This window comes from Adiantum capillus-veneris, chromosome 20, assembly GCF_014529385.1.
Source record: "Adiantum capillus-veneris isolate H3 chromosome 20, ASM1452938v2, whole genome shotgun sequence".
Classification (NCBI taxonomy): domain Eukaryota; kingdom Viridiplantae; phylum Streptophyta; class Polypodiopsida; order Polypodiales; family Pteridaceae; genus Adiantum; species Adiantum capillus-veneris.
Genome location: NC_140950.1, coordinates 37872286 through 38016464, shown reverse-complemented (window position 1 = coordinate 38016464; position 144179 = coordinate 37872286).

Here is a 144179-nt window from a genome sequence, read left to right as displayed (position 1 = left end):
ATAGAGGGTAAACTTAATTGATGGTAGCAACATAAACATAGTACTTAATAAACTTATCATGAACTATACTTTTGCAAGAGAGAGAGTATTAGATAACATGACAATAGTTGAGGACCGGATTTAGTTGGAGTTGATCCCCCCTCCAAAGAGCTTTTTTATTATAGAGTCTCCAATCAAGAGAGACTTGATACAATACAAACTTTGTGTTTCTTGTGACCTAGGTGATGCAATGAATATGGAAAGATTCATGCATCATAAGCATAACATAAACTTTGGGACAATCATTAAATATCCCAAGACTCAGTCCCAAGGCGTCAAACACCTTTGAAGGTGGAGAGAGCTAGCAGAGAATGAGTGTAGGGAAGAGTAAGAAGAATCATCCATAGGAGAAAGAAATAGTTCCTCACTTATCATCAATCTTCTTGATTAGCATAGCATAATAGCGTACTATTGAAGAGATGACAAAGATGTCAAGCTTAAGCATTGAAGCATGGCTCTTGGTTGGATTTGCATTCCATGGCCAAGAGTGCTGGTGTAGGCTCTCCACTTCTCAACAAGCTTGGAGAAGGAGATGGAGTTCTTGCCCTTTGCAGTTCACACAATGCGAGTGTGTGTGTGTGTGTGTGTGTGTGTGTGTGTGTGTAGGAGAGTATACCCTCTTACATGTTTGGTCCACCTCTCTCTCTCTCTCTCTCTCTCTCTCTCTATCTCTATCTCTCTCTCTCTTGTGTATTATTTAATTATATTATTTGGACGTGTGTCTTCTTTTTCCTCTTTGAGAGAAATAACTTTATTTTTATATTTTTATACATCTAAATTCTCATTGGACCCCTTTCCAGCCTATCCAATAGGATTCAAGAAGCTCATGCGAAGAATAAATAACTCTTTGTGGGGTCTAGAGTCACATGAAAATAGTGGATTTGTGTATTACATAAAGCATTTGACTTCTTGACAACAACCCACACACTTGTGATGTAAATGATGTTGTTGAGTTCACATGTCGGTGGAATTTTTTAGTGTCCTTACAATATCAAGCGTGTTAGTATGACATGTTTTTTGTGCTAGTTAGCATATTCAAATTTGCACATTAAAAAAAAATGGGTGTATGGTGAAAGTTTCACAAGTAATAAAAAAAGTTTATGAGAGCTTATACATTTGGATTCCTTTTGTCATGGGATATATATTGTTATATCATCGGTCATAGATATTAGAGATCTAGCTAGATTGTGTTATTGTGCTAGTTAGCATATGTCAAAATTGTTGTGGTAGGAAAGGGAACGATTGGTAAAGAGTTCTTAATGGGTCAAAGCTCTCATGTTTGTATATTTAGCAATAGATAGTTTCAACATCTGTTTGAGTAGAAAGGTAAGTAAATTTCATCCATTTTTATTGGATAAGTGAATTGTTTTTGTAAAATTATCTCAAATTAGATGAGTACATCAAATTGAGACATCTCCATCAACATTTATATATCTATGAGCTCTAATGGAGGGATTCATAAGTTAATGTCACTCAACTCAATGCATTGAATTGCATCCAACTAAAGTACACATACCTATTTACACTAACTTATGAGACTTTATTGCATAGAATTATAGCTAGTTAGGTTTATTTTAGCAGGATCAACTCAACTAGATTTAATGCGACTTTATTTGGAACCTATAAATTCACTTGAGCTAAGGTTATCGGTTAGACTCATTTTGGTAGAGTAGGATTTCATTTCACCCTTGGATCTACTCATCTTCAACGATAGTCAAATATGACTGAAAACATGCGTATAACAAGGTCATGTACCCATGATTTTTGAATTGCATTTAATTGGTATTTGAACTTATTAGACTTTTTGCACCAAATTAAAATCATTGAGGACTAGAATTCTTTGTGTTGGACCCAATTGAAATTCAATTGACATACTAGCATGCAAGTTATTTTCAATGCTAGTCATTTGATGCCTATAGACCTAGTTATTATTTATTGGATTCAATTTGGAAACTCTAGAAAATGTTTATTTGAAATGATATTTTGATTGGATTCATTAATCACATTTTTATTGTAATTAATTGTTTCTTGATTTTACTTAACTTGACTCATTTGCATCAAAATGCCTCTACTCATCTCAATTGCACTCATTTACACACCTAGTCAAATGCAGAAAATATGCAAGTTCTCTTTTTAATCACGTTGCAAATGGATCCTTGGACAATTAAATAGGTAAATTAGGTGTAAAAAAACTAGAAATTGGTTATTGTATAAACTCAAAATGCACTAAGAAAAAGTAACAAATTTCCATTGGAATGATAATGAAGTTTTCTTTGATTCAATTCCGTGTGACCAAGGTCTAAATGTTTAGCATTCAAGAAAAAATTAGACCTAAATGAATCAAAGTATTCTCAAAGTAGTGATCTAGTTCAAGTGAAATTTAATGACCTAGAATGCACAAATTTGCATCCACATGAGGGCAATTCATTCCAAATGAGATTTAGTGGGTGTAAGATGGTGCAATTAAGCCCAATGAGTTTTGGTTGAGGGAAATCCACTACAATAAGTGTAGACGAAGCTAAACGATGATTATTTGAGAATTATAAAATCTTAAGACTTTCGGTTCGGCTCCATGTCGTGTCTCAAGACTTATTAAGTGATTAATCAACACTTAAGAGAGGCATTGCTAAAAAAGAAAAATTTATTGAGTGTTCTCTATGCCCAATTGAACTTGCTACTTGGAGACATAAATGGGTTTAGTAGGTGCACCAAAACAAGAAAGAAATTCCATAATGGATAAAGTCATGACCCACCAAGGAGTAACTTAACAACTATAGTCTTGCGTTGGAACAATATAAAGGATGATTTAGTTCCATAGGGCATATCTATTTCATCACGTAGATATTTATACATCAAATGAGTTATTCTAAAGAATCAAAAGTTCTACCTAGAACTCAAAGAAATGTTTATGAGATATACTAAATCATTTCCTATTATCTTGACTTAGTGATTTTAGCTTTGAATTTTCCATGAATATAATTTCTTTGTCTCCTAGAAAATTTAGTGTTATGGTTCATAATCTATTGGGTTAATCCAAAACTAGTAAACCAATAGTTAGTAAACTAATTTACAACTTTTAAACCACCTAAGAGATGCTTTGAATGATGTGCACAATGTTCTTTGAGAACCATATAAATCATCTGGATGAAACTCTTGACACTAAGTCCCCTTCTCATATGTCAATATATTGCATCACCTCATGTAGTCAATGATGATCTTGCTTCTAGAGAGGTGTTTGTGAGTGAGTGTTGGCCTATTCACCTTGCAACATGAGGACGGACTACTAAGCATTCATGGAAGGTGTAGGGAAAAGTTCCCAAGTTTTTATCCATTATTTAAAAGATCCACTACAAGATCTTGGTTGAATATGAACCCCATTAAAGCAACCCACTCACTTCTTTCTACCCAAAACCATCAAAAGGCACTCATTTATTGCAAGGATCTCATGCAAAGAACAAGTGAATCTTGTGGAGTCTAGAGTCACATGACAATAGTGGATTTGACTCCTTATGGCACCCAACACATGGTGGTGAAAATTTTAGTGTCCTTACAAAATCAAGTAAATATAAGGGCATTACCATTTTACATGTATCATTCACAAATGTACAAGGCCTAGGGTTTGTTGTGGAATGGCCCTTTGCTTTAAGTCAATCTTGTGACTGTGTCAGCCATAACAAAAGAGGAGTTAGGGAGTGAATGCATTGCTTGAATATTTAAATAAGAAGAGACCCTGAGCACTCTTGATATACCAAAAGTTGCATTTAGATGCTTCAATGTTTTCACTAGTCATAAAACTTTTATTTAGTATGGGGTCTATTTTGATTGTTGTACATTACAAATGGCTCGGAAAAAGATGGGTATTTTTACCCTGCTAAAATTGCAATCTCTTGTCCAGCTTTTAAGTATTTCAAAGAAAACCACATGTTCTTAAGGTATTCTTGTCAATTTATACACGCTAGTTTTATTCAAATTCTAGCTAGCATGTAGCCAAAAATTTTCAATTTTACATTGAATGCCAATTTTTTGCAAGCATCCCACATCCAATTTGTATATAATTGATTGTCAAAACAAGTGCATGTTGATAAGCACTACTGCTACTAAAAACTTCAGTGGTTGTAAAAGCTTACGCAACAATATTTAGTTCAATAAGTTGTTAGATACGTTTATATGATGCAAAATTTTATATTTGGTTTTCAAGCCATATCTAGCTAGATAATATGATCTACTCATGCAACTACTCACAATACAAAGATCAAAGCTCATCACCATTATTTTGACAAAGACTTAGGTTTTTAATAAATCCTTTGTAGCACATTGGATTATATGTTCTTACAACATGATAAATATTATAGAACTCCATAAAATCCAATTGAGAAAATTCAATACAACTGATTTTTTCATTAGCCTTGATCACCCAAAGACTAACCAATGTGTTGTTTATGATGCATTAGGAGATGTGAAGATTAGGGGGTGGGAAGACTCACATATCGACTATGTTGTGGTTCCTTGTATATTTCCAAGGAGCTTTTTTTGGTTGCATATGTATGTTTTGGTTGCTTGTGTCTATCAAAATGTCAACGTTGACCCGGATTATGGTGGATAGGGAGGACTTGGTATAGAGGGCGGTATTTTTGACAATCATGGACACCCATTTTTTGTTGTTGGGAATATTTTAGAGAAGTTTTTCTTGATATTTTGTTTTAGCACTTTAAAACTTTCTCAAAGCTTACCATGGCCAGCAGTTACCCCGTTTTGTAGTGAGAGAGTGAAAAATAGATTGGCTAAAGAGGAGAGAAGAGTGTGGGAAGAAGCTTCTTTCCAATTAAAGATTACCATGTATATTACCACGTCTCTTATCACTGTTGTTTTTGTGCACTATACTACTATTATTACCTCTACTATTATCACACAGTTCTTTGAAGCAAAAACAAATCACACGAGTAGTTCTTTCTATTTTACAAAAGAAAATATATAGAGCATTTGATTTGTTTTATATGTAATGGAGAAAAAAAGAAGAAGATATTTGATCATTAAATTAATCACACACATATGATTAACGTAAATTAGCATGCTTAATAAAATTAGAGAGAGAGAGACAGAGGGAGAGAGAAGGGACAAGGTTGTTTTGTATTATTATGCATCTTATAAAATAACTCACGTACATAAGTTGGCATGGGGTCTAGATTTTTAGAAAAAAAGATTAGGAGCCTGAGTATTTTTATTTGATGAGAGAGAGAGAGAGAGAGAGAGAGAGAGAGAGAGAGAGAGAGAGAGAGAGAGAGAGAGACGTGTGCAGTAAATTGATAACTGCCATTGCCAAGGCTACCGACCCTATGTATGCTAGGATCTTAGCCAAACTGTAAGCATGGAAGAGAGATGGAACAAATGCTTCATACATAGGAAGATGAGGAGATGTATAGATGCTCTTTGAGGGTCTAAAGGATGTGGCCTAAAATTGTAATATAGACAAAGAGATTCTCCAAAAAGAGAGAGAGAGAGAGAGAGAGAGAGAGAGAGAGAGAGAGAGAGAGAGAGAGAGAGAGAGAGAGAGAGAGAGAGAGAGAGAGAGAGAGAGAGAGAGAGAGAGAGACAGAGACAGAGACAGAGAGAGAGAGAGAGAGAGAGGGCGCGGGGTCACAAAAATAATCTCATAGAAATCTTTAAATTATTCTCTACAAGTGGCATCATTTAGATCTAAACCCATGGTTCCTAAATCAATAAAGAGAGACATTGAATCTTGGTTTGTAGATGTGTTGTCCTCATAATATTTGAATTCATCATTTTCTATATCATCATCATCATCATCATCATCACATATGACAATCCTCCTCCTCACTAAGACTAGTAGTGGGACTTGATTCCTTAATCTCTGTCTTCTCTATCTCTCCTCATCCAAAGTAGGTGGAAAAGGGTTGAAGAAAGTCTCCACTTCATTAGAGGAAAAAAAATTTCTTCCCCAAGGTTCTACTAGAACTATGAACTTAAATTATCTTTCCACATCACTATCGGTGTCGAAGATCCCATGATGCCTTAGTCTATGGTGGTTGGATGCTCATCAAAGTGGCACGTAGAAAACTGTGACCACATATAGTTAAAGGAAAGACGCTATAAAATAGAAAAAACTTATGCAATCAATCACAAATATATAATAGAGTACAAACCATACAATACAATTTAGGCTTATGAGTACTCTAACTTTGGCACACAACCTTGTGCATATTCCTATTTTCTAAAGTGATGTCCTCTCTACACACTTTTGCTTCAATCAGTCTCTCAGGAATCCACTTGGAACTATTGAGATCTGCAAAACATGCAAGGTGTTGAGAAATAGGGGGTGCCTCCCTACCTCCAAGAGCTTGCTTCCATCTTTCACTCTCTTTCAAATATATTGCCTTTGCCATTGTCCACAAGTCCACCCACTTGGTCAGAACCTTTGCATTGATGATGCAAAACTTATTAAGCACTCAGCATAGATCCATATCCATGTTAAATAATGTTTCATTTCCACTTGGAAAGAGTAAAGTCATCCTTGCATCCCTTCATCTAACCACATTCAAGGCATAAAGGTATAAATAGAAGCCAAATAATCTCAAATATATACAATCGACTCTTACACAATTAGTCCTTCGTCCATGTATGCCTGTAGTAGCTGGTGGGCCCGTAGTTGCACAAAATTATTGAGAGTCTTTAAAAACCTCTCTAAAAATAGCATCAATCTCATCAACCACATGAATCAACAGGTGGAACTGCATAACAAGAACGTATTGAGAAAATGTATCCTCAATAGCACACACTCTTTCCAGGCAAGGGTTTGACAAAGAAGATGCCATCTGAAAGATCCATAGGACCCAGGTATTGCCACTCGCTGCTGCCCACACTCATGCCCCCCCATGCATGCTTTGCACCCCCTCTCTCTCACCGTCTCTTCCCCCCCCCCCACCATCCAGTGTGAACTGCCTTGCTCTACCTGCCTACACGTTGCGCCAGTGAGCAACAGACTTTTCTTGTCACAGCACTTCACTCGCCCACTCGCTCGCCCCAGCCTTAGCCCACGCCACCCCATTTTTGCACTTCCTTTTATTCACATCACTAAACCCACCCCCTCTCCCAGGTCTTGCTGAGCTGAATTCGTCAACAATTTTGTGTGCTCCGTAGAGGGCCATATCTTGTCCATCTCCATTTTGTCCTTCTCCATGGTAGCAGACACACATGGAGTCTCATGCTCCACCCCAAAGGGACTCCTCTGAAGCCCCCTTGCACGACCCTGCAGAGCCCACCATCCAGCTTGCTCTTTCACCCCAATAGAGAAAGCGAGCCCATACCAGAGGTGGAGCACCTCTAGATGACCTTTGTCATCTGCAAGATTGTTCGCACCAGACCTAGCAGAGGAGAGTTGCGTGACCTTCTCTAGGACCGCCTTCTTGTAAAGGTGGAGAAGATCTTGGACGGCTAGATCCTCGGACAAGGCTACTATCAGATTGAGTTTGAGACCTCTGAGATGGCGTCCAAGGTCATGGCCATGAGCCCATTGACCATTCGAGCAATTCAAGCCCACTTTTGACAGTGGAGACATAGTTTGGACCCTGCTTCAAATGTTTTGGTAGAGGAGGTAGACCTTCCTATCTTCATCAGCTTTCCTGGTTTGTGGAGAAAGTAACTACCACTTTTTTCCAGGATAGGATCAGTGATTGGGATTATCTTGGAGACACCTCGCACGGCAGCCTCAATAGATGCGAAGGCGGCTGGCTTTCCATCAGCTCGCGTTCTGGCTAGGGCCACCCACACTCTCCCAAAGATCATCCTACTTCCTCGTGTGAGTGGGGGTTGGTTTAGACAGAGCATGGAGTATTCAGGCATCCCAAATTAGTGCTTCATTTGTCAACAAATGGTCCATGTTGTGAAGGCATTTCCATTGACGAGGCCCTGACCTACACTGTAGGCCCAACACCAGCCTGCAAGGGCTAGCCAGCGACAGCAGCAGGGAGAGACACAGAGCACATGGGCAAAGACATCCTCCGAGCCTGGGACTCCAACAGAGAAGGTATGGGAGCAAGTTCGTGGTCGACGACGGCAAGGGCCACTGCATTATCTTGGCACTTAGAATGGTCCTCAGGCGCCTGCCCAATAGTAGTGGGTTCCCACGAGGAATCAATTTGGTCCTCTTAAGCAGGACGAGGTCCTTGTCCAAGCCTCCACCTCAGTTTCACCCCGAGAGCCCCCCCTCCCCTCGAGTTTCCCCCCTCCTCTTCAGCCCCCCCACCTCCTGCTCCCTCTACCTCTCCTCCTCACCCCCCTAACCTTGTCAGTCCCCCTCCCCCCTCTTATCCCCCCCTCCCCCTGCTCCTACTCCTCCTCTCCCACTCCAGTCCCACAGTCGATCGGGGCAGGGCCAGCCTTGGCTACTAGGAGATCTCTTGGAAGCACCTTTGCCACGAGTTGCTTGGCGAGAGATGGATAGCCTTTCTTGCGACCCCCTCTTCTCCTACAAATGTTACCCTTTGCAATAGTCCCTCATGATCTGAGGAGCTTCGACATTCGGCACCAATGGGACTTCTTTGCCTACGACTTTACACGCTTTCTTGGTGCCTCCTTACTAGAACTTGAGGCAACTTGCTTCAGGTTCATGTTTTGTTCCTTGCAGCTAGGGGGATAGAGGCCTTGGACTCAGCGGTTGGCTTATCTTTTCCCCTTTGTAGCAGGGACCAAATTGAGTATACTCTCAACTCAGTGTTGGAGTGGCTACAGACACAGGCCCTAGAGTTCTCTCATCACATGGGAGACCTCGGAGTTACAGACATGCTTCAGACTCTTTGGCCATTGGCCAAGTTTTTTGTGACACCTCCAGATGCAGCAGAATGTAGACACATTGTGGTTCACTTCTCTGTTAATACGCAATGCCCGCCATGCTATGTACACATTCTTTGTGGTTGGGAAACTTTAACTAATAATCCATCTCATTGATTGGCTTAAGAATTTCAAAATAAAACACCATAGTATCTTTTTGCTAGTTTAGCATAATACTCTTGGTGGCTCATAGGATTCTTGCCCATAGTATGCCTTAGATGAGCCTTGAGAAACTTTAGCAAGACCCAATAATTTTTGTTAAAGGCTAAGGCTCTTCTGTTCTTATTAGCAGCAACCCTTCCTGCTTTTCTGCTGTGAGATGGATATAACCTTTTTAAGCTTCTTGTAAGTCTCAGCTATATTCATCTTAGTAGGCGAAGATATTTTTATGTACTTTAAGTAGTAAGGGAGTTTCAAATATTTTGTCTCTCATTTTGAAAGGTACTTTCCCCATAGAAGTATGTACAATTTCATTGTACATATATACTCTATAAGTGGTAGGTACTTCTCTCATTGACAATGTTGATCTACTTCCATGACATAGGCTTTTGGTAGATTCAAGAATCGTTAGATTAGTTATTTCACTTTGGTCATCCATTTGTGGATGATAGGCTGAAAGAGAAATTTAATATACTCCATAGATTCTCAAAGATACCCTTCTAGAAATTACTGGTCATTTTAGGATTTTTGTCTAGCACTATGGATGTTGGAAAGCCATGATGCTTGAAAATTTGACATCTAAAGCAGGTTGCCATTTGATGTTCCTTAATAGTGTTTTTGACAGGCATAGAGTGTGTTTTCTTGCTAAACATGTTGCCTAAACAATCCAAGTTGCTTCCCTCGATCAAATTTCAATTTTTGGTATACCACGCATTTTGAAAAATACTCTTTTATGTTTTCTTTTCATGGTAGACCAACAGAAATACATTTCTACTCCTCGAAGAGTAGATTATGGAATGCCTCTTAGCTCCGTATAAGGAGAAGCATGGGATTCATACATGAATTTCTTATTGTATTGGTGAGTAGCACATAGACTATTTTCCATGGAGAAGATAACCATCCTACAAGGTGAATGGTTCCTTTTTCTTCCCCAAAGCAAGGGCTAAGGTTACATCTTTAAAGTCAGGGTCAATAGCATACTCATCTATCATAGAAGATAGATCATTGTGAGTTTCTATAGACACTACATTGACTTTTGGTCGTTGTGAAAGTGCAGCAGTCACTTGATTGTTCTTACCAGCAATGTGAGCAATATAAAAATAAAATTACGAAAGAAAATTTACCCATCTTAATTATTTGTTTGTTGGAAAACATGGTTTGCGTCATGAAGTACTTGAGACTTTGGTGGCATGTTTGTAAAGTGAATAGAGTCCCCAATAAATAGTACTTCCATGTGTCTACGGCATGTAGAACAACTAAAAGCTCTTTCTCATAAATGCCCAAGACCTGTTCATCCGTACTGAGCCTTCGGCTCTTATATGCTACAGCATGCCCTTCTTGAAGCAAGACTGCTCCAAGGCAATCACCACAAGCATCACATTGGAACTTAAATTATGGATTTAAGAGATTCGGAAGCATAAGGACTGGTTGGGAGGTAAACTTCTCTTGGAGCTTGTCAAAAGCATTTTTCTCTTTAGTAGTCCATGAGTACTTAATGTTCTTCCTTGTTAAGTCATGCAATGGTCCTGCTATTTGAGAGAGTTTTGCTATGAAACGTCTCTAGTATACACACATACCAACAAAGTTTCTTAGGTCATGTAGATTCCTTGGATTAGGCCATTCTTTTATTAGCTCCAACTTTGATGGATCCATACGGATACCATCTTGAGAGATAATGTGACCTAAATATTCAGTCTCTTGTAGGAGAAATTTACTTTTCTTTTGATTAATGAAAAGCTTATTCTCTCTCATAGCTAGAAAGATTACTTGGAGGTGTCACTTGCACTCCTTAAGAGAATTTGTGTGGCCTTAAGATTTTTTTCCATCATGAGTTTAAATGTGGCTGGAGCATTTGTTAAGCCAAACTTTGTAACTTATCAAATACATCTTCTACCCACGGCAAGAGAATTTTTGTTTTTAATGATGATTCTATTTAGTGCTCTTTAGTCAACACACATGTGATATGTGCCATCTTTCATTTTCACTAATAGTTCTGGTGAACAGAATGGAGAGGAGCTAAGCCTCACCATCCCTTTTTCCACCAATTCATGCACTTGCCTCATGATCTCCTCTTGTTGATCTTGTGAAACTCAATAAGGAGGTTTATTAGGCGGTGAGCTTCATAGTAGAAGCTCTATTGCATGGTCATCATCCACTCGTTTTGGATGGGATGATGACCATGATCTCCTCTTGTTGATCTTGTAAAACTCAATAAGGAGGTTTATTAGGCAGTGAGCTTTGTAGTAGAAGCTCTATTACATGGTCATCATCCCCTTGTTTTGAAGGAAATTAGGAAATTAGACAACTCTAACTCCTCTTGAGTCCCTTTATTGATGCTTGTAAAACATTAGAATCATTTATACATTCTCGAACAAAAATCATATACGCAAAAAAAGATCTTTTCATTGACTTATCAAAAGCAAGTGGCAAGTGTATTTACCAGGGATATGGTGTTCCCTGAATCATTAGCATCTATGTACGTTCTCGTTTCAATGTAGGTGAAATAGATTCTCCTTTTAGGAAACTTTATGTTGGCAGCCATGCAATTGAACCATGGTTCCCCTATGATAACATCCTCATGTTGGAGAGGAAAGAAATAAAAAGTCTTCTTTGTCGATGTAGCTTTGGAAATGAAGTCTCAACTTCCCAATCAAGGGAGTAACGAAGTCTTGCTGTCCCTTGAAAGCTGTGTTGGTAGTTATAGTATCTCCCATCTTGAAATCTTGAATGCCCAACTTAGTGTCCAATTCCATTGATATGAGTTTTTTAGTAAATCCAGGGTCAAAGAGAATAAGGGAATCGTGCTCCCTTACTTTTTCCCAAGCATAAGAGAGGTATGAGCCTTTGCAATGAGTATCCTCTTTTGAAGCTTCAACCATGGAAGCTCTAGGAGTGTCATTGAGTAAATTTCTTTTGGGGCAAGAACAGTAACCATGTCCTTGCTCCCTACACTTAAAGAATTTGCGGTATTTATGAAAGGCCTCTAATTCTTTGCAAGAGAGCTTATTTTTACCTTTGTAAGATCCTTTCTTCCTGGCCTTGTTGTTTTTGTTGTTGGTGCTACCTTGGGAAGAGTTTTGAGCATTGCTCTTCCCTTTAGATTTGTTTTGATCCTTGTTTTCCAAGGGCTTGAAATTTCTTTTCACCCCTTGTTGGAAATTGATCCTTGAAGCAACCATAGTGTGGTGGATGGATTCGGTGATAGTGCTAGGCCGTTATGAGTTGACATACTCGGCAATTTCTTCACGTAATACCGCACAAAATTGTTTCTTTTGTTTGAAGAAGTCTATCCTTTGAAAGGCTGTATCTTTGAGATGTAAATCCCAAAACTTGTCTACATATTTGTGGATAGACTTGTTGAAGAGCAGCTTCAAGATCTGCCATTTAGTAATCACTTTGATCTTAATTAACTTAGCATGAACAATACTTTTGCAAGAGAGAGAGTATTAGATAACATGACAATATCTGAGGACCGGATTTACTTGGAGTCAATCCTCCCTCCAAAGAGTGTTTGTATTATAGATTCTCCCATCAAGAGAGACTTGATACAATACAATCTTTGTGTTCCTTGTGACCTAGGTGATGCAATGAATATGGAAAGCTTCATGCATCACAAGCATAACATACACTTTGTGACAATCATTAAATATCCCAAGCCTGAGTTCCAAGGCCTCAAACACCTTTGAAGGTGGAGAGAGCTAGCAGGGAATGAGTGTAGGGAAGAGTAAGAAGAATCATCCATAGGAGAAATAAATAGTTCCTCACTTGTCATCACTCTTCTTGCTTAGCATAGCATAATAGTGTAGTAATGAAGATGACAAAGATGGCAAGCCAAAGCATTGAAGCATGGCTCTTGGTTGGATTTGCATTCCACAGCCAAGAGTGCTGGTGTAGGCTCCCCACTTCTCAACAAGCTTGGAGAAGGAGATGGAACTCTTGCCCTTTGCACTTCACACATGTGAGTGTGTGTGTGTGAAAGAGTATACCCCCTCGCATGTTTGGTCCACCTCTCTCTCTCTCTCTTGTGTATTATTTAATTATATTATTTGGACGTGTGTCTTCTTTTTTCTCTTTGAGAGGAATAACTTTATTTTTTATTTTTATACATGTAAATTCTCATTAGACCCCTTTACAGCCTATCCAATAGGGTTCAAGAAGCTCATGCAAAGAATAAATCACTCTTTGTGGGGTCTAGAGTCACATGAAATTAGTGGATTTGTATATTACATAAAGCATTTGACTTCTTGACAACACCCCACACACTTGTGATGTAAATGATGCTGTTGACTTCACATGTTGGTGGAATTTTTTAGTGTCCTTCCAATATCAAGCATGTTAGTATGACATGTTTTTTGTGCTAGTTAGCATATTCAAATTTGCACATCTAAAAAAACTTGGGTGTATGGTGAAAGTTTCACAAGTAATATAAAAAAATTATGAGAGCTTATACATTTGGATTCCTTGTTTCATGAGATACATATTGTTATATCATGGGTCATAGATATTAGAGATCTAGCTAGATTGTGTTATTGTGCTAGTTAGCATATGTCAAAATTGTTGTGGTAGGAAAGGGAACAATTGGTAAGAGTTTTTAATGGGTCAAAGCTCTCATGTTTGTAAATTTAGAAATAGATAGTTTCAACATCTGTTTGAGTAGAAAGGTAAGTAAATTTCATCCATTTTCATTGGATAAGTGAATTGCTTTTGTAAAATTATCTCGAATTAGACGAGTACATCAAATTGAGACATCTCCATCAACATTTATATATCTATGAGCCCTAATGGAGGGATTCATAAGCTAATGTCACTCAACTCAATGCATTCAATTGAATCCAACTAAAGTATACATACCTATTTACACTAACTTATGAGACTTTATTGCACATAACTATAGCTACTTAGGTTTATTTTACCAAAATCAACTCAACTAGATCTAATGCGACTTAATTTGGAACCTATGAAGTCACTTGAAGCTAATGTTATCGGTTAGACTCATTTTGGTAGAGTGGGATTTCATTTCACCCTTGGATCTACTCATCTTCAACGATAGTCAAAGTGACTGAAAGCATTTGTATTTGAACTCATTAGACTTTTTTGCACCCAATTTAAATCATTGAGGACTAAAATTCTTTGTGTTGGACCCAATTGAAATTCAGACATACTAGCATGCATGCTATTTTGAATCCCAGTCATTTGATGCCTATAGACCTAGTTATTATTTGTTGGATTCAATTTGGGCACTCAAGGAAATGTTTATTTGAAATGATATTGATTGGATTCATTTGGATGCATTCAATCACTTCTAACACTTGCTTGAGAATGCTCACAATTTAGGCCTCAAGAGACTCTAGTTGTTCAAATTATTTTTGAATTGAATTTGTGCGATCTGTTTTTCACTTGATCAATTTCACTTATCTTCATTAATCATATTTTTATTGTAATTAAATGTTTCTTGATTTTACTTAACTTGATCATTTGCATCAAAATGCCTTTACTCAGCTCAATTGCACTCATCTACACACCTAGTCAAATGCAAAAAATATGCAAGTTCCCTTTTTAATCGAGTTGTAAATGGATCCTTGGACAATTAAATAGGTAAATTAGGTGAAAAAAACTAGAATTTGGTTATTGTATAAACTCGAAATGCACTAAGAAAAAATAACAAATTTCCATTGGAATGATAATGAAGTTTTCTTTGATTCAATTCCGTGTGACCGAGTTCTAAATATTTCAAAATTAGGTCTAAATGAATCAAAGTAGTGATCTTGTTCAAGTTAAACTTAATGACCTAGAATGCACAAATTTGCATCCACATGAGAGCAATTCGTTCCAAATGAGATTTAGTGGTTGTAAGATGGTGTAATTAAGCCCAATGAGTTCTGGTTGAGGGAAATCCACTACAATAATTGTAGATGAAGCTAACCGATGCTTATTTTGGAATTATAAAATCTTAAGACATTCAGTTCGGCTCCATGTCGTGTCTCAAGGCTAATTAAGTGATTAATCAACACTTAAGAGAGACACTGCTAAATGAGTGTTCTCTAAGCCCAATTGAACTAGCTACTTGGAGACATAAATGGTTTTAGTAGGTGCACCAAAACAAAAAATTACTTCCCTAATGGATAAACTCATGACCCACCAAGGAATAACTTAACACTAGTTTGGTACCAAAACAGGACACGTAAGTGTCCTTTTTTTAAACATTTAAATTAAATGCTACTTGCATTAGACAGTTTATCTAAAATAACCCTCTTGATACTCTAAAATATCTTAGCTATAGGGTCTTTTAAAAATATAACCTTGCATTTTAGAATCTACCATGATCAAGAACTATACTCATCAAGTTGACCCTCATAAGACTGCGATTGATGGTTTTAAGGAATTAACTTTATAAGCTCAAGAAAAAATGAAGTGACCTTGTAGATAATAAGTTTAGGTTTATTTTCCACAATTTTTCTATAGATAATTTAAAGTTGCACGTGCAAAAAAATTGACTTGGGAGTATATAAAATAATGGAAAATTCTATGTGTTTGATATAGCCATTTCAAGCATATCCTTGTATACAAAGAAAGATATGTTTTTGATGTATTTGTGAGTTTTATAAAGTGATGCATTGCTCACCCTTTCCATCTAGGACTCAAGGTGGCAAATAGAAGGGATTTGGTATGCAACAATTATTGGATTATTTTAAATATTCAAAACAGCATAAGAGAGAACTTTGATATTTTCATTCTTGAGACATAAGCATTCAAAACCTGAAATAATATCAAAATTTCTATGTAGATCAACTAAATGTATCAAGGTACATGGTACATACACAAGTGGAGTGCTCGAAACCTTGGTTTTAATGTTATTATGGAGAACTCAAGATTTTCAAGAGTTTTTCCACGATAAGAACAACAAGATTTAATTGAGTTAGGGAGCCCAAAAAATACGTAGTTTCTTGGTTTCAACATATAAATTCATTTGTAGTTGTCGAATTGCACTAGAATAGCCCCAATTCCATGAGGGGAGGTTTGGAAGACCAAAATTATGCGCTAATTCAGCACGTGCTCAAGTATGAAATTATGTCTATAACTTGCATGTGACTTGGAAACTTGTCTTTAAAGTGAACTCCATTGCTTTGTAACACTAAATGCTAACAATTGGCTTTTATAAACATAAAAAGGGCCATCTCTAAAAAAAGATATAAGAAGTTTGTGATTTTTTGGCAAAACAGCTTGAAATTCTACTAACATTTATGATTAGAGCTTACCAGAATTCTATCCATACGGATTGTATTTTGACATGGAGAAAAATCCAGTGTTTTCTTTTCCTTGTAACCAACCTATGGTAGAAGCAAGGTATAGAAAACTTCTTTCTAGCTTGACAAATAAATTGCCAAAACTTGGAAGGAAATAGGACACTTAAGTGTCCAATTACAGAACTAGTGTTAACAACTATAGTCTTGCCATGGAACAATATAAATCATGATTTACTTCAATAGGGCATATATATTTCATCACGTAGATATTTATACATCAAATGAGTTATTCTAAAGAATCAAAAGTTCTACCTAGAACTCAAAGAAATGTTTATGAGATATACTAAATCATTTCCTATTATCTTGACTTAGTGATTTTAGCTTTGAATTTTCCATGGATATAATTTCTTTGTGTCCAAGAAAATTTAGTGTTATGGTTCATAATCTATTGGTTTAATCCATAACCAGTAAACCATTAGTTAGTAGTGCACCTTAATGTGCTCGATTGAAAATCACGAGGCACATGTTGTAGAACTTGTTTGGATTGCTACCATCACGGTTAGTTATGTGCGTCATGTGAGGAACATAACTAATTTACAACTTTTAAACCACCTAAGAGATGCTTTGAATGATCTGCATAATGTTCTTTGAGAACAATATAAATCATCTGGATGAAACTGATCTTGACACTAAGTCCCCTTCTCATATGTCAATATATTGCATCACTGAGATGTTTTTCTCAAGGTATAGGCATGTAGTCAATGATAATCTTGCTTCGAGAGAGGTGTTTGTGAGTGAGTGTTGTCCTATACACCTTGAAACATGAGGACGGACTACTAAGCATTCATGGAAGGTGTAGGGAAAAGTCCCCAAGTTGTAATCCATTCTTTAAAAGATCCACTACAAATGTCTTGCAAAAAGGTGGGTATTTTTACCCTGCCAAAATTGCAATCTCTTGTCTAGCTTCTAAGTATTTCCAAGAAAACCACATGTTCTTAAGGCATTCTTGTCAATTTATACACGCTAGTTTTATTCAAATTCTAGCTAGCATGTAGCCAAAATTTTGCAATTTTAACTAAATGCCAATTTTTTGCAAGCATTGATCCCACATCCAGTTTGATATAATTGCTTGTATATTATGAAGTTTTTGTAGAAACCGCTTAAGATGCTTAATATGACTTTGAATATCCTTAGAGTAGACCAGGATATCATCAATATAAAGCAGTAAGAATTCTCTGCAATCTGAGAATAGGAGCCAAATTCTTTTCTGACAGAGTGAAGGAGCAGGCTTGAGTCCCATGGGTAAGACTCTCCATTCGAACATGCCTTGGGGGACCACAAAACTAGTTTTATACCGATCAGCAGGTCTGATCTTAAACTGCCAAAATCCGCTTTTTAAATCAAATTTGGATAATACCTAACTGTCCTTAATTCAACGGAGCAGATCATCCTTTAGCGGTAAAGGAAAGTGCTTTGCCTCTAGCCAGTCATTGATTGGCTAATAATTAATGACTAGCCTCTTTTTTTCTCTGAGTGATTATTCACATGAAAAGTTTGACAAGCAAAAGCATTATTAGAGGGGACAACCAAACTAGTTTGCAGGAGCTGATCAATTTCTTCCTTGCATAGCTTTGTGTCTTCCAGAGACATTCTTGGGTGACTAGCCTTTAAACCTGCTGGTTGTGGAGTACCGGGTAGTGAGACCAAGTATTCTTCTTTGTCCCAGAAGGCTAAGGGGTTTTCACTAGTTTGCTTAGCCAACTGATTAGCAAGTTATTGGATCTCAACCTGATGTTTCAGTTTTTTGGCCTCAAAGCATGTCAAAAAGCGTTCATTTCTGTGTGGATTAGGGAGTGGGAATTACCCCCCAGCAAAAGAGCTCCGCGAGCTTTAGTAAGAACTCTACAGGGCTTTGCTTCAAGGTGGAAGCTGGTAGAAATGTCAGGATTCACCATGTAGGGTGTGAGCTGAGATATGATATCAGCACCAATGGTAAGGTCATTGTTAGGATGAGAATGAAGATAGAGAGTGACTTGCATCTTAGCATGGCCCAAAGCCATTTTACGCAGGACAATTGACCTGCATCTTAGCATGGTCCAAATCCATTTTACATAGGACAATTGTAGAAATGCGCCCAAGAGTGTTGTTGGCATAAGAAACAGTATTACCATGAGAAAGCTTGGTTACCAAATGTTGAGGAACCAAAGCTTGGTTGATGTAGGAAACAACACACCCTAAATCCCATAAAGCATCAAGTCTGAAAGATTGCTCAGCTCGGAATTTGATCCAAGCTTCAGAGTAGAAGGTTCTATTGTACTTAGGATCAAAATTGATGATACTACAGCTATTTATGGGCCGAGGAGGAATCCAATCGGTAGGGGCTTCATTAGCAGTATCAGTCATAGAAACTACATCAGACAGATGGTTAGCTACTTCATAAACATGATCAATCTTTTTTTCTAGAGTAGCTAATTGACTTTCAACAGAACAAATCTAATTTTGTAGTTGATCACATTTAGCATGTACCTCCTGTATAGCTTAGAGAATAGCTTGATCATTCTTGCTACAAATCTGAATATACTCACAAGATTTAGTTAGAGGCTGATCTCTAGCGGTAGAGACTTCAGGTATATCTTCATCAATTTGCACTACTGATGGATCGTGAGGATATCTTTCTTGATATCTACTTGTTTCTTTTTTGGGAACGAAACGAGTTGAAGCAGCTTCTCTTCTCTGATGAGGTGTAGCAAATTATCTTTTATGATTCATCATCCTATGCCAATCTTCCCTTAGGGCAATAGCAGGGGAATCTTCAACCATATCTCTAAACAGAGGCAAAGGTTGATATCGCTGCTGCTCTTTGCGGGACAGATCAAGCTTGAGCGGAGGATACTTATTTATCCATTCTTCCAATTCTTCAGATGAACTAGAACTTGACCCAGGACTAGATGATTGTTGCTTCTTTTGCCTGGGAAAGGAAAAGGGTTTCCTTACCATATTATGTAGTCAAGGCTCACTGCCGTCAGAGAAAACAGACTCCTCTAAAATCTCTGAAGTAGAAGAATTTTCACAAGATTGTGAAGTAGAATCTTCATCAACATCAAAATCAATGTACTCAGTAATAGGGAAGTCCTTCTTTTGCAAGGTATTACAATAGATTACCTTGTATTCGTATCAATCCTTTAGGACAGCATTCCCAAATTTATTTTTCCTTTTCAGACATTCTGGAGCGATATGTCCTTGCTTGTTGCAGATGTACCACTTCACTTTCCGCTCAATTTTCCATAAAACACTAAGATATATACAATACCATTTGTTTTTCGATGTGGTTAGGAGTGACACTTTGATCAATGTTGTCACCTTGTGCATAGCAATGCTGCCTCTTTGCATAGACCACCCCCTTGCCACATTTCCTGATGTAGTTCCGATGTTCCAAGACCTTCATGTACACATCTTTGACTCGCCATGGCAAGGGGCCAAGTTTGCCAAAGTCGAGAGGTGGAATTTGCTTCATATTTGCCTCAATAAAATGGAGAATTGGATTCAATTTTTCTCAACTATTGCGTAGATTAATGGACAGAAAATCCTCCTTGTCTTGCCTGCAAAAGCCATTTTTGAACAATTCTCTAATTTTCACCATGACCTTATTAAAGCACACCCGTGCCTCACGATAATTTTTTACAAGAAAGGCTTTCCCCAGAGTGGTGTACATCCCCTTAACCTTCCTAGGATAGAATATTCTATCATATGTTACTGGTCGTACATCATTAGTAGGGGTACCAATATTACTTACATTAGGAACATTGAGAATATCGGGCAAAGTAGGTTTGTCTTGAGATTGGAGATTGTATTCTAGAGCTTTGTTCCCTAAGTTCGTACTCATATTTTGTGATGAATGGAGACTCAATGATGTTTGAGGCTTTGGAACAAAAGTGTGACCACCCTCTAGGACTTTATTGGACCAACCTACCAAAGTATGCCTATGGGCCACTGACCTTATACCTATTTCATTCAAGCCTTCAATGGTCATGCAAAGGAAAATTTTTCCATTAATTATATTGGTTAAAGTTGCCTCAGAGTAATGATATGTATCCAAAAACTTTTCAACAAATTCAATCAATGCTAGAGTGTCCCATGCCACCACCGAACTAGTGTCAATGTTCACATTTGGAGAACTGCACATTGCACAACTCACAAAGAGTGAAAGGGAATAATTAAAACACTAAATCTAAAGACAAGACAAGACAAAAAAGGAATGAAATGTTTTATGTTGAAACACTACAAGCATTGGCAAAGGAAAAGGTATCCACTAGCAAAAATTGAGTGTTATATACCATTGAGAAGCCATCTCAATCCTTGAGCTAGAGGTATGGTGTGTCTGTTGAAAGGACTTAACACCCAAATGAAATTTTGAAGTTGGAGATGAGGGTGGCCCAACTGAGTAGAGTGAGTTTACTTTGGCGCAATTGAAGAGCATGATGTATGTGATGAAGCACCAAATTCTTGAGAAGCAACTTCTCGATGCATTGTTGAGGAGAAGGTAACGAGTTGATATTGCACTGCAATCGAGAAAAAATTGGTTACAGCTTGAGTTTAGTAGCAGCGTAAGAATCACCCTCTTGTCAAATCTCTGGTCCAATGCAGATTGTAGAGAGGCCGAGGTGAAAAAAATCGGTGCTCCATAATATGTGACATGTGTGTGTGTGTGTGTGTGTGTGTGTGTGTGTTGAGGCAGGAACCCAGAGAGGTTCAACTTTCCCCAAATCCCCCAGCCCTGTGAAGAGAACGGGTTCTCTTCATGCTTAATCCATGTCATTGTACAATGTGCGCATTGTGTGTGTGTGTGGGCGTTGGGTCCGATATCAGCTGGCAGGGGCAGGTGCTTGGAAGTAGCACCATTAATCCACGTCGTCATACAGAGTGTGTGTTTCTGTGTGGGTATGTGTGTGTGTGTGTGTGTGTGTGGGACTGGGTGGACGTCGGGTCCGATATCAGTTGGCAGCGGCAGGTGCTTGGAAGTAGCGCCATGAAGTAGCATGTGTCACGTAGCGCCATTAAGGCTCCACAGTCAAATTCACCAAGTTGGTGGGGCCCTCGAGCCTACAATCGAACAAATTTAATAGCAACACCCCATTTTTGAGTAGCCTGCAAGCGGCGTCCAAAAGCTTCAGACTGCGCATTTGAAAACGTTCTACTGTGCAGCACCACCGTCCACGTGTGTATAACTGCGTGCGTGCGTAGTTTTCTGGAAAAATGTTAATTATAGTGTTTGTCTATTTTGGGGTTCCATATCTCCTTTTTTTGGTGTCCTCAACCAGCATTTTTTTGAGTGAAAACGGCACGATATATTAAGTTGAGACACATTTTTCCCGAACACTGGCAAGAGGAAAAGGTCCCCAAAGTAGTAAAAAGTAGTGTAGAAACTTGAAAAAATTAGGCTTCTTATTCTAATTTTCATCTCAATTTGCAATCTTTTAGAATGAGGCATTCATCAATGACACTCCTATTAAGGGCACCCATGGTTATGATGTGAGTAATACATCTAAAACACGGCTTAAGGAGGGGCAGCCTCAAAGTGCATTCTACACGGGTCTCGTCCAAGGGGTCATTGCCCTCGATGACAATGATGAGGTAATTGTTGAAAATTTTTATTGAAAACCTATAATATTATTATAATAATTATGAATTATATACATTGTAGGAGGCTTGGTTGCAAGGAGAATTACAAGCAAGCTATGAAACCCTCCACCCTTGTATTGATAAAGATATCTTGGATACACAAGATTTCCATAGTAGTCATTATCGACCGGTAAGTTTTTAAAAGCTCATTATTCTAGCAAGTTTTAAGTATTCGTTTGATTTTGTGCTATTGTCTGATATCTGGCTCTCATAGTTCCTTTGGTGGTTTTGTTGAAAGGAATCGGCTATCACCAATACAATGGATATTGTGGAGGAACACTCACCTAAAAGTAACTTTGAAGATTGCACAATGAGTCATTCTTTTTGCAAAGGTAAGAAAATTCCAATAGATTTGGAAAAGGTGTTTCCTGCAAGTCAATTTGATGGCATTTCTCATGCTGTCGTATATTTTTACATGAATGTAGGATAGCATGTGTGTTTATGCTCTAATCTTTTGATTATAGGTTCAAAAAGTGTAAGGCAAGGTTTTTTTACCTTCTTTTGTTTTGTATATGTATATCCTTTATGTTACTCAAGCTATTGTAAAATAGGAAAGGGTTTCTTTTCTCTCTTTTCACAAGTTTTATTTTGTAAAGTGTATGTCCATGCTTCATGCCTTCATACTATTGTAAAATGGAGGAGGTCTTGTATGCTTTGTGAAGTGTATGTTCATGCTTTATGATTTCATGCTATTGTAAAAAAGTAAAGGGGGTTCTCTCTCTTTTCCACAAGTTCTTTTTTGCAAAGTGTGTCCATGCTTTATGCCTTTATTTATATGCATAAGTATATTAGGAAAAGGCAGCAATCTTTTTTTGTTCATATCAATTAGACTAAAAAAGATTTATTTCCCTTCACCATCTCTTTTTTTATTTAGTTAGGGATATGTTCACTCTACACCTACTAGAAAAATAAAAGCACTATCCTCTTACATCTCTCTCTCTCTCTCTTTCTCTCTCTCTCTCTCTCTTAAGTGGCTTATTTGTATTTAAAAGTAAACTAAGTTCTAATAAACTCTTAAAATTGAAATATTTAAAAATTTATTTTATAATTCATTGCAAACATGTGTAGGAAACCATACTTCCCTCTCACGCAAGTGTCTTACAAGAGCTTAATGAGACAAGCGACGATTCCAATGTGCAATGTTTGGGTGGTCATGAGCATTCAAGTGTAAGGGATGATTTTTCTCAATAGAAGATTTGCAGCATAGAGTTAGAACCTTTTGTAAATAATATGAGTATGGAAATTTCTTTACTTCTTTCCACATCTCTCTCTCTCTCTCTCTCTCTCTCTCTCTCTCTCTCTCTCCATTTACATAAATGTTATGAGCTATTTGTTAAATTGTAGTTTTGATTCATAGGAAAAATCAATCAATACCAACAAGAAGACAAAAAAACTCGCAAGCCTATCTTCGGTGATGGTAGCCATTGGCACCTTGAGCTGATCTAATGTTATGTTTGTTTAGATATGCTTACATGAGATGTATGTCTTGCACTTAACAAGAACATTTTATCTTAGAGCACCTCTATCGAGGAGCTTATTAAAAAGAGAAAGAAGGTACCACCTCCAAGTGAAAGGAAGGTGTGTTTGTGCAATAAAATTATATTTCAATATTATACATCAAATGTCAATATTATTTATCTTGTGTAGGCATTATGTGACCTCTCCAATCAAATTCTACCTTCCATGTGCAATAAAAATCATCCATCAGTGAGTGTGAAACTCATCTTTGAATATGTAAAGATGTTTTCACTTAGCTAATGCTACCCTTTGATAATTGGTTTCCTCTTGTGTAGATGCCTAAGGCAACTAGGTCATATAGAATTATTAAAAAGCCACCAAGGTTCAATGAGAGCTATGAAGAAGAGGTGAGATTGAGAAAATGTGAATTTAAACAGTCAATCAATTATTGACAACTAGTGTCTTGGTCAAATCTCTAACTATTGTGTCATGGGATGTTTGAGGTTGTGGTGGAGCTCTTGAGCATTGATCGCATGGAGGAAATTGCAATGATTTTACTTGGCCTAAATGATGTATATGAGATGTATGGATCACTTTGGTCAACCATAAGGGTTCTAAAGATCACAAAGCACATTCTAAACATTGTACTAGCAAATCAAATCAAGAACATCTTTTGAGATGTTATGTAGAGTGGATTGCTGCCACTAAATCTTTTTGAAGGCTTTACTTAATTTCAATCACTTCAAAAATGAAGCGTTTATATTCTCTTATTTGATTGTCTCTTAAATATATCGAAATAATCTTAAGGAAAGAGAAATGATTGTTTAAAGCGTTGTTTCAATGTGATCATGTGATCTTTTTCTAGCATTTAGCATTTATGAGACCAGATTTTTTATAAATTAGAAGTATAATCTTCCATATGCGTGTCATGTAGGTTAATAAAAGTAACACATCACTTGTATTTCACTAAATAAAGATAAGGAAATGACATGTAGATGCATGAGGGTATGAGATTCTAAAGGGGATGAGTTATGGATATGGTCTAGTGGTCAATAAATAAACACTATCCATTTTTTCTCTTTGTTGTACAATCTTGGGGTAATATTGTTGAGTTATAGCAATGGAAAACGCTAAAAATATGAAGGACAAAGTAAATTAATGCTAACTCTTCTTATTCGATTTGAAGATCATGAGCACATTTAATTTTTCCATATGGAAACTTAGTTTTTCATGTGGAAATTTAAATATGTCAAGTGGAAACGTTTTCAAGTTGGGAGGGAAAGATTTTTCCACATAGGAAAACTAGATTGCCACATGTCACAAAGAAACCTATGAGGAAAAGTCTTGATTTCCTTATGGCAAAGATTTCTAGAAATGTTTTACATAATGGAAAACATTCCAACATGGAAATGAAAACGCCATTCTTTTCTCATAATGGAAATAAAAATACCCCTATACATTTCCACTTGAAACTAGAAATGTCAATAGAAAAATGCGTTACTTTTCCAACAAGGAATTGGTCATGAAGTTATTGTGCTAGTAGTCAGGGGCTTATGAGAAACAGAAAGCATCGAAAGGTCTGATCTTGACATGGTCCATCCAATTCACGATGAGATTGCTACACAAGGACTGCTAGAGAAACATGTTGTGCTAATTCTCAATGCTTTGATTGATATCTATGCCCATAATACTGTGCATGGTGTTCGTGCTACCAAATGTCCAATGTCCAATGTTTGTGCTACCAGAGTGTATGTTTCTTTGTGAGATGAAGTCCTTGGAGTGCTCTTATGGGAGGATATGCCAAGCATGAATGTGGAAAGGAGGTTATTATTACTAGATGTGAAGTGAGTTTTTCTCACGAGGCAAAGTCCTTGGAGAGCTCTTATAGATGTGTAGTGAGGGTTTCTTGGTAGACGAATTGTTGGAGTGCTGTTATGGGAGGATATGCCTAGAAGAGGTGGCCAATGAAACTCTAGCAAAGGGAAATCATGTATTTAGATGCAATCAACTATGCTTGCACCTTGAAGGCAAGTGCCATTGCACAAGATGTTAATATGGGCAAGAGATCGAATTCACAATGAATTGCTAGGTGGGGACCTTTTCCAGAAACATCTCTTGCTCAGTAGTTCTTAGGTCCAACATGTAGGGCTACTCACAGGGTGTTGCACCAATGCTGCTTGTAAACATCACCTTGCACATTGAATAAAATCCTTACCTTCATGCCAGTAAGAAAACTCATGATGATATTGCTACACAGGGGTTGATGGAGAAACATGTTGTGTTCGGTAATGCTTTAATTGACACGCATGCCCAATGAGGTGCCCTTATGAAATTTAATGATGAGTTTTTTGTGAAAAACTTCATAACCTGAAGCTTGTTCATTGCAAGATCGATATGCCTAGTATGGTTGCGAAAAGGAAGGTCTTGATGCTTGCTTTAACTAGGTATAAAGTGAGGGTTTCTTGCCAAGAAAATTCATTGGAGTCCTCTTATGGAGGGATGTTCCCATCATGGCTATGAAAAGGAAGCTCTGGATTGTTGTAACCAGATACAAAGCACATTACTCCACATGGAAGCATGAATAACGTTAAGACAACTTATGTTAAACAACACATTGAAACTATAAAACATTGAAAAAAGAACATAAGATAAAAGTAGCCATCAATCAATGGAAATGGATCGATTGACCAACATCCATCATCCAGCCTCTTGGTGCTCACATCATAGTAGAGTATGCAATCTTCCATGTAGCAGATGCCTAAAAACAAAAGAAACTGATGTATCATAATGATATTATGCAAGAGGTGAAGAGTGACCATCTTTCCTTGTCCACATGGGCGACATAATCTAGCACTAGCAAGTACTCGTCGTCTCCTCCTTTTTTGAGCTAGCAAGACAATAGACAACCCCTTACTCGACCAATCATGCATGTCAAGTGTAGAAGTTGGTGTCAATGTAGTGCAATACATCATCCATCATTTCCTTCATCACCATTCCTCTCGTGGCTGTCGACATGTCGTAGCCCTTAGGCCTACAAGCACATTATCTCTCTCTCTCCCTCTCTCTCTCTCTCTCTCTCTCATTAAACAGTACCTATATTAAATTATGATAAAGATGCATGTTACATAAGCTTTAAAAAAACTGCCCATTTGATTTGTTTTTCAATCATCCTCGTGCCTAGACATTATTACAAAACATGAAACATTATTGTGGGATGGGTGTCTAACCTCACTCCTATCTTATTGGAGACATAGCAAGAACCATGAACATAATTGTCAATCCATGGGATGAAGCCGACTTAACTAGTGCATAGAGGCTATAAGAGGTTTTCAATCTCTTGGAAAACAATAGACAACTCGCATCTAACTCAAGCTGCACTCAAATGAAAGAAATCACCAAAATCTAGTCGCTAATTGACAAACAAATCACAACTGTTCCATCATCAAACGACATTCAGACGAATAAAGGCCTTACCTTCATACATGTAAGAAAATTCATGATGAGATTGCTACTCAGGGGTTCATGGGGAAACATGTTGTGTTCGGTAATACTTTGGTTGACATGCATGCCCAATGCGGTGCCCTTATGAAATTTATTGATGAGCTTTTTGTGAAAAAATTCATAACCTGAAGCTTGTTCATTACAAGATATGCTTAGTATGGTTGTGAAAAGGAAGGTCTAGAATGGTTTTTTTAACTAGATACAAAGTGAGGGTTTCTTGCCAAGAAAATTAATTGGAGTTCTCTTATGGAGGGATGTTCCCATCATGGCTATGAAAAGGAAGCTCTTAATTTTTGTAACCAGATACAAAGCACATTACTCTACATGGAAGCATGAATAACGTTAAGACAACTTATGTTAAACAGCACATTGAAACTATAAAACATTAAAAAAAGAACATAAGATAAAAGTAGCCATCAATCAAGAGAAATGGATCGATTGACCAACATCCATCATCCGGCCTCTTGGTGCTCACATCATAGTAGAGTATGCAATATGACATGTAGTAGATGCCTAAAAACAAAGGAATAAGATGCATCATAATGCTCATATGCAAGAGGTGAAGAGTGTCTAGCTTTCCTTGTCCACATGGCCGACATAATCTAGCCCTAGCGTGTACTCATCGTCTTCTCCTTTTTTGAGCTAGTGATAGCCGTTTTTCGGCTCTCTGTAATTTCCATAGTGAGTTATCTCACCCTATCAAATCACTCAAACACTGTGGTTACCCTCACCCTTTCACTGTATATAGGCGCCTGTGAGTTGGGGGACTTTTACCATATCTCTTTACTGAAATAAAAAACCCTCAATTAGCTAGTCATTGGGCTAGTTGAGCCAAAAAAATAAAAAATATAAAAAATATAAGTATATTATGGCCCATGCGTATGTAAATATTTCTTTGTATATAGAGCCTAAATAAAAGATTTTTTCATAATTATTTTGGTATTTATTTAAATATTTCTACCTAGGTGTGTGTTATTTATGCTCTGTACATTGCTTCACCATTACCACAATTTTTCTTACCATTTTTCATACTCTTTATTCCATATAGAAATATTTTCATGTAAGCTTCTCTTATATTTGGTGTAACTCCACCCCAACAAAAATAAAAAAAAACTAGTTTTATTTATGTGTATATTTTTTCACTATTGTGATTTTTCCCTTCCTACATCTATTTTGTTTTTTTTCTAAAAAATTAAGACACCAAAAATATTTATCTTTTTATGGTAGCCTCATAATGAGAGAGATTTCTTTTGACCCCTTTATATTTTTTCCACTTATATTATTTATATTTGACATGTACATATTTTTTAGACCCCTCAATATTTGATTTTCTTAGTTGTACTATTCACTTATATCATGATCTCAACAATATCTTCAATTATAGACCTACCAAATAAGGTCAAGGGTAGGTGGCATGCATACATGCACTATGGAGGGCTCACTCTTGGAGGTATTCAAAAGAATCATCCAAAGAAGGACCCCACAAGGACCTTGTGCAGTGGAAAAAAACAGTCGGTTTTGCTGAATTTTTAAAGTTCACTTGCTCTCCGAATTTGAAAAGGTGATACAAACAAAAGTTGTAGCTCGTTGGCTGAAATTTTGCCTCAAATTTTTTCATATTTTTTTGAGCTACGAGCTGTGAGCTATGATTTTATTAGTGGAACCCAGTTTTCCCATGCTATGCAGCCACACTCTCTCTTCCACTTTATCATTTTCCTCTTTCACACCCACTTCTCCACTCATCATCCCCACCTCTCTCACCACTCCTCTCTGCACCCTACTCACCTTCTCCTCAACCTTGAAGAATAAGAGAAACCATGGTGAACTCATACCTCCGACACACAATTCCATTCCAAAATTGACCACCTAGTCTCATTTTTCCCTCTCCAAATTACCCATATCTATCAAAAAAACCACAAAATTCAGCCTCTTCTCTTAAAAGACAGCATCATGGTGGTTGATTACTCAGCTTCAATTACCTTGTCTCTCAAGGAAGGTCAAGAGTGGAGAAAAAATGTACTGTCAAAGCTAGTGGACCGTCAACAAGCGTCAAAATTGGCCCCACTCAAGACACTTGGAGCATCAACCTTGTAAGAAATCCACCTTTTCTTACCTCTTAAGAGTTTTTCTTCCTTATTTGTATCCTACATGGATACTCCCATTGTAAATATCCAATTCCATTTGTAAATTAATACTAACTCTACTAACACTAACCCACTATGAAAAGTCCTATCACCTCCATTTCTCTCCTCTCTCTTTCCCCACCAACTTCTTGATAATTCCAAGCAAAAGAAATTAGATAAATTGCTGAAAATCTAACCCAACCATGGTTAGAGGAGTAACCCTAGCCTTCAAAATTGCTATAAAAGGAGGGTGTAGCTAGCACAAAAGGGGGGGAGAAGAAAGAGCACTATGTTATAGCTTGAGAAGCCAAGCTCAACCTCTTGAGAAGGAGCTCTTGAGTGGAATCTCATTGGCATTAGGCATATGTATGTGTTGTATTAGGGGTGATTAGCAAGGGAACTATATGCCATTGTAAGAGAAAGTAATCATTCAATTGAGAGTAGGAAATCTATCATTTCTCCTACTAGTGTAAGCCCAACATTTGCTGAATCAAGGAGGGTGAATTTGGACTAAGCATGGATACCTTGTCTCCCTTCCAACGTGAAGTCATGGACAATAATGATGTGTAAGTGTCTTGGTGTTTTATTTAAGTTCTTGATAGCTTGTCTCCGGGTATTGCTATCAATTTAGCCATAAATCCCACATGCTGTAAGAGGGCGACAGGGTGGAGAGGACTCCCCTGGCCTTAAGACAGTGATTGGGGTGGCTTTTTTCTTGTGATGTGTTGTGGTGTAATTTACTCAGGCTATGTTGAACAAATACTAATCTCACTTTGATTGGTCATGACAGATTTGTAAGAAGGCATTAGTGCAACAAGCACCCCCTTCCCCCTTCTCTCTCTTTCTTACATATATATATTTATGTTTGCTTGATCATTAACGATACACTTCAAAGCAGCCCGAGCACCATCTCTCTCTCTCTCTCTCTCTCTCTCTCTCTCTCTCTCTCTCTCTCTCTCTCTCTCTCTCTCTCGTGTTTTAGTCTATGAGAGTATTCCAGTGGTGTTAGGGTTAGTGTAAATTCCTTGCTTGTTTGTGGGTTGCTCTAACGATTCTCCTCTTTTGCATCCTAGTTCGCTCTTAAACTAGGTGGTGCCCCTTGTGTAGTTGGGATTTGGCTGGGGGTTTGTTGTTTTGGTTTGTGTTGTGTTGTACCCCAGCCCCATTGAGCAGCACGGTAGCCTTGAAGGGTGTCTAGAGGTTACTCTTCTTGTTGCCCGCCCCGGACCGCTTCACTAGCAAGACAATATACAACCCCTTACTCGACCAATCATGCATGTCAAGTGTAGAAGTTGGTGTCAATCTAGTGCAATACACCATCCATCATTTCGTTCATGGCCATTCCTCTTGTGGTTGTTGACATGCCATTGCCCATAGGTCTCCAAGCACATCTCTCTCCCTCTCTCTCTCTCTCTCTCTCTCTCTCTCTCTCTCTCTCTCTCTCTCTCTCTCTCTCTTTCTCTCTCTCTCTCTCTCTCTCTCTCTCTCTCATTCTCATTCAATAAACAACAGCTAAATTAAATCACAATAAAGATGCATCTTACATAAGATTTAAAAAAAACTGCTCATTTGACCTGTTTTTCAATCATCCCCGTGACTAGACATTATTACAAAACAAGAAACATTATTGTGGGACGGGTGTCTAACCTCACTCCTATCTTAGTGCAGACATAATGATCAGTCCATGGGATGAAGTTGACCTGACTAGTGCATAGAGGCTACAAGAGGTTGTCCATATCGTGAAAAACAATAGACAACTTGCATCTAATTCAAGCTACACTCAAATGATAGAAATCAACAAAAGCCAGTCACTAATCAGCAAACAAATCATAACCGTTACAGCATCAAATGATATTCAAACGGATGAAGGCCTTACCTTCATACTTGTAAAAAACTTCATGATGAGATTGCTACTTAGGGGTTGATGGAGAAACATGTTGTGTTCGGTAATGCTTTGGTTGACATGTGTTGAGCTCTATATATAGCACGAGCTCCATATATAGCACCTGGGTTCTCTCTATATATACATCATCTGTGTGAGTATTCTACAAACTTTGGGGTTTGCAAATCTAGTGTCTTCTTGCTCTCTGCCTCTCTCATCTCTCGTCTCGGTCCTCTTCCATTGTCAACATGGTATCAAAGCTATGGAGAGAACGACAGCAAAACAGTTTCAAAGATAGAAACAATCGGAGATTTCTAAGACAATCGCAATTGAGGTTCTGCATATGAACAAATCAATCAGATAATTATCTGTTTGTAAATATTCTTAGTAATATTTTGGCTGGATTGTGTGAGAATAGAGAAGCTTTGTAATAGCAATTTGATGTTGTTGATGTCTATGTGGACGAGGATAGCTAGTATTGAAGTTATTTATTTACTATAATTAAATAACGTTTTTCATGTCCGCCTCCATATTGAAGCCCTAGTGCGAGGATGCAATCGACTGCATAAGATGTGTGCTTGTGTAACAGCCAAAGTGCGAGGGCAATAAGAGGATGAAGCATGCAGAAGCCAAAGTCCGAGTCTCGTGTAATTAGCGCGGTTCTCTTGAATGAGCATATGCCTATGTATCAACCCGCATGCGAGAGTCTAGATGGTAACGAGCATTCCAAATGAAGATCAGGGATGTATGAGCAGAGGAGTGGGAGAGAGTGACAATACCGAGAGGCTACTGCATGCACACTGGGAGATGAGAAGTAGCTCATACCGAGCATGGCAAACCAGGGATGCTTGCTATTATTAACAATATAGCATGATTTGTTTTTTTGGCTGCAATTCACTTTGCTCGAAGTTTCTCCTTGCTCGCCTACTTTACTGTGCTCTCCGGCCCTAGCATCCTCTAAATAATCCCGCCCCTGCCCAACGTTTGCGTGTGTGTTATGCATTCGTATTTTTATGGCATCCACAATAGTGCCTCGCAAGGGTGACTATTTTTGGCTAGCTATCCTTAGTTGTTCTTTTGGGCTACTATTTTTGGTTGACAAAATAACTTTATCATTATACTCTATAGTCTACAATTGTAAAAAGCGTCCGTTGCTCACTACAAGAGGTACTTCATGTTAGCGACGCTCAAAAGTGAAAATCCACGACGTCACTATGGACGTCACTATGAATGTTGCTATTTTCTTTGTTGCATAGTGACGCTCATAACAACGCCCATAGCAACACCGATAGGGTAAAAAATAAACATAGAGCCCCAAACACTCAGATCTCATATTTGGCTTCTGCATGCTTCATCCTCTTATATGCTTCATGTAGTGCGAGGTCAATAAGAGGATGAAGCATGTAGACCTTGAGTTGGAAAGATTTCAATGGCATAATACTCAGATTGGAGGCCAACATGTAATGTGCTAAGTAATCCCTCAAAAAAGGATCTGTTGTGAACAGATGTTAAGATGTTGTGAATTGCTACAGCTAGGGAAGAGGCAAAGGGGTTTTGTCCACTACATGCACTGGCATGTAGACATGGGTGTGTAGATTTCTCGTACCCACAAATATAGCCATTGACCAATAAAGACGAGATTATAAACCGGTGGCTCTGATCTTCGTGCACCTCTAGACCAAGGTGTGCGGGGATCGGGCATGAATAGAGAATGTGAGGTAGTTTATAGTGTCAACAGACACACACACACACACACACACACACACACACACACACACACACACACACACACACACACACACACACACAGAGAGAGAGAGAGAGAGAGGATGGAGGATGCCAATAGAAGATTAAATTTATGTCCAAGCTATAAGGTATTTACATTCATTATGAGTAGTGACGAGGATGTGGGGCGTCCAACCGAAACACCTATCTCTCAACAAGGTCTTATGTCCTTGTAATAAATGCAAGCATGTTGTGTGACGGACAAGACGCGTTCATGCAGGTAAAATTTGGATGGAGTGACACTAGCGTCAAAGCGCTTTTCACGTGATCTATTACAATGTGTTTACTTCAATAAAAAACTCTATATGTATAATGATCTGATAGATTACTTACACAAGTGTACCGCATTTGTTTTGTTGTGTAGATTGCTCAAAGAGACATACTGCCAACTGATAATGTGATGCTAGATTCCAAAGAGGAAGCAAGAAAGATCTTGCAAAATTTGGGGATGGATTACATTCGATTCACACTTTCCCTAATGACTGCATTCTTTTCAGAGGGGAATACATAGACATGGAGAAGTGTTCAACATGTGATTCCGAGAGATATCGAGTTGATCTCCACGGACAAAAAAATTCCACAAACAATTTTGCGACATTTTCCTCTGCTTTCTCGCATAAGCATTTCTTCAAATGTAAGTCCATGGCCACCCTGGCATCATGGCACAAGGAGAATAGATTTTTGGATGGTGTGCTACGGTTTCCTACAGATTGTGCATTGTCGAAACATATAGACGATACATGACTGGATTTTGCCAGGGAAGCGCAAAATTTGCGCATAGTCCTGGCTATCCATGGTGTAAATCCATTTGGTCAGAGATCAACATCTTATAATTTATGGCCCGTTTTCATCGTCAACTACAACATTCCCCTGTGGCTGACCCCCGTGGCTGACTAGCAAGGAGGGGCACCTATTTCTAAGCTTGATTGTGCCGGGGTGGTATAAAGTGAAGAATATGGATGTATATCTTTGTCCACTATTGGAAGAGATACAACAACTACGGATTGGCATAGAAGTGGTGTATATGAGCCGACACACAAGTCAATGGAATGATTTGATTAGAGGCATTCTAATGTGGACCATGCATAGATATTCCAGACTAACAGAATGCTGAGGTGATTTATAGTCCAACTCAAACACTATAAATCTTAGTTTTTCTCAAGCTTATCTTTGCATGTGTATACATGCACGGATTCAAACAAGCGGATACAGACCATGTATCACATGTGGACCTAGGGTTAATGCACGTCGGGTGCCCTCACTACTGAAGAAGCAAATCAAGCGTATCTTCTAGAGAATCATGAGTTACACAATGGTTTTTTGGGAAGCGAGCCACCGAGGATGTCTGCACAAGCACGATTAGAGAAGAATGAGATATGTGATGATGGTTTGCTCCCAGGGATGAAGGGACTCTCTCTATGGTACGAGTTACCATATTGGCCCAGACTCATGATCAATCACTTGCTCAATCCAATGCATATATTCAAGAATGTGGGTAATCTGTTGTGGGACCATCTGACCGACAAGAAAGATACTTTGGAAGCTAGGGTTGACCTTAGAAATGTGCACCCATATATGTTAAGCATAGAAGAACCTATCATGCAAGAAGCCAAAGTTTTCACAAAATCAAACAGTAATCCATCAACCTTTGAGGTGGTACAATGTGAGGAGTTACAACCTTGCCAAAGGGGGGGCTTAGAAGGGGATGAAGAACATGCAAGAGTAGTAAAAAATAAAATCATAAAAGGAAACTGTCAAAAGGGTATCATTCTCTCCAATGGTCTTTTAGTGGGTGGCTCTTCATTCATGGGACAATCTCTTAGCAAGAAAATCCAAGTTTTTGAAGCCCCAATCATCTTCACATTGGGTTTCACCTCTTCAAAGTCAACTTCTCCTCTCTTCACATATACCTTTCATCGGGGGTACCATACCTTCTTAAGTGGAAGGGGACATGAATACTTGGTGATGAACGGATGTTTCCAAACCTTCTTCATTTGGTTCTTTGGTGTATGGAGGTCGCACATTGTGATGATTCTGGTCTTCATCATAGATGAAAAACTTGCTGATTGCTACATGTGGATCTTTCATCAATCAGTACTAAAATCTATTCTCTTCCAATGTGTTGGAAGCAATAGAAACCTTCGTCTATTATCTACTTATATGGTAAACTATTTGCAATATCTTCCAATAGCAGTTGGAAGCATGGATCAAGCTTTCCTAAATCATGAAGGTCATAGAATTTTTGACTTGATGAGCCTACCTAGGTTGAATGAATTTTATGAGCTACAGTTCAGGAATTTGCTCATACAAGCTCTTGAAGATCGTAGCAGATATATCAACTTTACACAGGAGGAAGAGCAACCAATATTTTATATCACATTCATAGTGATAGATGCAATGATGGACAACAATAGAATCTACAAGTTTCTTCAACCGAAATCAGTAAGTGATTCCATACCATACATGTCTCTTTGGGAAAGATATTTCAAGATCTTTGATCCTGGGGGGTGCTTATGGAAACTTTCTCAATGGAGGAGGTTTACTCCGTCACTTCATTACATCGTGCTATTCGCTCTGAGAACCTTTCATATCATACAAGGTTTCTTAATCATACAACAAAGGTTCTTCAAAAATTAGAGCAAACAAAGACAGACATTACACAATCTACATGTTGTATGATCGGATAAATGGTACATGAATGTACCATTATCTAAGGGGGGGGCTAATCATAGCCGTTTTTCAGCTTTCTATAATTTCCATAGTAAGCTACCTCACCCTATCAAATCACTCAACCATTTTGGTTATCCCTACCATTTCATGGTACATAGGTGTGTGTGAGTTAGGGGACTTTTTCCATATCTTCCTAAAAACCCTTAATTAGCTAGTCACTGGGCTAGTTGAGCCAGTAAAACCAAAAAAATAAAAAATATAAGTATATTATGGTCCATTTGTGTGTGAATATTTCATTGTATATAGGGCCTAAATAAAAGGATTTTTCATAATTATTTTGGTATTTATTTAAATATTTATACTTAGGTGTGTGTTATTTATGCCATGTACATTGACTCACCATTACCATATTTTTTCTTACCATTTTGCATACTCTTTATTCGTTATAAAAAAAATTCATGCAAGCTTGTCTTATTTTTGGTGTAACTCCATCCCAACAAAAATCCAAAAAACCTAGTTCTATTTATGTGTATATTTTTTCACTATTGTGATTTTTTCCTTTCTACATCTATTCTCTATTACTCTCATAAATTAGACCACAAAAAATATTCATCTTTTTATGGTAGACTTATAATGAGAGATATTTATTTTGACCCCTTTATATTTTTTCCACCTATATTATTTATATTTGACATGTACATATTTTTTTAGACCCCTCAATATTTGATTTTCATAGTTGTACTATTCATTTATATCATAATCTCAACAATATCTTCAATTATAGACCTACCAAATAAGTTCAACAATATGTGGAATGCATGCATGCACCATGGGGAGCCCACTCTTGGAGGTATTCAAAAAAATCATCCAAAGAAGGACCTCACAAGGACCTTGTGCAGTGGAAAAAACAGTCGGTTTTGCTGAATTTTTAAAGATCACATGCTCTCCGAATTTAAAAAGGTGATACAGACAAAAGTTGTTGCTCGTGAGCTGAACTTTCACCTCAAATTTTTTCATATTTTTTTGAGCTACGAGATCTGAGCTATCATTTTATTGGTGGACCCCAATTTGCCCATGGTATGCAGCCACACTCCCTCTTCCACTTTATCATTTTCCTCTTTTACACACACTCCTCCCTCTCCTTCCCACTCCCAAACCTACAACTCCCATGTCCTAATTCACCCTCTTCACCATTGCCACAACTCTCACACCTCCATAGCCTTCATCCTCCATTTCTACACCCTATGTGTCCCCCTTTCTCTCTACATATATGTCCATATTACCATACTCTCTTCAGCTTTGTAAAGAACGTCAAAAAATCAGCAAAAAATCCAAGGATCACCTCTGCAAATGAAGTCTTTTATCATGAATTTTCCAAGGTTTGAAGATAACATAGCTTCATCGACACGCGCTACTTCGCCATGCTGGCCGCTTCTTCTACCGGTGCTGTAAAGAGATGAATGTCAACTTCTCCAAGCTTCAACCTTGATTTACAAGCTTATCCCTTCTCTAACGTTTCTCATCATATATCTCACCATTTGATGAATGATTTTGTAAATATTTTTTAGTGATAATTACTTACTACTAACCACTAACCTTATTGTAAAATGCACCCTCTACTAGCATAGGCACTCCCCAATTATTCACTCAATCGTCTCTCGTTTCATCCTCAATAATTCTCTTCCCTTGAGCCCACATCCATGTGAATCAAAGGACAAGAGAGACCCACCCTCATAAAAAATTAAAATATGCATAATCTTTTATTCCTTCAAATAAACTTGATTAGGCCTAATCCTAATCGGGGCTTCTAAAACCTATAAATAGAGTCCTTCTCTCCCTTGTAAATGATCACATGATCACACTACACCACACCATTCTCAACACATAACACACCACTCTTCAAGCCTAGTTGTGTAGAGTGTGTGCATCGTGAGTGCTCTATTCCATCATTACACATAGGTGCATGGAGAAGCTTGAAGTTCGTTATGCCATCTAGAGGAGTGGAGTGTATGCCATACTCTTCACCACACTTGTAGCCTACTCTTGTGCATAAATAAGATTTATAGTTTTGAGTGCAATTGTATGCTGCAACTACGACTCTTCTCTCCAAATTGACTTGATAAGTTGGCTCATCAGGTGGTTGAAGGTATATTGTCCTTGAAGTTTGTTGTGCCATTTCATGCTTGGTGGTTTGAGGGCTTGTTGAATTGTTTGCCTAAAAGTGGAATTGTAAGAGGGTGCTCGGTGAGAGGGCTCCCGTGACCCTAAGACAATTTGTGTATTGGAAATAAGGTCAAGTTTTGTGTTGTCTCTCTATTTCTCATCAAGATTTGTGTGTCTCTAGTAGCTAAGACTGAGTTGCTCAAGTTGATTTGTGCTCTTTACCTCTCTCTGGCGTGGTGAATGTTTGTGTTTGGTGTGTGTGGCTATCTTGCATTCCCCTCTCTTTGTGCGTTTGAGTACAAGGAGATATCATGCGCGCCCTAGTTTGCATCTACAACTAGGTGGTGCCCCTTTTCTTGTTTGGTTTTTGGCTGTGGGTTGTTGTTGTCTCTGATTGTGCTTGCCCCAGCCCCAATTGAGCAGCACGGGAGCCTCGAAGGGTGTTTAGAGGCCGCTCTTCTTGTTGCCCGCCCCGGACCGCCCCAAATTGGAGCCCCCACTGAGGATCGAACTCAAGACCTTCAGTTTTTATGAGCCTACCTAGGTTGAATGAATTTTATGAGCTACAATTCAGGAATTTGCTCATACAAGCTCTTGAAGATCGTAGCAGATATATCAACTTTACACAGGAGAAAGAGCAACCAATATTTTATATCACATTCATAGTGATAGATGCAATGATGGACAACAATAGAATCTACAAGTTTCTTCAACCGAAATCAGTAAGTGATTCCATACCATACATGTCTCTTTGGGAAAGATATTTCAAGATCTTTGATCCTGGGGGGTGCTTATGGAAACTTTCTCAATGGAGGAGGTTTACTCCGTCACTTCATTACATCGTGCTATTCGCTCTGAGAACCTTTCATATCATACAAGGTTTCTTAATCATACAACAAAGGTTCTTCAAAAATTAGAGCAAACAAAGACAGACATTACACAATCTACATGTTGTATGATCGGATAAATGGTACATGAATGTACCATTATCTAAGGGGGGGGCTAATCATAGCCGTTTTTCAGCTTTCTATAATTTCCATAGTAAGCTACCTCACCCTATCAAATCACTCAACCATTTTGGTTATCCCTACCATTTCATGGTACATAGGTGTGTGTGAGTTAGGGGACTTTTTCCATATCTTCCTAAAAACCCTTAATTAGCTAGTCACTGGGCTAGTTGAGCCAGTAAAACTAAAAAAATAAAAAATATAAGTATATTATGGTCCATTTGTGTGTGAATATTTCATTGTATATAGGGCCTAAATAAAAGGATTTTTCATAATTATTTTGGTATTTATTTAAATATTTATACTTAGGTGTGTGTTATTTATGCCATGTACATTGACTCACCATTACCATATTTTTTCTTACCATTTTGCATACTCTTTATTCGTTATAAAAAAAATTCATGCAAGCTTGTCTTATTTTTGGTGTAACTCCATCCCAACAAAAATCCAAAAAACCTAGTTCTATTTATGTGTATATTTTTTCACTATTGTGATTTTTTCCTTTCTACATCTATTCTCTATTACTCTCATAAATTAGACCACAAAAAATATTCATCTTTTTATGGTAGACTTATAATGAGAGATATTTATTTTGACCCCTTTATATTTTTTCCACCTATATTATTTATATTTGACATGTACATATTTTTTTAGACCCCTCAATATTTGATTTTCATAGTTGTACTATTCATTTATATCATAATCTCAACAATATCTTCAATTATAGACCTACCAAATAAGTTCAACAATATGTGGAATGCATGCATGCACCATGGGGAGCCCACTCTTGGAGGTATTCAAAAAAATCATCCAAAGAAGGACCTCACAAGGACCTTGTGCAGTGGAAAAAACAGTCGGTTTTGCTGAATTTTTAAAGATCACATGCTCTCCGAATTTAAAAAGGTGATACAAAAAAAAGTTGTTGCTCGTGAGCTGAACTTTCACCTCAAATTTTTTCATATTTTTTTGAGCTACGAGATCTGAGCTATCATTTTATTGGTGGACCCCAATTTGCCCATGGTATGCAGCCACACTCCCTCTTCCACTTTATCATTTTCCTCTTTTACACACACTCCTCCCTCTCCTTCCCACTCCCAAACCTACAACTCCCATGTCCTAATTCACCCTCTTCACCATTGCCACAACTCTCACACCTCCATAGCCTTCATCCTCCATTTCTACACCCTATGTGTCCCCCTTTCTCTCTACATATATGTCCATATTACCATACTCTCTTCAGCTTTGTAAAGAACGTCAAAAAATCAGCAAAAAATCCAAGGATCACCTCTGCAAATGAAGTCTTTTATCATGAATTTTCCAAGGTTTGAAGATAACATAGCTTCATCGACACGCGCTACTTCGCCATGCTGGCCGCTTCTTCTACCGGTGCTGTCAAGAGATGAATGTCAACTTCCTCAAGCTTGAACCTTGCTTTAGAAGCTTATCCCTTCTCTAACTTTTCTCATCATATATCTCACCATTTGGTGAATGATTTTGTAAATATTTTTTAGTGATAATTACTAACTACTAACCACTAACCTTATTGTAAAATGCACCCTCTACTAGAGTAGGCACTCCCCAATTATTCACTCAATCGTCTCTCATTTCATCCTCAATAATTCTCTTCCCTTGAGCCCACATCCATGTGACTAAAAGGACAAGAGAGACCCACTCTCATTAAAAAATTAAAATATGCATAATCTTTTATTCCTTCAAATAAACTTGATTAGGTCTAATCCTAATCTGGGCTTCTAAAACCTATAAATAGAGCCCTTATCTCCCTTGTAAATGATCACATGATCACACTACACCACACCATTCTCAACACATAACACACCACTCTTCAAGCCTAGTTGTGTAGAGTGTGTGCATCGTGAGTGCTCTATTCCATCATTACACATAGGTGCATGGAGAAGCTTGAAGCTAGTTATGCCATCTAGAGGAGTGGAGTGTATGCCATACTCTTCACCACACTTGTAGCCTACTCTTGTGCATAAATAAGATTTATAGTTCTGGGTGCAATTGTATGCTGCAACTACGACTCTTCTCTCCAAATTGACTTGATAAGTTGGCTCATCAGGTGGTTGAAGGTATATTTTCCTTGAAGTTTGTTGTGCCATTTCATGCTTGGTGGTTTGAGAGCTTGTTGAATTGTTTGCCTAAAAGGTGAATTGTAAGAGGGTGCTCGGTGAGAGGGCTCCTGTGAACCTAAGACAATTTGTGTATTGGCAACAAGGTCAAGTTTTGTGTTGTCTCTCTATTTCTCATCAAGCTTTGTGTGCATCTTGTCTTTAAGGCTAAGACTGAGTTGCTCAAGTTGATTTGTGCTCTTTACCTCTCTCTGGCGTGGTGAATGTTTGTGTTTGGTGTGTGTGGCCATCTTGCGTTCCCCTCTCTTTGTGCGTTTGAGTACAAGGAGATATCACGTGCGTCCTAGTTCACATCTACAACTAGGTGGTGCCCCTTTTCTTGTTTGGTTTCTGACTGTGGGTTGTTGTTGTCTCTGATTTTGCTTGCCCCAGCCCCAATTGAGCAGCACGGGAGCCTCGAATTGTGTTTAGAGGCCGCTCTTCTTGTTGCTCACCCCGGACCGCCTCATTAGGAATCCCTCCCCCTTTATGAGTCCTCTCTGTCTTTCTCTCTCTTTGTCTCTGTCTACATAGGACTCTCTCTCCCTATTATATATATTATAGGTTATAAGTTTTCCATTTTTTCTTCTGCATTCAATATTAAGATTAAATGTTCGTGTGTCTAATGCAGGTATGGATGATGATGAGTTTGTTTCTTCTTTGTCACCCTAGCAAAGGAGGTGGTAAGAGGAGTGTCATTGCTCTAGAGCACCATCACGTCATTCCACTCCTTCAACGTCTCCCTCTATTTTGGAGCATTCAGAATGCTCCAAAGCTTCGGTGTCGACGGGACGATTTAGACACTCATGTAGGCACCAATGCTCTAGTGGTGGCGGCAACGTTTGTTGTGGGGTTTCCACCTCTGATGCCTTGACCTCGCCTTGTCCTTACTTTCCCCTTCTTTCTCCGCCCCCACACCAGCCACCGCATCACCATCAACTCCTAGGTTTTACACGGCTATCGGCCGTTCTTTATGGCTACATACCAGTAGCTACTCCTCTGGGAGTCACCCCAGTTGACACTCCTTGCTTTCGGGGCCCAGACTCCAATGGAGACACCTGAATTCCTTACCCCCATCGTGACATCTCTAGAGACCCGTGTTGAGACACCCAAGTTCACACGTCAACAACGGCATCATCTTGGATGGCGAAGGCAAGGAGGTGATCTTGCGCATGCGCGGTCTTTGCTCTCAGGTGTTTAGACACTACATACTAAAAACCTAGAGTGAAGTGCCAAATGAATTCAAAGACAGAGTCATCAGCATGATGCATGACGAGTTTCCCGTGTCAAGTCAGAATGAGCGCTTCAATGAAGACCTGATGAAGGTTCGGATGTGGGAATACTGCAAGCACAAGCATTTTGAAGTACAAAAAGCAAAAACGCATGGGTGGAACAGACTAGATTGGTTGGCCAAAGAAGATTGGAAGAATGAGAAGCGAGCAGTGCACGAGAATCATGACAAGTGGAAGCAACAAAAGGAGGCAACGAAAGCATAAATAGAGGCAGGGAGCTTGCACCACTTGGGGAGCGGTGGGTGGGCATCATTTGAGGCCGATTTTGTAAGTGTTTTTTCATTGCTTTTTAGGTTTGGTAGTTACATCTATTTGTACTTTTAAATTCTAACATAATGGATTCTTTGTATGTTTTGAATAGTGGTCGATAACAGGACGTGACCCCACACCGTATGAGCGGGAGTATGTGTTAAGTATGCTTGATTTACCCTTGTAATTTTCTACAATAAAAACGCACATTTGTAAGGCCCCCATTATGAGGAGAAGCCATCGTGCGTAAAGGAAATCACTCACCGGAAACCACAAATTTCAGGGCCAAAATCAGGGGCAACTTTTTTTTCCTTCACCGGAATATTCCTTTTTGCCCAAATATTATGGCCGCACAGCAGCTGGAAAGTGGTTGCATAACCAATTGAAAAGTGCACAGCAGTGCAGTGAAGAAGTGACCGAGGAGGAGTGGGAGTACTCTCAGGGTTGCACGACCAAGGTAAGTTTGCAATGTACGACTATCAACTTTCTAGATGTTTGAACGACCACTCCTAATCTTCATTGATTGTAGTATAAGTCATACACAATAGCATGGTGTAAAGTCAACATTTTAGGGTGGAATGGATCGACAAAAGAGTTTTACACAAGATTGTGGAATCATGGCAAAATTTGAACAATCTAATCAACGACGGTCCTCTGATGCAGATCCTGTGGTGGTGGAACTCACTTACTTCAGCATGCTTCAATGAGGATTGATTAGAGAGGATTTTTTTATCGAATTGTTTGATGTGAAATGGTTCAAGATAAACATGGAGGGTCGCAACGCTACTGTGCATAGAGGAGAGTCTGTTTTCCTTGAGGTGGATTCAACTAAAAAATGTACTGACCTAAGAGACACTTTCGTGCTACCCAAGCATTGTGAAAAAGTAAGTCTATAAATAAAGTCTGTAAATATTTAACATCCAAATTTGGAAGTTATGTGCTTGCAAGATCTCATGTAAGTTACGTGGCTGTGGAAGGCGATATTTCATCCTACAAAGTCTGCATCAAACTGGTGGTACAGCATAGAGGTAGCCCCTTCTAGTGCACGAAGTATGAGGGATACCATGTGCCAATCACAATGGCATCATTGGAGGGGATTGGAGAAGATGCTCAGTCAGAAGTTGCTGGGGTGGTGCCAGACAAGCATCAAGCTGCTACTCTCTATGGGGTGCATGCAGAGGATCTACAAAATGAAACGCAGGACATTTTCCTAAATGGAGAGATCTATATAGACATAGAGATTTATGTTGAGCTATGCGAGGATGAAAGAGAGACCTCTTAAAGCCATAAACATTGTTTTGAACAATTTTGCTCCGTTTTATAATATATATTGTATTGACATGGCTTTTTGTTCATTCCTGTCCATATGCCATACTTGAGAAATTTAAATTGTGTTTAATCGTCATAGGTATGCTCCTTCCCTCTCCTCCCTCTCATGTCCACCATGCTGGGGCAAGCACTACTGATGCCATGATCACTCATCATGATGGAGTCCGAGAATCCTCAAGTGCCCAAGAATATAGAAACCTACATATACAAAATAGATTAGACATACTGCTCTCACTCTCACTCTTGTGATAGATAAAGATCTATCACAAGTAATCGAGATACCTATGGCAAATAGAAAAGAAATTTAATTTATGACCAGTGTCTTGTAACAACTACATATAAAAGGCATGTTGTCCAATACATAGCTTTTATAAGATAGGTAGAATGCACACGGGAGACAAATTCACAATAAATTCATAGGAATATCTCTACACAGGAATCCCTCCCCCTTTATGAGTCCTCTCTCTCTTTCTCTCTCTCTCTCTCTCTCTCTCTCTCTCTCTCTCTCTCTCTCTCTCTCTCTCTCTCTCTCTCTCCCTATTATCTATAGTATAGATTATAAGTTTTCCATGTGTTCTTCTCCATTCAATATTAAGATTAAATGTTTGTGTGTCTAATGCAGGTATGGATGATGATGAGTTTGTTTCTTCTTTGGCACCCCAGTAGAGGAGGTGGTACAAGGAGCATCATCGCTCTAGAGCACCATCACGTCATTCCACTTTTTTTTCCTTCGCCAGAATATTCCTTTTCGCTAGAATATTATGGCCAGACGGTGGCCAGAAAGTGGTTGTCACTATTCCTGCCTACTTCAAGGATTCTCAAAGGCACGCAACTAAGTACGCAAGAGTTATCTCTGATTTGAATTCCGAGTGCAATTGTGTCGATTGTATCCATCTCAAAAGTCCTTACTGCAGAGAGCATTTGTGGTTGCAAGAACTTCAAATCTGAAATCAACACACTCGTTTAATGCTACATCCTTGCGGCTTGCGACGGCTACAACCACCGGGCTCAATTATCCTGAAATAGTTCTGTTTTTACCTTGTTTATTTTTATTTCACATGCTATTTTCCTTTTTATTTTTTCAATACAACGAGCATCCATGACCACCTAGATATTATGATATTATGCCTAGTTGAGCTGACGTGCTCTATGGTATTACTAGAGCCTTTCTGAACAAGCACAATTTTCTTGCATCTTGACCTTGGCTACCTGATTATATTAGTGGCTTGCATGGCCTATTGGAATTATTAGCTGAGTTGACAGTTCTATTATTAGCAGCTTATGAGACGTGTAGGCATCGGAAAAACAAAAACCACAAAGGACCTTACTGAGGTATGGATTGTAGAGTTGTGTCTTATGGACAGGGTCATAGAAATTTGCTTCGTTTTATGAGTTTCAATTTTTGTTGCAGTATTAACATGCGGACACACTAAAGTATACACTGTTTTATGTAAGGTCCTTGACTGATTAGGTCACATCTTAGATATGATGGTTGAAGACATCATTGATGTTTAAGATCTTGATGGGGCCTAATATTTAAATTGCAATTGGAATCAATACAAGATTAGAGACCCATAGGCATCTAGGACATTGACCACTGTGGTCTTTGAGTGATGTGATGCATGTTCTATGGTGGTAGAATTGTGTGTATGGATAATTAAAGCGCATGTTTGCACGATGTACGTGTCTGTTTAGGTAATATGAGCCCATGGTTTATTGAGTGAGCTGGTCTCTACTCTCACAAGAGTAAAGTCTACTTTCCATGGCTTTGACATCAATGGTGATAAGGAATGTCATATTTGGTTTATTCATGAGTAAGTTGATCTTGGTGCTGACTGTAGTCTTTGCAATACGTTTTTGAGAAGAGGTTGTAGTTTGCAAATCATATAGTTTCTTTTGATTGAAATTACAGGCTGAGATTTGATTGAACAGGCCCTTGAAAATCATGTAGATAGAAAATTGTAGGGGTTACGTTCTTAAGGCTCTTGTGTCATATGTGAGGCTTATATTTCTAGCTGGAATTTATGAATTTATCAACCATAAAATTTCTTTCATTATCTCTTTGATTGACATTGTAGAATTAGATTGACTGAACAGGCCCTTAAAAATCATGTGGACAAAATTACTAGGCCAGGTTATGTTCTTAGAGCTCTTATGATGTACGTGAGGCCTATGTTTCTAAGTAGACTTTGTATCATATTTTATCACTGAATTTATTCAATAGAGACAAATTTTATACCAACTGACTTTGATCTCATGGAATAGTATGCCCATGGATTTTAATATTAGTGCTTCATATGATGGTTTGCTAGACGATGTGTTGAATATTTTAACTTCAATTTATGATGCTCTAAGGATTTGAGCATCAGTGCTTGGTATGATGGTCAACTAGAGATTGTGTTGAATATTTTAACTTCAATATATGATGCTCATGTAGTGACATGACCCACATTGGAGAGTTTGGTGCTCTATCACTCTAAAGAAATTCATATAATTTACAATGAATTATTACTAATATTCTTGATGGAGTAGTTTACTTGATTTTGTGCCTTGATGATCATTCTATAGAGTTGAATGCGTCATCCTGCCACCTGAAAAATTATTGTTATTGAAATCTCTTATGAATGTCATCTCAAACGCCGTCATCGTCATGCCATTATTGTTATGCCCATTGTTATGAATATCATCTCGGACATCGTCATAGTCATGCCATCATTACTATGGTGATTGTTATGAATATCTTCTCGGACATCATCTTGTGTCATGTATTTATGTGCACACACACACATTCTTATTTTGTTATGCATACATATGTGCTATCTCATCGGCATGACATCATTGTTATGGCCATTGTCTTGAATATCATCGCAGACATCGTCATCCTCATGTCATCATTACTATGGCCATTGCTATGAATATCGTCGTGGACTTTATCAATCATCATGCCATCATTGTTGTGGCCATTGCTGCCATTCTTATTATGGTGATTGTTATGAATATCTTCTTGGACATCATCTTGTGTCATGTATTTATGTGCACATATACATTGGTATTTTGTTATACATATATATGTGTTATCTAATCGTCATTCCATCATTGTTATTGCCATTGTCTTGAATATCATCTCAAACATCGTTATCCTCATGTCATCATTACTATGGTCATTGTTGTGGACATTATCAATACATTATAAATCGGCATGCCACCATTATGGTCATTGTTATGAATATCGTCTTGGACATCGTCAATCATCATACCGTCATTGTTATGGCGATTGTTATTAATATCATCTTGGACATCTTCATCATCATGCCATCATTGTTGTGGCCATTGCTATGAATATCATCTCAAAAATCATCATTGTCATGCCATCATTGCTGTTGCCATTTTCTTGAATATTGTTGCGGATAACATTATCAATCAGCATGCCATCATTAGGCAATTGTTACGAATATCTTCTTCAACATTGTCATCGTCAAGCCATCATTACTATGGCCATTGTTATGAATACCTGCTCGAACATCATCTTGTGTCATGTATTTATGTGCACACATACATTCTTATTATTTTATACGTACATTTGTGCTATCTGATCGTCATACCATCATTATTATGGCCATTGTCTTCAATACCATCTCGGACTTCGTCATCCTCATGTCATCATTATTATGGTCATTGTTATGAGTATCGTCATGGACATTATCAATCGTCATGCCATCATTGTTGTGGCCATTGTCTTGAATATCGTATGGAGATCATCTCGTTATATATACATACGTGCGCACATATAATCTTGTTTTTTTATACATGTATATGTGCTATGTGATCGTCATGTCATCTTTGTTATGGCCGTTTTCTTGAATACTGTATGGACATCATCTCTTGTCACGTATTTATGTACTATCCATTGTTATGTTATAAAAAGGACAACATTGCAAACCATCTCTCATGACATTTTGACTGTGATTATTTTCATTGACATTGCTAAAATTTTCTCGATTGTATTTCTTGAGTTTATGATATTTGCAGGTATGACCAAAAGTTAAAGTTTATCAAGACATTTCTTGTGAAGAGATTATGGCAGAATAAAGAAGTTTATGAAGACATTTTTGGTGAGGCGATGTTGGCAGTCTACACAAAGATATCTCTCTCTTGAGCCTTTTAACACTAGAATGGTAACAGGACACTTTTATGTCCTTGGACACTTTTGTTTCCTGTTAAGTGACCATTTTTCTTGAATTATTTGAAGAGTATGAAAATGAATTTCTAGGTGCTATATATCCACAAAGTTGCCTTATGAGCTGAAAAAAACTAAGCATTTTTTTTGGAGTATCGATCTCACCATTAACCTTACTCTTGCACAACATTTTTGAACCTAAACTGTGTGAAAAAACGGGTCCTGTTTTTGGCTTTTTTTCAATTTTTGGCAACTATACCACTTTAAACTTCATGTCTGTGAGGTTTAGATGGCTAGAGGTTAGGACTTCATAGTTCTCAACATGTTTTGATGCTTGTAGGGAGAGCTAAGTGTTAAAATTGAAAGTTATGACCAATTTACAAGAATTGCATAATCCTATTTTTTGGCCAAAATTAGCCCTTTTATGGTTTTTTTGGTGGCTTTCTTGATATCCAAATTCAATTTTGATTGTGTAAGTGTAATGTATAACATAAAGCTAATCTTCCTTGAGTTTTGGGGGACCTAATATTCTATATAGCATAGTATATGATGATGGTTGAGTTTTTTGATTGCTGAAGAGTACGATACATTTTATAGTAGCAAGGATAACTTTATCAATATTGCTAGTGTCTTAGGCCAATTGTGTGTATTTTGTAGGTAGTAACCATATCTAATGATAGACTACAAACTTGGCTAGATATTGAGTAGTTTCTATGGGTTTCGAGAGGTCATAATGCTAAACCCAGTTTTTTCATGTTTGCTGTATTTAGCACTTTATCATTGCCCCCAAGGTTCCAATTGTAAAAGATCCATTATCCTTTTGACATGATCCATGGCTCCTTTTGAATCCAAAGGCCCAAAGGGAACTAAGAAAACATGTATATAGTATCTGTATTGAGCGTGACTATAGAAACTTTGATGATAGGCCCGCAGAATGGAAGATATGCAACATTTTTGTACCTATTTTTTTTGCCCAAAAAAAATTTAGTGAGGTAAAAGCAACCATATATTTTGGTCACCAACCCATTGAAGTTAATGGGGCATTTTATCTCAGGTCCTACAAAAATCCCCACTCTTATTTATATGCAATCAACCGTAAGAAATTGTTGTTTTGGGCAAAATGCACTGGTCCATCAACTTTGGAGGCTTGTAGTGACCAAGGGATGAGAAAAATTACAAGTTTCTCATTTTTTCCATATGTAGTAGTTATTGAACTATAAGCTCATGAAAGGATTTTTCAAAATGAGTGGATCTACTATGGTTTTGGAATTTTTTTCCAAAACCCTGAAAGGACACTTTTCTGTCCTGTTAGGTTACCATTCTAGTGTTAAGGCCATTGTTGTACTTGATAGGAGTGATGTAGATCCTCATAAGCAATTTTTTTTTCAATTGAATTATATTATTAATATAACGGTGGGTGTATATAGAGATGTGGGTTTTTCCCTTGAGCCCCCAAGAGTTTTTTCATCCACAGTTAAGGACCCTTATTTGAGTGGGGGTGTTGAGATCTATATATAGCACGAGCTCCATATATAGCACCTGGGTCTCCTATATATATACATCATCCATGTGAGTATTCTACACACTTTGGGATTTGGAGATCTGGTGTCGTCTTGCTCTCTCTCTCTCCCTCTCTCATCTGTCGTCTCGGTCCTCTTCCATTGTCAACAACATGCATGCCCATTGCGATGCCTTATGAAATTTATTGATGAGATTTTTGTGAAAAACTTCATAACCTGAATCTTGTTCATTGCAGCATATGCCTAGTATGGATATAAAAAGGAAGGTCTTGAATGGTTGCTTTAACTAGATACAAAGTGAGGGTTTCTTGCTAAAAAAATTACTTGGAGTCCTCTTATGGGTGGATATTCCCATCATGGCTATGAAAAGGAAGCTCCTGATTGTTGTAACCAGATACAAAGCACATTACTCCACATGGTAGCATGAATAACGTTAAGACAACTTATGTTAAACAACACATTAGAACTATAAACTTACCGCGGAAAAAGAACATAAGGTAAAAGTAGTTATCAATCAAAGGAAATGTATCTGTTGATTGGCATCCATCATAAAGCCTATTGGTACTCACATCATACTAGAGCATGCAATATGCCATGTAATCGATGCCTAGAAACAAAGGAACGAGATGCATCATAATGCTATTATGCAAGAGGTGAAGGGTGGTCATCTTTTCTTGTCCACATGGCCAGCATAATCTAGCACTAGCAAGTACTCATCGTCTCCTCCTTTTTTGAGCTAGCAAACTAGTAGACAACCCCCTTACTCAACAAATTGTGCATGTCAGGTGTAGAAAATGGTGTCAATGTAGTGCAATAGATCATCGATCATTTCCTTCATCATCATTCCTCTTGTGGCTGTTGACATGCCATTGCCCTTAGACCTACAAGAAATAAACAATAGCTAAATTAAATCATGATAAAGATGCATGTTACATAAGCCTCGAAAAAACTGCCCATTTGATTTTTTTTCAATTATCCCTATACCTAGACATTATTACAAAACATGAAACATTATTGCAATCAAAAAATTTGGAGCTCAAACATAAGAGAGCTAGTACTTGTAGTTTGCAACATGAAGGGATCCATCAAAGCCAATGCCCTTAGTAGCATCTCTATAGGATTTTTGGGTGAATTAAGGCTAATGAAAAACAACATCTCTATCAAGAATGTTCTCAATTGGAGTTTATGCAGTTCTATAATATGTATCATGTTGTGAGCACGTATAATACAATGTCCTAGAAACCCAAGTCAAAATAATGGTGATGTGTTTTGGTCTTTGATTTTTGAATAGTTGCATGAGAAGATTACTAACTAGCTAAATATTGTTATGGAATTGATATTTTATTGTTTAATGCAGCTGACAGGTGGAAAAGGCTAAGGGTTATATGAGAGGATCTCAAAAGGATATTATATTTTATAATTTATTATTCAAGTGCTCTTTTATGAGCTTTGGCCATTTATGACCGGCCAGTCAGTTTGTACTCACTTTGACCATTCAAGAATCTATAAATTAAATACGTGTAAGAGGGTAATGGTCACTCTTGCACGGGGGAAGATTGCACCTAGTGTTTGTGTATTATTCTCTCCTCTCCTCTCTTCTCTCTCGCCATGCCGACGTAGCACTTCATTCTAGGTGGTGCATCTGCACACGCCCTATTCTTCTCTCTCGCACTCTGTCTCCCTCTGTTCGTGTATCTTGCGATTATGCGTCTATGTGGTTGCCAGGTATGTCGATTAGTCTGTTTTATGATTTGTAGTATGCTATTTCGGGTATTTTGCAGGGAACTCCTCGCTCCCGTTTGTAGCAAATATGGCTTGAAAACTAAATAGAAAATTGTGCATCATATAAATGTACCTGACAGATTATTGAACCAAATATTTCTACTTGAGCTTTTACAACCATCTAAGTTTTAGTACCAGTAGTGCTCATCATCGTGCACTTATTTTGACAATCAATTATACACAAACTGGATGTGGGATAAATGGTTGCAAAGAAATGGGGTTCACTGTATTTTTCACTACATAAAATTGCAAAATTTTGGCTACAAGGTAGCTATAATTTTGAATAAAACTAGCGTGTATGAATTGACAAGAGTGCCTTAAGAACATGTGGTTTTTTGGAAATACTTAAAATCTAGATTAGAAATTGCAATTTTAGTAGGAAAAAAATACCCATTTTTTCGCGATCCATTGATAATGTACACCAATCAAACTAGACCCCATACTAAATAAAAGTCTTGTGACTAGAAAAAACATTGAAGCATCTAAACATGACTTTTAGTATATCAAGAGTGCTAAGGGTCTCTTCTTATTTTAAATTTTCAAGCAATGAATTTTCTAACTAACTCCTCTTTTGTTGTGGGTGAGATATTCACAAGACCCACTTGAAGCAAATGGCCATCCCACAACAAACTCAAGGCCTTGTACTTTTTGTGCATTATACATGTGAGGATGGAAATTTCCTTTCATTCACTTGATGTTGTAAAAACACTATAAATTTGTACCAACATGTATACTAAACAACATCATTTACATCACATGTGGGTGGGGTGTTTTCAAGAAGTCAAATAATTTATGTAAAACACAAATCCATTATTGTCATGTGACTCCAGACCCCACAAGAGTGACTTGTTCTATGCGTGAGCTCCTTGCAATGAATGGGCATCTTGTGGTGTTTTTGGACAAAAAGAATTGAGTGGGTTGTCTTTATGGGGTTGGTATTCAACCAAGATCTTGTACTTGGAGAATTTTCCCTACTCCTTCCATCCATATTTAGTAGTCAACCCTCATTTTACTATATAGGAGTTGATAAATTACCACACCAAAATTCCAAATAGCTAGCTCCTATGTAGGAGTTTATGACCTACTAGGTGAGCTTACTAGATCAGGATGCTCAAGAGCAAGTTGCTAAATCGAAGTTTATGACTTACTAGATGAATTAGAAAATTGCTAGCTTACTTGGTAGATTAAATGTGAAAACCCCTCTTTGTAACTAGGAATCATTGAGAATGTAGTTGAATTTTCCATCTAGAAACACATCCAAATCTCCTTGTGTAGTGCGTGGTGACGGTGTTCGAGGGGCCGTGTGTGTAAAGATGTTGTAAGACTTGAAAAGCAATAATACTGATAAAATTCTCTCTAGTTAAAGGGAGACGAGAAGAGATCATGTGAATTACGCAAAGTGGAGAGATCTATCTTTTTTTCCATTAAAACGTAAGAAATTATTTTAGAGAAGAAGACAAGATAAAATACAAAAAACACCCGAAGGTATCACATAGGAGCAACGAGGCATATGGTAATTGGGAACGAGTGGGTGACTAGAGACCACTCTGGCTAGCCTGGCCAAGATGGTAAGAATTGCAATATGTAGTACCTCTCTAGTAGCAAGATTATCATGGAGTGCATGTCTATACCTTGAAACAAATATAAGACGATGAAATATATTGACTTATGAGAAGGGGCCTTGGTGTCAAGAGTTTCATCTAGCTAACTTATATATTTCTTAGAGAACATTTTGCATATGGAACATTTGAAGAATCTGTTAGGTGGTGACCCAGAAGTTCTTCACTAACTATGTTGCTCACATGACTCACATAACTAGCCATGATGGTAGCAATGTAAAAAAAAACTGCAACATGTGTACCTTGTGCTTTTCATGCAAGCACATTAAGGTGCATTATTAGCTCCTTGTTTTTTTAAAGCTCAAAAGATCGTCAACCATAACAATAAAATTTCTTGGAGACAAAAAAATATATATCTAGAAAAAAATAGAAAATAAAATCACCAATTCAAGATAATAGGAATTGATTTAGTATATATCAACAAACAATTTCTTGATTTTGAGATATAACTTTTGATTCTATCATCATGGAAGGCTCATTAGAATACTCAAACAATGTATTAATACCTGTGTGATGAAATATCTATACCCATTTGAACGAAAGCATTCTTTATATTGTTCCAAGGTAAGATTATAGTCGATAATTTGTTCTTAGTGGGTCATGAGTTTACCCATTAGGGAATTTATTTTTTGTTCTACTTAACCAATTTATATTTCCAAGAAGCTCCTTCGATTGGGCATAGAGATGCTTAATAACTGATTTTTTCTTAGCACCCTATTACTATAAGGTGTGAGCTTTGTCCTAGAGTCACTATAGTATGAGTCAAGAAGAGAAAATGTGGAATTATCCCACATGTAGTGGTCAAAAGCTATAGAGCTACTTAAAGCTCATTTCATGAATAAAGAAATCTATTCCATGTTTGCAATACATCTCTCTAGTTTATGGTGAGCTTGTGATGGGTTAGCAAACTTCTCAAGATCGTGTTTACGAGTTACAGTTAATTTATCTTGGAGCCTAATTTGCTTGAGTAACAATCTAGCATACACACACTCACTTGTGTTCATTATGTGTCTATGTGGGGGAATGTCCTTGGCACCCCAAAAGCCCAATACCCTCCATGGCTTGATAGGCTTGATTAGGGAGAGTATAAGGCTTTGATGACTTGGGTAGATGTGTGTTGGACATAAAATTATAGACCTTTCGTTTGGTTTGTAGGTACGTGTTCCAATGCACAATTTCTTTTGGAGTCCACAATCTACCTACTGCCTAGTGTCATGCCACTACCTGCCCCAAAGTCTGACCATGCCTACCCGGAGATGTTGACTTGCTTCCCGACTTGATCGCGCTACCCAAGGAGTAAAGTGGGATTTCCACAGTGGACAAAAGAACCCTCCAACCCCCTGTCAAGGGGTCCAAAGGCTCTAAGCCCCTAGCATCCGCATAAGGGGAACTTCCCATAACTTCAATCCTTAAGCTCCATCCACATTTGGAGGTGTTTCTTAGAGCAGAGAGCAACATCAGTGAGCATCAAAGCAAGAGGCACACTCAAGGCTTTAAGATCTCAAGGTAAGACATCAAAACCATCGGCACACCCAAAATCAACAAGGACCTTTTCAAAGCTTCTTTAAGGGCATCACAGAAGGAAAACTTTTTTTGTGAAGGGAACTTCACTTACGTGAAGAGGTACTTTACAAAAATCAAAGAAAAATTTCTCTCTCTCTCTCTCTCTCTCTCTCTCAACTAACTCCAAAAACTTTGCTACCAAGCATATTAATGTTTTTCAATGTATATCATCATCTACATTTATGGTGATGATTTCATAGTTCTGCTCATGTAAAAGAGGTAGACAATGGCTAGGAGAGTCTCCTAATCTAAGACCCTTCTATTAGCACAATGAAAGAGAAGGGGATTAGGAAAGGCTTTCACACTTTGAAAACCAAGTTGAAAGGCTACTTACTGAAAAAGAAGTTGTGGGGAGTAGTCAAGCGAGCAATCACAAATTTGTCATCCATTGATGGAGCACACATGCAGACACAAGCTATTAGCACATAAAATCAAGCCAAGGAAAAGTACACATTAGGAATAATAATAACTACACTACATGACAATTATTTACATCTTATTGATGATTGTGAAACCTCATCATCTACGTGGGAAGCACTAGAAAAAAACTTTGGAGCTAGGAAAAAGAAGAGCAAAGTGAGCTTAAAGAAGGATCTATACAAATTAAAAAAAGGAACATAACAAACATATTGCAAGCTTGGTCCATTGCCTTAAAAGCATGACCACACAACTAGATTATGTAAATAGTGTTGTACAAGAGGAAGACAAAATTGCAGTTCTTCTAGCAGCCTTACCACCTAGCTGCTTTGACTAGATAGTAACCATCGTTGAGGAGAAGGATCCAACACAAGATTTTCAAGATGTAATCAATTCTTTTAATTCCGAGGAGAAGAACCATAGGAAAATGGATTAAATTTACATATGTTGTCGGGGGATATGGGTTGTGCGGTGAGCCGGGTCAACACCGGGCTGCTTGCTATGGGAAATAAGAGAGATAAGAGGCACGACACAAGGCAAAAGACTCTGTCAACACTTTAAATACTTAAAACTCAACAATCAAAATGGTTTAAGCTGCTAATGATTAGTTGAAGTGGAATTCAATTACAAATGTTTGCAGTTAACGGCCCTGATGGAGTTAGGAGAGTTTAATGCTCTCAAATTAGACCAAGACTGTACAATTTCCACTTATGCTTGCCATTAGAGTCTTTATAAGTTGGTTAGGATGTAAGTATCTGGAAAAATCCCCTGCTTGATACCCTTGTATCTCCCAAATACAGTATAGAGAGGTTATCTTCTCTCCTTGCTTACTCGAGAGCGAGTCTCCTCCAGTTTACCAGAAGGCCGAGAGAGATAGATCCCTTTGATTAGCCTTTTTCTTTCCTTCTTTGGTAGTCAAGGTCAAAAGAGAGAAAGAAATCTTTCACTTTCCTTAGTTTGCTTGTCCTGCCTTCTATGTCGAAGCTTGGCTTTCTTCTCCTATGACTGCTTACGAGCCTTGTTTTCTCTATCCTTGCTTAAGCAGAGAGAGAGAGAGAGAGAGTCTCCTCGATTAGCAAAGGCTGAGAGAAATATTTGTGCTTTGTTTAGCGAAGGACGAGAGCGAGAAAGAGAGAGAACTTCCTCCTTGAGCCCTCGTTGGCTTCCTTGCTCCTTGGTTCTTCCCCCTTCTTGCACTCGTTGGCTTGCTAAATCCTCTTGGTTCGCTACCCCTTGCTCTCATTTACTTGCAATACCCTTTCATGCAAAAGACATCCCTCTTTTAATAGCATGTGCCCTTCTTTAGTAGTGGCGTCGGGCATCATTGACGTGGTGCGTGACAATATTTGATGATGTGGCAAGTGACAGGGACGAGTGCAATTTAGAATAGTAGAGGCATTACATGCAAATGAGTCAAGTGCAACTAGGAAACATTTAATTAGAATGAATATGTGATTATTATAGCTAAGTGCAATTGAGTCCAATCAAGTGCAAAACAGATCACATGAATCCAATTTAAAGAGAATTTGATCAATTTGAGTCTTCACGAGGCCAAACTTGTGAGCATTTTCAAGCAACTTTTAGGACTAATTGGATTCATACAAATGCACAACCAAACGCGTCCAATCAATAGCATTTCAAATCAAAAATTTATAGAGTGTCCAAATTGATTCAAATTGGGTGCAATAAAGTGTAACAACTTCAAATAACAATTGAATGCAATTAAGAAAGCATGGGTATGTGACGTTGATATTCTAATTTGATGTATGTGTGCTTTCTTTCACATCTGACTATTATTGAAGATGAATAATAAACATTAGATTTAAGTGAGTTCATAGGTTTCAAATTAAGTTGCATCAAAAATATTTAAGCTGGTTTTGGTACACAGCGGAGCTCGGTGTTGAAAGTTCTCCCACCCAACCCCCTACTCTCCATCGTGCCCCCCCTTGCTCACCTTCACCGTCCCTCACTACCTGGTTATCACTGCCCTACCCTACCCGTTGTCCACCCACGTGCCCGCTACACATTTGCCTCCACACCTGCCGTGCTCGCTGCCCATCCGCCTGCCCGTGTGCCCGCCCACCTACCCGCCTGTGTAGCTGCTACCTGCCTATCCTACAACTGCCTGCCCCGCCCACCTACACACTACACCTAGCCCTTTTCCTCACCCTCTTTACTCTTGATTGACTTGTTCATCAGAACTGTGGATGTGCTTGGTCCTACAAGAGTTTTTCTATTTGCCGACGCCTCTTCCCCCTTTCTTTACAACAACAAACACAGATGAAGGCTCAATCTCCGCCACAGAGGGACTCCAATGAAGTCCCCTTGCCCAACCCTACTGAGCCCACCATTTGACTTGCTCTCGCACAGACAGAGCAAGCCAGCCTAGCCGTAGAGGTGGAATGCCTTCAAGTGACTTTCATCATCTGCAAGATTCTTAGCACTAGACCCAGGAGAGGAGAGAAGTGTGATTTTCTCCAGGTTCGTCTTCTTGCAAAGGTGGGCAAGATCTTCGCTGTTGAGTTCCTCGGATGTGGCTACTATTAGATAGAGTTCCAGACTTCCAAGATGGCGTCCAAGGTCATCGCGATGAGCCCCCTGGACATTCGAGCAGTTGGTGCTCACTTTTGACAGTGGAGGCATGGTTTTGATCCAGCTACAGACGTATCACACTTTTTCATGTCCCAAACAATGCTAACTAGCACAATTTTGACATATGCTAACTAGTACAATAACATGAGCTACATCTCCAAAATCTATGACGTATGATATATCGATAGAAATCTCTTGAAACAAGGAATCCAAATGTACAACCTTCGAAACTTTTTGATATTATTTGTAAACAAATTACCCTACCCCGATGTTTTGTAAGACGTGCCAATTGAAAATGCTAACTAGCACAAAAAGCGCGATACGTTAACATGCTTTCACCCGTGTATGACTATTGTTGATTCTTTGCAGTAGTCCATTGTGTGCAGAGGAATTATTGTGCCAACGAGGGCTCAAGGGATCACTATGAAGGTTAAGGGTTCCCTTGTGGGCTTCCTGAACATCTATGTGCCCAATGTGGCGAGTGCACGTACAGAGTTTTGGTCTTAGATTGTTCAATCTCTATCGCAGGCAGAGCAATGGTGCATTGGGGGTAACTTCAACATGTTGGAGGACCCCTCTGATAGGATTGGAGGTAGCCATACTACTGTGCGTGGAGATGAGTTAGCAACTTGGGAGAGGTTTTGTATATCTCTGCAGGTTTCAGATGTGTGGCACCATTCTAGTTTTGTGAGGCCCCTAGACAGCCTCGCCTTCTCTCATTCGGACCACAGAGTGGGAGGAGTGAATCTATCTCGAATAGATCACTTCTACACTAGTGACCACTTCTATGACTTGGGTGGGATAGTTGGCACTCTGGTTGGGACTTCCTTTTTGAACCATGCACCAATGATCCCTTGGGGGGTGCACTATGTAACCATTTTAATCTATAACATTGGAGAGGGGGAATAGGGAACACACCCAGCACACAAAATGTTTCCCTCTCTATAGCCCAAGGATTCCACAGTCCCGCTAACCTCTCTATTAACACCTTCAAATTGGCTAATTTGCACTAACAACTGCACTTTATCACACAAAACAACTGTCTAACACCTTGCAGAAAACACCTTACAACGCCAACGCACCCACACTGCTCAACTCACCCTTTTCGACTCACAAGACACCCCGATTTTTCCCTCTTCGTAACACCCTTCAAACTGCACGCAAATCCTCTGCAATTAGTGGCAAGTACACAAAGAGCAAGAGAAAAGGAGGGGAATGGGGAGAAGCAAAACAAGAGGGCAAATGTTTGGTATTATTGCATATGGAGATAGTACAGTTAAGTATGCAGCTCCAATGGCAAGCTTGCAATACGCAGGCTTGAAAAACTCCAATCCCTCTCTCTGGAAAAAAAGCCCTTTAAAAAATCACTCATATGCCCTTTTATAAGGCTTGGCTAAGGCTAAAAAGGAAAGAAACAAGGAGCTATCTAGATCGTATAATTAACTGGAGCTTCCTTTAGAAGTTTTCTTGCATGGCCAGCACTTGGCACTTTCTTGGTGTTTGCCATCTGCATGGCACACACATCCGTCTATTGTCCACTCGATTTTTCCAACCTTGCATTTGCACTTTTGGATACCTCTTGGATATTCTCTCTGTCTCTTGTTGGACATCGGCTCTTTATGGCGGGCTAAGCCCCTTGAACTTCTCGAACTCTCTCTCTCCTGTAGGCTATCCAATGGCCGTAAGACCCTTCACTTGGTTTGCCTCTTGAAGCCCTCAAACTCTCCCTCTATCCATTCACCATGAGAATGCCCCTTCTAGAATTTCCTCTCCCTCACTGTCTTCACTATGGGACCCCTCCCCTAAGAAGGCAATACCGACATCGCTATTGGGGGAGGCCTCTCCCAAAACATGGCCTCATGGTGCGCGGGCACAAGCCCTTAAGGGCCACCACTTCATCATAAAAACGAAGGCAGCGGCACCGGCCGTCGTCGAACCACGCCAGCGCGCCCCACCAATCACCACCATCTTGGTGCCACCAGGTCCAAAAGAGCGTCCAACACCGCCCTACCATAACTAAGTTACCATGGAGCTTACGCTCTCCTCGTATGAATTACAATTGCCTCACGGGCCAGCCTTTATGGCATAGCACCCAGCCTCTTCCTCCTTCATGTGTGATAAAGCTGCCCGACACGTGGCACTCCCAGGTTGTAACAAGACTTGATTTTGAAGTGTTTTAGCAATAAAATTTTTTTTTCTAGGAAGTTTTGGTCGTTTTAAAGTTGGTCCACTATATAGAAGGATGTGTGGATTGTTTTCGTCCAATAAATTTTTTTGATCCAGAAGGCACTTGCTGGGGCATTTTTGAAGGTGTTAACGTGGGATTTTGGAAAAGTGTTGTATGAAGCGATTAAACCCTGTGTTATAAGGAACAACTTTGGTTCTCTGAGTCTTTAGAGATTTTGATGTTTTGATGCTTGTTGAGGGCAAAAGATTAAGAAAAAAGTGGGATTTGCTGTTTTTGCATCGTTTTTGTAGAAAATGTTGTTTTGCAGGTTGATTTTCAGCAAACCAAAGCTGGCTATGGAAATTTTCCATCACATAGCCGTCGAAGAGCGCAACGAGGGCAACGAGATTGTGTGAGATAGACCTGGGCTGTTTTGGCTCCATTTGGGAGTTATGTTCAGTCGAAGACAGCTAAAAATTTTAGGATCGCTTCACGATCACGTTCTTATCTTATTCTCGCATGTATACTTGGTGCACAAGTCGAGTCGATCGAATGCCAAAAATAGAAAAGCGGCTATTTTGAGAGGTCGCATGCCTTTCGAGGAAAAATCAGAAAAGAAAGACGGGTGGTGCGTTTTTAGGATCATTCACCAATCTCTTCTTCTGCGAGTGCGAGTGCGAGTGAGACACTACATGCAAGCGAACTGAAGCTCGGGGGTGGGGGGGAGGTTCGAGATCCGTACAACGGAGTGCGCCCATATATTTTATTGCTCCTCTGTTGTATCAAAACTCTATCAATACAAAGATCTCTTTCTCTATCCTTTTGTTGTCTATATCTATTATTCTGTTCTTGTGACACAGGTCCAAGCCTCCCAAAGCCTACAACAAAGTCATTTGATAAGGGGAAAAGAAAAATTAGATGCCCTCTAATTCCAAAGGCTGGCCATTTGTGCCTCCAGTGTCGGGTTGCCAGACCGCAAAGCCCGATCATATCTCCATGCAGTGGAATTGAAAATCTCCAAATCTAACCGCAACTTAAGACTCCCCAAGTCCCCGAATCGAGACCACAAAAACCAATCAAAGCATCTATAACGAATCCCGAACCAATACATCTAATCTTCCGGCTTCAGTATCTTTCCGCTTGGGACTCCGTTTGATGTGCAGTCAATTCTTGCTAGCTCTTTATGATGCATATCCTACACTAGAACCTTGCCACAATTCAAAAGATGCCAGATTGCACTATTTCCCATGTGGTGAGGTAGACACCAACCTAGCCTGTGATGACAGAACTTCAACTCGCCATAACTTGCTATTTGTAGCTCTGATTAGCAATCTGAAAAGACACGTAGGCTCCATAAATTGAGCACTACACACCTATACCTTGACTTCCACTTGGACCAACTGTTCCTAGCGGCCCTGTCCTGCAAGAATCTGCAACACATTGAAATTTCAACCTTCAATAACTTGGCTCCGTAGCTCGGTTTGATGAGCCGTTTGGACCTGCTCCTTCAACACTTCAAGCTCTTCATTCTTGGACCCAAAAGCTACACTTTTCACATCCTTCACTTGCTACCCAAATTAGCCCCTTATGGAGCCTTCCTTGGCCTATAAACCGCATCAATCATACACCTCCGCTGCTGCCTATCATCCCATGATCTTCCTAGCTACTCTTGCCTTTTTCCATGATTCTCCTAAGCTGCATATATCTTCCGGTGCCACCTTCTATGGTTGACACACTTTGGTTGTACCATCATTGCCCACCCCCTAGTTGAGGATTTATGCTCAGCCACATAAGAGCTTTATTACCCTACAAACTGCAAACACAGAGCACATTATGAGAAATCCCAAAAAAACTCGAGTGTATGTACATAGTTTTAGTCCTGGCATATGAGATCACTGCTTAGGTTGGTTGCCCAACCCCCTCCATTAGAACCTGATGCACTGTTGGCACCAACTCTCTATAAAATAGAGTTTGTGACGCACACCATTAACCCTATTCTTGAGAAAACGACCATTTATCCTCATTAATGCATAAGTACCATTGGGAAAATCTTGATGGACCTTGTAAGGCCCTGTCCACTTCTTTTGAATTTCTTCTGAAAGGTGATGTCAAGTTACCTCTCGTACTTCATCACTAGATCGCCCTTCTCAATCAGCTTTCCTGGAAAATGTTGGTTGAACTTTGCTACTCTTTTCTCTCACTGCATCACATAAAAATTTTTTGCTGCCTCACAATCCATCTTCAAAGTTTCAAGACTTGTGATCATATCCTGCAAAACATCTTGATGAGTTTTATCGATTTGCCACAAACCTTTGAGAGCCCCTAACTTCACATGTACAGGTAATACTTCTTCCTTGTCATTAAGGAGTAAAGTTGTTTGCGACCTTATGTGAAGTCCTGTAAGCCCACAAACATTTGTCAAGGTTAGACTCCCACCCTTACACCTGCTGGTAGATGTACTTAGTAAGCATCTTGACTAAATGTCCATTGGCACTTTGCACCAAACCACTGCACTGTGAATGGTATGGAGATGAAAATCGATGTTGAATCCCCAACTTCTCTACTAGGACACGTACCAACTTACTTCTGAACCCCTGACCTTGATCAAATATGAGCACCCAAGGTACTCCAAAACGACAGCATATGCAATCAAAAACAAAATGAGCAACAGTATGTGCATTTACCTCTTTGACCCACCTAGTAAGGTAGTCTATGGCCACCACCACATAATTTTTACTGCTTGCTGACTTGGGCAATGCATCAATAGCATCCAAAATCCATTTTCAAAAGAATCATCTGCTATGATAGCTCCTTGCTGCTCTGCTACTAGTCCTCTTTCACCCATTACTTGGCACTCATGGCACGTCTTGCACCAATAATGCACATCTCGCACAACAGAAGGCTACCAAAACCCACTTTGTAAGATACGAAACAAGACTTGATCCTTACCTTGATGATCGCTTTCTTCATGACATTGCTCCAATACCATACCGATCTCCTCCTTGTAAAGGATTCAACGTAGCACCCCATCTCTGTCGTGCATCATAAGATCCTCTCCTATCCAAGTGAACTTTTGAGCTCTTTGAACAATTCTCCTCTTTTGTAGCTTGGAAATCCCTTCAGAACATTGACCTCTACTCAAGAAATCTTTTATGTCCTTCAAATTCTCTCTACCTACATAAGTAGTTGGTGCCACATACAAACTCAACACGAGTCTGAACACGATTGCTAGCCAGCAGATCTACTTCCTGGTTTTGTTCCCTTCTTACATGTGTGATCTGCACTTCTTCAAAAAACTTCAACAGCTTCTTTATAGAGAAAAACCAATTCTTAAGAGAATCCCTCTTTACCTGCCATTGGGCCAAAATGTGTTTGATAACAAATAGAGCATCACCTTTTACTACTAACATTGATATGCCAAACTCTATACACTTCTTTAGTCCCAGGTATAGATTAATATACTCCACTTCACTGTTGGTATGCACCTCTTCCAAGTCGGAAGCTTTAGAAAAAAATGAATGTACTGTGTGGATCTTGAATGACCACACCACCACCTACTCTTTGTGCTACCCTTCTGTAAGCGCCATCAAACCACATAGTTAAGGTCCCTTTCAAGTATGGTTCCTCTTTATCCTCCTCTTGCACTACTCTTGGATAAATTGGTAATTCAACCTCCTTGTTGACTAGGATATCCGCCAAATGAGACTGACTCGTGTGATCTAATTTGAACTCAAACTCAAACTCTTGAAGCTCTATCACCCATTTCATGATTCGTTTCCCTCGCTTCAAATGTAGCACCACTTCAAGCAAAAGATTGTTAGCCGTCAATACATAAAATTTCCGAACAATCAAATACACTTTGAATTTTTTGCAAGAAAATACTAAAGCCATCACTCACTGTTCCACCTCCATATAAGTAATTTCCCCTAGACTAATGACCCTGCTTTCGAAGTAAACAGGCATATAACTTCTCCCCACCTTTCATAGCAATACTGCTCAAGTAGCCACCATACCCACCATCATAGCAATGTAGAAATCATCCTCTTGGTTAGGAGGGCACACTGTAGGTAGCTGACATAGAATATCCCATTGAAACCCATGCACCCGTTGAGCCCTATTTTGAATAGGATAAACATATTGGGACAACATCCAAAAGAAGCGGGATAAATACTTTAACTTATGCACGAATGATGCCAACCTTGTCGCACTAGTGGGAAGCTCCATAAGAACCAATGCCTTCACCTTCTCTGGATATGTTTCTATTCCATTATGTGACACCACGTGACTCAATAGATGATCCCTTGGTTGTGCCAACTTTCACTTCTTTGGATTCAATTGCCCCCCTTCTTCATCTAGACTTTGAAAACACAGCCTCAACTTGGACAAATGTTTTGCCCTGGAACTATAACAACCAATATCATCCATAAAAAGTCTGATGAACTTACCCAAGTATGGTCCGAACACCTTGGTCATCCAATTTTGAAATGTTGCATACGCATTTACCAATCCAAAACGCATCCTACGCCGGTAGGCAAAGCACCCCCATGGATCGAGAAATGAAGGTAATCTTTAACTAATCCTCAAGAGCAATGCCAATCTGAAAATACCCTAAAAAAATATCCATAATAGAATATCATTCGTGTCTGGAAACCTGGTTTAGAATCTCGTCCAAAAATGATAGAGGATAGCGATTCCGCTTGGTCGCAGCATTCAAAGGCTTATACTCTACACATACTCGCCATTTTCCATTTTTCTTTGGGGTAATGACAATAGGAGAAACCCACTCAGACTCTTTCACTGGATAGGTAATACCTGCGTTGAGCAACTTGTTGATCTCCTGCCATAGAGCCTCCTTTTGAATATCTCCCAACCTCCTTAGCTTATGTGCTTTTGGCCTGCATCCATCTTTAAGTAGATGCTCCACTCCTTTAGCTCCTCTCAAATCTTTATACTTTGTCACAAATAGGTTGGGATAGGATGCACATAGGTCCATATAGCCTTCCTTTTCCCGCTTGGTTAAGTTTGTACCTAGCATATCTTCCACCTCTTTAACCTTCAGCCTCCAAACATGGGCTTGCATACCTTTCCTTGCAATGGTAGAGTCTACGGTGACTCCTAATAAATATGTACCAGCTTCAATAAATCTTCGTCGCTCTCCTCCTCGTCAACACTGGTTAACCCTTCATCGTGAGTCGACTCAGTTTCATACTCGTAACTGGTGTTGAAGTCTTGATTATCTCCCCCGGCTGATGTATGAAAGAGGCTCTCCTTGGTCTTTAGATCCAACACAATCTGTCCTCCATTTTCTGGATCTGGCAAAGTAAACACCCCCTTCTCCCAATCTTGCTTGGCCCCAATTGACAAAAACCATGGCCTCCCCAATATAATTGGATAAGCATTTTCTCATGCTTTCATGACAAAAACATCGAATAAGCATTCAATTCCCATAACCTTTACCTTCACATCCTGTGCGACTCCTAAACACCGATCTTTGGCATGGTTGGCCATCCTCATTCGCACATCAGATCTGACAACAACTTTAATACCAATATCCCTCATAGCAAATTCCGTGATCACACAGATTTGGGCACCACCATCAATATCGTCTTGAACATGCTTCTTCTTTTCAAGAAAAACGTCCACCACTGGAAGCACATCGATCAGAATCCCCACCCTTAAGGCTAAATTCTGTACCGCATGCACATCTCCTCCTACTCGAGGAAGCCTCCTACTGATGCGGGTTGATCACTGCCTCCTTATTTAGGGTTTAATGCAAGCAGCTGCCCAAAAGTGATGTTAGCCTTTTGATTTTGAACATCTCTTACCAGAGCATATTCCGGATTACCCCGTCCTAGTTGAAAATCCTTCTGAGTAATTCTTCACCTTCGTCTTCCTCTGCTTGGCTCTGGCTGCTCTCTACCTTCGTTCACTTTCTCTTTCCCCTTCTTTGCTCTAGTTTCACGTTCTGTCTTGGTTTCTCTTTTGCCTCTTGCTCTTTTGTTAGCCTTCATATCAACCTCCTGCCTGTCAATGCCAATAATATTAACCCTTTGCACCTCATCATTACCTGAAGGAGCCACCTATGCCTGGTTTTTGATTGCTTGCTGCTCCCTTTGACCATGAAACTACACTTGCCCCTTGCCTTGGCCAAACAAATGATACATGCCGCCCCTTTCCCTCGGTGGGTGAGGGCAATTTGGAACATAGTGGCCCTCCTCTCCGGAATTGTAACACTTGCGAGGAAATTGCCTAGCCCTACCTCTTCCTGTCCTTGCTTGACCTCTGTCTATAACACTTAAATGCAACGCATTTGCTCAGACAAATCTTGAACTGTAAATACCCATTGTTGAGGAACGATTGCTACCCCTCGATTAGGTTGATTCTCCATTTGAACTTCTTCTCTTGGATTTGAGGTCTGATTGGGACCATCGCTTCATACACCAATGCACCTTGCTCAATCTTCTTTTTAATTTTCTGACTCTTAGACCGTGCAATAGAAATAGCCCCATTGTAATTCTCCGGGCCCTCGAAATCCACCTTTTCACGAACTTTGCGATTCAAACAAGCCATAAACTTTTCCAATTTAAAGTACTCACCAGCATTGGCCAACTCCATGGCCACTGCAAAGTCTCTCCATCACTCTTTAAAGTGGATGAGGAAAACACCAAATTCCTCGTTCACATCCTATTTCAAAATTTTCAACCTTGCATTCAGATCGACAAGAGATACCTCTTTTCAAAAATCATGTAGAAAATGGGCCCGCAACGTCACCACATAAGTCTTGGTTCTCCTTCCAAAGCATAGAAGCATGTCTTTTCTCTTCCCCGCAACAACATCAGAATCGTTTGCATTATTCCATCTTCGTTTGGCATATGGAGTGATATTATATACAACTTGAAATCTGCCATCCACTCTTTGAGATCTTCTTCTTCGGTGCAAACTGGTCCATAACTATGCGCTATCATATCTCCCTAACAGAAACAACCCTTTGATCAACACTGACAAGCAATCAACTGGTCCTCAGTGGGGGCACCAGAAGATTGACAGGGGAAATAGGGAACACACCCAGCACACAAAATGTTTCCCTCTCTATAGCCCAGGGATTCCACAGCACCCCTAAGCTCTCTAATAACACCTTCAACTTGGCTAATTTGCACTAACAACCTCACTTTAGCATATAGAACAACTGTCTCACACCTACAAAAAACACCTTACAACACAATGCACCCACACTGCTCAACTCACCCTTTTAGACTCACAAGACACCCCAATTCTGCCCTCTTGGTAACACCCTTGAAATAGAAGGCAAATCCGCTGCAAGCACTGGCAAGTACACAAAGAGCAAGAGAAAAGGAGGGGAATGGGGAGAAGAAACACAAGAAGTAGGGACAAATGTTTGGTATTACTGCATATAGACATAGTACAGTTAAGTATGCAGATCCAATGGCAAGCTTGCAATACACAGGCTTGAAAAACTCCAATCCCTCTCTCTGGCCAAAAATCCCTTAAAAAATCACTCCTATGCCCTTTTATAAGGCTTGACTAAGGCTAAAAAGGAAAAAAACAAGGAGCTATCTAGCTCGTATAATTAACTAGAGCTTCCTTTAGAAGTTTTCTTACATGGACACCACTTGGAACTTTCTTGGTGTTTGGTATCTACATGGCACACACATCTGTCTATTGTCCCCTCAATTTTGACAACCTTGCATTTGCAGTTTTGGATACTTCTTGGATATGCTCTCTCTCTCTCTCTCTCTCTCTCTCTCTCTCTCTCTCTCTCTCTCTCTCTCTCTCTCTCTCTCTCTCTCTCTCTCTCTCTCTCTCTCTCTTGTTTGACATCGGCTCTTTGTGGCAGGCTAAGCCCCTTAAACCTTTCAAACTCTCTCTTTCCTGCTGGCTGTCCAATGGCCGTGAGACCCTCCACTTGGTTTACCTCTTGAAGCCCTCAAACTCTGTCTCTATCCATTCAGTGCAGGAATGCCTGTTTTGGAATTTCCTCTCCCTCACTGTCTTCACTGTCGGACCCATTAGAAAATTTCGGAGGTCATTTGGAGGGCGTTGTAAGAAATAGTATTTCTCTCTCTAGAAACTTTTTTTAAAATGCACTTGCACCTTGTGAGTATGTCCAAAAGGACAACCAGACACTCTAAAAAGTAGATTTATATTCCCAATCGTCCTTGAAAACGGTCACTTTTTTATTTAATGTGAGCATCTTTTTCAGGAGGCAGGTGCGGCGCATTCACTGCAGCTTACATCATCCTTGAAACTTGAAAAGTCACAAACTGTCAAATAATGATAGATTTTGAGTCTTTTGACACCACCAATGTGTCACGCCAAAATACCCGAAAAACGAATGTCTACTTGTCTCATTCCGACATTCAGAGAGGCAAAAAATGTCAAAAAACCCCAAAAAATGGGCTTTTTACTTAAGGCATGCGAGGAGGCATTCTAAAATTTTGGAATGCCCCTCTGCGCACTGTTAGTACAAAACACCTTTTAGTGGTTTCTGGACACTTATCTTTCAAGAAAGCCCCTTTTTAGAGGTTTTTTGACATTTTCCTCTCAAAAAGCTCCCTAAAAAGAGGAAAAAAGGGGCTTTTTACTAACGGCGCGCGCGAAGACATTCCAAAATTTTGGAATGCCCCCTCGCGCGCCGTTAGTAAAATGTTCTTTTAGGGGTTTTTGAAACTTTTTGCCTCTTTGGATGTCGGAGCGAGGCAACTGGACATTCATTTTTAGGATATTTGGGCGTTCCGGACGCATTGACAGTATCAAAACTTTCAAAATCTTCCACCACTTGATAGTCTTGTGACTTTTTGAGTTCTAGTGATGATATAAGGCGTATTAAATGCACTGCATCTACCTTATGAAAAAGGTGCTCGCATTAAATGAAAGAGAGTGATCGTCTTCAAAGACCACTAGATTATTTAATGAGGAGAGGGACACCTTTTATAATTTTGATAATATCAATGTATTTTTCTACGTAACGTAGGCTCTTCTCTCATTGGAGGAGGTTATTTTCCTCTCTCTTCCAAAAGGCCCTCCAAAAGACCTCCGAAATCTCCTAATGCCTACCCTAAGCAGGCAATAGCGACATCGCTAGGGGGGGAGGGGGGGGGGGCTCTCCCAAAACTTGACCTCATGGTGTGCGGGCACAAGCCCTTAAGAGACACCACATCATCATACCAACCACACCATCGCTGCCAGCCGTCGGCCAACCATCCCCAGCGCACGTCACCGACCACCACCATCTTGGTGCCACCAGGCTCAAAACAGCACCCATCTCCGCCCTGCCATAGCCAAGTCACCACGGAGCTAACGCTCTCCTCATATGCATTACAACGGCCTCACGGACCAGCCTATATGGCATAGCACCCGGTCTCTTCCTCCTACATGTGGGATAAAGATTCCCGACACGTGGCGCTCCCAGGTCCAAGCCTCCTAAAGACTACAAAAAAATCATTTGATAAGGGAGAAAAAATAAAATTAGATGCTCTCCAATTCCAGATCTTGGCCATTTGTGGCTCCAGTGTCGGGTAGCCAGCAGACCGCAAAGCCTGATCATATCTCCATGATGTCGACTTGGAAATCTCCAAATCTAACCGCAACTCCAAACTCCCCAAGTCCCCAAATCGAGACCGCAAAAACCAAGCAAAGCATCTGTAACCAATCCCGAACCAATACATCCAATCTTTCGGCTTCAGTATCTTTCTGCTTCGGACCTCGTTTGATGTGCAATCAGTTCATGCTAGCTCCGTATGATGCATATGCTGCTCAAGAACCTTGCCGCAACTCAAAAGATGTCAGATTGCACGATTCACCATGTGGTCAAGTAGACACCAACCTAGCCCCCAACAAAACTTCAACTGGCCATAACTTGCTATTTGTAGCTCTGATCTGCAATCTAAACAGACGGCTAGGCTCCATAAATTGAGCACTACACACGTGCACCTTGACTTCCACTTGGACCACTTGTCTCCAGCTACCCTATCTGACAAGAATCTGCAATACATTGGAACCTCAACCTTCAATAACTTGGGTTTCGTAGCTCGCTTTAATGAGCCGTTTGGACGTGCTCCTTCAGCACTCCAAGCTCTTCATTCCTAGACCCAAAAGCTGTACTTTGCACACCCTTCACTTGCTACCCAAATTAGCCCCTTATGGAGCCTTCCTTGGACTATAAACCGCATCAATCATACACCTCCGTTGCTGCCTGTCAGCCCATGATCCTCCTAGTTGCTCTAGCCTTTTGCCATGCTTCTGCTAGCCTGCATATATCTTCCCATGCCACCTTCTATGGTCGACACACTTTGGATGTATCAACGTGAGTTTGAAAAGGAGGGGTTTTAAAATGCAAATTTCTTTGGCAATTTAACACAGACACATTAAAATGAGGGGTTTTTATATTCAATTTTGGAAAAGATTCCTAAAATAAGGGTCATTTTATTCATTCAAACATGTTAAAAGAGGGATTTTTTAAATACCCCACAAATGCACATTATATAGGGGGTACTTAACAGTGAACCCCTTGAGAGTGATCCTTATAGTTACAAATAGGCAGAGGAGGGGGAGCATGATGCTACGCATCCCTGAGAGGGTCTTGCTAGACTCTATGCTTAGAGGGCAAGTTGTGGCTCTTTGGACAAAGAGCTTAGACATGCAGGATTCTCCTACTGACAAAGTGACCTCATGACTTGCTCAACTTAGACGACTCTTTCTTTAGGAGTCATTGGCTTGCCTGCCTGTAGTGAGAGAGGAGAAGTAGCTTCTCTCACGAGGCGTGGCTTCCTTGCAGAGGATGAACGAACAAAATCCAGAGACTTGGTTGGAGGAACAGCTGCAACAAGCTCGCTGGGAGCTTGTCAGCACAGAGGAGAGGTGCCATGAGTTTGCTTTCCATCGACAGGCATCTTAGTGGACTCAGGTGGGTGACTGAGTGACAGACACTTTCTTTGAGGCAGTGGGACCCTTGCATACTCATGCCAAGGTCATTCGATTAAGGAGGCCCGACAAGTCAGTTGCTTTAGAGCCAGAGTATATGCCTGCAATTGCTACTGACTTTTACAGTGATCTACTATCTATAGAGCATCAGCTGTCAGAGCGTCAAGATGCTTGCAGACAATAGGTGTGGGCACAAATGCCTTGTCTTGTGACGGAGGAGATGTGCCAAAGGCTTGAGTTGCCTCTTCGGCTAGAGGAGCTACAAGCGGCTCTGAGGATGGTTTGACTTCGTGGTTTTTCTTGGAGTACTGGGACTTGCTTGGCTCAGATCTATGTAGTGCTTTTCAGTATATCCTTCAAACAGGAGAGATGCCTGACAGTATGAGCGAGGGCCTGATTTACCTCATTCCCAAGAAGGGTGGCTCCTTTGATGAGATTCGATAGTGGCGATCCATCACCGTCATCAACACATCCTACAAAATATTTGCCAAGGCTCTGAGTTTGAGGATTCAACCATTTCTAGAGAGCAATATACATGGGACACATACAGGTTTTTTCAAGGAGTATAGTATCCTTGACAACATCTTTACTTTTTGGGAGGCTTCTGCCCTCGCTCCGCTCTGTGGTGAGGATCTGGTGATACTTCTTCTCAATTTCGAGAAAGCCTATGATAGACTTGACTAGGACTTTTTGGAGGGCACTCTACGCAGGATGGGCTTCTCAAATGCTTGGATCAAAGGTGTGTCAGCTCTATAGAGACAGTCAAAGAGCCTGGTACTTTTGTCAAGAGGTAGAGGTGATCATTTCATGCTCACATGTTCGGTCAGACATGGTTTCTCTCTTGCCATTTTCCTCTTCATGTTCTATGCTGAGGTGATGAGCAGGTTTTTGGTTTCACAACAGGTTGATTTATGTGGCTTAGCGCTCCCTATTTGGGGAGATGAGCTGCTGGATGCTGAGTTTGCAGATGACAGCCTTGTACTTGGATGGCCAAGAGGCCAACCTCCATAGTTGTGAGTAGGCTTTTGAGACCTTTCGTTGGGTATCAGGAGCATTGATCAACTAGAGAAAGACAGTGGATTTCTTGGTTGGTAGTGCTCCTACGCCAAATTGGATGCTAGGTGCGGATTTCAGATGGATTCCCCCAGGGACTGCAGTTTGATACTTGGGCTATTAGGTTGGCTTGGACTTGTCTCCCAAGGAGCAGATTGCTCCCCTCCTCCTGTCCATTAGGAGGAAGTTTTTACATTGAAGATCCACACGACTTTCTCTGGCAGGCAGAGTTGTAGTGGCCAACTAGGAGTTGTTGGCTACTATGTGGTACATCACTTCTTGCTGTATCTTTTCGAGTTCTTTCACTAGTCAGGTAGAGAGGCTGATTAGGAACCTCCTTTGTTCAGGGTGCGACACTCAGATAGCCCAAGCCAAAGTAGCATGGAAGATCATCCTTCTTCCTTGTTCTCAAAGAGGGTTGGGGATCATAGACCCAGAACAGCAGAGCAGAGCCCTTCTAGGAAATTTTATTGTGGGAGGACTTCTTCCAGGAGAGGAGCAATGGAAGGAGTTCTTGCTTCCGTGGCTTAGTGCAAGAGTACCTCAGACTATAGGCCCTTGGAAACCTTCAACTAGATGGACTTTACAGAGATGCACAGAGTTGGCTTGAGCAAGAGATTAGAGGACTTCTTTGTTGTGAGTCTGCTCTGATCCTGGGAGCAGCTCTGGAGAGGCTTGGAGTAGCGTCAGCCTACTTGTATGGTGGAGCGCTTGAGACATCCCCTTGTGTGGAACCCCATGGCTAGCACTCAGAGAGGCCACTTGGTTGGTAGTAGGCCTCATGTTTCTGGGGTCCCATGGCAAAGGGTCCATCATGCACTTTAGGTGACTAGCTATAGTTCTTACGCTTGTTAGAGGAGCTTCACGACATCCATCCAGAGAGCATGAGAGGGGTGCAGAGCATGCATGTGTCAGGACATCTCAAAGGAAAGACTAGCTGAGTGTCTCACACCTCTTGAGTCAGCAGCACCGAGATGGATGGGAGCCTTCACGTGATTGGAGGTTCTCATCTCAGTTTAAGCTTGCTCAGAGATTGTACCCTCCATGTTTTTTGAGCTACAGGGTGGAGAAGTGCTATTTTTAGGGGATCCGAGTGGTGGGCATCTACGGGAGGACTTGTGTCATAGATCCTGAACAAACAACTCTTCAGAATGGCCACTGGAGACTGTGGACTTGGGAGGGCTGTCCTCTGGCATGAGTGCAGTGGGATCTTAGAGTGGTTTTGTAGGGACCCTTTCTCCTCGGCACATCATCCAGGCGTTCCTTTCTTTTAGTAAACTGTTCAACTGGATGTCACATACTCGCATCATGGAGAGAGGCTTGTCCTATTGCAACACCTCATTGTTAGGAGGAGGGTCTCACAACTGAGTTCTTGTCAACTTTTTGAGAGAGGTTGTGGGACTCCAGACATCCGAGGTGAGTCACTTTGTTCCACTAGCTGGTTGCACATTGAGCTACAACAATTGGGAGCTGTCTTGTACATTGTGGTCTCTTGGCAGCATGTGCAGCTTGTGGCCATCTTGTGGAGAGTCAAAGTCACTATCTTTGGGACTCTCCTTTGGCACAACAGATTTGGCTTCGAGTTCTTCGACTGATGCCACCTCTTTCCTTAGCTCCATAGTACACTTGGGGGGTATATGATTGGTCCACTCTAAGGGGCCCAACACTTTAGTACCAATAGGATGATGGGGATGCAGGAGGGTCGAACTATACTTCATCCTACTATAGATCTTACTCCACAGGAGTAGTGCAATGAGAGAGAGGATTGTCATATGTCGCCTGATACTCTGGTTCATCTAGCAGGCGGGCTGCTTCTGCATCTTTGATGCTCACCCTATACCACTAGCAGAGACTGTTCGGGATTTTTGGCTAGAGCTGATCAATACTCTCAGAGGATAGTGCGAGAGACTCTAGGACAGGTCCGATCGCATGCGGGAGCGCAGAGACGCTTTCCTTCGACTCTAGCACCCTGGGCCTTTTTTCACCATGGTCTAGGGCGTGCTCAAATGGCAATACCATCCACCTGTGTAGCTCTTCCCTCCTGTCGTCTCTTGATTTAGCCTCATTGTACATATGTTGTTTTTTCATTGGGAGAGTCTCCCCCTCATGAATGTTGTAGCCCTCTCTTGTAGAGGTGGTTGTAGCCCTATGGACAGTTTCATTAACTAATAGATGGATCTTTTTCTCGGAAAAAAATTGGTTTTGGTGCAATAAACCTTACTAGCTATAGTTGTGTGCAATAAAGTCTCATAATTTAGTGTGAATTGGTCTGTGTACTTTTGTTGCATGCAATTCAATGCATTCAATTGAGTGCCATTAAGTTACGACTCTTACCATTAGGGCTCATAAATGTATGAATGTCAATGGAGATGTTGCAATTTGATGTAGTGATTTCAATTGAGTTAGTTTTACAAACTCTTTCATTTATCCCATGAAAATGGATTAAATTTACACACCTTTGTAGTCAACCGAATGTTGAAACTTTCTATTTCTAAATATAAAACATGAGAGATTTGACTCATTAGGAACTCTTAACCACTCGTTCCCTTTTCTACCACAAACAACAAAAAATAGCTCAAAGACTACAAAGCTTTAAATTTGACATATGAAGTCCTACTGACTCCAAATGGGCCAAAACTGGATGAGTAGCATCAAGACTATGTAGCCGACAAGTCTATACCTTCAAAAGTGACTAACCAACTCTACATGAAAAGTAGTCACAAAAATCAATGATTTCAGAGTTGATGAGAGCACAAAGTGACACGACCAAACTTTACAAAATTCATTTTAGGACTTGTTTTAGATGTATTAAAGATGTTTAGGTCATCATATTGTCAATTCTTGCAAAAAAAAGTGACTATTGTAAATAATCATGATTATTTACTTTTATGCTTTATTGGCTTGGAATTGATCTCTTCACTTCACATATCACTTGTACACATTTACTACATGCCACATGTCAAAGAATGAGCCAAAATGATTAAAAAAAACTTTGAATTTATCAAAGAATGCACCAAAGTATTTTCAATCCAATTTTTTAGTTAACTTTAACATTTTTTGATCCAAATCACTCCAAATCTCACACACAGACTCTATATCATGCTTAGAACCAAGTTGCAACAAAAAATGTACAAATTGATGAAAAAGTTAATAATCATAATTATTTACTTTTTTGCCAAAATGGGTACAATTTGCAACTTTGACATTATGGGACCAAAAAACATGATGTCACAAGCCCACTAATCAAGTTTGAGCAAATTTGGATCTCAAAAACTCAAAATCTCTTTATATCTACTGTTTCAGAGTCTAAAAGCCTAAATTTGGCACCATTTCCACCCAGTGCACTCAAATGAGCCCACACTTCACTCAGAGTACCTAAATGCCATATGTTTCAAGCCTATAATGTCAAAAATACAAAAATTTGGAAAAAAATCCCAGCTATAAATAATCGCAATTATTTACTTTTGTTGAAAATTTTGCCTGAACTGCATGATTTTGATCTCTACATGTTTTGACGCATCTAGGCATGCCCCAAAATGGATTTGTAGCAAAATGGACATCATTTGCCAGCAATTCAAACTCAGGGCATTTTATAGCAAAACTTGCAACATTTTCTAACTTTGACACTGTATTCACTTGACTGGAGCAATGCAAGTGACTGAGAAGGCAATGAAAAGGGTGTCCCAAAAAGATAAGCATGTTAAGGTGCATTGTTAACTAATGTTTTACTAGTTTTAATTAACCCAAAAGATCACCAACCATAACACTAAAGTTTCTTGCAGACAAAGAAATTACATCCAAGGCAAATTCAAAAATAAAATCACCAATTCAAGATAATAGGAATTATTTTAGTATATATCACATAACTTTCCTTGAGTTTGAGGTAGAACTTTTGATTCTATCATTATGGAAGGATCATTAGAGTAACTCAAATGATGTATTAATATCTATGTGATGAAATATCTATGCCCAGTTGAACTAAAGCATGCTTTATATTTTATGAGGCAAGATTATAGTTGCTAAGTTATTTCTTGGCGGGTAATAAGTTTAACAAGCAGGGAATTTATTTTTTGTTTTGGTACACGTTGTTAACCAATTTATGTTTTCAAGGAGCTCGTTGAATTGGGCATAGAGAATGCTTAATAACTATCTTTTTCTTAGCACCCTATTACACCTTCTAAATCTTATGTAGAATTAATTTCCCTCATGTGGATGCGAATTTTTGAAGTCTAGGTCCGTTAAATTTAACTTGAAGTGAACCACTACTTTGAGCTTACTTTCATTCGATTAGATCTAATTTGGACTCAAATGCTAAACATTAACTCAGCCATGCCCAATTGAACTAAATCACAACCTTATTATAATTCCAAGGCATGATAATTATTAAGTTATTCTCTTAGTGCATTATGAGTTTATACTATAACAAGTTTCTATTTTTTTGGTACCTAATATACATATTTATTTCTCCAAGGATCCATTCTCACTTGAATAAAAAACAAAACATACATCCTTTTTTGAATTTGTCTAGCTGTAATTGAGTGCAATTGAGAATAGTAGAGGCATTACATGCGAATGAGTCAAGTTAAGTGCACTCAGCAAACATTTAGTTACAATGAATATGTGATTATTACAGCTAAGTGCAATTGAGTCCAATCAAGTGCAAAATAGATCACATGAATTCAATTGAAAGAGAATTTGATCAATTCAAGTCTTCACGAGGCCAAACTTGTGAGCATTTTCAAGCAAGTTTTAGGACTAATTGAATTCATACAAATGCACAACCAAATGCGTCCAATGAATAGCATTTCAAATCAAAACTTTATAGAGTGTCAAAAATGAATCCAATGAATAATAACAAGGTCTACAGGCATCAAATGAGGGGCACTGAAAATAACTTGCATGCTTAGTATGTCAATTGAATTTCAATTGGGTCCAACATGGAGAATTCTTATCCCCAATGATTCAAATTGGTTGCAATAAAGTGTAACAACTTCAAATAACAATTGAATGCAATTAAGAAAGCATGGTTATGTGACGTTGATATTCTAATTTGATGTATGTGTGCTTTCTTTCACATTTGACTATTATTGAATATGAGTAATAAACATTATCTTTAAGTGAGTTCATAGGTTTCAAATTAAGTTGCATCAAATCTATTTAAGTTGGTTTTGGTGCAAAGCAGAGCTCGCTGCTACTGTTCTCCCACCCCACCCCCTGCTCATCATCATGCCCCCTTGCTCGACTTTGCCCTCCCTCCCTACCTGCTCATCGTTGTCTTGCCCTGCCCAATGTTCACCCACATGCCTGCTACCCATTTTCCTCCACTCCTGCCTTGCCCGTTGCCCATCCACCTAGCCGCTAACCGCATACCCTACCGCTGCCTCTTACCCTACCCGCCTGCCCTGCCCACCAGCACACTACACCTAGTCCAATTCCTCACCCTCTTTAGTCTTGCTTGACTTTTTCATGAACACTTTTGATGTTCTTGGTCCAACATGTGTTTTTCCATTCGCCGACACCTCTTCCCCCTTTCTTCATAGTAGCAGACAGAGATGGAGGCTCAAGCTCCACCACTGAGGGACTTCAATGAAGTCCCCTTACCCAACCCTACTGAGCCCACAAGGAAGCGAGCCTAACCGTAGAGGTGGAATGCCTTCATGCGACTTTCATCATCTGCAAGATTCTCAACACCATACCCAGCAGAGGAGAGAAGTGTGATCTTCTCCGGGTCCGCCTTCTTGCAGAGGTGGGCAAGATCTTCGATGTTGAGTTCTTTGAATGCGGCTACTATCAAATAGTGTTCCAGACTTCCGAGATGGCATCCCAGGTGACCGTGATGAGCCCCGTGGCCATTCAAGCAGTTGGTGCCCAATTTTAAGAGTGGGGGCATGGTTTTGATGCAGCTACATATGATCTGGTAGAGGAGGTAGACCTTCCCATCTCCATCTGCTTTCCTGGTTTGAGGAGGGAGTACTTTCCATTTTTGTCCAAGATAGGCACAGAGATTGGGACTCTTCTAGAGACGACACGCACGATAGCCTCAGTAGCTACCAAGGCGGACGGCATCCCCTCAGTACGTGTTTTGGTTAGGGACACCCACACTCTCCCGAAGGTCATCCTACTTCCTCAGGTGAGTGGGGGTTGGTTTCGACAGAGCGTGGAGTATTTGGGACTCCCAAATCAGTGTTTCATTTGTCGATAGATAAGCCATCTTGCAAAGATGTGTCCACATAGGAGACCCCGACCTACACTGCATGCCCAATCCCAGCCCTCAAGGGCTAGCCAATAGCATTACACAGAGTCATAGAGTACGCAGACAGAGCCTCCCTCCAAGAATGTGGGTCAAGCGAAGGAAGGATGGCAGCAGATTCTTGGTCAACGTTGGCAGGGGCCGCTATGTCAGAGTGGTACCCACGCTCCTGCCCACGAGTAGTGGATTCCCATGCGGGATCAATCCAACCCTCTTCAGTAGAACTAGGTCCCTGCTCTAGCCTCCAACTCAGATTCACCCTTGACAGCCCCTCCTCCCCCCGATTTTGCCCCCTCTTCCCCCCTCCCATCCCTCCCCCCTTCCACCTTCTCCCTCTACCTCTCCATCTTTCCCTCTGTGGCTCCCCTTTGGCCCCCCTCTCCCCTTGCTCTCTCGCGCCCCATGCTCCCTCATCTTCTCTCACTCGAGCCCCGCGCAATCCCAGGGGGCAAGGCCTTCCTTGGCTGCTAGGAGATCTCTTGGGAGCGCTTTTGCCATGAGTCGCTTGGCGAGAGATGGATGAACTTCCTTGAGACCCCCTCTTTTTGTGCACACGTCCCCCTTTGCAGTAGTTCCTCGTGGTCTAATGAGCTTAGGCATTCGTCGTTGTTGGGATTTCTTTGCCTATGACTTTACACAATTTCTCGGTGACCCCTTACTAAACCTTGAGGCTTCAAAGTTCATGTATTGTTCCTTGCAGCTAGGGGGATAGAGGCCTTGGACTTAGTGGTTGGCTTATCTTTTCCCTTATGTGGCAGGGACCAGCAGACTGAGTGGTCTCTAGACTCAACGTTGGAGTGGCTTTAGACAAAGGCCCTAGAGTGCTCCTTCCCGCCCGGTGCTCCCTCTACCTCTCGAGTTAGCAGCACCCAGATGGATGGGAGCCTTCACACTACTAGAGCTTCTCATCTCAGTTCGAGGTTAATCAGAGATTGTACCCTCCCTATATTTTGAGCTACAGGGTGAGGGACGCTTACACCGAGTTTAAGTAGAGGCCCCATAGGTGGAAGGGTGATGTTTTTAGAGGATCCGAGTGGTTGGCATCTACGGGAGGACTTGTGTCATAGATCATGACCCAACAACTCTTTAGACTGCCCACTAGAGACTGTGGGCTTGGGAGAGCTGTCCTCTGGCACGATTGCAATGGGATCTTGGAGAGTGGTTTTGGAGGGACCCTTTCTCCTCAGCAGATCATCTAGGTGTCCCTTTCTTTTAGTACACTATTCGACTAGATGTCACGTACTGGCAGCATGGAGAGAGGCTCGTCCTACTGCAACACGTCATTGGCAGGAGGAGGGTCTCACAATTGAGTTCTTGTCAGCTTTTTGAGAGAGGTTGTGGGACTCCAGAAAGCCGAGGCGAGTCACTTTGTTCCACTATCTAGTTGCACATCGAGCTACAATAGTTGGGAGCTGTCTTGTACATAGTGGTCTCTCGACAGCATATGCATCTTGTGACCATCTTGTGGAGAGTCAAAGTCATTATCTTTGGGACTATCCTTTGGCACAACAAATTTGGCTTCGAGTTCTTCGGCTGATGCCACCTCTTTCCTTAGATTGGTAGTATGCTTGGGAGGTAGGTGCTTGGTCCACTCTCAGGGGCCTGGCACTTCAGTACCAGTAGGATGATAGTGATGCAGGGGGTCGAACTATACTCCATCGTCGTATAGATCTTACTCCACAGGAGTGGTGTGGTGAGACAGAGGAGTGGTGCGGTGAGAGAGAGGAGTGTCATCTGCGGCCTGATACTTTGGTTCATCTGGTGGGCACGTTGCTTTCGCATCTTCGAGGCTCGCCCTATACCACGAGCAGAGACTGTTTGGGATTTTTGGCTAGAGCTGATCAATACTCTCAGAGGATAGTTTGAGAGACTCCAAGGCAGCTCCGATCGCATGTGGGAGCGCAAAGAGGCTTTCCTTCGACTCTAGCACCCTGGTCATTTTTCACCATGGTCTAGGGCGTGCTCAAATGGCACTACCGTCCACCTGTGTGTCTCTTCCCTCCTCCCATTTCTTGATTTAGCCTCATTGTAAATATGCTATTTTTTCATTGGGAGAGTCTCCCCCTCATGACTGTTGTAGCTCTCTGTTGTAGAGGTGGTTGTAGCCCTATGGGAAGTTTCATTAACTAATAGAAGGATCTTTTTCTCAAAAAATAAATAGTTGGTTTTGGTGCAATAAAGTCTCATAAGTTAGTGTAAATTGGTCGTTGTAAGTTTGTTGGACGCAATTCGATGCATTCAATTGAGTACCATTAAGTTATGACTCTTACCATTAGAGATCATAAATGTATGAATGTCGATGGAGATGTTTCAATTAGATGTAGTGATTTTAATTGAGATAGTGTTACAAAAGCTTTCGTTTATCCCGTGAAAATGGATTAAATTTACACACCTTTGTACTCAATCGAATGTTGAAATTATCTAGTTCTAAATATAAAACATGAGACATTTGAGTCATCAGGAACTCTTAACCAATCGTTCCCTTTTCTACCACAACAAGAGATCACACAAGATTGCAAAAAACTTTGAGCAAACATATTCTGCCTAATGCACCAAGAGTGATATTTGTGGCATAACATGGACGATGTAGATGTCTTGCTTTAATAGATTTATAGCTTGACTCTTGTGGAAAGTTTACGGTCATATTTTGAGCATTGAACGAAAGTTTTGAATCTTAAGCACAATGTGGACTAATTGGAGTGTATCCAAATACATTTTCACATGATGGCTTCTTTGCATGAGTTGTGATTTAGACTGTGTTTAAAGTTGTGTCATTAGTATTCTTTATGGGTATATAATATAAACTAATCAAGAAATATTACGGTAATTTCCATTGTCCTGTAGTGTCTTTTGTCTTTCTAGAGAGGGTGTATGGTTGTGGTATTTGCAAATCGATGTTTACATGTGTGAGATGTAATATGTTTCCTTTGATTTTTATAGCTATATAGCTTTATCTACAACTAGGACTATTTTTTTTTATTATTATCTACTTTTATAGCAAAGTGATATATCAATCATCTAATGAGTGACCATGATATTTGTTAATAATTAGCACTTCACCATGGTTATGGATTTTTGCTCAAATCAAATCAGGGGAGGTCTAAACTTGCTACAGGTAGTAAGAGACTACTTGCTATATAGTGAGTGGAAATTTACTAGATGAAACACCCCTTTGCTATATAGGAGTTGATAAATTATCACACCAAGATTCCAAAGAGCTAGCTCCTATTAAGGAGTTTATGACTTGAACTTACTAGATCAAGATGCTCAAGAGCAGGTTGCTATATAGAAGTTTAGGACTTACTAGATGAATTAGAAATTGCTAGCTTACTTGGTAGATTAAATGTGAAAAGTCCTCTTTGTAACTAGGAATCATTGAGAATGTAGTCAAACTTGCCATCTAGAAATAGGTCCAAAGCTCCTTGTGTAGTGCGTGGTGAAGGTGGCCGTGTGTGTGAAGATGTCGTAAGAGTTGAAAAGCAACAGTACCGAGAAAATTACACTATTGATCGTCACTATGACGGGAAGCTCCAACGTATTCTGTATTTCGCTAATATGGATGCTAATCTTGAGCAGCATATCGCTGCGGCAGGAAGCTAGGACAGGTAGTGACCATGAGGCGGCGACAAAATCTACCTGCGGGTCGAGTAGTAGTAGTAGTAGTACTTGTGCGACGGCGCTGCATGCAGGGGCAGGAGGCAGCTCCCGGACAGAAGGGTACTGGAGCTACTGCGCGTGGTGGAGGAGAGGCAGGAGTGCGTGATGCGGTGCTGCGACGTGTGGACGTGCTGCGCCGGATCCTCCGGCAGCTCATGAATCGGCTGAGGCGGAGGCTGCTCATCGCCGTGACCTGCCAACTCATCCTTCGTCGCCTTGGCGCACGTCTCCTGCAAAGCTTCATAACATGCCCTGCTGGACGCCCCGTCCTAAAACCCATGTCATCACTGATTTCCTGCCTAGGAAAGGTCGTCTGCTGCAGCCCCGCTCCTCCTGCGTTTCGGCCCAGCTTCAAGTCGGGAAGACTCGCCTACCCACACCTCCACCTGGCAACATACTTTAAACCCCGCACCTCCACCTGGCAGCATACTTAAACCACCTCTCTTCCTCCTCCTCATCAGCAGCACCATCATCAATGTTCATCCTCATCATCCTCGAGAACCCCATCAATCCTTAACTCATGATGCGTTGACGTGGTTCTGGCTGATTTTTGCTCTTTTTCTAATTGAGCTCGTGCGTTTTTAACACACGTCTCTCTCTCTCTCTCTCTCTCTCTCTCTCGTCCTTACAAACCAATTGTCTTTTTACCATAATCGTTCTGAAAGAGCATTAATCTTGATTAGACTGCTCCACTAACGTCGCTACGCCTTCAAGGCCTGGTCATAGAATTCACGATTAGATTGCTACCGGCCAGGGGAGCTTGCACCTTGAATTAGGCCTAGTGACCCTCACATGGGTCAGAGAATTCACGATCAGATCACTAGTAGTTACACAAGAAGTTTTGGACAAATTCTCACAATATTTTCCACATTGTGACTTACCTCAACATCATGAGCTTTTGTGAGGGAGGCGTCGCATATCTAGCTAGGTACGATTGGGGGCAAGGGACCGCCGGCCCGGTGGGGGGGCCGGTGGTCCCCTGCCCCCAATCGTACCTAGCTAGGTATGCGGTGCCTCTCGAGCAGAAGCTCATGATGTTATGCATTGTATGAAAACACTGAGAAAGACTCCGTTTTCCTACATGAGAAAATTTCTAAATCTTCTTGTGTTAGGGGCTTTTGAGAAACAGAAAGCATCGTCGGCGGTCCCCTGCCCCCAATCGTACCTAGCTAGGTATGCGGTGCCTCTCGAGCAGAAGCTCATGATGTTATGCATTGTATGAAAACACTGAGAAAGACTCTGTTTTCCTACATGAGAAAATTTCTAAATCTTCTTGTGTTAGGGGCTTTTGAGAAACAGAAAGCATCGAAAGGTCTGATCTTGACATGGGCCATCCAATTCACGATGAGATGGCTACACATGAGAAACATGTTGCGCTAATTCTCGATGCTTTGGTTGATATCTATGCCCATAATAATGTGCATGGTGTTCATGCTACCAGATGTGAAGTGAGTGTTTCTTTGTGAGATGAAGTCCTTGGAGTCCTCTTATGGGAGGATATGCCAAGCATGAATGTGGAGAGGAGGTTATTGTTACTAGATGTGAAGTGAGTTTTTCTCACGAGGCAAAGTCCTTGGAGAGCTCTTTTAGATGTGTAGTGAGGGTTTCTTGGTAGACGGATCGTTGGAGTACTCTTATGGGAGGATATTCCCAAAAGAGGTGGCCAATGAAACTCTAGCAAAGGGAAATCGTGTATTTAGATGCAATCATCTATGCTTGCACCTTGAAGGCAAGTGCCATTGCACAAGATGTTAATATGGGCGAGAGATCGAATTCACAATGAATTGCTAGTTTGGGACCTTTTCCAGAAACATCTCTTGCTTGGTAGTTCTTAGGTCCAACATGTAGGGCTACTCACAGGGTGTTGCACCAATGGTGCTTGTAAACATCACCTTGCACATTTAATAAAGGCCTTACCTTCATACATGTAAGCAAATTCATGATGAGATTGGTACTCAGGGGTTGATGGAGAAACATGTTGTGTTCGGTAATGCTTTGGTTGATATGCATACCCAATGCGGTGCCCTTATGAAATTTATTGATGAGCTATTTGTGAAAAAACTCATAACTTGAAGCTTGTTCATTGCAAGATATGCCTAGTTGGTTGGGAAAACTAAGGTCTTGAATGGTTTCTTTAACTAGATACAAAGTGAGGGTTTCTTACCAAGATAATCAATTGGAGTCCTCTTATGGGGGGATATTCCCATCATGGCTATGAAAAGAAAGCTCCTAATTGTTGTAACCAGATACAAAGCACATTACTCCACATGGAAGTATGAATAACGTTAAGACAACTTATGTTAAACAACACATTAAAACTATAAAACCTTGAAAGAAGAACATAAGATAAAAGTAGCCATTAATCAAGGGAAATGGATCTATTGACCAACATCCATCATCCGGCCTCTTCGTGCTCACATCATAGTAGAGTATGCAATATGCCATGTAGTAGATGCCTAAAAACAAAGGAATGAGATGCATCATAATGCTATTATGCAAGAGGTGAAGAGTGTCCATCTTTCCTTGTCCACATGTCCGACATAATCTAGCACTAGCAGGTACTTGTCATCTCCTCCTCTTTGAGCTAGCAAGCTAGTAGACAACCCGTTACTTGACCAATCATGCATATCAAGTGTAGAAGTTGGTGTCAATGTAGTCCAATACATCATCCATCATTTCCTTCATCACCATTTCTCTTGTGGTTGTCGACATGCCATTGCCCATAGGCCTACAAGCACACCTCTCTCTATCTCTCTCTCTCTCTCTCTCTCTCTCTCTCTCTCTCTCTCTCTCTCTCAATAAACAACAGCTAAATTAAATCATGATAAAGATGCATGTTACATAAGCTTAAAAAAAACTGCCCTTTTGATTTGTTTTTCAATCATCCCCGTGCCTTGACATTATTACAAAACTTGAAACATTATTGTGGGACGGGTGTCTAACCTCACTCCTATCTTAGTGTAGACATAGCAAGAACCACAAACATAATTATTAGTCCATGGGATGAAGTTGACTCGACTAGTGCATAGAGGCTAGAAGAGGTTGTCAATCTCTTGGAAAACAATAGACAACTTGCATTTAACTCAAGCTACACTCAAAAGACAAAAATCACCAAAAGATAGTCGCTAATCAGCAAACAAGTCATAACCGTTACAGCATCAAATGACATTCAAACGAATGAAAGCCTTACCTTCATATCTGTAAAAAATTCATGATGAGATTGCTACTGAGGGGTTGATGGAGAAACATGTTGTGTTCGTAAATGCTTTGATTGACATGTATGGAGCTCTATACATAGTACGAGCTCCATATATAGCACTTGGGTTGCCTCTATATATACATCATCTGTGTGAGTATTCTACACACTTTGGGGTTTGCAGATCTAGTGTTGTCTTGCTCTCTCTCTCTCTCTCTCTCTCTCTCTCTCTCTCTCTCTCTCTCTCTCTCTCTCTCTCTCTCTCTCGTCTCGGTCCTCTCTTATTGTCAACATGGTATCAAAGCTACAGAGAGCACAACCACAAACGAGTTTCAAAGATAACAACAAAGATAAAGAGTTTCAAAGATAACGAGTTTCAAAGATAACAACAATCGGAGATTTCTAAGACAACCGCAATTCAGGTTTTTCATATCAACGAATCAATCAAATAAGTATCTGTTTGTAAAGATTCTTAGTAATATTTTGGCTAGAATGTGTGAGAATAGAGAAGCTTTGTAATAGCAATTTGATGTTGTTGATGTCTATGTGGACGAGGATAGTTAGTGTTGAAGTTATTTATTTACTATAATTAAATAACGTTTTTCATGGACGTCTCCATATTGAAGCCTGAGTGGGAGGATGCAACCGACTGCATAAGATGTATGCTTGTGTAACAGCCAAAGTGAGAGGGCAATAAGAGGATGAAGACTGTAGAAGCCAAAGTCCGAGTGTCATGCAATTGGCTAGGTGCTCCTGAATGAGAATATGCCTGTGTAGCAACCTGAGTGCAAGAGTCTAGATGGTAATGAGCAGTCCAAATGAAGATCAGGGATGCATGAGTAGAGGAGTGGGAGAGAGAGACAATACCTAGAGGCTACTGCATGCATGCAGAAGAGATGAGAAGTAGCTCATACCGAGCATGGCAAATCAGGGATGCTTGCTATTATTAACAATATAGCATGAATTTTTATTTTTTTGCAGTTCACTTTGCTCGAAGTTTCTCGTTGCTCGTCTACTTTATTATGCTCTCCGGTCCTGCATCCTCTAAATAATCATGCTTCTTCCCAGCCTTTGCGTGTGCGTTATGCATTCATATTTTTATGGCATTCGTAGTAGTGCCTCGCCAGGGTGGCTATTTTTGGCTAGCTATTCTTAGCTGCTTTTCTGGGCTACTATTTTTTGTTGACAAAATAACTTTATCATTATACTCTATAGTATGCAATTGTAAAAGGCGGCCGTTGCTCACTACAAGAGGTACTTCACATTAGCGACGTTCGTAGTGCGACGCTCAAAAGTGAAAATCCACGACGTCGCTATGGGCGTCGTTATGAGCGTTGCTATTTTTTTTTTTGCATAGTGATGCTCATAGCGACGCCCATAGCGACACCGATAGGGATACAAAATAAACCGAGAGCGTCAAAAACGGAGATCTCATATCTGAGTTTTGGCACTCTAGCTAGCGAAACAGGTAAACCCATGCTCTCCCTCTCTCTCTCTCTCTCTCTCCCCCCCCCCCCCCCCCCACGCACACACACACACACACACACACACACATGAGGAGAGGAAGGAGAGCCAGGTACGCTCCTTCCCTCTCCTCTCTCTCGTGTTCCCTTCCCCTCTTTGTTTCTCTCTCTCTCTCTCTCTCTCTCTCTCTCTCTCTCTCACACACACACACACACACACACACACACACACACACATATTGTGTCCTTGAGAGAGAGAGAGAGAGAGAGAGAGAGAGAGAGTACACACATGCATAAACAAAAAACACATACACACACACACATGGATAAACAAAGAATGAAATCACACACACATTGAGAGAGGAAAAGAGAGAGAGAGAGAGAGAGAGAGAGAGAGAGAACAAAAAACCAAAGAGAGAGAGAGAGGGAGAGAAGACAAAAAGAGAGAGGTAAGGGGAGAAAACAAAGAGAGGGAGAGAGAGACAGATAAAAAAGGTAGAGAAAATATGAAATGAAATGTTATATTAAGATTTAGTGTTAGGTTGGATTTAAAATTACATTTAAGATTAGGTTAGATTAAGATCTAAGATTAAGTTAGATTACATTTAACTAATTATACTTAAAATTTATGCTAGATTAAAAATGAGGTTAGACTGAAGATTAAGTTAAGATTCAAATTAGATTTAAGATTAGGTTTACGTTAGATTTAAGTTTATGTTGAGTTTAAGGTTATGTTAAATTTAGATTAATGTTAGATTTAAACTTAGGTCAAGATTTAAGCTAGATTACATTTAGGTTTAGGATTCAAGATTAGATTAGATTTAGATTTATGTTGAGTTTAAGATTATATTAGATTTAGGTTTATGTTGAGTTTAAGATTAGATTAGATTTAGATTTATGTTAGATTGAAGATTAAGACAAGATTTAAGATTAGCTAGGTTAGATTTAAGATTAGATTATATTTAAATCTAATTTAGATTACATTTAGGTTCATGTTAGATTGAAGATTAGAATATATTTAGGTTTATGTTGAGTTTAAGATTAGATTAGATTTAGATTTATGTTAGATTTAAGATTAGATTTAGGTTAGATTTTAGGACATGTCAATGAAGGCTTTGCCCCAAGAGCAAACACTAGGTACACAATAATATTTATATACCCATCATAATTTGACACCTATTAACTCACCCACTAACCATGTTCAATTAGCTCAGAATCACCATATGTTCAATTATGTTAGATTTAAGATTATATTTTGGATTTAGTTATTAAAGTCTACCTTTGGGATTACAAAAAAAATAAAAATTAGAGTTAGGCGAACGGTGATCCCTCTCTACTCTCTACGGATGTGACCTTAAGTTGGAAAGCTTCAACGGCATGATACTCAGATTGGACGCCAACATGTAATGTGCTAATTAATCCCTCGAACAAGGATCTGCTGTGAAGAGATGTTAAGATGTTGTGAATTGCTACAAGTAGAGAAGAGGCAAAGGGGTTTTGTCCATTACATGCACTGTCATGTAGACGTGGGTGTGTAGATTTCTCGTACCCACAAATATAGGCATTGACCAATAAAGACAAGATTATAACCCGGTGGCTCTAATCTTCGTGCACCTCTAGACTAAGGTGTGTGGGGATCGGATATGACTAGAGAATGTGAGGTTGTTTACAGTCTGAACAAAGAGAGAGAGAGAGAAGACAGAGGATGCCAATAGAAGATTAAATTTATGTCCATGCTATAAAGTTTTTACATTCATTATGAGTAGTGACGAGGAAGTGGGGCCGTCCAGTCGAAACACCTATCTCTCAACAAGGATCTTATGTCGTTTCTTTGCAGTACGTTCGCGCAATTTTTGCGAGTTTGATCCATTGATTATAGATCAAGTTATTGCCAATTATAACTCATCAGACTCTTACATCGCCAATATGCAACAATCTTGCAACCCAATAGATGTGTTTGCAACGCTTTTGTTAAGCAGCATACGTGACGCCACAAGATATAGCCTCTGACAGCTCGGAGAATGATCATGCAGACCACATTCCTAATGAGGCAATGTCTGAGCCCGAGATCGATGAAATGATCGAGACGATCATGGATTCAGAAAGGCTTATCTATGATGATATGAAAAGTGAAGCCGATATACCATTGTATGATGGAGCACATGTGTCTAGATTGAAGGCGCTCCTAGTTCTTCTCAACATGCACGCAAAGTTTGGATGGAGTGACACTAGCGTCGAAGCGCTTTTCAAGTGATCTATTACAATGTGTTTACTTCAATAGAAAACTCTAGATATATAATGATCTGATACATTACTTACACAAGTGTACCGCAATTTTTTTGCTGTGTAGATTGCTCAAAGAGCACATATTGCCAACTGATAATGTGATGCCAGATTCCAAAGAGGAAGTAAGAAAAATCTTGCAAAACTTGGGGATGGACTACAATTTAATTCATGCTTGTCCTAACGACTGCATTCTTTTCAGAGGGGAATATATAGACATGGAGAAGTGTCTGAAATGTGATTCCGAGAGATATCGAGTAGATCTCCATGGACAAAAAATTCCACAAAAGTTTTTTCTTTTTCTATGCTTTCTTGCATCAAGCATTTCTTTGAATGTAAGTCCATGGCTGCCCTAGCATCATGGCACAAGGAGAATAGATCTTTGGATGGTGTGCTACGAATTCCTACAGATTGTGCATCTTGGAAACATATAGACTATACATGGCTATATTTTGCCAGGGAAGCTCAAAATTTCCACATAGGCTTGGCTATGGATGGTGTAAATCCATTTGTCAGAGATCAACATCTTGTAGTGTATGGCCCATTTCCATCGCCAACTACAACATTCCCTCGTGGGTGACTACCAAGAAGGGACACCTGTTTCTAAGCTTGATTCTGCCAGGGCGGTATAAAGTGAAGAATATGGATGTGTATCTTCATCCACTATTGGAAGAGCTACAACAATTGTGGATTGGCATAGAAGTGGTGGATATGAGCGGACACACATCTCAACAGAATGATTTGATCACAGGCATTCTAATGTGGACCATGCATGAATATCCTGGACTATAAGCAAAATTCTCAAGTGATTTACAGTCAAACTCAAACACTATAACTCTTGGTTTTTCACAAGATTATCTATTGTCATGTGTATATATGCAGGGCTTAAAACAAGCAGATACAAAGCATGTATCACATGTGGACCTAGACTTAATGCAGATTGGGCACCCTCACTACTGAAGAAGCAAATTTACGAAGGTCATCAAACGTATCTTCCAGAGAATCACGAGTACGCAACGAATTTTTGGGAAGAGAGCCATCGAGAATGTTTGCATAAGCATGGTAAGAGTAGAAGGACATGTGTGATGACGGTTTTCCCCCACGGATAAGGAGACTCTCCCTATGGTACGAGCTACCATATTGGCCTAGACTCATGATCAATCACTTGCTCGATCCAATGCACATATTCAAGAATGTGGGTAATCTATTTTGGGACCATTTGACCGACAAGAAAGATACTTTGGGAGCCAGGGTTGACCCTAGAAATGTGGATCGTATGGAGAAATATTATCCACAGAGACAGCAACCGATGGATTGATAAAACTCCCTAAAGCCCCATGGATTTTGATAGGAGACCAAGAATGCAAAGTAAAAGAGACCATTCGATCTGTGCGGATCCTACTGGTGTAACGCACTCGCTTTGAACGTGTTTCACTAAACAAGGGAAGCTTACTGGTTTGAAGTCACACGACTGGCATAAAATGTGTCAGGTATGTTTGAAGTGGACGTGTTTTGCAGTTTATCTTACCGGTGGCCATTGAGGGATTTTTTTCTCTTGACGTCCGTAACACAATCTACAAATTTGCGAAGTTGGTGCAATGGATCTCACAAAAGGATATCAATGTAGACTCCATACCATTCACCAAACTAAACACTATGGAGGTTGTACGCATGTTTGAGAAACACTTTCCTACCACCATGCTAACCATTCAGGTGCATGTTCTTGTTCACATAGTTCATGAGGTGGAAATAGCTGGCACAATACATTCTAGATGGATGTTCTTTTTAGAATGTTTTATGAAAACGCTCAAGGCATAGGTGCGTCAGAAGGAACGTCCGAAGGGTAGCATGGCAGAAGGTTAACTAGTATTCGAGTCCCTAGTTTACATTGGAGAGTTGCTAGGCAGATTTGATTAAGCCCGAGACACACTATGGCGAACCATAGATGATGAGCGCATATTTGGGATTTTTATGTGCAATTGCGATGTTGAGAAGAAGATGACGGAAGATCTAAAGGCTCAAATCAACCGATTTTTCATTCTTCACAATCTAGTGATGTAAAAGTGGATTTCACAATACGAGGATGCAAAGCAAGAGTGACAAAGGTTACGAATTGAGTGGAGACGGGGACGATGACCGCCGATGCATTATCCGACGGGTCAGGAGAGCCTACCAACATTCATGAGCTTAAGATGGCTACACAACCAATTGAAAAGCGCACAACAGTGCAGTGAAGAAGTGACTGAGGAGAAGTGGGAGTATTCTCGGGGTTGCGTGACCAAGGTAAGTTTGCAATGTATGACTAGCGACTTTCTAGATGTTTGAATGGTCACTTATACTATTTGTTGATTGTAGTATAAGTCATACACATCAACACGGTGTAAAGGTCAACATTTTAAAGTGGAACGGATCGATCAAAAGCGTTTTACACAAGATTGTGGAATCATGGCAAAATTTGAACAGCCTAGTTGACAACGGTCCTCTGATGCAAATCCTGTGGTGGTGGAACTCACTTACTTCAGCATGCTACAAGAGATTTTGAGGATCAATTATAGAGGATTTTTTGTCGAATTGTTCGATGTGAAATGGTTCAAGATAAACATGGAGGGTCACAACTCTACTGTGTGTAGAGGAGAGCCTAGTTTCCTTGAGGTGGATTCAACGAAAAAATGGACCGACCTAAGAGACACTTTTGTACTACCCGAGCATTGTGAACAAGTAAGTCTATAGATATTTAGCATCCAATTTTAGAAGTTATGTGCTTGGAAGTTCTCATGTAAGTTATGTGGCTCTAGCAGGTGATATTGCATCCTACAAAGTTTGCATCAAACTGGTGGTACGTCATAGAGGTAGCCCCTCGTAGTGCACGAACGTATGAGCTACCATGTGCCAATCACAGCAGCATCAATGGAGGAGACCGGAGAAGATGCTCAGTCAGAAGCCACTGAGGTGGTGCCAGACAAGCATCAAGCTACTACTCTCTATGGGGTGCATGCAAAGGATCTACAAAATGAAACAGAGGACATCTGCCTAAATGGAGAACTCTATGTAGACATAGGGAGTTATGCTGAGCTATGTGAGGATGAAAGAGAGACCTCTTATGAAAGGCCAAAGGGTAGACTGGCATGTGGTTCTCCTCCCAAACTCCCTACTTATAGCCCTTGGCCCTTACAAGTAGGTCCCCTTAACTCATGCATAGCCCTTGGCTCCTAGCCGTACTGAGCCATTCACTCCCTGGCCCTTGGCCTGTTGTCCGGTCCTGCCATTGACCTAACATTACTCCCCCCTTGGAGAAGCGTTTTAGTCCTCAAAAACACAAGTGATGATATCTGCATAAGAACACTAATGTTTTCCACCATGATATTTCCTTATTGATCCAATGGTTTGTTAGAGTGGAGCCCGGTTCAGTAGAAGGTTCAATGAAATCAAGAATAACATCTTGATTTTCCATAGTGTCATCCCTGTGCAACCGTCTTGGTTAATCGACTCATGAGGAACATAGCGTGAAGACTCCATGTAGAACTCTCTTGAGAATGCTAAACAATTTATCACAATGAAGAGGTGTCTAAATACAAACCCAGGTTTCAGACTTTCTGAAGATACTAGAACCTGCAATAAAACTTTTGCTCAACTTTCCAAGAAAGTAAATACTGATATACTCATCAGCGAAGGCAACCAAGTCCTTGACTTGCTCTTGTTTCTTGCCAGTAGCCAACCTCATCAAAATTGATGATGAAGGTTGAGAACTTGAGAATAACAGGCAAAGACTAAAACTAGTCGCAACATGCCTTTCATCATAAGACGTAAACTCCAAACCACAAAGGTAACTGATCCAGTTGTGTCACTTCTTGCTAACGTTTGCACTTAAGATATCCTTTAGCGTGGTTTACTAACGTATGCACTTAGCATGTCATTTGCGTGGTTTACTAACGTATGCACTTAGCATATCCTTTAGTACTAAATAGAATGCTGGTAAGGTGCCTATCCGACGCGGGATGAATAGCAATAGTAAGAGTGAGGTTCTTTTCCCCAACCACTTACAGACAGTCTTCCACGACTGATGATATATACTCGATATGGTTTGGAGACAGCTAATTAGGTTAAAAGTGAGGTGGAGTGAAATAGACGCATAGAGTTTAGACCTCCTATGTCATTGCCTACATCATCGCTAGAATGCTCTAGAAGAATTTAGAAGGATCTAGAAGATTCTAGAAGTTCTAAAAATATCAAGGAGACTCTAGAAGTTTCTAGAAGCATGGAGAAGATTCCGGAAGAATCTAGAGGTTTCTAGAAAGCTCTAGAAAGTTGAAGAAGAATCTCAAAGGTTCTAGAAGAACTAGAAGGAAGAAGTTTCTAGAAGCTTGGAGAAGATTCCAGAAGAATCTAGAAGTTTTTGAAAAGCTCTAGAAAGTTGAAGAAGGATCAAGAAGGTTCTAAAAGATTCTAACCTCCTCAAGTAACCTCCTCAAGCACTAGTATAAATAGGGGTCTTGGACCACAAACCCCTCAATCTTGCCAACACCACAGTTGTGAGCCTCTTATCAGGAAATCCCTCTTCTAGTTCTTATGTTAAAGTCTTGTACTTGCAATCAAGCCTTTTCTTGTACACAAGTCATGTAATCCAAGTCTTGTATCTAGGTCCCTCTTAATAAAGTATTAAGTCTTGTAATCAATATTAATCTTATCTTCAAATCCAAGTTCTTGCACATTGTGAGCACCTCCACTTGCTCTCTTCTAGCTCTATACGCGCTCATAATAGTTTGCCAAGACCACCATCTCTTAATCTTCTCAAGCCATCATGGAGCCGACGATGGAAGGTGTCATCAACGCATTGCAAAGCATCCAAGCTCAGTTACAATAACTTCGCGAGAGTAACGGTCAACTTCAAGCAGGGCAACCCCTAATCTTGGGACCATCGGTGCTGCAAAAGCTTCAACGTCAAATTCAAGAGCTTTAAGATACAAGCACACATCAAGCACAAGCTACAAGATCTAGCTATTCTCAACAACATAAGAAGGAGCCGAAGGTCAGCATGCCTGAAAAATTTGATGGGACTAGATCAAAGTTTAGAGGTTTTCTCCAACAAGTGCGTCTCTTCACTCGAATGCAATGAGAGTGTTATCCAGATGATGACTCTCATATAGGCCTTATTGGGACCCTCCTCTCGAGTACGGTTCTCTCTTGGTTTGCTCCCTTACTTGAAAAAGAATCTCCTCTTCTTCATGACTTTGCAACCTTTGGGGATACTGATAGAGCAAGGATTGCTGAAACCAAACTCAGAAATCTCCGCCAAGGATCAAGACTTGCATATGTCTATGCATCGGAATTTCAACAGCTCACTTCTGATCTGACTTGGCATGAGGAATATTTCATTAGCCGATTTTGGTGGGGATTAAAGGATGACATAAAAAATATTTTATTGACCATGCCAAATGTTCAGACACTAAGCGAGTTCATCTCTCAAGCAATAGAATGTGATAATCGACTATTTAAGAGGAGACAAGAGATGCGTCTTGGGGCATCATTGCGACCCCAAACAGAAGTGACACATAATGGCTACACACCTCAACAGGGCCATGAATCAAGCATTGAGCCCATGCAAATTGATTCAGCACGGTTTCAACCTCTCTCAGCCCAGGAGAAGCAAAGGCAATGCATTAATGGCTTATGTATGTATTGTGGAGAGCAGGGGCACATAGTTCAACAGTGTCCAAGGAAGAGAAGGATGAAGGTTCATGGTGCAATGGCCTCAACGTGTTCGGAAAACATGGACGTCCAACCCCATTAGAGACCAATCGGTTGGACAAAAGACAAGCAAAAAAGTTTTCTTTCTTCCCGCTAATTCCACTTCAAGTTTTATGATACCGGCCTTTTGACGCACATATCCCTTAAGCGTTTTCATGAAACGTTCTAAGAAGAACATCCATCTGGAATGAACTGTGCCAGCTATTTCCACCTCATCAACTATGTGAACAAGAAGATGCACCTGAATGGTTAGCATGGTAGTAGGAAAATGTTTCTCAAACATGCACACAAGCTCCGCAACATTTAGTTTGGCGAATGGTATGGAGTCTACGTTGATCTCCTTTTGTGAGATCCATTGCACCAGCTTTGCAAGTTTGTAGATTGTGTTACGGATGTCGAGAGACAAACATCCCTCAATGGCAACCAGTAAAATAAACTGTAAAGTATGTGCAGCAATGATATTAAAGTCCACATTTTATGCAATGATATTAAAGTCCACTATGAACGTACCTGACACATTTTATGCCAATCGTGTGACTTCAAACCGGTAAGCTTTCCTTCTTTAGTAAAACACATTCGGAGCGAGTGCATTCCGCCAGTGGGGGTCCGCAAAGATCGAATGGTCTCTTTTACTTTGCGTTCTTGGGCTCCTGTGAAAATCCATGGTGCTTTAGGGAGTTTTATCGATCCATCAGACGCTGTTTGCAGCCAATATTGCTCCATACGATCCACATTTCTAAGGTCAACTCTGGCTCCCAAAGTAGCTTTCTTGCCGGTCAGATGGTCCCATAGTAGATTACCCACATTCTTGAATATGTGCATTCGATCGAGCAAGTGATTGATCATGAGTCGGGGCCAGTATGGTAACTCGTACCATAGAGATAGTCTCTTCATCCCTGGAGGCAATCCGTCATCGCACATCTCCTTCTGCTCTAACCATGCTTGTGTAGACATCCTTGGTGTCTCTCTTCCCAAAAAGCCATCACGTAACACATGATTCTCTGGAAGATACGCTTGATGACCTTCATAGATTTGCTTCTTCAGTGAGGGCGCCCTACGTGCATTCAGTCTAGGTCCACATGTGACACATGCTATGTATCCGCTTGTTTGAAGCATTGCATGTATACACATGATAATAGATCAACTATGGGAAAAAACAAGATTTAGAGTGTCTGAGTGAGGAGTGTCAATAGATCACCTGAGCATTCTGTTAGCCCGGGATAGTGATGCATGGTCCACATGCATTAGAATGCCTCTGATCAAAGCATTCCGTCGTCCTGTGTGTCGGCTCATATCCACCACCTCTATGCCAATCCACAATTGTTGTAGCTCTTCCAATAGTGGACGAAGATACACATCCATATTCTCCACTTTATATCGCCCTGGCACAATCAAGCTTAGCCATAGGTGCCCCTTCTTCGTAGTCAACCACGGGGGAATGTTGTAGTTGACGATGACAACGGGCCATACACTGTAAGATGTTGATCTTTGACCAAATGGATTTATGCCATCCATAGCCAGGCCTAAGCGCAAATTTTGAGCTTCCCTGGCAAAATCCGACCATGTTCCATCTATATGTTTCCAGGCTGCGCAATCTGTAGGAATTCGTAGCACACCATCCGAAGATTTATTCTCCTCATGCCATGATGCTAGGGCGGCCATGGACTTACATTCGAAGAAATGCTTGATGCGAGGAAGCAAAGGAAAATGTCGCAAAACCTTTTGTGGAATTTTTGTCCCGTGGAGATCTACTCGATATCTTTCGGAATCACATTTCGGACACTTCTCTATGTCTATGTATTCCCCTCTGAAAAGAATGCAGTCATTAGGACAAGCGTGGATAGAATTGTAATCCATCCCCAAGTTTCGCAAAATCTTTCTTGCTTCATCTCGGGCATCTGGCATCACATTGTCAGCTGGTAGTATGTGCTCTTTAAGCAATCTACACAACATAAAAATATGATACAGTCGTGTAAAAATCTATCAGATTATTATACATTTAGAGTTTTATTAAAGTAAACTAATTGTAATAGATCACCTGAAAAGCGCTGTGACGCTAGTGTCACTCCATCCAAACTTTGCCTGCATGTTGAGAAGAACCAGGAGTGCTTTCAATCTAGACATACGTGCTCCATTATAAAATGGCGTATCGACTTCACTTTTCATATCATCATAGATAAGCCTTTCTGAATCCATGATCGTCTCGATCATTTCATCAATCTCGGGCTCAAACATTGCCTCGTTGGGAATGTGCTCTGCATGATCATCCCTCGAGCTGTAAGACGCTACACCTTGTGGCCTCACATATGTTGCTTGACCAAAGCGCCTGCGAACACGTCTATTGGGTTGCAAGATTGCTGCTTGTTGGCCAGCGTCAGAGTCCGACGAGTTATAATTGGCAACAACTCGATCTATAATAGATGGATCGAACTCGCCAAATTCGCGAACGTGCTGCAAAGAAACACGTCTTGTCCGTCGCGCAGCATGCTTGCATTGATTACAAGGACATAAGACCCTCGTTGAGAGATAGGTGTTTTGATTGGACGGTCCCACATGCTCGTCACTACTCATAATGAGGATAAAAATCTTATAACCTGGACAACAAATTTAATATTCTATTAGCATTCTTCGTCTTATCTCTCTCTCTCTCTCTCTCTCTCTCTCTCTCTCTCTCTCTCTCTCTCTCTCTTTACCTCACATTCTCTCTCTCGGTCTAGAGGTGCACAGAGATCAGAACCACCGGGTTATAATCTCGTCGTTATTGGTCAATACCTATATTTGTGGGTACAAGAAATCTACAGACCCACGTCTACATGATACTGCATGTAGTGGACAAAACCCCTTTGCCTCTTCTCTAGCTGTAGCACTTCACAGCATCTTAACATCTTTTCACAGTAGATCTTTTCACTGTTCGTCTAACTCTAAACCCTGAACCGTAAGTAATTCTTGCGTGGACTCGATCTAACGTAAATAAGCGTAAATCTAAATAAACGTAAATCTAACTAAAAATAAACCTAAATCTAATTTAACGTAAGTCTACATCTAACCTAATCTTTAACGTCTTTTGGGATAGTTTCCTACGACGTTAAAACTCTCTTCTTCTTGTGTGTATGTGTGTGTGTGTGTGTGTGTCGGTAAACCTAAATAAACCTAAGTCTAATCTAATATAACATAAATCTAATATAACATAAATCTAAATCTAACGTAAATTATGTTATATTAAAAACAAAGAACTACACTAACAGGGACTATAAGAACCTTAAAACTGATTTAACACATAATTTTTCACATAACTCGGCAAGAGTTGCCATTCTCATCACTAAAGATGTGAGAGTTAACTTCCGGCGGTGACGCTGCCTCATCTCCATCCACATCTGACGACAGCAATTGGCCCTTTAGACCGTTCTTGCTCTTGTTACTAACTTTGAAGTTGCTGTTGAATGACTAGAGGTTGTCTAGATGGTCATTGTGTCGAGGATGTAGTGACTCTTGCCGCCCTGAAGATCCACCTTCTTCCCTATCTTCTGAAGACATTTCACCAATACTTTTGGATCGACGGAGCCCACCATGAGTGAAGGCAGCAATACCCTATATTCCATTGAGGGCTTTCTTCACCCGCTTCATGCAGGCATTGCAGTCTATGGAGACCTAAATCTAATCTAATATAACGTAAATCTAAATCTAGCGTAAATAAACGTAAATCTAATTAAAAATAAACCTAAATCTAATCTAATTTAACTTAAATAAACCTAAATCTAATTTAACGTAAGTCTACATCTAACCTAATCTTTAACGTCTTTTAGGATAGTTTCCTACGACGTTATAACTCTCTTCTTCTTGTGTGTGTGCGCGTGTGTGGATGTGTGTGCCAATAAAAAGAGATAAATGGTATAGCCTTTCTATCACCCATGCCAAGTATGATAGATTGGTTATGCCATTTCCCTCTTGAATAATAGGTCTTGAGTTCAACTCCTCGTCGGCTAGATCTTTAGGTCTTTTAATTTTAATTAGTTTCCTACGACGTTAAATTAGTTTCTCTCTCTTTCTCTCTCAATGTGTGTGCGTTTTTTTGTTTATGCATGTTTTCTCTCTCTTTTCCTCTCTCAATGTGTGCGTTTTTTGTTTATGCATGTTCTCTCTCTCTTTTCCTCTCTCAATGTGTGCGTTTTTTGTTTATGCATGCTCTCTCTCTCTTTTCCTCTCTCAATGTGTGTGTGCATTCTTTGTTTATGTATGTGTGTGTGAGTTTTTGTTTATGTTTGTACTCTCTCTCTCTCTCTCTCTCTCTCTCTCTCTCTCTCAAAAACACTATGTGTGTGTGTGTGTGTGTGAGAGAGAGAGAGAGAGAGAGAAAGAGGGGAAGGGAACATGAGAGTGAGGAGAGGGAAGGAGCATACCTGGCTCTCCTTCCTCTCCTCGTGTGTGTGTGGAGAAGAAAGAGAGAGAGAGAGAGAGAGAGGGAGAGCGTTACCTGCTCCTTGCTTGAGGGCGCCGAAAAACTCAGATCTGAGATCTGAGTTTTTGGGCGCTCTCTGTTATTTTTTTAGCCCAGCCGGTGTCGCTATGAGCGTCGCAAATTTACTTGTAAATTTGCGACGCTCATAGCGACGTGGGGAATTATTTTTTTGAGCGTCGCTGTGTGAGCATCGCCAATATGAATAGCCTCTTGTAGTGCTAGAAGTCTCTAGAAGAATCTAGAAGTTCTAAAAGTATCAAGGAGATTCTAGAAGTTTCTAGAAGCATGGAGAAGATTCCGGAACAATCTAGAAGTTTCTAGAAAGCTCTGGAAAGTTCAAGAAGGATCTAGAAGGTTCTAGAAGAACTAGAAGGAACACGAAGTTTCTAGAAGCTTGGAGAGGATTCCGAAAGAATCTAGAAGTTTTTAAAAAGCTCTAGAAAGTCGAAGAAGGATCCAGAAGGTTCTAAAAGAACTAGAAGGATCAAGAAGGTTCTAGAAGATTCTAACCTCCTCAAGTAGCCACCTCAAGCACTAGTATAAATAGGGGTCTTGGGCCACAAGCCCCTCAGTCTTGCCAACACCAGTTGTGAGCCTCCTATGAGGAAATCCTTCGTCTAGTTCTTATGTTCAAGTCTCGTCCTTGCAACCAAGTCTTGTCTTGTACTCAAGTCATGTAATCCAAGTCTTGTATCTAGCTCCCTCTTAATAAAGTATTAAGTCTTGTAATCAGTATTAAGATTATCGTCAAATCCAAGTTCTTGTACATTGTGAGTGCCTCCTCTTGCTCTCTTCTAGCTACGCGCTCATAACAGCATTCATTTAACACAAATAAATTTGAACCGCAATTCCATGATGAGACTTTCCATGGTATGTACAGGAAAGCCTTGCAATGAAAGTTGTACCATAAGAGAATGTGAAAGCTCAGTCACACCTAGGTACCAACCATGAGACATTCTCATGAACTTAGCATACTTGGCTATATGTAGAAACAACCATTTGTTACTTGGTTGTTTCATAGTACTTGTAATCTCAACAAGTCTCTTACTTAGCACCTGACAATTTTTGGCCGTTGAAATTGTTCCTGATACTGTGTGCTCCAAATGGTCTAACAAACGGATGCGAACAGCACCTAGGGACGTTGTCATAACACATCATTAGGAATTAGGCGCTAGTGTCCGTCCTAGAGACTCATATTCTCCACATGTGGAATATGTCTCAAATAAGGATGGCAGGAAAAGCAACATCCATCAAGTACAAGATGTACTTGTGTGTGAAGAACTGTAAACACTCTGGAACGTGAGGGAGAGGGACCCTCATTATCATTGCTCCACACTGGCTAAACCGAGCTCCGTGAGTTCCTAGACCATGTTGTATCCCATGTGACAACATGTGCCAGACAGAACCCTACCATGCAGTTCTATAACTGTTTCCACAAGAATGAAACCTATCATGGTATCCTGCTAAACAATGAAGAGATAAAGTGACAACACTTTCTCAAAAAGAGATGTTCTTACATGACCTTGGTACATGACTAAAGAGCAAGCTGGATGAAATACTTCTTAAACATCCCCTAAACAAAGGATTGGAAACTTATAAACCTGATTGTTGTCTGTGCAATACAAACCCGCTGGTTAGAATCCACGAAGTCAAACCCCTTGGCAAGACCCTTGATAGAAACTATTCAACTTGCAGGTAACGGTAACCAACATAGTTGACCGTGTACAAAAATGTTTGGAATCAACTTGAAAAGTTGAATTTTTCCACTACCCGTGGTAGATTTCGGACTTTTTCCTTGAAAGTATAACTGGAATAGATCAAATTGTGATCCTCAATGCCTATGTGTGATTTAATCGCTGGGTCTTACCCCAAAACTGCGCTTCCATAGACACTTGTAGTGCTATAGAGAGATCAAGAGATTCACAGAAGTGAGAGGCCTAGAGCTTATGAACAACTAGGCTGTCTCAACTTTGTGCTACCTCTAGACTCCTTGGTATAGATCAGTTGATGTGAGTTTAAGAGTATCAAAAACTCAACTCGATTTTGGCACTAGAAACATGTAGTACTAAAAGAACACCCAAAACATCGGTAATGGCAAGACTCTTGCTTGGTCATTAACATCGATGGGAACTCCACTGGTAGATATGTTCAAGCTGGAGAATGATTACCCAAGGGATGCCAACATTTGGGTCCTACCCTAGGTCTGACAATGGCTCTTAGCCTTGTGGCTTATAGCCCTTATGCCAATAACAAATTAGTGTTCAATCAACGAGCTGCTGAAGACTAATTTGGGTGACGTCTTGACCACTTGCTAGATGAGAGTTTGTGCACCTTGGCTCAGCTGACTCACGAGCAAGATATGTATCAAAAGCTTCATAGAAAGTTTTCATTATTCTTCGAGAGAAAGAAGAAAGAGAGCATGCTGGGCCAAGGAACTTTCCTCAACTTACTGGAGCGTGTACCCAATCTACGTGCTCGTACGCATCTTATGCTTGGCTTGCAGCTTATCATATAAGTATGCCATAATCTTCCTGTATGGACGACGCTCTCATTGAGAGAGGTAACAAAGAACACATCTTGACCCATCGATCTTGTAGGGGCCGTGACTGTATGAAGGTGACCTAAATAAGGCACTTCGCCTATGAAATAAGTCCTAGATTTAGGTTCCATTTAGTGTTGTTGTGTGTTGACAGCAACCAAAAAATCACGGTAAACAATCCATCAGTTATCTTGTCCTTGACAGAGTTTCTAGTGTAATAGCAAAAGAATAATTCATGAGGCGATAGAATTGAATCCACCTAACTAGCATGCCATGCATGCAGAATGGTAAGCCGTTGTTGAGAGGATGGCCTCAACGTGAGAGGCAAAACAAAATTTCCTTGCACAGTAGCCTGTATTGCTAGGGAGACATCATAACTTGATGTTTCCACACATAAAGTGGGAGCAGGTATCCGTATTTTACCAGTTCCACAAATGATGTATACCAATGTCCTTGATTTGAAGTCAATGGACAATATCGGTGTACACGTTAGAAGCCTTGCTTCACGTGAAATTGTCAAAGAATATTGTTGTGTACAACATACAATATTTTCCAAAATGAATGCGAAAACATGAAAAAATAAGAAAAACTAAAAATTGACTAACATGGTCATCCTGCTATAACCAGTTGTCTGGAAATTTTGAAGAAAAAACTCGTTGGAAGATGGCTCATAGCCTTAGCTATTGAGCGAGAGAGAGTTGTCGTGTATATCATATACACCCTCTTTGCATGTAATAAAATAACACGCTGACAAACTGATAAATTCCTCCAAGTTTTTATGCTCATAGCATAAGGAAAAAATCTCAATGCAAGATGCCGAATGGGAATCCGTGCTTGTCTTAACAACTTATGGAGTTCCTGACAGCTTATAATCAAAGGATATTTATGCGAACAAACAGATGTGATAGCAAAAGAAAGTTGACCGTGTCGATGATTCATAGGTCATCGACCTTGTCGAAGTGAACACTATGTTGAAAAACAAAAAAAATATCTGCAAGAGATGTACCTCGTACTTGCTTGGCTTGATTTGTTATCCTCTGGATTGTAGATGTTTCCTGACTCCCGTGATGTCTGCCACAATGTTGTCATATGGATCAGACAGGTAAAGGAAAAGTAGTCCTCAATTGCACACTACTGCTTGGCATGCAGCCATTGCCAATTACTTTAGAAAACACGTTGGATCACATTCATAGGCCTTGCCTGTACCAACATTTCACAGGCCTTGCCTGAACCTAACATTGGCACGAAACCATGTTCAAGAAAAAAATTCAACCCAAAAAAGAAAATTTTACCATAATTGTAGGCCATTAATGGTAGAAGTCTTGGGCCAATGACTGTGCTAATAGCTGTTTAACAAAGCATATTCCATGCATGAAAAACATTCACGTGCTGAACATGATTGAGCGGCTCGATGATGAAAAGCCCAATGTAGGCTTCGAACTGAAAGAGATCTTCAAAATTCAATGAATTGAGAATTGAAAATGTGAAAGTCAACTTGCTTACCAATGCTGACAAGCCCTCTTTCAGTGATGGAACCATGTTGTTGTATTCTGGATGGTCTTGTTAGCAACATCTGACGCGGTGTAGTGTCACCGCAAATAGAGCCAAGACCACGGTCGTGCCTCTACATGATGTTGAAGTTGTAGACAACACGATAGAGCTTTGTCTTGATGGTTTGTAAAATTGCCTTGGAATTTTTCATGTGAAAATCCGACTCCCGACCCGAGAGCGATGAGCGCATCGTTCATCTTACGAGGAGCCCGGTGCAGAGCCCTTGCATGCCTTTACATGTTAATGCATACTAGGTAATGCGGGAAAGCTCCCCTGCAAGGTAAAAAAATAAACATTTTTTTTTTAAAAAAAAAAAAAGAAAAAATTTACACATGATTGCACAACGATGGAGTTCGGCGTCTGTTGCGCAGGGAAAAACGTCCCCAAGCCCTCGCCATGTCGCTCCCTTTGTCTCCATCTCATGACGTGAACTGCATAGTAGGCCATCGCGATCAAGATGAGCCAAGACCTCGTGATTTTATTGAGGTCGATTCAGAGCACCTCTTGTGTGTAAGGGTGCTTACCCGCGCGGCCTTGGCTTTCTTCGCTATGCATAGTCAAGGGGCCATGCCCACGCCATGGCATCTTGCTTTCATGTCGACCTCGACCGCTTTTGCAATTGAGCATGCATAGCATGCAAGCACTATCTCCTCCTCCTTCCAGGCCTCAGAGAGAGAGACAATCTCCATAGCCTTGCATAGGCGAGGGACCCAGAGAGACAAAAAGAGCATACACAAGCCACACTCTTCCTTTCCTCCAAAGCCTCTCCCTTCCCTGGAGCTCCGATACCAATGAAAGGCCAAAGGGTAGATTGGCATGTGGTTCTCCTCCCAACCTCCCTACTTATAGACCTTGGCACTTGCAAGTAGGTCTGCTTAACTCATGCATAGCCCTCGGCTCCTAGCCGTACTGAGCCATTCAGCCCCTGGCCCTTGGCCTGCTACTCGGTCCTACCATTGGCCTCACATCTTAAAGCCATAAACATTGTATTTGAACAATTTTGCTCCATTTTATAATATTGTATTCACGTGGCTATACTTGTCTATATGCTATACTTGAGAAATTTAAATTGTGTTAAATCGTCATTGCTTCCACTTGAGGTATGCTCCTTTCCTCTCCTCCCTCTCATGTCCACCACGCTGGGGCAAGCACTCCTTCTGCCATGATCACTCATATTGATGGAGTCTGAGAATCTACAACTGTACAAGAATATAGAAACCCGCATATACAAAATAGATTAGACATACCGCTCTCTCTCTCTCTCTTGTGATAGATAAAGATCTATCGCAAGTAATCGAGAAAACTATGGCAAATAGAAAAGAAATTTAATTTATGACCAGTGTCTTGTCATAGCTACATATAAAAGGCATGTTGTCCAATACATAGCTTTACAAGATACGTAGAATGCACACGGGAGACAAATTCACAAGAACTTCACACGAATCTCTCTACACAGGAATCCCTCCCCCTTTAAAAGTCATCTCTCCCTCTCTCTCTCTCTCTCTCTCTCTCTCTCTCTCTCTCTCTCTCTCTCTCTCTCTCTCTCTCTCTACACAAGAATCCCTCTCTATATTATCTTTAGTATAGATTATAACTTGTCCATGTTTTCTTCTCCATTCAATAATAAGATTAAATCTTTCTCTGTTTAATGCAGGTATGGATGATTATGAGTTTCTTTCTTCTTTGTCACCCCAACAGAGGAGTTGGCACGAGGAGCGTCATCACTCTAGAGCACCATCATGTCATTCCACTCCTTCAACATCTCCCTCTGTTTTGGAGCATTCAGCACGCTCCAAATCTTTGGTGTTGATGAGATGATCTTTACACTAGGCATCAACGCTCTAGTGGTGGCGATGGCAGTTAATGTGGGGATGCTTCTGCTGATGCCTCGACACCGTCTCGTGTTTGACGAGGGTCCTTACTTCTCCCTTCTTTGCCCGCTCCCACACCAGCCATGATATCACCATCTACGCCCAGGTTTTGCACGGCTATCGTCCGTTCTTCCTCGCTACACACCAGTAGCTACTCCTCCGAGAATCACCCCAATTGACACTCCTCCTTTTGGGGCCCAGACTCTAGTGGAGACACATGATGTCCGTACCCCCATCAAGATGCCGCTAGAGACCCCTACTGAGATACTCAGGTTCACGCGTCACAGGCAAGAGGGCTTGCCGTACTCGGTCGACTTTAGCGGTGGCATCATCTTGGATGACGAAGGCACGAAGGTGATCTCGCGCATGTGCGGCCTTTGCTCATAGGTGTTTAGACACTACATACTAAACACCTGGAGTGAAGTCCCAAATCAATTAAAAGACAGAGTCATTAGCATGCTGCTCTTGCATGACAAGTTTCTCGTGTCAAGTCGGGCTGAGCTCTTCAATTAAGACCTGATGAACATTTGGATGCAGGAATACTGCAAGCATAAGCGTTTTGAAGTACAAAAAGTAATAAAGGATGGGTGAAACAGACTAGATTGGCTGGCCAAATAAGATTGGAAGAATGTGAAGCGAGTAGCGTGCGAGAATCTTGACATGTGGAAGCAACAAAAGAAAGCACCCAACGTGCGAGTAGAGGCAGGGAGCTCGCACCACTTGGGGAGCGGTGGATGGGCATCATTTAAAGACGATTTTGTAAGTGTTTTTGCATTTCTCTTTAGTTTTGGTAGTTACGTCTATTTGTTCTTTTAAATTCTAACATAATGGATTCTTTGTATGTTTTGAATAGTGGTCGATGACAGGACATGACCCCACACCGTACGATGCGAGTACGCAGGTTAAAAGGGCTGAAACGCCCTGATGGAGAGTTTGAGTTCTCGAGGCAGCATGGTTAGTATTTCACTTTAATCTTTTACCAATGATAATCTATTGGTTAATATTTTACTTTACTCTTTTACTAATGGTTAGTATTTTAATGATAAGCTAAGAAAATAGGTTGTTTTGAGTGAGAAGAGAGAGATTTCCCACTTGCCCACTCAACACTCACACACACACTATCAATTCAGCTCAAAGGAGGAAAATTGTTGTTTTTTATACTCAATGAAGCTCAGTCCAACACCAATGGGACAAATAGTTTACACAGTATTGAGGAAATACACCAGATACGACCACAAAGTTCAGTAGAGGCTTCACTCACCGAAGAAGTTTACACAAAAAAATAACAAAAAGTTTGTGAGGAATCTGGTAAAATGTACAGCGCCATTGCGTCCGGAACAGCCAAAAACCCCACCCTACAATGTCACAATGCTCAAATCCGACATCGGATGAGCTGTTTAGGGCAAAAAAATGCTCCAAAATGAGCAAACAACTGAGCTGCGGGTATTGCTCCTCTTCTCCACGTTTCTTCTCATATTTTTCTCAGGTTTTTCAGTTCCCACACTTATATTTATCCCTTGGGCACCTTTGGCCTTTTAATTGACCTCAAATGGACTCCGAACAGGCCAAAAACTGGCCACGCAATGCATTTTTGTTACCTTTTTTCATCATCCGCACAACTAGCACTCATCTTTTTTCAATAATGCATCCCACAATCACGTGAAGTGGTCCCCAAATATAGTCCTCATGATGACCTTTTTGCATAATTATCACAAGAAAACACCCAGGTTGTGTCCGTACTTATCCACATGCAAGTCTTGACCCCATTCGACCTCCTAACGCCACTAGATGCCATCTAACGCATCTGCTTACCTCATGGCGTAGACCTGCTGATAGCTTCCTCGACAAGTTTTATAGGCCGCAGACTCCTCTTATTATATAAAAACACACTGATACACGTGATAATGAAGATCGATGCACTATGTACACCCTGCCCTACTTGTACACATGTGGGCCCCACGTAACCACCTGGCTCTGAAGAATGGGAAATTCTTTATTTTATGACCATGCATGTGTATATACATATGTGAAATCCCTTGCTCCAAAAAACTCCTTACATAGTTTTCCCATCCCCTAGCCTGCTAGATCATTCATGATCAGCAGCAGCAAAAAGAGATATGAGACTCCCCGTGTCATAGGTCTCCTCATCCCTCACATACATTACTTGTTCTACAGACAGCTCATCTTGCTCCACCGTCATCAATCTAGCATGATACAATTTAAGACGCAATCCATTTACCCTTGAATTATGTAGAATCCCATCCAGGTTAGCCTATTGATATGTACCATTCAGAAAATAGTCCACTATCTTGAAGGGGCCTTCCTACTTAATTTGAAACTTCTTTTGGAATCTCTTGTCTAGCTTACTGTTGTAGCTAAAAACCAAGTCATGTTTCTTGATGCCCTTACTTTTGACCTTTTCATTTATCTTTGCTAAATCCTTATCTTGCATATGTCCATAATGTTCCAATGCGCTCATCCTATCCACTTGAACCTCTTGTATTTGTAAGAGCCTCTCTTTGAATGCATCTCTAGGCGGCCCAAGCAGCTTCTCTAGCATCTTGATCGCAGGCAACTCTACTTCCATAGGCAATAGTGCTTCCTTTCCATATACCAAATGAAATGGAGTAAACCCTGTGCATGTCTTCACCGAAGTATGGTAAGCCCATAATGCACTAGGCAATTCCAGATCCCAATTCTTTCCTTGGTGCTTTGTCACTTTTAAAAGAATTTGTACCAACTCACCATTGAATCTTTCATTTAGCCATTACATTGTGGGTAATAAGGAGTGGTATGCTGGTGCCTAATCTTCACCTTTGCGCATAAGAAGTCTAATAGTTTAGCTTTAAATCTTGGCCCCTTGTCCGAAAGTAGCTCCAGTGGCACCCCAAACTTGCAACATATTTCATCGTACACAAATTTTGCCACATCCTTTGCAGTGATTTGTTTTACTGCTATAGCTTCTGCCCATCTAGAGAGATAATCACTGCAATCTAAATATAGCTTTTGCCCGTGGTTGTGATAGGTAGCGAGCCTATTGCATCAGTCCCCCACTTTTCAAACACATCAAATACCATAATGGTTTTTTGTAGCTCTGGCTTCAACACCGTCTTCTCAAATGCTTGCCATCTATTGCAAGACATACATCAATGGTTAACATCCTTGTGCAAACTAGGCCATCCATACCCCTCTTGCAAGATCTTATGCAAGGTGATCTTTAGAGAAAAATTTATGCCACATTTGCCTTCATGATTCTCTTCCAACACTCTGTAAAGTTGCTCCCGCCAAGGTACACGTTGGAAAGGGGGATATGAGAAAACCAAGCACAGAATCTGAATGCCTCTCTACAGCCCAATGATTCCATAGCACCCCTATCCCCTATTGAACACACACCCAAACACCCGATCTACAAATGACTATTTCTCGTGCCCGTACCCAACCTACCCAGATTGTACACAACCAACTACTAGACATACTATCGTGATTCCTGACTATAACCCTTTAGAGCATCTTTTCCCATGTATCTATGCAGTTCAAAATCGATAATCACATAGACCCTTGTTAAATCCCCGGCAAGCATCGCTTCCCCATAATATGCACTCACACCATAACATGTGCAAGCACATAAGTACATGATATTCCACTAGACAAAATCAAGAGAGGGAGACAAAGAATATAGGGTAAAACCCCCAATGGTGTGCCACCTAAGAGAGCCGGCAAATTGTGACGACTGCTCCGCACTGTTTTCACTCGTGAAGGGCGCATCCAAGAGCTGGAAGCAAGGGCTGTCTTGGGTAATCGCAACGTCGCAAGCGATGAGGCGCGCAGGTTGCAAAACGCGAAACAAAATTTCCTTTGTAACAAAAACGGCCACTAGAAGGAAGACAACGAGGGGCATAACATGAGCCGTTCAGCCAACGCGCCTCGAACTCGACATCGGACGGCCAATACCGCATCGCCTGATGCTCTAACCATCCACCACCTGGTTCAGCGTGTCCCTTCACTGGAGGGAAATTAACTTAGTAAAGGCCACGGACGGATCCCAACACAGGGACCCGGTTTTCTAATGGCCCCTTTACCCTATAAAACACACATGGTGGTTTTGAGAATTACAAAGGTGCCAGCTAGATTGGCTACAATTGGGGAATGGATAATAATGGGTCTTCTTCAGAAATCACCACCTTTGCCACACCATCCTTGCAATTTATGGCTATTATCTACTCTCTTCACTTTTTGTATGCAGCCTGCTTGAGCTACCCTTATTATCGGCGCTCCTCTTGCCTATGGATACCTGGCAGTGGAGTCCTTCTTTCCATTCCTTCAACCTCTTGCATGGCAACCTTTCATAAAATGGCTTATACCTTTTGGATGGCATTCGTTGCAATGCTCTCCAAAACTTATGAAGGCGACTAAATTTTGCCAGCACTCCTCTACAGTCCTGGCCCTCGACTCCTTCTCTGTAGCTCTCAACTAGCTCCCCACAACTGGAGCTCCTTCATCTCCTTGTTCACCGCCTGCCTAGGACTCCCACAACCCTTATCTGCTCTTGAAAATGCGCCCTCCTGCCAGCGCTCTTGATGGCTCTGCACAGTCCCGCTCCTTCTCCTCTGCATTTCTTTCAAAGTCCACCTTCGAAGGCCATTCTCTGTCCTGCTCATGACCAGTTCTCTGACGGCCTCTCTCCCATGCTCACGGTCGAGCCCTGGTATGGTGAACCGGCAGGACCCCTCAAGATGCAGCTCAAATGCTCCACTGCCATCTAGAATGTAGTCTTCACCTGAATTTTCGACCGTCTTGGGCAAGAGACCCTCTGGAAATCCGAAACTTGCAAGCACTTCATACGCTGTTGGGTCTGCAGCAGAGATCCTGTCTGCTCGACAGCACCCCTCCTGCAGCTTGCGACACAGACCCTCTAATCTCCCCCTTGCAACTGACGGCCTTCCTCCCTCCAATATGGCACCACCACCCGCATGTTCATACTCATATGCAGTGCTCCCTCAAGCCCTCGATCATGGACCACCGCCCTGCAACTCGCGCTGTCTTTTTTTGTGTCATGCAGTCCGCCACACCCCCTGTGCTCATGGCTTGCCAAACAGATGACGCTCCATTTCCATGCATGCAATCTGCAGTGCGCTGCAGTAGCGCCATCATCTTTCATTAATTTTTTCAAAGATTGCTAGCCAAAAAAACCTTTAGCTTGGCCTTGTTACACACGCCCGCAACTCTTGCTTGTCGAAAGCCTTATAGTTGTCCCCCATCTGCACACCCTTCAACTCCCGAGATTCACCACTTTAAAAAAAAAAAAAATGCTTCGCTTCTTTTGAAGCCCCTTGTGTCGATGTCCACCTTGAGCGCAATTCATATAAAACTTGATCAAAGAAGAAGCGTGACCGTGGTTATATCAAGGCCGTCCATCTATAATAGTCAGCTTCTCAATGGTATAGCCTTCCCTAATAACCCAAATGCGAAGTGATAAGGAACAAACTCTAGAGGACTTTGAGAGCTATATGAAACACCAAAAAGTCCAACACTTTGAGCACTTCTAAACTCCCCTGATCGGTAGTGCTAAGATTTGTCCTTGACCTTCTAAAATCCACATTTAGCATACACATCCTGGCAAGTAGAGTCTCCTTCAAAGATCTCGTTCCAAATACCATATCATAAACTTGATAGCACCTGCATATGGTATCCCTTGTCTCATTCCCAACCTTATGATATAAGCATATTCTCCTGTCACCTGTGTGATAGGAGGAAACACTGACAGTTCTCAATAGCGAGTGCTCCATCCGGTGTACTTGTCCCCTAGCACCATCAAATAACTGCTCAATGTCCTTGCCATTCACCTGCAAACAACCATGCATGGGCTTCCTGCACTTCCATAGGTCGACACAGTTTGGCTGTACCAACGTCTCAACACTAGATCAGTCCCTTTCATGTACGAGACATCACCAATCAATTTGTACCTGGATGCTCTACGCACAAAACCATACTTCTTAGACTTCTGAATGTCCTTGGGAATGATTCCTGTTAGCAAAAACTCCCCTTTTTGAGCCAAACTTTCTTGGCCATGATAAAGAGGTAAATTGGTCCTCAGCACAAATAGCTCCCAATCATGCTTTGAGCTTCTTCATGTGCCTCTCCATTTAGAGCAGGCTCGATGTGTCTTATACTCCATGATTCAAACTTTTTTAACAGGCCTTTAATTCTAAAACACATTTCCTTCAATGAGGTGTTCTTGCTTTTCCACACACCCAACACTTGCTTCACAACTAACAAGGCATCACCTTTTGTGCTCAACCTTCTAATCTCATGCTTCAAACAAATGTGTAATCCAGCTTCCAAAGTTGCATATTTAGCGTCATTGATACTATGAGCATCCAATTTGAATCCTCTCTTGCATACTTACCCCCCCTCTCGATCGTAGAGTGCTATACCCCCTGAAGCTGAAATAAATCTCAGCTTCAGTTGCATTTGCAATGTCATAATAACTAACTAGTATCTAATTCTCCTAAATGATTTTCTCATGTTAAACTGATCATTTAATATGGGGAAGTGCTAGGGGAGAAAAAGCTAGAATATTGGTTAAGCTCGCAGACGGAGGGATCCAAAGGAGAGAAAATAGGGATCCAAAGGGGGGGCCATCTACAAAAGAGCAATGTGCAACAATGGGCTTTAAAGAACCTAAGGTTCAGCCCATTAAGACTTCCAAAATTCTAAGGTTCCAAAATTCAAAGGTTGTGTCCTAAGGTCGTCACTAGGGAAATTGGATGCTTTTGTGTGTACCAAAAAAGTCTGCACAAATCCTACAAAGGAGGGGGTGAGTCTTGCAAGTAGGGGATGAGAGAGAAACTCTCTCACACACACACACACACACACACACTCACAAGCTCCTTCAAAGGGAATGAGGGACACATGTCACGTCCCTAGCCCAGATGGCCATGGAGGTGGACCAATGAGAATTAGGCTAGAGTAAATCTAGTCCAATTAATTTAAAAACACTTAATAAAAGAACCAATAAGAATTAAGATCTCTAGAAGACTATTGGACAATCTCCAAAGGGGTCCAATGAGCATTCAACAGCCCAATGGCTTGCCTGGTTCTTATTGGCTAGGAGACAAAGAGGTCCAATGAGATTTTAGTTGCACTGTTAATTAATTACCTAAAGATCTCACAAAAGGGGAAAGGGGGACACATGTCAGAAGGCTATCTCTTATGCTCCTTAAATCCTATTGGCTAAGCCTAGAAAGGTGCAATGGGGTGGTAGCATGAGCAAATAGCAAGAGGGGTCAACCAAGAGAGAGAGGGGGGACTGGATTTTTAAAGGAAGTATCTCACACACTCACACACAAGCTGTGAGGCAGGAAGAATCTCTCTCTCTCCTTATCAAGCTTTAATGGAAAGCTTATTACCTACTCCAAGCTTGTAAGAAGGGAGGCCTACACCAACAACTCCTGGCTTTGTGATACAGATCCAACCAAGATCCAAGCTTCAATGCATGCTCATCTCCTCTACCATGCCAATTACTAAGTTATGCTATGCAAATATGAGTGATTATGTGAGGAGATGTACATCGTTCTCGTAAGACTACTCCTGCTTCCTCTCAATCTACTCTCATATCCCGCTAGCTCTCACCATCTTTGAAGGTGTGTGAGGTCTTGGGTCTAAGACCGTGAGGGAATTGATGTTGTGTTTTATAAGTGTTTTGCTTAGTGCTTGAAGCTTCCATCTTCATTGCACTAGCTAGTATTGAAGGAACACAAAGAATTGTAGTGTAAAATGTCTCTCTTGATGGGAGAAACCTATAATACAAAGCCTTTGGGAGTGGGGGACCGACTCCATGTAAATCCGGTCTTCAACTGTTGTCAATAGCTTAATTTCTCTCTCTTTTGAAGTATTGTTCAAGCTATCTAACTAGGTGTTATGCTTTTTGTTTCTCTCTCCACCCAAGCACTCTTGTTATTCTCATTAATAATATATTCTAATGAAATGCTCACTATGTTCATGCTATTTTCCTCTACACACAAGTTACTAGGCCATTAAATGTTACATTGGTAGCAGAGCACAAGGTTTCTCTTTTCCTGATCAAGAAGAGAGGTCCTCGAGCTAGCTATAAATGGTATTACTAATTGCAAATGAGTAAGTAGAATAAGGAATTTTCAGCCTTGCAGTGCGCCTACCTTCGTGTAGATAACGGGGCATCACCATCAAGAGCTATGGTCTTAATAGTGGAGTCCTACAGGATGTCATAATAATCAATATCTAATCCTCCTAAATGATTTTCTCATATTAAACTGATCATTTAATGTGGGGAAGTGCCAAGGGAGAAAAAGCTAGAATATTGGTTAAGCTAGCAGACCGGCCACAGTAGGGATCCAAAGGAGGGAAAATAGGGATCCAAAGGGGGGGCCATCTGCAAAAGAGCCATGTGCAACAATGGGCTAAAAAGACCCTAAGGTTCAGCCCATTAAGACTTCCAAAATGCTAAGGTTCCAAAATTCAAAGGTTGTGTCCAAAGGTCAACCCTAGGGAAAAATGGATGCTTTGTGTGTGCCCTAAAAGTCTTTGCACATCCCTACATGGGAGGGGGCGAGCCCCAAAGGTAGGGGATGAGAGAGAAAGCCACACACACACACACAGGCTCCCTTTACACAAAGAGAATGAGGGACACATGTCAGCTCCCTAGGCCAGATGCCCACAAGGTGTGCCCAATTCCTATTGGAAGACCCTTGAAGTGGACCAATGAGAATTAAGCTAGAGTAAATTTAGTTTAATTAATTTAAAAACATTTAATAAAAGAAACCAATGAGAATTAAGTCTCCTAGAAGACTATTGGGCAGTCTCCCAAAGGGTCCAATGAGCATTCAGAAGCCCCATGGCTTGCCTGATTTCTATTGGCCAAGAGACAAAGGGGTCCAATGAGAGTTTAGTTTAATTATTTAATTACCTAAAGCTCTCACAAAAGGGGAAAGGGGGACACATGTCAGAAGGCTATCACTTATGCTGCTTAATACCTATTGGCTTGACTTGGGGAGGTCCAATGAGGCAAAAGCCAGACCAAATTAGCAGCTAGGGCTCGCCCAAGAGAGAGAGGGGGCTTATTTTGCTTAGATCGACACACACACACTCACACTTGACCATGTGTGAAGGAAGAATACTCTATCTCCTCCCAAGCTTTAATGGAGAGCTCATCACCTACTCCAAGCTTGTGAGATAGAAGCCTACATCAACACTCTCTTGGCATGTGGATGCAAATCCAACCAAGAGCCAAGCTTCAATGTATGCTCATCTCCTCTACCAAGCTAATTACTAAGCTAAGCTATGCTAATATGAGTGAATATGTGAGGAGATGTACATCTTTCTCGTAAGATACTCCTTCTTCCTCCCAATCTACTCTCATACCCTGCTAGCTCTCACCATCTTCGAAGGTGTGTGAGGTCTTGGGTCTGAGAACGGGGATAATTCAAGTTGTGTTTGATTAAGTGTTTTGCTTGGTGTATGAAGATTCCATCTTCATTGCACTAGCTAGTCTTGAAGGAACACAAAGAATTGTATTGTACAATGTCTCTCTTGATGGTAGAAACCATAATACAAAGCCTTTTGGAGGGGGGACCGGCTCCATGAAAATCCGGTCCTCAACTGTTGTCAATAGGTTAATTTCTCTCTCTTTTGAAAGTATTTTCGATGCTATCTAACTAGGTGTTATGCTTTTTGTTGCTCTCTCCAGCCAAGCACTCTTGTAATTCTCATTAGGAATCTATTCTAATGAAATGCCCACTATGTTTATACTAATTTCCGCTACACATAAGTTATTAGGCCATTAAATGTTACATTGGTATCAGAGCTCAAGGTTTCTCTTTTCTTGCTCAAGAAGGGAGGTCCTCAAGCTAGCTACAAATGGTTGGTATTATTAATTGCCTGTGAGTAAGTAGAATAGGGATTTTTCAGCCTTGCAGTGCGCCTGTCTTTGTGCAGTTAACGGGGCATCACCGTCGAGAGCTATGGTCTTAATAGTGGAGTCCTATGGGGCTTGCCTACGGCTTAACCACTGTTGAGCTATTAGAAGCTTGACAGGAGCCGGTGCTGTTTTGGTGTCGAAAGACCCTCTCTTCTATTCCTTGCAATTAATGGTATTCGAGCCGCGGGTACAGTAGCTTGAGTGCTTTTTCTAAAGGGGCAAAGAGGAGTAGCAACTAGGGCTTGAAGTGCCAAAGTATACCTAAAAAGTTTACACCTAAACGTTGTTAGAATGGCTGACAATAGTAAAGAGAGTGAAATTAATGTTGATAACTTTGATTTTGCTCATGAGCAAGCTACTAATGATGCTTCAATGCTTGTTAACTATCTTGTTTCTAGGCTTCAACAAGCCATGGGCAATCCATCTCTCCAAAGTGAAGTGCAACGGCAGCTCCGTGCTCATGGGATTCTCCAAGCTCATCACCATGACGAGAGAACACCTAGGAAGCCTCCTTGTGAGACTACCAAAAGAGGTCTCTCTCCGATTCGGGAAGAAGAAGAGAATCCATATGAAGGGCTCAAGAATTTACTTCTTGATGATGCATCTCCTTCCCAAAGGAGAACTCAAGAGCCTCCACTGAAGGAACGAGAAAGAAGCGAGTCTCCCGCCACCTCGGCAGAGATGGCTCCACGAAGACGGCGGGCTAAACGCTCTCCATCACCACCAAAGCGGAGAAGACCATCGTATTCTTCTCCTCACCACAATTCAAAGAGGGATGATAAAAAGCAAGAGAAGAAAAAGGCGAGAAAGAGGACACCCTCTTCTCCATCTTCTTCATCCTCTTCCTCTTATGAAAGCTATGGTGAAGACGACAAAGATCAAGACAAGAAAAAGGCGAGAAAGAGGTCACCCTCTTCTCCACCTTCAAACTCTTCACCTTCTGAAGAAAGTGATGGTGCAACTTTTGAACCATAAAAAAGAAGAGGCCATAGGAAATCCTATGCCGCATGGAAGAGGTCGTCCAAGCTGAAGAAATTCAAAGAGGGAGGGAAGAGCATCTCTTTCCTTACCTATGATGGCACCTTTGGTGCTATGGACAAAGTCTTGGCCTTTATCCAGCAATTCGATGCGGCGTTTGGAGATGAGGGCTTCACGGAGTCCTCTAAGCTACGCCATGTAGCTATGCACTTTCAAAAGTCCGCCAGACAATGGTGGTCTAGCCTACGAGCCAACGGTGAAGCTCCACGAACATGGAAGGCTTTAAGAGCTTCCATTATGAAGCAGTTTTTGGCCACCGATGCCAAAGACAAAGTACTCACCGAATGGCGAAGCTTAAAGCTCTCTCCCAATGAATCCATCCACAAATATGTAGACAAGTTTTGGGACCTACAACTCAAAGCCACTGTCTTCAAAAAGTTGGATTTTGGAGAGCAAAAGAAACAATTTTGTGCGGGCTTAACCGAAGAAATGGCGGAGTATGTCAACTCCCAGCGACGTACCATATCGACGGTAATACACCATACTATGGTAGCCTCTCAAATCAATTTCCAAACGGGGGGTAAAAGAAATAATAAGCCCCCAAAAAACAAGGGTTCCAATGAGCCTAAGGGGAAGGAAAATGTCCAAAAGTCTCCTAAGGGAAATTCCAACAAAGCTAAAGAGAAGGGAGTTTACAAAGGAAAGAATAAACTCTCTCCTGAAGAGCTTGAGCGTTATCGTAAGGATAACCGGTGTTTCAAGTGCGGCGAACAAGGGCATGCGTACCGCGCTTGTCCCCAAAAGAACACCTGCCATGAGCCTCCTATAGCTACCTTGGTCAAAACCCAAGAAGAGGAATCTCACCACAAAGGATCTCCTCTATGCCATTCTTGGGAAAAGGTAAGAGAACATGATGCTTTTATTCTCTTTGACCCTGGTTCTACTCACAATTTCATATCTATGGAGTTAGCCACCAAGCTAGGCATACAATCCTACGAGATGGGAGATATCCTACCCGCAGACAGTGCCTTCAAGGGGCAAGAAGCTTCAGTCACTCCCTTAATCGGGAAATTGAGGCTTCATGTCCAAGGCTATGTGGACAAAGAGGACTTCTTTATCTCTCCTCTCAAGCATGAGGATGTAATCCTAGGGGCACCATGGTTTGACCGCCTGGCTGCCGTTGTTAAATTTCCTGAAAGGAGAATCTCCTTTAAGTTCAGGGAAAAAGACATGTATATAGATGCTAAGGACATGGGTAATACCATCCCCATTGTACATACACTAGCTATCAACAAGTCAATAAAGAGCTCTATTTCCGTGTACATGATTTTTGTTAAAGATTCTCAAAATGAACCTAATGCTTTAGCAAAAGAAAATAAAAGCAACCAAAAGGAATTAGAGTTATCCAATTTTCTCAAGGGGTTTCAAGATGTTTTTATTGACGACATCCCTTGTGAGCTACCTCCTAAACGAGGTAATGATGACCATGCAATTGAACTTCTTCCAGGAAGTTCACCACCTAACAAACCTCCTTATAGAGTTTCTCAAGCTCAACAAGAGGAGATTATGCGGCAAGTGAATGAGTTAGTTGAGAAGGGCATGGTTAGGCCTAGCTCATCTCCATTTTGCTCACCTGTGCTATTAGTGCAAAAGAAAGACGGCACATATCGTATGTGTGTCGACTATAGAGCACTAAATAGGATCACTATCAAGAATAGGTTTCCCGTTCCACGGGTAGAAGACTATTTGATAAGCTACAAGGATCGACCTACTTCAGTAGGATTGACTTAAAAAGTGGCTATCATCAAATAAGGATAGTTGATCAAGACATTGTAAAGACCGCATTTCGTACTACATTTGGTCTTTATGAATACATTGTCATGCCTTTTGGCTTGACCAATGCACCAGCCACATTCAATCGCTTGATGGAGAAGCTGTTCAGGCCTCATCGAACCTTCACTGGAGTGTTCTTTGATGATATTATCATCTACTCTAATTCATTGGAGGAACACAAGCAACATCTCCAGGTAATATTTCAAGTTTTAGGAGAGAATAAACTTTATGTTAATCGAAAGAAAAGTGAATTTTTCTTGCAAGAGATTCAGTATTTAGGTCACATTATCTCTCAAGATGGCATCCAAATGGATCCATCCAAGTTAGAGGTAATAAAAGGATGTCCTAAACCAAGGAATCTTCATGAACTAAGAAGCTTTATAGGTATGTGTGCATACTATAGACGCTTCATAGAAAAGTTCTCACAAATTGCGGGACCATTACATGACCTAACAAAGAAAAGTGTTAGGTATACATGGTCTGCTAAGGAGAACAATGCTTTCGAAAAGCTTATCTCTCAACCTGTGCTTACACTACCGGATCTCTCAAAACCATTTGAGGTCCAATGTGATGCTTGTGGTGATTGCCTTGGGGCTGTTTTGCTCCAAGAAGGGCACGCCATAGGCTATGAGAGTCGAAGGCTCGACCCTGTTGAGCAAGCTCTAGGCATATACGAAAAATAACTCCTTGCAGTTCTACATGCCTTAGACTCATGGAAGCACTATTTATTGGGGACTTCTTTCATTCTGCGAACGGATCACCAAAGTCTTAAGTGCTTCATGACGCAGACCAAGCTCTCCGACAAACAAATGAGGTGGGCAAATTTTCTTTCGCAATTTCATTTTTATATTGCTCACATTGCTGGCAAGCATAATCAAGTAGCCAATGCACTCTCAAGACGACCGAGAGTGAATGCGGTTTCCATAGCAACTCACAATGATCTATCTTCAATGATAGATGAGTATGCTATTGATCCCGATTTTAGAGATGTGATTTCAGCCCTTGCATTAGGGAAGAAAGAAGAACCATTTACTTTACAAGATGGTTATCTTATCTATGGCAATAGACTATGCGTTACTAACTCACTACGTGAGAAAGTAATGTATGAATCTCATACTCCCCCATATGCGGGGCATAGAGGGATTCAGTCTACCTTAAAGGGAATTGAAACATATTTCTATTGGCCTACCATGAAAGTGAACATACAAGAGTATGTTTCCAAATGTGTGGTATGTCAAAAGACAAAATTTGATAGAGGGAAGCAACCTGGATTGCTTCAACCCTTGCCAATCCCTAATTCACCTTGGGAGAGCATATCCATGGATTTTATCTTTGGATTGCCTAAGTCTATCCATGGGAATACGGGGATATGGACGATAGTAGACAGGTTCAGTAAACAAGCTCATTTTATACCTGTCAAAAAGACTATCAAAGCCCATCAAATGGCAACCCTCTTCATTTCACAAATTTTCAAGTACCATGGCTTGCCAATGTCCATAGTGTCGGATAGAGATCCTAGAATGACTAGTAATTTCTGGAAGGGTCTCTTTGAGAATTTAGGAACAAGGCTAAACTTCTCTTCGGCCTATCATCCACAAACTGATGGCCAAAGTGAAATAGCTAACCTAACCATTCTCGATCTACTAGAAGCCTATGTAACGGAAGTAGATCAAAGATCCCAATGGGAGAAGTAATTACCCTTAGTAGAGTATGCTTACAATAACACTGTACATACTTCCACAGGAAAAGCACCTTTCGAGGTAATTGAGGGAAGATCAAAAAGTCCCTTGCTGCTTAAGGTACATGGGAAGATCTTCACTGCAGATGAGTATAGCCGAGACCTGCAAGAATCTTTCCAAAAGATTAAGGATGCTATCTCTATCTCACAGCAAAGGCAAAAGGCTGCTGCTGACAAGCACAGAAGAGCCCAAGCCTTTAAAGAAAACGATTGGGTCTTGCTAAAGTTTCCCAAGGCTCGATTAAGGCACACGACGGGCAAGAATCCTACGGGCCACCAAAAGTACTATGCTAAACTAGCAAAAAGGTACTTTGGTCCCTTCTAGATTCTTAGGCCAATCAATGAGATGGCCTATCAACTTAAGTTGCCCAATCATTGGCTCATACACAATGCTTTTCATGTGAGCCTATTAAAGCCTTACAAAGGAGAGCCACCTCAAGAACCAACTATTGAAGACCCACCGGAGATCGAGGACCAAGAGGAGGTGCTGCAGCCCGAGTCCATTCTCCGACATGAAGACAAGGTATTAAGAGGCGGTAAGACTATCCGACGATATCTTATTAAGTTTAAGAATTATCCTTTGGAAGATGCTAGATGGATGCAAGGCATACAATTAAAGGATAACCTAAACCTTGTCAATGCTTACAATGCTTCCCAAGAGTAAGCAAATGTACAAAATGTTAAAAATGAACAAAATTTTTGTCTTATAAGACTCTCTTTTTCTTTATTTGTGCACAAAAATGAAGTAGTATCCATGCTTAGATCAAGTTTGCGGAGACGACGTCTCCCAAACACCAAGTAGAGCTTGTCACTCTACTGTGGAAGACTGATAGGACTAATGTGCAGACATGCTTGCGGCAGCCTCAGGCTCTAAAGCGCCAAATGGACTAGTCATCCATTATGGAATGATGTCGTAGGGTAACATAGGGATCCTCTACCCGCTAAGAAAAGGACTCATGAATATGCTTTATCTTCTCTACACCATAGTCGAGGACGACTATGATTTCAACAGAGAGGTAATGTCATAATAATCAATATCTGATTCTCCTAAATGATTTTCTCATATTAAACTGATCATTTAATGTGGCAAAGTGCCAAGGGAGAAAAAGCTAGAATATTGGTTAAGCTAGCAGACCGGCCACAGTAGGGATCCAAAGGAGGGAAAATAGGGATCCAAAGGGGGGGCCATCTGCAAAAGAGTCATGTGCAACAATGGGCTAAAAAGACCCTAAGGTTCAGCCCATTAAGACTTCCAAAATGCTAAGGTTCCAAAATTCAAAGGTTGTGTCCAAAGGTCAACCCTAGGGAAAAATGGATGCTTTGTGTGTGCCCTAAAAGTCTTTGCACATCCCTACATGGGAGGGAGCGAGCCCCAAAGGTAGGGGATGAGAGAGAAAGCCACACACACACACACACAGGCTCCCTTTACACAAAGGGAATGAGGGACACATGTCAGCTCCCTAGGCCAGATGCCCACAAGGTGTGCCCAATTCCTATTGGAAGACCCTTGAAGTGGACCAATGAGAATTAAGCTAGAGTAAATTTAGTTTAATTAATTTAAAAACATTTAATAAAAGAAACCAATGAGAATTAAGTCTCCTAGAAGACTATTGGGCAGTCTCCCAAAGGGTCCAATGAGCATTCAGAAGCCCCATGGCTTGCCTGATTTCTATTGGCCAGGAGACAAAGGGGTCCAATGAGAGTTTAGTTTAATTATTTAATTACCTAAAGCTCTCACAAAAGGGGAAAGGGGGACACATGTCAGAAGGCTATCACTTATGCTGCTTAATACCTATTGGCTTGACTTGGGGAGGTCCAATGAGGCAAAAGCCAGACCAAATTAGTAGCTAGGGCTCGCCCAAGAGAGAGAGGGGGCTGATTTTTCTTGGATTGACACACACACACTCACACTTGACCATGTGTGAAGGAAGAATACTCTATCTCCTCCCAAGCTTTAATGGAGAGCTCATCACCTACTCCAAGCTTGTGAGATAGAAGCCTACATCAACACTCTCTTGGCATGTGGATGCAAATCCAACCAAGAGCCAAGCTTCAATGTATGCTCATCTCCTCTACCAAGCTAATTACTAAGCTAAGCTATGCTAATATGAGTGAATATGTGAGGAGATGTACATCTTTCTCGTAAGATACTCCTTCTTCCTCTCAATCTACTCTCATACCCTGCTAGCTCTCACCATCTTCGAAGGTGTGTGAGGTCTTGGGTTTGAGAACGGGGATAATTCAAGTTGTGTTTGATTAAGTGTTTTGCTTGGTGTATGAAGATTCCATCTTCATTGCACTAGCTAGTCTTGAAGGAACACAAAGAATTGTATTGTACAATGTCTCTCTTGATGGGAGAAACCATAATACAAAGCCTTTTGGAGGGGGGACCGGCTCCATGCAAATCCGGTCCTCAATTGTTGTCAATAGGTTAATTTCTCTCTCTTTTGAAAGTATTGTCGATGATATCTAACTAGGTGTTATGCTTTTTGTTGCTCTCTCCACCCAAGCACTCTTGTAATGCTCATTAGGAATCTATTCTAATGAAATGCCCACTATGTTCATACTAATTTCCGCGACACATAAGTTATTAGGCCATTAAATGTTACACAGGACTTGCCTACGGCTTAACCACTATTGAGCTATTAGAAGCTTGACAGGAGCCAGTTCTGTTTTGATGTTGAAAGAATCTCTCTTCTATTCCTTGAAATTAATAATATTTGAGCCACGGCTACTGTAGGTTGAGTGCTTTTCCAAAGGGGTAAAGAGGAGCAGCAACTAGGGCTTGAAGTGCCAAAGTACACCTAAAAAACTTTTACACCTAAAAGTTGTTAGAATAGCTGACAATAGTAAAGAGAGTGAAATTAATGTTGATATCTTTGAATTTTCTAATGAGAAGGCTACTAATGATGCCCCTATGCTTGTTATCTACCTTCTTTCTAGGCTTCAACAAGCCATGGGAAAATTATCCCTCCAAAGTGAAGTGCAATGGTAGCTTTGTGCTCATGGGATTCTCCAAGCTCCCCACCATGACCATAGAGTACCTACACTCCCAAAAGAGGCCTCTCTCGAATTCGAAAAGAAGAAGAGGATCCATATGAAGGGCTAAAAAATTTGCTTCTTGATGACGCATCTCCTTCCCAAACGAGAATTCAAGAGCCCCCACCGAAGGAACAAGAAATAAATGAGTCTCCTGCCACCTCAAGGGAGATGGCTAAACGCTCTCCATCACCTCCAAAACAGAGAAGACCATCTGACACTTCATAATTCAAAGAGGGATGACAAAAGGCAAGAGAAGAAAAATGCGAGAAAGAGGACACCCTCTTCTCCATCTTCTTCATCCTATGAAAGTGATGGTGTAGACAAAGAAGATCAAGGCAAGAAAAAGGCGAGAAAGAGGTCACCCTCTTCTCCGTCTTCCTTGAATTCTTCATCTTCTGAAGAAAGCACGGTGCAACTTTTGAACCATAAAAAAGAAGACGCCATAGGAAATCCTATTCCGCGTGAAAGACGTCGTCCAAGCTCAAGATAGTTAAAGAGGGAGGAAAGAGCATCTCTTTCCTTACCTACGATGGCACCTTTGGTGCTACGGACAAAGTCTTGGACTTTATTCAATAATTTGATGCGGGGTTTAGAGATGAGGGTGTCACGGAGTCCTGTAAGCTACACCATGTACCTATGCACTTTCAAAAGTCCGCCAGGCAATGGTGGTCTAGCCTACAGGCCGACGGTGAAGCTCCATGAACATGGAAAGATTTAAGAGCTTTCATCATGAAGCATTTTTTGGCCACCGATGCGAAAGACAAAGTACTCACCGAGTGGCGAAGCTTGAAGCACTCTCCCTACGAATCCATCCACAAATATATAGACAACTTTTGGGATTTTCATCTCAAAGACAATGTCTTCAAAAAAATGGATTTTGGAGAGCAAAAACAACAATTTTGTGCAGACTTAACTGAAGAAATGGCGGAGTATGTCAACTCCCAAAGGCCATGCACCATATTAGCGGTTATACACCATACTATGGTGTCTTCTGGATTCAATTTCCAAATAGGGGCTAAGAGAAATTCTAAGCCCATGGAAAACAAGGGTTCTAATGAGCCTAAGGGGAAGGACAATGTCCAAATGTCTCCTAAGGGTAATTCCAACGAAGCTAAGGAGAAGGGAGTTTACAAAGGCAAAAACAAACTCTCTCCTGAATAGATTGAGCATTATCGCAAGGATAACCATTGTTTCAAGTGCAGCGAGCAAGGGCATGCATACCGCGCTTGTCCCCAAAAGAACACCTGCCATGAGCCTCCTATAGCTACCTTGGTCAAAACCCAAGAAGAGGAATCTCACCACAAAGGATCTCCTTTATGCCATTCTTGGGAAAAGGTAAGAGAACATGATTCTTTTATTCTCTTTAACCCTGGCTATACTAACAATTTCATATCCACAGAGTTGGTCACCAAGCTAGTCATACAAGCTTACGAGATGGGAGATGTCCTACCCGCAGATGGTGCTTTCAAGGGGAAAAAAGCTTCATTCACTCCCTTAATAAGGAAATTGAGGCTCCATGTCCAAAGCTATGTGGACAAAGAGGAGTTCTTTATCTCTCGTCTCAAGAATGAGGATGTAATCCTAGGGGCACCATGGTATGATTGCGTGGCTACCAATGTTAAATTCCTTGAAAGGAGAATCTACTTTAGGTTTAGGGAAAAAGATATGTACATAGATGCTAAGGAAATGTGTAACACCATACCCATTGTACATACACTGGCTTTCAATAAGTCAATAAAGAGATCTTTTTCTATGTACATGATTTTTGTTAAAGATTCTCAAAATGAACCTAATGCTTTAGCAAAACAAAATATACACAACCACAAGGAATTAGAGTTATCCAATTTTCTCAAGGGGTTTCAAGATTTCTTATTGATGACATCTCTTGTGAACTACCTCCTAAACGAGGCAATAATGACTATGCAATTGAACTTCTTTCAGGAAGTTCACCGCCTAATAAACCTCCTTATAGAGTTTCTCAATCTCAACAAGAGGAGATTATATGACAAGTGCATGAGCTAGTTGAGAAGGGCATGGTTAGACCTAGCTCGTCTCCATTTTGCTCACCCATGCTATTAGTGCAAAATAAAGATAGCACATATCGTATGTGTGTTGACTATAGAACACTAAATAGGATCACTATCAAGAATAGGTTTCCCGTTCCACGGGTAGAAGAACTATTTGATAAGCTACAAGGATCGTCCTACTTCAATAGGATTGACCTAAAAAGTGGCTACCATCAAATAAGGATAGTTGATCAAGACATTGTAAAGACCGCATTTCGCACTACGTTTGGTCTTTCTTTACGAATATATTGTCATGCCTTTTGGCTTGACCAATGCACCAACCACATTCAACCGCTTGATGGAGAAGCTATTCAGGCCTCACCGAACCTTCACTGGAGTTTTCTTTGATGATATCATCATCTACTCTAATTCATTAGACGAACACAAGCAACACCTCCAGGTAATATTTCAAGTTCTAAGAGAGAATAAACTTTATGTTAAGCGAAAGAAAAGTGAATTTTTCTTACAAGAGATTCAGTATTTAGGCTACATTATCTCTCAAGATGGCATCCAAATGGATCCATCAAAGTTAGAGGTAATAAAAGGATGGCCTAAACCAAGGAATCTTCATGAACTAAGAAGCTTTATAGGTATGTGTGCATACTATAGACACTTCATAGAAAAGTTCTCACAAATTGCAAGACCATTACATGACCTAGCAAAGAAAAACATTAGATATATATGGTCTACCAAGGAGAACAATTCTTTCAAAAAGATTAATAAAAAGCTTATCTCTCAACATGTGCTTACACTACTGGATCTCTCAAAGACATTTGAGGTCCAATGTGACGCTTGTGGTGATTGCCTTGGAGTTGTTTTGCTCCAAGAAGGGCATGCCATAGCCTATGAATGTCAAAGGCTCAACCTTGTTGAGCAAGCTCTAGGGATACATGAAAACGAACTCCTCGAAGTTCTACATGTGCCTTAGACTCATGGAAGCACTATTTATTGGGGACTCCTTTCATTCTGGGAACGAATCACCAAAGTCTCAATTACTTCATGACGCAGACCAAGCTCTCCGACAAACAAATGAGGTGGGCAAGTTTCCTTTCGCAGTTTCATTTTCATATTGCTCACATTGCTGGCAAGCATAATCAAGTAGCCAATGCACTCTCAAGACGGCCAATAGTGAATGCAGTTTCCATAGCAACTCACAATGATCTATCTTCTATGATAGATGAGTATGCTATTGATCCCGATTTTAGAGATGTGATTTCAGCCCTTGCATTAGTGAAGAAAGAGGAACCATTTACTTTACAAGATGGTTATTTTCTCTATGGCAATAGACTATAGGTTACTAACTCACTACATGAGAAAGTAATGTATGAATCTCATGCTCCTCCTTATGCAGGGCATAAAGGGATTCGGTCTACCCTAAAAGGGATTGAAACATATTTCTATTGGCCTACTATAAAAGCAAACACACAAGAGTATATTTTTAAATGTGTGATATGCCAAAAGACGAAGTTTGACAGAGGGAAGTAACCTGGATTGCCTCAACCTTTGCCAGTCCCTAATTCACCATGGGAGAGTATATCCATGGATTTTATCTTTGGATTTCCTAAGTCTATCCATGGAATACGGGAATAAGGACGATAGTAAACAGGTTCAGTAAACAAGCTCATTTTATACCTGTCAAAAAGACTATCAAATCCCATCAAATGGCAACCCTCTTCATTTCACAAATCTCCAAGTACCATGGCTTGCCAATATCCATACTGTCGGATAGAGATCCTAGAATGACCAGTAATTTTTGGAAGGGTCTCTTTGACAATTTAGGGACAAGGCTAAACTTCTCTTCGGCCTATCACCCGCAAACCAATGGCCAAAGTGAGATAGCTAACCTAACAATGCTTGATATACTAAAAGCCTATGTAACGGAAGTAGATCAAAGGTCCCAATGGGAGAAGTACTTACCCTTAGTGGACTATGCCTACAAAAACACTGTACATACTTCCACAGGAAGAGCACCTTTCAAGGTAATTGAGGGAAGATCAAAAAGTCCCCTTCTACTTAAGGTACACGGTAAGATCTTCATTGTTGCAGACGAGTATAGCCGAGACCTACAAGAATCTTTCCAAAAGATTAAGGATGCTATCTCTATCTCACGGCAAAGAAAAAAGGCTGTTGTAGATAATCACAGAAGAGCCCAAGTCTTTAAAGAAAATGATTGGGTCGTACACAAATTTCCCAAGGCTTGATTAAGGCACACGATGGGCAAGAATCCTACGGGACACCTAAAGTACTATGCTAAAATAGCAAAAAGGTACTATGGTCCCTTCTAGATCTTCAATCAATGAGATGGTCTATCAACTCAAGTTGCCCAGCCATTGGATCATACACAATGCTTTCCATGTGAGCCTACTAAAGCCTTTACAAAGGAGAGCCACCTCAAGACCCACCGGAGATCGAGGACCAAGAAGAGGTGTTGCAGGCCAGTCCATTCTCTGACATGAAGACAAGGTACTAAGAGGCGGTAAGACAATCCGACGATATCTTATTAATTTTAAGAATTATCCTTTTGAAGATGCTAGATGAATGTAAGGCATACAATTAAAGGATAACCTAAACCTTGTCAATGCTTACAATGATTCCCTAGAGTAAGCAAATGTACAAATGTTTAAAATGAAGAAAGTTTTTATCTTATAAGACTCTCTTTTTCGTTATTGTGCACAAATGTGAAGTAGTATGCATGCTTAGATCAAGTTTGCGGGGATGACGTCTCCCAAACACCAAGTAGAGCTTGTCACTCTACTATGGAAGACTAATAGGACTAATGTGCAAACATGCTTGCGGCATCTTAGGCTCTCAAGTGCCAAATGGATTAGTCATCCATTCTGGAACGATGTCATAGGGTAACATAGGGATCCTCTACCCGCTAGAAAAAGGACCAATGAATAGGCTTTATCTTCTCTACCCCATAGTCGAGGATGACTATGATTTGAAGAGATAGGTAATGTACTAATGACTAATATTTCATTCTCCTAAATGATTTTCTCATGTTAAACTAATCATTATATATGGGGAAGTGCTAGGGGAGAAAACCCCAGAATATTGGTTAAGCTAGCAGACCAGCCACAGTAGGGATCCAAAGGAGGGAAATAGGGATCCAAAGGGGGGCCATCTGCACAAGAGAAATGTGCAACAATGGGATTTAAAGACCCTAAGGTTCAGCCCATTAAGACTTCCAAAATGCTAAGGTTCCAAAATTCAAAGGTTGTGTCCAAAGGTCATCACTAGGGAAATTGGATGCTTTGTGTGTGTACCAAAAAAGTCTTCGCAAATCCTACAAAAGAGGGGGCGAGCCTTGCATGTAGTGGATGAGAAAGAAACTCACACACACACACACACACACTCACAAGCCTCCTTTACACAAAGGGAATGGGGGACACATGTCAGCTCCCTAGCCCAGATGCCCACAAGGTGTACTCAAATCCTATTAAATGGCCATGGAGGTGGACCAATGAGAATTAGGATAGAGTAAATCTAGTTTAATTAATTTAAAAACACTTAATAAATAACCAATAAGAATTAATCTCTCTAGAAGACTATTGAATAGTCTCCCAAGGGGTCCAATGAGAATTTAGCAACTGAATGGCTTGCTTGATTCCTATTGGCTAGGAGACAAAGGGGTCCAGTGAGAGTTTAGTTGCATTAATTAATTACCTAAAGCTCTCACAAAATGGGGAAGGGGGACACATGTCAGAAGGCTATCTCTTATGCTCCTTACATCCTATTGGCTAAGCCTGGAGAGGTCCAATGGGGTGGTAGCATAAGCAAATAGCAAGAGGGGTCGACCAAGAGAGAGAGGGGGGCTGAATTTTCAAAGGCATTATCTCACACATTAACACACAATCTCATGTGTGAATCAAGAAGACTCTCTCTCTCTCCTCAAGATTTATGCAAAGCTTATCACCTACTCCGAGCTTGTGAGAAGGGAGTCCTACACCAACAACTCTTGGCTTTGTGATGTAGATCCAACCAAGCACCAAGATTCAATGCATGCTAATTACTAAGCTATGCTATGCTAATATGAGTGATTATGTGAGGAGATGTACATCTTTCTCGTAAGACTACTCCTTCTTCCTCTCAATCTAGTCTCATACCCCGCCAGCTCTCACCATCTTCGACGGTGTGTGAGGTCTTGGGTCTGAGACCGTGAGAAAATTGATGTTGTGTTTTGTAAGTGTTTTGCTTAGTGCTTGAAGCTTCCATCTTCATTCCACTATGTAGTATTGAAGGAACACAAAGAATTGTATTGTAAAATTTCTCTCTTGATGGGAGAAACCTATACTACAAAGCCTTTTGGAGGGGGGGACCGGCTCCATGTAAATACAGTCTTCAACTGTTGTCAATAGCTTAAAATTGCATCATGGCTCTTCCTATATGATCCATCAAAGAACAAAACATGTGCATTGTTGATCTGTGGAATGTCTTCAAGTACCTTTCTCACCACCTCTTCCTTAACAATAAGGGGATTCTCCTTGTAGGTCAACAAATCGGCTAGGGTAGCTCTTATACTATCTTCCACTAGAAAAGAGAACTCAAACTCTTGTAGATCAATCACCCATTTCTTGACCACATTTGACATGTTAGTGCCATTAATTAATTGTGGCAAAAAGGCATAACTTGTAAAGAAAACAAAAGGTCGTGCTAGCAAGTAATGATGAAATCGTCGACAAGCAAATATTACACTGGCCATCACTAGCTCTACTTCCGAGAATTTTCTCTCTGCTACCAGCTTCACTCGTCTTGCACAATACACTGGACTCATATAATGGCTGCCCTTTCCCTTTTGCAATAGCATGGCTCAAATGGCATCATCCCCTACTGATGGATTGACATAAAACACTTTCTCCCAATCAGGAGCCTGCATAGCTGACAGGCCCCCTAACACTTCTTTCACCTCTTAAAACATTATTCACACTTGTCATCCCATTTCAATGGGTCATGCTTTGCCACTTGTTGTAATGGATAAAGGAGGTGTGAATACAATGGAATAAACTGCGCCATGTACTTTACCTTTGTGTATAAAGATTGCCAATTTCTTTTTACTTGTAGGTGATGGAAGAAGAATAATAGATTTAACCTTGTATGGAGATAAAGGAGCTGTGAAGACAATGTAATAAACTGCGCCATGTACTTTACTTTGTGTATAAAGGTTGCAAATTTCTTTGTACTCGTAGGTGATGGAAGAAGAATAATAGATTTAACCTTGTCTGAATCAGCCTCAATGCCATTTCTTGACTTCTTTACCTTCTCTAGGCTTCTTTAGCTCCACTCTCCAATGTATATTCTCCCAAAGACCAGTCAAAAACCTATCGTTCTTCATCATGTCAGGTGGGGATACTTGTGGTGCTAAGGCCTTGCACATCCGCTCCCATGCCAATGAAAACTTACGTATGTACGCATCTACTGACGCACCTTCCCTTTGCACCAAACCTTGTACTTATTGTCACACTTTGTCAGGATCTTCTATCTTCACAAACTCCACTTCCAATCCATGCCTTAGATTGTCCCAACTCAATCTTATAGGTGGATCAGCCACACGCAACTCCTCTTCAAATGCTTTGGACCAAACTTGTGCATCACTTTTCAAACAAATATGGAGAATACATAACATCTATGGCAGATCATGAATCTAATTGCTAATGCAGGTAACCACCATCTTTTCCAAAAGTCCTCCATATCTTCATCACTCCTTCCTTGAAATTCCGGATAAGTGAAAGCCATGGCTACCCAAGTTTTGATGCTTTGAGAACCCCTTCTAACACATGTGCAAGAACCCAAACTTTTTACTGACTCAATCCCCAGAAACTTTAATGGAGATCATCTCTAGATAAGGACAAACACGTGCACATCAAATGATTTTTCATAGTTAATCATCAAAATTACAACATGCAAAGGGCATTCCAGTATCTCTCTTTATCTTCTTGGCCCGCACATAAAGAGTATGCACTGCTGGAAAGAAATCTTCCTGGATGTATGAATATTTATTTGGATTCTTTCTGTTAAATGAAAAGGAGTTAATTGAGGTCCATTTTGATAATCCATTAAAGCCAACCATGCAGCTCCCAGGAAGACACATCTTACTTATCCTCTGATTTTGCCAGACTTTCAGCAGCATAACATCATAAATGGCTCAAAAGACCAAAAAAGTAGCCATCACAATTTGGAAAAATTTTGGCAGAGTTTCCCTAGAAGTAGACCAGTAAGAACCCAAAATATAGACTGTATATGTATGCATAACCTGCCAACAATAGAACCCAAGCACCAAGTAGGAGTCACTAGTACATAGCCTATGGTGAGGTCACAAAAAGGGTGCTCCACCCACGCGTATCATGAAAAGGATCTCACATTTGAGAATCCTCTACCTCAATAAAACATCATGCTATCGATCCTCTCATGAAAGATTATGCAAATCTTGTATAGTCGAGTCTTAGAAATGACTATCTTCCAGACGAAGTCTCATAAAAGAATGGGACTACCAAATAAAACCAAGTATAGCGCCACAAAGGCGTACAATGGTAGTATTCACAAGTAGTGTACAATACAAGACAATGCGCTCAAACATGTGTCAAATGATGCATATCCACGGGAACTCCAAGTGACTTCTACTGTCGATATATCACTCTACCCTCCAGTTACTTGTACCTGTGTGAATCCCCTATACCTGTACCTGTCCCTGTAACCTGTAATCTGTAATCTGCAACCTGTAATCCCAAAGCTGAAGGTACTCCAGGAAGATCCTCTGTGTGGGCACTTAAACAATGTGAGCGGGCTGGAAAAACACACAAAGCCTCTATGATAAGCCAATACAAACTCTTGGAATAAAACACACACACACATTATGGGGCACCACTCGGCTTACACAACCCGCCTGGCCGAGACAGGAAACACACAGATGGAGTGAGAAGAGAGAGATTTCCCACTTGCCCACTCAACACTCACAAACACATGATCAATTCAGCTCAAATGAAGAAAATTGATGTTGTTTAGACTCAATGAAGCTCATCCCAACACCAACGGGGCAAATAGTTTACATAGCATTGAGAAAATACACCAAATACGACCACAAAGTTAAGTAGAGGCTTCACTCACCGGAGAAGTTGACATAGAAAAATAGCAGAAAATCTGTGAGGAATTTGGCAAAATGGACAATGCTCCTCTTCTCCACGTTTTTTCTGGTATTTTTCTCAGGTTTCTCAGTTCCCACACTTAGGTTTATCCCTTGGGCACCTTTGGCCTTTTAGTTGACCTCAAATGGACTCCGAACAGGTCAAAAACTGGTCACGCGGTGCATTTTTGTTACTTTTTTGCATCATCCGCACACCTGGCACTCAGCTTTTTCCAATAATTCATCCTGCAATCATGTGAAGTGGCCCCCAAATATAGTCCTCATGATTACCTTTTTGCATAATTATCACAAGAAAGCACCCATGTTATGTTCGTACTTATCCACATGCAGGTCTTGACCCCATTCGACCTCTTGACGCCACTAGATGCCATCTAGCACACCTGCTTACCTCATGGCATGGGCCCGTCGATAGCTTCCTTGGGAAATTTTATGCATTACAAACTCTTTTTATTATAGAAAAACACACTGATACTCGTGATAATGAAGATCGATGCACTATGTACACCCTGCCCTACTTGTACACATATGCAGCAATTCTTTACTTTATGCACCATGCATGTGTATATACATATGTGAAATCCCTTGCTCCAAAAAACTCCTAACATAGTTTGCCCCTCCCCTAGCCTGCTAGATCATTCATGATCAGTAGCAACAAAAAGAGATACGAGACTCTCCACATCATAGGTCTCCTCATCCCTCACATACATTACTTGTTCTACAGGAAGACGGCTCATCTTGATCTACCATAATCAGTCTAGCATGATACAATTTAAGGTGCAATCCATTTACCCTTGACCTATGTAGAATCCCATCTAGGTTAGCCAACTGATATGTACCATTCGAAAAACACTCCACTACCTTGAAATATTCTTCCCACTCAATTTGAAACCTCTTTGAGAATGTCTTGTCCAGCTTACTATTGTAGCGCAAAACCAAGTTATGTTTCTTGATGCCATTACCTTTTACCTTTTCATTTATATTTTCTAAAGCCTTATCTTGCATCTGCCCATAATGTTCCAATGCTCTCATCCTATCGAGCTGAACCTCTTGTAATTGTAAGAGCCTCTCTTTGAATGCATCACTAGGCGGCCCAAGCAGCTTCTCTAGCATCTTGATCACAGGCAAATTTACTTCCATAGGCAATACTGCTTCCTTTCCATATACCAAATGAAATGGAGTAAACTCTGTGCCTGTCTTCACCAAAGTACGGTAAGCCCATAATGCACTAGGAAATTCCAAATCCCAATTCTTTCCTTGGTGCTCTGTCACTTTTGAAAGAATTTGTACCAATCACCATTGAATCTTTCATTCAAGCCATTACATTGCGGGTAATAAGGAGTGGTATTCTTGTGCCTAATCTTCATCTTCACTCTTAAGAAGTCTAGTCGTTTAGCTCTAAATCCTGGCCCCTTGTCCGAAAGTAGCTCCAGTGGCACCCCAAACTTGAAACATATTTCATCGTACACAAATTTTGCCCCATCCTTTGTAGTGGTTTGTTTTACTGCTATTGCTTCCACCCATCTAGAGAGATAGTCCATAGCAGTCAAAATATAGCTTTTTCCCCTACTTGTGATAGGTAACGGGCCTATTGCATCAATCCCCCACTTTTCAAACACATCAAACCCCAGGGGATTCACTCTGTATAAAAAATGGGACGCCACCTGCGAGCGAACAACTTTGATAAAACCCCCATATACAACTCATATTAGGGAATATGACCCCCCTATCTACGCTTATACGACAATCAATGAAAAAAATTATCATACCTCTATCTTACATATAAAATTTAGGTCTCACATGATCTACCTAAGTAAAACTAGTCAAAGAGCGTGTAGCATAGTGACTAGCAACATACTAAGGAGCCACTCCTATTGATAACTAGATGTACCCTCAATGTGTCTTAGTTTGACTTTCAATTATGAAGTTGTGTTAGGTTCTCTGTGTAAATTTGCATCTATAAAAACTCTCTATAGCTTTCATTTCTCAACAAATGAACTATAATCACAAAACAAGCAATTGATACAAAGCAATGTTAGTTCTTGCATGTATCTTTGTAGCCATTGACTCACAAGTTTGAGGGTAGACTCTTTTGGGAATCCATGATTTTGAAACACAAAAACTTCCTCTCATTTTCCCCTTTTCTCACTTCTTCCACCCCCCCCCCCCCCCAAATATGATACCCCCTAGCCTTATTTTTAAGCTTGGGAGATAAATTATTGGGGGCATGTCCCTAACTTAAACGCTTATGTAACTTGTAAAGAAACCCCCCTCCTGTGCACTTACGTGGTGTGGTAAGTTTTCCATGGTGAATCCTCCGGGCATCAGACGCCATAATGGTTTTTTGTAGCTCTGGCTTCAACACCCTCTTCTCAAATGCTTGACATCTATTGCAAGACCTACACCAATGGTGAACATCCTTGTGCAAACTAGGCCATACATACCCCTCTTGCAAGATCTTATGCAAGGTGATCTTTAGAGAAAAATTTCCACCACATGCGCCTTCATGATTCTCTTACAGCACTCTGTAAAGATCCTCCCGCCAAGGTACACGTCTAAACACTAGGCTAGCCCCTTTCATGTACAAGACATCTCCAATTAGTTTGTACCTGGATGCTCTATGCACAAAACCATTCTTCTTAGACTTTTGAATGTCCTTCGCAATGATTCCTATTAGCAAAAACTCATCTTCTTGAGCCAAACTTTCTCTGCCATGATAAAGATGTAAATTGGTCCTCAACACAAATAGCTCCCCAATCATGCTTTGAGCTGCTTCATGTGCCTCTCCATTTAGATCACGTTTAATGTGGCTAATGCTCCATGCTTCGAACTTTTTTAACAGGCCTTTATTTTTGAAACACATTTCCTTCAATGAGATGTTCTTTCTTTTCCACACACCCAACACTTGCTTCACAACTAACAAGGCATCACCTTTTATGCTCAACCTTCTAATCCCATGCTTCAGACAAATGTGTAATACAACTTCCAAAGTTGCATATTCATCCTCATTGTTACTATGAGCATCCAGTTTGAACCCTCTCTTGCATACTAACCCCCCCTCTGGATCGTAATGTGCTATACCCCCTAAAGCCACATCATGTTTCTTCCTATATGAGCCATCAAAGAACAAAACATGTGCATTGTTTATCTGTGAAACTTCTTTGACTACCTTTCTCACCGCCTCTTTCTTAACAATAAGGGAATTCTCCTTGTAGGTTAACAAATCGGCTAGGGTAGCTCTTATACTGTCTTCCACTAGAAACGAGAACTCAAACTCTTGTAGATCAATCACCCATTTCTTGACCACATTTGACATGTTAGTGCCATTAATTAATTGTGGCAAAAAGGCATAGCTTGTAAAGAAAACAAAAGGTCATGGTAGCAAGTAATGATGAAATTGTCGACAAGCAAATATTACACTGACCATCACTAGCTCTACTTCTGAGAAGTTTCTCTCTACTACCAGCTTCACTCAGCTTGCACAATACACTGGACTCATATAATGGCTGCCCTTTCCCTTTTGCAATAGCATGGCTCAAATGGCATCATCCCCTACTGATGGATTGACATAAAACACTTTCTCCCAATCAGGAGCATGCATAGCTGACAGGCCCCCTAACACTTCTTTCACCTCTTAAAACATTATTCACACTTGTCATCCCATTTCAATGGGTCATGCTTTTCCACTTGTTGTAATGGATAAAGGAGGTGTGAATACAATGGAATAAACCGCGCCATGTACTTTACCTTTGTGTATAAAGGTTGCCAATTGCTTTCTAGTCCTAGGTGATGGAAGAAGAATAATAGATTTAACCTTGTCTGGATCAGCCTCAATGCCATTTTTTGACACCATGTGGCCCAATAACTTCACCCTTGGCTGTGCTAGATGACATTTCTTTGGATTTAGTTGTCCTCCACATTCATCATATCGAGCCAATACCATCTACAGCTACTCATGGTGTTCAACCCTACTGCTGTAGACACATAAGTAATCCATAAAAGCTTTAACACTAGGTTGGTAACCTAACAGGACATAAAAGTGTCCTTTCAGGGTTTTGAAAAAAACCTCCAAGACCATAGTAGATCCACTCATTTTGTAAAATCCTTTCATGAGGTTATAATTCAAGCCCTACTACACATGGAAAAAATAAGAAACTGTTAAAATTTCTCATCTTTTGGTCACACCAAGCCTCCAAAGCTGATGGACCAGTACATTTTCATCAAAACAGTCATTTCTTATGTTTTGTTGCATAAAAATAAGATTAGGGATTTTTGTAGGACTTGAGATAAATTCCCTATTTAACTTCAATGGGCTGGTGATCAGGACATATGATTGCTTCTCACTCACTATTTTTTGTTTTGCCAAAAGAAATAGGTACAAAAAAGTTGAATTTTTACCATTCTACAAACCTATCATCAAAGTTTCTATAGCCACGCTCAATACAAATAATATATGCATGTTTTCTTAGTTCCATATTGTCCTTTAGGTTCACAAGGAGCCTTGGAGCATGTCAAAAGAATAATACATCTCTTACCAAGAGGAATCTTGGGGACAAAGATGAAGTGCTAAATACAGCAAACATGAAAAAACTGGGTTCAACATTATGAGTTGTAGAATCCCATAGAAACTATTCAATATCTAGCCAAATTTGATCCTTATGACTAGATATGGTTACTACCTACAAAATGCATGTAGTTGTCACAAGAAACTAACAATATTGAAGAAGCTATGCTTGATATACTAGAATGTTTTGTTTTCTTCTATAATTAAAAAAATCAACTATCGTTGTCTACTATGAAAAATAGGGTATTAGGTGCCCCAAAACTCAAGTAATATTAGATTTATGTTACAATATGCGACATAGAAAATCAAAACTGCATTTGGATATCATGAAAGCCACCAAAAAAATCATAGAAGAGCTAAAATTGGCTAAAAAACAGGATTTGACAATTTTTGTAATTTGGTCATAACTTACAACTTTAACATTTATTTCTCCCTAAAAGCATCAGGACATGTTGAGGACTACTAAAGATAGTTCTCTAGCATTATAGACCTCACAAACATGAATTCTAGAGTGGTATAGTTGCAAAAAGTTGAAAAAAGGCAAAAATTGGACCTGTTTTTTCACATAGTTTAGGTTGTGAAATGATGTGCAAGGACAAGGTTAAAGATGGAATTTATATTCCAAAAAAATGTTGAGTTTTTTTCAGCTCATGAGACAACTTTCTAGATAGATAGCACCTTAAAATCCATTTTGAAACTCTTGACATAATTCAAGGAAAATGGTCACTTAACAGGACGTAAAAGTGTCCTAGGACATAAAAGTGTCCCATTACCAACCTAGTGTTAACACAACTACCAATGAATGGCGCCAATATCCAATTTTCTCTCCCTTGATAGAAAGATGGTCCATTTGACAACCCAAATGGCAATACTATGTAGCAATAACAGCCCCATGGCATAATGAAAGCTGTCTTTCGATCTTTTAAGAGCAATCTTCAATTGAAAATAGCCTCAAAAACCATCACACACACTGTACCTCTCATAACCTGCCTCCGAAACCAAGATCTGATCGATGAATGGAAGAGGATATGGGTTATTCTTAGTGGCTTCATTTACGTGTTTAAAATCTACACAAATCCTCCACTTCCCATCCTTCTTTGGGCTGACGACTACTAAACTCACCCATTCTGTGGTCTCCACTGGGACTATGAACCGTGCCTTCAATAAATTATCCACCTCTTCCCTCAAGGATTCCATATGCTCTTCACCCATCCTTCTTAGTCTTTGCTGCACTGGCTTAGCACCTTCTTTTAGCTCAATATGCATCTCTTCTCCTTTGAACCCTCTACTCTCTTCATATGAAGTAATGAACAAATCAAGAAAACTAGCCAGCATGTGCAAATATATCTCCTTCTCCATAGCTGAGAGGTCTCCACTGATCATTTCTACCATCAATTCTTGCTTCTTTGACAATTCAACCTTGGTTTGCATCAGCCCTTCAATCACTTCATAAGGCCCTTCACTTTCATCTTCAATCTCATTTGCAAATGCGACTAAACCAGACTCATGGATTTCTTTGTCCATCAAAAGAAATGTAACATCAACATCCTCATCAGTGCTGGTAGTACTATCACTGTCCTCATCAGTCACCGTGGAATAGTCTTTATCACTAGACTCATCCTCATCTTCATAAAGATCTTCCAATAGTTTCCTTGTGTCCATATTATATAGCTTCTTGGCACATTTATTTCCATAGAGGCTAATCGTACCATGTCTCCAATCTTGAACAGCTCCCACTGCACGTAATCATGGTGTGCACAGTATAATAGGATATGCTCCCAACCCCGCTGGCATTACATGAAAATCAACCACTACCTTTGCATCATATGCCTCCACTTCTAAGCTCTTTACAACACCCAAATGTTTTACGTTTTGATGGTTTGCCAATCTCCCCCAGAAGCCTGACACTCCAGTCACACTGTAAGACTGATCTTCTCAACGCATAAGTGTGTTATGACACATATTTGGGCTCCACCATCCACATAACCTTGTCCCATATTTTTTCTTTTGTGCGACATCTACTATTGGGCAAATGTCTGGTAGCTCGTCCATTGTGAACACCTTTACTGAACCTCTGTCTGGCTCTTTCTCCATTGGGTTAACCATCCTCTTCCACTATCGCTTTACCTTAGACACCATCTCTATAAGCTGTCCAAAAGTAACATCTACCTTCCTGCTTGTCAGATCCTCCTTCAAGTCATAGCTTAATTGCCCATCCCCTAGTGGAAAATCTGAAACATGAAACTTGAGACGACAAGCCCTGCTTTTCCTCTTGGCCTTGAAATCCTCACCTTCATGACTCTTTCCCTTCTTGTTACTAGGACCTCGGGCACTTCTTCCTTCCTTGTCGTCTGTGGTCCTCTTCCCAATAGGCATCACCAATGTATCCTCCCACTTTGCTGCCTTCTCCAAGGTTACTACACTTATCACTTTTGTCTTTCCCTTTTCCTCTCGGATTAATCCATCGGTTCCTTATTCTCCCTTACTTTCAATGCCATAATCCTTTGACCTAGTTAGCACCTGTCTTGGCAATGGATACATATCTCCCCCCATCCTTGGTGGTTTATCACATTGCGGGCTGATGTGTCCCAACTCTCCACAATTATAACATGTGGGTGTCTGCCTCTAGACTCTACCATTGCTTTGTCCAACACGATTCCTAGGTCTTTCTTCACCTCCTAGCTAATTTGCAAACCTCCCCCGACCTTGATTATTTCCCACATTACCTAGCATGTTTAGGCTAAGATTATTCATTAAATCTACCACTTGCCTCATGCCTTGCCTTAATCCATCATCTTGCACTACTATAGTGACCACTGCTGGCATAACTTGAGAAGTAATAGAAACCACTGGTTCATGATGAACCCTTGGCATGTGACCTTATAAAGAGTCCATAGGCTGAAACTGAGACCTCTTGGGCGAAGACTCCACCACCCCTAGCTGGCTCATTTTTCGCAGCTTCCACTCTTTGTTCCTGCTACAGCCGGAGGCGTGGAGAGCCTTGCAAAATACCAAAACTAGAAACTATAGACGATGAGACACACAAATCTGCATACCTGGCAACCATCCTTGCACATAATCAAGCTACACGCGAGCAGAGAGAGACAGAGAGGGAGGTAGAGCGAGAGAGTACATGCAGGCGCACCTCCTAGAGCGGAGTGCTACGCCGGCACGGCGAGAGAGAAGAGGGAAGAGGAGAGAAGAACAACGCAAGCACTGGGTGAAATCTCCCCCCGTGCAAGAGTGACCCTTTCCATCTTGCACGTATTTAATTTATAGATTCTTGAATGGTCAAAGTGAGTACAAAGTGGCCGGCCGGTCATAATTGGCCAAAGCTCATAAAAGAGCACTTGAATAATAAAATGTACATGATATACAAATACATTTGCATAGGCCAAGATGGGTCTAGTCTTTTCCACCTATCAGCTGCAATAAATCATAAAATATCATTTCTATAACATACCTCTCCGTTGGAAAGCAACCGTCCTCAGTTGCGAATATAAAAATCTGCAAACAATACTTGTCAAAAACAGTGATTAGTATGTTGTGTCAAAAACATCACATAATAAAAAAAAAAATTATGAAAGTAAACAACATTAGCTTATGCCTTCCGTCATCCACATACTACCTATTCTAGTGTCCCATACCACTATAATAAGCAGTATATGTCATACCCTGATGAACCAGGATATCATTGGTCACACTTATCATTGTATAAATCAATTCTCATCAATCTCAAGTTCACTACCATAAAGACCATCGCGACAGAAATTCATCATATACCTATTCAAATCCAAATCCAAAATATCTTTCATTTTCTATACCCGGGTAACAAAATCATACCAGTTACAGTGGTGGCCAACCACTGCAGAACGATTTTGTGATCGGTGTTGCTTAAATCGACGAATCTACACCAATAAGACGTGCTGCCTAAATCGGAGAATCTGCACTAATGCTGCCTAAATTGGCGTATCTGCATTTGATATTGCTTAAAAATCATGAATTTGTTATTTATCAATGTGCTGCCTAAATCGGCGGATCTGCCACTGCTACAAACGGGAGCGTGGCTGCCCTTCGAAATACTCGAAATGGCACAATAAACAGCATAAAACAGACTTATCGGCATACCTGGCACAATCACGTGGTCGCATGATCGCAAGATACACGAACAGAGAGAGACAAAGAGCAAGATAGCGCACGTGCAGGCGCACCTCCTAGAGCAGAGTGTTACGCCTGGCACGGCGAGAGAGATGAGAAGAGCAACGCAGACACTGGGTGCAATCTCCCCCCGTGCAAGAGTGACCATTTCCCTCTTGCACGTATTTGTTTTTATAGATTTCTTGAATGGTGAAATTGGTTACAAAGTGGCCGGCCGGTCATAATTGGCCAAAGCTCATAAAAGAGCACTTGAATAATAAAATATACATGATATACAAATACATTTTCATAGGCCAAGATGGGTCTAGTCTTTGCCACTTGTCAGCTGCAATAAATCATAAAATATCATTTCTATAACATACCTCTCAGTTGGAAAGCAAATGTCCTCATTTGCGAATATAAAAATCTACAAACAATACTTGTCAAAAATAGTGATTAGTATGTTGTGTCAAAAACATCACTGCTACCACTTGTTCCCACTTCCCTTGAGTCCCACTTTCCACGGGGCAGTATTAACGTCCAGTGAGAAAAGTAAACAATTCTCTACTCTCCCCAATAGCCTCTGTAAAATTTCTGGCAGGCTCTTATTGAACCTTTTCCATTCTCATTTTCATTATTAATTTTAATCCCATGCTTTTCATGATGGTTTTTCACTGAGCATGCAGTTGTGTGTGACCTCTCGGCATGTACACAAGGTATATTTTATACAGTTCAGTAGTAAAGTGTAGTTTTACTTGACTTTAAACAAGTAAAGCTTTTATTTTTAAAATTTTAAACTTCTCATGTACATTGTGTCTTTGAGAACTCATTTCATATCTTAATTCCATGCATAAGAGATTCCATGAGGATGTGAAGTGGATTGTATATGTGAGGAAATTTTTAAACCATTCATTGTTGTCAGAAGAAAATTAGAGGCTAGTAAAATTTCACCAGTGTTATTGAAACTAGCTAAAATAGCAAAACATCGACTAGATTCCATGCTTTCCTTCAAGTAAATCAGTAAAGTTTTACAAATTTTGGGTGAATACCTGAAAATCTTTAAATTTTGACAAAAAAAAAAAAACAAAAGAGCTTTACATGTGCCCTTATTGTCTTCATTTAGGAAAATTGTTTTTGGTAAACCCTAACTCGATCAACAAACATTTCTATGATTACTCTGATTCAAAGTTTGATTTCCATCATTGCTCTATCGAAGAGAATCTCGTGAAAAATATCGCAGGAGCTACTTTCGATGGTCATCTTTGAACGGATACAACAAACACTGAAATACCAAGAGACATAGGAGCACTTATCTCCACCTTAAAGATAAACACACAAATCTCAAATCCAAATTAAAAAAAATATATATATATATAGACACACACTGGCAAGGTTGAAAACTGCAACCCTTCCCACCTGCAGGAAAGTGTGTCTCACCTTACAATCATGCTGCTTGAAAACTCAAGAATGCCCCTTAGGAGCATGAGGAAAAGGAATCATTCCACTTGAAATTTGAGAGATAGTGTAAAAAGAAGAAAAAATGCAAATCATTCGTCTAGACTTTCCTCTTTCTATGTACGGTTAGGAAAATGATTTGTCTCGAATACTGTTTCCCACTACAAGTATGGCGCCAAACCTGAAGTGATTGTAAGGAGGGGGGGTCCAGATAAGGTGTGGCTTCGTGCTAAGGGACGATGGGGGTTGAGAAAAGCTAAGTAAGGTAAATAAATCAATCTATTGTGGATGCTATTAAGCGTGCTTAGTGGATTGTCATACTAATCAGTGGGTAGCGAACCATGCATGTAGTGATGGCCTAAAAGTTCCATGCAAGCCACGGTTATAATATGCACCCGATAGCTTGTATGGTTGCATGAAAGCAACTTATAGTGCCACCAAGAGAGAGAGACGTTACGGTGGCAAGGCAAAATAATGCTCCAGTCATATCCCATGCTATCATCCCCGAGCATGGGCTTGTTCGGCTCCAAGGCATCGCCTTTTCTTCACACAGATGCTAGATGAGCCAAACCTCGCTTGTGGCCACATTTTCTCGTGTGCTCTGCTACACCCTATAGGATCTTCCTCTTTTTAAAATGGGGTACAATAGGCATCGCCCAGCCTCAACATTAGTATCTAACCAATGCAAACATCCGCAATGACGCGACAACATGGGATAGCACCTCCAAGGCCTGGGCAAACTGCTCCTCCAGCATTCCTCCTCCCTCTCTTCTTCTTTGGCCCAAGATAGGGCTCACATTTCTTGTGTTGCCGATGAGGTCTCCACTTCATCTTTGGAAGAACTTCGAGTTACAGAGTTATAGGGGTACCTCATGTTGCACGTGTGGCCGAGTGGGCAAGTAGCTACAAATTGTTGGTTGCCGAATGCCGAGAGGAGTATGGCAAGAGTGGGAGATTTTTATTTTCTTTTTTTTTTTGTCTTTTTGGATAGTCTACAAGCAGACAAGGGAGAAAGGAAAAATATGTACTGCTGGAGGAGTGCGCCAATCAATGTGTGTGTGTGAGCAGAGATGAAGAGGGAGACAGCATGTTGCTGGGATAGAGAGAAATTAGGGAGAGACAGAAGCGGGGTGTGAAGCGGTTGCGACTACAAGAGAGACAAGATGGTGGGTGCAGATGAATAGGAGAAAAATGGCCGAGAGGTTTGACGGCGAGGGTTGGTGGGATAGAGTCGAAAAGTAAAACTGTGTGTGTAGCGGGCTGCATGCATGGGAGGGAGAGATTGGGCAATTGGTTGGACTTATAGAGCGGTTTTTAACAGCCCCTGACGGACTCATGGCAACAAACTTGTGCCAGTTTGAGAGGCTGTGACACAACAGTTACTGCTCGCCAGCAGAGAGAGAGAGAGAGAGAGAGAGATTGGTTGGTGGTTGTGTGGTGTATGGCATGGGATGGCAAAGTATGGCGGGTTGGTGGTTGGAAGTCTGCATGGCGGTTTTACTGCTAGCTGCCCGCATCAGTATCCCGCCACATTGTATCCCATTTGTACTGCTCCCCGCGCGCAACTGGGGAGAGGAAGAGCCATCAACAACGATTTGAATATTGTGAGAGACTGCATGTTGCAGAGAGAGAGAGAGAGAGAGAGAGCTGCAATTCGCGGAGTACGTTGCATGCCATGAGAGTCAAAAGCTCCAGTGGAACTGCTGGGTGGGTGGTCTACCACCAAAGGAGATGGAGGGAGAGATTATTGCCCTCTACATGGTGTGGGCAACGGACAAGAGAGGGAGAGAGAAAGATTTCACGTTGTTGGTGGGCTGTCAGTTAGTGGCAGAGGGAGAGAGAGAGATTGCGCCTATGTCTGGGTGTCGAAGGCTGTCATGCAGCGCTGGGAAAAGGTTGGCCGAAACACTGGTTGTGAGAAAGTGTCGCCATGCAGTCTAGCTGGTGGTGTGCATGGTAAGGCACACAGCTGCGCCATCAGTTGAGAAAGAGAGAGAGGGTTAGTGCACGGTCCCTGTAGTGAGAGTGAAACAATCGGTTTCTAGAGAGAGAAGGACGGACAGAGAATCTGCAAGGCATGCAGCACAGGTTGCGCAAGAGAGAGAATTCATATTTTCGGCAAGTCAGGAGCGTCTTCCCGCATGTGAAAATGTCATTTGATGATGACATCGGTGGAAATCTGGTAGCTCAGCTGTTGCTTGAGCGTCGAGCCATTGATGCTGAAAGTGGCAAAGGCCTCACGAGCAGGGTTGCGGGGCTCCAACCGTGCAACAGAGAGAGAAGTTTTTTAATTTATTTTCTTTTAATAAACCTTTGGAATCTCTTGGGTCTTCATCCCACCAGTACTTATGGTACTTTGAGTTACCCTGGCCATTGTGGGTCATTATCGAGGAGGGGTTGCTTCTTACAAGGCAAGCGTCGCAAAGGTCCCTTGTGACCCAAAAATTTATTCTCATTATACGTCTTCTACATCATCATCTTCTTTTACTATATAGACTCTCTGATTTAATTAAGTATTTGTTTTTATCATACGTCACACACATGCATCCTATGATTACAAGCTTTGCATGTGTTGATTGTGCTTGTTATTGTATGTATATGTATTTATATATTAACAGTATACAAACTTTGGTCCTACTGGTATAAGACTATGACTTTTACGATCCTAATTAGATCTCTTTCATTAATTACCAAGTGAGGAAGGATTAGCAGTAAGTCGTTCAAAAATTTACGAGGAACAAATAATATTTAAGAAGCCAAAAAATCAAAAAAATAGAAAAATTGGATAAATGCACTTATCTTTGGTGTATACTTGCCTAGATCTTTGCTCGAATGCGAATACGTAGCCTCTCTAATTGCTTATTACCAAGAGCGTAGTCTT